Genomic DNA, 144,179 nt, shown 5'->3' on the forward strand with positions numbered 1-144,179 from the left:
AGAAGCGTGTTACGAACCCAGCCTGGATTTCCAAGTAGCCTTTTCCAACCCACACTAAATCGTGTGTGTTTGACAGTCTTGAGGGACTGAATGAGATGCTGTCTTACTGTGGATCAAGTATTTGGAGCAAGTGGCCTCCAAATGCTCCGTGCAGGAGCTGTGAGTGGTTGGATGGAACATAGGAACATCGGACTGAGCAGCAGGAGTGTGCCATTAGACACTTTGTCACTGCTCCACCATGCACAAAGATTATGGGTCATGTGATTGTGATTTCCCCAGCACTTTTCTGTCTGTATACCATTTTCTACATTCACTTTTCTGTCAAATGTCAACAAGTACAACTTTGAATAAATGTAAATATCCAGGCACCACAAACTTCTGGGGAGGGAATTTCCACTTGGACAGCTCTTTGAAAATTTCTCATTTGTGTTCCAGCCAATGTTGGAGGGTTAATGTTTTCTTTTCCGCCTCACTACTCCACTGGTTACACCAGTCTTAAATGTAACCAGTTTAATGATGTGGTCAATGATATCGGTCTCAGAGTAGGTCATTTTCTAGAAAAAAAGTAAGACACAGAAGGTTGAACTCATATCAAATAGTAAAATGACAGAGTGCTCCAAATGTTATTCTGCCTTTGAAGTTATTCTGTTCAAATAAGCTACTGGTAGTGGGATTTCTTTCTGGAACAGTTGGATTTGGCAAAATTCCCTTTGTTTCGGGCACATGAGAGTTTCCAATGAATCCTCACCAGGAATCCATCACAAGTGGCAAAGATAACTCAGGTATTTTATAGACTGACACTTTGCTATCTGGTAGAACAAAGTAAGAGAAAGGGATCAATCAGCTGTTGCTTCTCAGGCAGGGAACAATTTTCTCCCTCTCTGTGTTGAAACATACAATAATGTGGACTGAACACCAAACTGGACCATGTGTGCTCTCCTGGAACATTCTCTGGAAAACCTGATTATAGAGTATATGCAGGGGCATCATTGCTCTTGTTGTACACAATTCCATTCAATCTCAAAAAATGTCCCCATTTTATAATTTGATGTCATGCTTACACGTGTCTGTGTAATTTGTAAATATTGGTAGGTGTCTTCATAGTATGTGTGTTAATATCAATGCATCTTTTTCTTCAAATATATTCTCTAGCTTTAGTCTCCCTGACAAGAGATAATATACATCCAGCTGATGCACTTTTCTGAAAGTCATGATGGTCCAATACTATTTCTAGGCTAAGATCGGAACTGATTATCCCCCATAACCAAAGGTCAGCATTCCAGGAATGAGAAAAGGGAACCCTCTTTGAAGATTTCAAGAATAATTATATCCTTTTATTTTAGTGTTAGGGGATCAAAACTGCACACAGTGCATCAGATGTGGTCTCAGCAATGCCCTGTACAGATGCAGTAAAACATTTCTGCAATTAACCCTTAACCTTTTGTCAAAAACAGCATCATTCCACTTACCTTCCAAATCACTTGCTGCATCTGCAGACTGACTTCACATGATTCATGTTCCAGGAACATGAAAACCGCTTGTATCTCACAGTAATGCAATCTCTCTCTATTTAAATTGATTACCATTATTTTATCCTTCATGCCACAATAGACAATTTACCTTATGTTATTTCTACTGACGGTTTGCACACTAATCTTCCCTGCCTGTAATCATATTGCAGACTCAGTATCTCAATTTGACGACACAATGAATGACCATCTTGGTGTACGAGCTAATTGAGCTCCAAGCCATTCCCTCCCCCTCCTCCAGATCATTGATGCAGATTATTGGTCATTGATGACCCCACAGTGATCTCTGAGGCACTCCATCAGTTAGAGCTTTGTAACCTGAAAGTAAACATTTCTCTCTACTGTGTATTTCCTGCTAGCGACATATTCCCTGTTCCTGTGTAGCGGCTCAGGCGGGTTGAATGACCTCGTCCTGGTCTATGTAATGTACTCAACGATCTGAATTACTTAATTCTATATTCCTGTGTAATTTCTTAGAGGGGCAGAATGGTCTCCTCCTGTCTCATTGTAACTATCCTGTCTGACGGATTGGGGTGGTCCCCTACCCTGTAACAGCGTCAAGGTGTGGATTGAAGGAGCAACACTTGGGTTCGGGGCAACAGTACATCTCTGCAACAGCCTCGATGGTGGATTGAGGGAAAAACAAATCGGGTAGGGGCAGCAGTATATCTCTGTAACGGCACCGTGAGACGGATTGAGGGAACAACACATTGGGTAGAGACAGCAGTATATCTCTGTAACAGCTTCGAGTGGTGGATTGAAGGAACAACACATTCAGAATGTTCATGGCTGGTCCAATTATCTCTGATCATCCCTCTCCTATCTGTTTCCGATAAACATTGACTCTCCTTTCCAGCAAAGACCAGTCGAGCTCAGCCTAGAATATCCTCAATAACAGAGTCTTCCCTATTCCCTGAGGATGAGGATACCACAGACCGCACAGCACTAATTGGAAATGGTCATCTTTGTTTTATTGTCGGACCCATTACATTAAAACTGTGCTAACATCACATCAAATCACCACCTCTTTTCATACTTAAGGATATAATAATTATGAATAACCATAAACCATTCTGCCCTCCAAACCTGTCCCACATTCCCACTGACTCTTTCCAATCAAATATGTATCAAATCCAGTCTCTGCTGCAATCTCACAAAGTGAATACTTGACAGCATAATACCACATGAGCATGAAAAAAGGAGCAGAATGAGGCCATTCGGCACATCAAGTCTGATATGCCATTCATTAATTTCTTGTATGTACCCCAAACTCAATCTCCTGCCTTCTCCCTAGAATCTTTGATCCTTTTATAAACCAAAAACGTGTTGATTTGTGTTTTAATGACACGAGTGCTTGCGTCTCTGTGGGTATGTGTGTGTGTAATATATATATATATATATATATATATATATATATATACACACACACATATGTGTGTGTGTGTCCGTATGTGTGTGTCCATGTGCTTGTTTTCTGTGTATTTGTGTGTCTACATCAGTGTGCCTATATATCAGCCTCTGTGTTTGTATCTGTGTTTGTGTCTATTTGTGTGCAATTGTATATGTCTCTTTGTGTTGCCATGTGTGTGTATGCCCAAGTCCTTATATGTGTTGTGAATGTTAGTATGTTGGGGTGTTTACCAATACGTCTGTTCAGTTCAGTGTCTGCATCTCTGTGCAGTGAGGTATCGGTTTTTGTTTGGGAGTGAATGGACTGACGTTGGAACTGACAGTGGGTTTAAAGTGAGAACTGAATGTTGCTCTTTACTCCGTTGATGGGAAGTGGATGTTTCAGAAGCGCCACGTTAGCCCTCTTGTTTCTGTCCGGCTCATGCCAGGTTCCTCCCCACATGGCGGGAGAAGAGGGTGTGAGGGAACAGACATCAGGCACAGCACCACCTGGCTTGGCCCTTTCTGTCCCACTGCAGACAGTTTCTCCTGGAACAGGAGAAAGGGAGAGAGGGAGGGAGAGTGGAAATGGGTGACCCTGCTGTTAGTGCTGTTGGATGTGGGGCTGGGGGGAATGGTGAGGTGTCCGGAATGAGTCAGTCAACAGTTGTAAATCAATTTAGTATTATTAGTGTTGAGGGTTTTGTGTAGGTGACAGAGAAAGTGAGGAAGAAAGTTGCTGAATTCAATAGTGAGTTTGGAAATGCGTGAGCCTTATTTGGAAATAGAGTGTGAGCTTTGTTCGGGGGTCAGTGCTATAACAGGTATACAGGGAGTGTGAAGGAGCAGATAGAATATGGTAACCCTTATCCTAACAGAGCGGAGAAGGTTATTGACTCTTGGCCTGTAACACAGCGTCAAGGTGACCCTTCCGGAATGTCTTGTCCAAGTCAATCACCAATAACGCCACAGACCATGTCCCTCAGATTCAGTTTAAGGGGAGCTTACAAATAACAAGGAGAAGCAAACATTGGTGTATCGAAACTAAAACTGTTGCAGAAATTCTGAGCGTTATATGCTCTGAAACTTACACATGCAAATATCATCGATACTGCATTCTTATTGGATGGTCTCGAGATGCATCTCAACTGTGTTAACTAAATGACTGTGAAAAATAAATTCCCTAAATGTATATCAGGTGGGTTGAAGAGTATGTATTGAACCAAATTAGAGATCAAGTTCTTTCGGATTTGGTGTTGTGTGCTCAGGAGGACTAATCAATGGCCTTGCTCTGAAGCAGCTTTGGAGGAATAGTGACATTAATATGTTGTATTTTACACGGCGTCTGCAGACAATATAGAATGTTTGTACATTTTAGTCAATGATGGAAGCATGGAGCTGAGAGGGTCAAGTTTGTTCCAGTGAATTGGGAAAATACAAAATAACATTCAGTGGGAGATAAGCAATGGTTGCTAGAGTCATAGAGTCCTATTGGCCCTTCGGCTCAAACTGATCCATTCTGACCAAAATATCAATTCACGCTAACCCCATGGCACAGCCATTGCCCCGTATCCTTCTAATCCGTTCATATCCTGTATTTGTCAAAATTCATTTTAAATATTGTGAATGTATCCAGGAGATTTATAGAAATAATGCTAAGGTGAATAATACGCTTATTTGTTTCAGGTGTAAACACCAAATAAAGGGAAAATGACACAATGATGTTTAACATAACAAATTAGAAAACGTATTAATCATAAGAAGTGGCTTCAGAAGAATTTCAGTCATTGTGGAAACTTGAGAATTCTCACAAATTCACGATCTAGAAACGAGGGCCATGAAATTGAGAAGGAAATCCAAAACAGAACATGAATGCTCACAAACAAGAACAAAAACACTGCATAAATCTAGAATCTGTATTTCAAAGGAAACAAAGTAAAAGCAAGGTCAAATATGGAAATTGGTAATCGGGAGAGGAGAGTTTATTGTGAAAAACAGGGAAATGGCCAAGAAAATAACCAGTTACTTTGCATCTGTCTTCATGGAGGAAGATCCACAAAATCACCCATTAATACCCAGTGATCATGTTGGGCTTGTGCAACTGAAGACATAAAGTCAACTTATATCAGTAACAAGGTGGTTTTTGAGAATGTAACTGGATTGAGCATTGCTAAGTCTGACAAACCTAATGTACTTCATATTAAAGTGTCAGACATAAATCGGCAATAGAAATATTAATTGCACAGTCGATAACTGTGTTTCGTTTTCCTGTGCATTCTGCAGAGGCGAGAAGCCATTGTGGATAAATGGAAGTTAGCAAACGTGGTCCAAGCACGATAGATGGATGGAAGGGATCCAAACATCTTTAAAGGGAAGATGACATAGTTTGGAGAACTGCCGAACAATTAACTTGACATCTGCAAGTTGGAAATTATTGGAATCTATTATACAGCATGTGATATTGGATATTTAGGAATTAACAGCAACAATGGAGAAAATCCATATGTATTCCTGACAGATGTCTAACTCGATGTGCTATTAGTTTTTAGACCCAACCAACCATACTCTGAGAAAAGGAACAGGAAATGACTTCGCCACAGGAAATAGCATCACCAACACAAAAAAATACAAATATATAAATGGAAAGCAGGAATTTTAAGCATTGTTTCCCATGAAGTCCACTGAAGATGTTACCTCGTAGGATAAGGAAACGTCTGGAAATGTAGCGAGCAAACCTACATCCATTGTGTAATGTGTTGGTGACCCAATGTGAGAAAGAATATACTGACCACAAAAAAGTGCAATGGATATTGTCCAGATTAATCCCTCAAATGGCGAGATTGCCTGATGAGGAAACTCGGCCTGTGTTCTTTAGAGTTTGAAAGAATGAGATGAGGGTCACAATGAAACGTGGAAACTTCACAAAACATATGCCAAGTTGGAAATAAACAGGATGTTTCCCTGGCTGTCAGTTCCACATTCAAGGCAAATAATTGCAGTTTAAGGGACAGACCATTTAAGACCACAATAATGAGGAAATTCGTCACTTGGTGAGAACTGCCTAAAACAGGGGCATAGAAACCTGCTGGTAGGGCAAGATTAGGGATAATTCCCAGATATTCTGCAAGTGTGTCAAGCGGAAAATAACAACAAAGGAACAGGTCGGAGTCATTCGTGACTTGCCAAGTTACTTCCAATTCAACTTACTGTTAGGAGACAGAGGGTAGTGGTTGAAGGCTGTTAGTGTGACTAAGACCGGTATCCAATGGTGTATCACAGGGATCAGTACTGTGTTCCTTATTATTTGTGATACGGAGGTGTTGGTATTAGACTGGGGTGGACAAACTTAAAAATCACATAACACCAGGTGATAGTCCAGCAGGTTTAATCAGAGGCACGAGATTTCAAAGCGCACAACCACTTGATGAAGAAGCAGCTCTTCGAAGCTCGTGCTTCCGAATAATCCTGTTGGACTATAACCTGGTGTTGTGTCATCTTTAATCTTAGTATTTGTGCTACTCATAAATGATGCAGCTGTGAATATAGACGGGGGTGGCGGGAGTGTGACAACTAAGTTTGTGTTTGATACAAAGATTGGCCGGGTGGTTGGCATTGAGGAGAAAGATCTCATGTTACAGGGAGATACAGATGGAATGGTCAAATGGGTGGATCAATGGTAGATGGAATGTATCCCTGATGAATATGAAATGATGCACTTTGGAAGAAGGAACTGGACAGGGGAGAAAGCATAGGGGACCGTAGACATAACCTTTATTCATCAAGGCATAGATTATAAGAGCTATGCGGAAGTTTGCTTTAGCCAAGATGGAATACTGATTGTAGTGCTTGGAACCACATTACAGGAAGAATGTGATTGTAGTGAAGAGGGCTCAGAGGAGATTCACCAGGATGTTCGCTGGGATGGAGCATATTAGCTATGGAGAGAGGCTGGATAATCTCGGGCTGTTTAGTTTGGAGGAGAGAAGGCTGAGTGGGCCGAGATTCAGAAGGATAGGATTACGAGGAACCTGGACAGGATGGATAGATAGCTGTTCCTTTTAGTCAAATGGCCAAGAACAATGGAGCACATTTTAAAGTGAAGGATTTGAGATGTGGAGAGGAATTGAGGATTGTTTTTCACTCAGAGGGTGCTGGGGTCAGGAATGCACTTCCTGAGAGAAGAATTGTCATGGTAACTTCACAACCATTAGAAAATACACGGTTGTGAACTTGAAATGCCACAAGATTCACGGCTACGGTCTTGTGTCAGAAAGTGGGGCTAATGTCGACGGTGTTGTATTGTTGATGGGACAAAGTCTGTGCTTCTGTGTTTGTATGGCTGTGGAAGATCAATCATTGAGTAGCTTAAGGTAGGGGTTTATGGGTTCTTGAAGAGTATATTAACAAGGGTTTTAAGATTGAACTTGTAATATCTTCTGAAAATATGTCAATGGCAAAATTACGGGAAAAAAGGTGCAACTTTCTTACAGTCTGATACCAGAGAATTGAGGACAGGGAAAAGGCAGAACTGTGGACCAAATACTTCAGTTATGTCTTCACATAAGAAAACGAAACAAAAAAGAAAACTTCCCAACAAAACTAGTGAACATTCGTCTGTTTAGAAAAATGGAATAGAATGAAATTAGCACCTGAACAGTTTTAGAGGAAGTATTGGAAGTGAAAGTAATGAGCACAGACAAAGTCAACAGAGATTCATCAAATAGGAATCATATTTGAGAAAGTTCCTTTAGCATAATTATCGAGAAGCAAGCAATGAAATATGTGCATTTTCAGAAAGATTTTTGAGAAAGCCTATTATGCAAATTCAAATCCTATGGGACTGGGACTAATATGGTTTTAGAATGGGAGAGCTGTCAGGAAGCAGTGAGTAGAACTAAAACAATGTATTGTTTGAATGGAAGGCTTGGAGGATATAGCAAGGGTTGGGGTTTGTACCCCAGCTATTCCCAATATACATCATATGTATGATTGAGTGGATCAAGAACAATATTTTCAAGTTTGCAGATGGCACTAAACAATATCAGATTGTGAGTGGGTGAGCAGGATGTCAAAATGCTCCAAGGTGATTGAGACAAGTGGAGTGTCTGGGCAAATACGTTCCACATGAGGGGCAATGGGGAGTGGAGGCGGGGGATATATGATATTGTGACCTTTGATGGGAATAACAGAACTGGAGCCTATCATTTGAAAGGGATTGGTTGAAAAATGTTGATCTATAAAGGAACTTAAGCTGCATTTTTGTTTCTTCTGTGCAGCCCTCCGAGGTCAGTGTAGGGAAATGAGATCTGAATCATGAATTCAGTACTGGGAATGGCATTGGCACGCTGACCAGTGTACACAGACCCAACAAGTGGAGAGCTGAAACATTCAAAAGGATCTGGATCTCCCTGTACACCAGTCACTGAAAGCAATATTGCAGGAGCAGAAAGCAGATAGGAAGATAAATCATGTATTCACCTTCATTTCAGGGGGATTTGAATACAAGAGTAAGGGTGTTTTACTGCAGCTGTACAGGGCGTTGGTGAGACCTCATCTCGAACACTGTGCAGTATTATGCACAGTTTTGGTCTCCTTACCTAATAAAGGACAAACCTGACATTGAGGGAGAGTAGCGAAGATGACCAGACTGATCGCTGTTGTGGGAGCAGAACCTCCAGTGGTGGCTGGGCCTGAATTCCATGGGCTTTAGGAAAATGAGTGGAGTTATCAGTGAAATATATAAAACTCTGTCAGAACAAGACAGATTAGAAGCAGGGGTGACAATTTCCCTTGCTGGGACATCAAAACAAGGGGCCACAGTATTAGGTACAGAAAGACCACTCTGCATTGAGATGAGAATAAATGTCTGCACTCAGAGACTGGTGAACCTGGGGAATTATCTCCCAGATCAGGCTGTGGAAACCAAGGCACTGAATATAAATAAGGATTTCTGTAAACTAAAGGGATAGGGAGAGAGCAGGGTATGGTATGAAGATAGAGGATCAGATATCATTACAGGTTACTCTTCAATAACGTGGTAGCTGTGTTCCTGTGCATCACTGTGTTGCAGAAAATCATGCAATATTAATGATGTGGTCTATGGGGAAAAGAGAATAATGGGCGAACCGCAAAATATTAGTAAAAAAACAAAATTAAAGTTCGTCTAACACACGCACACTAGCACGGTCTAATTAAACATTTAAATCATATATGGCAATGAAATAGTGCTGTAAATGCAACACTTTCAATATACAGTCACTGGCTACATCCCTGTACCTTTCACCAAACTCTTCACCTGAAAGCGCACAGGGCTGACTGACCACCTGATGCCAACATGGAAGTCCATTTCTCCTCAAGATTCTCCTCCAGTTTGAAATAAAGTTCCTTCTAATTGAAGAGAGCACTTCCCCGTTTCAGCTTCGGGTTCAAGGCTTTGCAGAGCGGATTGCATTCCTGTTTTAGCTGAACACTCAGAGGGTGCATTTTGCAGACAGAGGATCCTGAGGCTGGGTTTTGTTGTTCAGCTGGTGCCTGGCAAGGAATCGCGCCACAGTAAGCGGGAGCTCACTTTATAGAAAAAAGGTGCACAATTCACGAATCGCACTGCAGTCAAATCACGTTTAATAAACCCACGTTATCAGAAAACTGCTTGTATATTGAATCGAGGAGCATGATTGATAGACTGAAGGGACTACGGCAGTTCTTATTTTATATTTCACAATGTTTAAACATATTAATGGATATGAACACTGTTTCGGGAAAACTGCATTGAGGAGATTTTCTCAATGAACTAGAATGGGGAAGGCTCAATGTGTTGAATGGCCTACTCCTTTCCCGATGTTTCCGTGCAGCCTGTGGGAAAGCTCTGCAACTGTTGCCACAAGCTCTCAGATGTTAGGAAGGAGGTCTCTGCAGGGTCAACAGGACTGTGATTCCCGTGCCCTTTTCTGATATCGAGGCTGGCGCTGGGTATTCTGTCTGGTTTTATCCTTTAAGACCTTGGATCAGCGTGATACAATTGAGTGTCTTGCTTGGTCATTTCAGGGACCATTGAAGACGTTATCACATGGCTCTGTGTCTGGAGTTATTTTTAGGCGAGACCAGGAAAGCACGGGAGAATGACTTCCTGAAAGTCCGTTGGGGAAGGAGATCGATGTTTACAATCAACATTGGATGCAAGGTCACTGTTGCCATCACCAGATTCTAGATCATGATATTTTATTGTTTTTAACTTCCACCAGCTTCCCAGAGCATTATCCAGTATTAGATTCGCAATCCAGTGACATTTCCACAACAGCACCATGTCCACAAAGGAACCTATCGGAAATCACACTGAGCTGTTTATTTTTGTACTGCTTGACAGCTCTGTCAAAATGAACTCCCACCAATGTGATAATCGTGAAGGGACTGAGGGAGTGTTAAATGGCTAGAATGTAATTATTAATGTATTAGGGGACGGGACATTGTGTGAGTAATTTTCCACATTGCCAGGGAGTTGTAAGAGTTGGAGCTGGAATGGAAAAGCTTCCCCAGGGACACGGCTTTTTGTGCAGCACAAGTCTGCAGTATCATTGCGGGAATGGTGTCAGGCCCTATTGCCTTTGTCGTATCTACGTGTCCAACTGTTTCTTCATGTCAAGTGCAGCGAATCAAATTCGTTGAAGACTGGCATCTGTGATTCTGTGGCATCATTACGAGGGTGACGTGGATCATCGATTCAACACCTCTGGCTAAGGATGGTGCAGATACTACATCCTTGTCATTATCACTGATGTACAGGGCTGTTCCATTATTTAGGATGGGGATATTTCTGGAGCCCTCTCCTCCAGTAAGTTTTTTAATACTACACCGACATTTATGTCTGGATGTGGCAGGACTGCAGAGTTTAGATCTGATCTGTTGGTCTTGGGATCATTTCGTCCTCTCTATCAGATGTTAGTTCTGCTGTTTGGAATGAAACCACTCAGGTGCGGTAGCTTTAATGATTTGTCATCAGCTTAAGGTACACATGGTCCTGACCTTGACGTGTTCACCCACACACATCACTGAACCATCGCTCGGCTTGGTGGTAATTGTAGACTGATGGAATATCCTGGGGAAAATGATAGAGATTATGTTTGAATACAATCCTGCTTTTATTGCTGCTGTTGTCAACAGCATCACGTGATAGCCCAGTTTGAGCTGCAATATCTGCAATTCAATTGTACTGACTGTCCCCCAGTTCACATCGACATCCATTCACCGATCAGCAGTGAACTCAGTGCCCTCACCTGTTGTCTGTTGCAGGAATACTTCCATTTTAATATTCTCATTCTGCTGAGGGTCTCTCCTTGGTGTCATGCTTACAATTTGTTACATTACTCAAACCCTTTAACATATTCATCTGAATCTTCTCCTTTACCTTATTGTCATCTTCTGCGGTTGAATTGAATGTGTTTCTCTCTGGTCTTCTCCGTGACCATGATGAAGAGCTCTGTGGTTCAGTGATGCGAGCCATATGCAGTTTCAGAGCCAATGAATGTGTGCACTTTGCATTATCGTTCAGTTCCCAGGGTACGACGCTCCGTGTTGGACAGGGCGTTTGAGAAGCTTTCACAAATTGGAGCTTGTTCAAACATTGATGAAGAAACAAAGCAGGTCTGCGGGCGTCTTTTGTCGTGAATGTAGAGTGATACTTTTGGGTCCAGTGACCCTTTTATGAAGCTCTCCGTTTCTCCAGCAATTTTCTGTGTTTTTAGTTCCAATATCCTTCTCTATTTCTTTATTTGAAAGTTTTTGCTGTGCCTATTCGTTTCTGGAGAAACCCAGCAGGTCTGTCAGCATCTGCAGAGACAGAGAAACAGAGTTATCCTTACAAGTCCGTGTGACTTGTTCAGAACTGAAAAAGGTTGGAAACCGGGCTTTTTAATCCCTTGCCGGAGTTGGGGGATGCATGACTTGGAAAAGAGGCCATGGCATAAGATAAACGGGATATTAGCAGTTGTGAACGAGAAGATGATGCAAAATGGGTTTAAATTAAGATGTGAATGGGGGAAAGGGGTCTCTCAAATTAGTGTAAGATAAAGAAAACACAACCACATAAGGTCACAGAGAGAACAGGAGAGAGAATGTTGACCAAATGGTATTATATAGATCTGCAAGAGATAGGTTTTCACTCTCTAGATCATCACCTCCTTCACACTAAGGAACTCAGGTGCTTGACCTCTTATTGGCACTAGTAACAGTTTCATGCTGCCTTAGTTTTGTAACATAGAGAAAAACTGACAGTATGAAGTTCGGGCTGTTTTCTTTACCTGTCATCCACATAATTCTTTCAAATTTAAGTGCTTATTGTTCAACATTTTATCTCGAAGTTAGTGTCAGATGGATTGTAGGTGGTTGAGAGGTGACATTCTCGAAGTTTTTTATGTCATTTGAGGCATGGATAGAGTGAAAAGCCAAGGTCTTTTCTGCAGGATCGGGGAGTTCAAACATAGGTGCATAGCTTTATAGTAAAAAAGGGAAAACTTGAAAGGGACAAAGGGGCAACTTTATTTACACAGAGGGTGATGTATGTAGGGAATGAGCTGCCAGAGGAACAGTCGTAGATGCAAGTACAGCTACAATATTTCAAAGACATTTGGACAAACATATGAATGGGAAACGTTTAGAGGCATATGGGCCAAGTGCAAACAAATGGGACTAGTTTAGTTTAGAAAATCTGGCCAGCATGGACAAATTGGACCAAATGGTCTGTTTGTGCCCAATATGACTGTATGAATCTAGAAAGCAATGAAGATGTATGAAAAGATATGATGTAATAAATTTGCAAGAAATATAAAAGCAAGCATAACGAGCTTTTCCGTCTGTATAAAAAAAGCCTAAAAATGTGTTTGTGAGCTGAGGCAGAAGTACAGTCAGGAAAGTACATTGAGTCCATATGGAGGGTGTAACTAGGGAACTGGCCACAGGGAATAGGCAAATAACTTACACCAGTATTTTAAATCGTTCCTCATGGGGAAAGTACTGTAAGCATGTCAATGGTCTAAACAAAATGGTAATAGGAGGGAATTTTTTGAACTGTCTGTTACAAAAGTAACAAGGTTTATAACTAACAGGTAAGAATAAGGGTAAGCAGGTCAGCAGTAATTCATAGTTAATTTTAAAAGAATTGGTCACAGAGTAACGAGCAGGACTGTGTGAAATATTCCATAACTCGCTGGATTACAGGAGTGTTCCAGCGAAACTGGACAAACCTCCAATGTGGCACTTGTCTTCAAGAAAGGAAAGAGACAGAAAGCAGCAACCATTTAGCCGAACCATTATTGCTGGGAATCTGCTCGATTCTGCGATGGAGGAAGGAATCACAGGGCATTTAGAAAAGCTTAATGCAGAGTTGGCATGGTTTTGTGAAAGGGAAACTATTTTTGTCTGCATGAGTTTCCTCCGGATGTTATGTTTTCCTCCGACGGTATAAAGATATGCAGATAAGGGGAGATTGGCCATGCTAAGTTGCATAAAGTACCCAAGGATGTGTAGGTGAGGCGGATTAGCCATGGGAAATGCAGGCTAAGAGGGATAGGGTAGGGGTTTGTCCAGTGGGATACTGTTTAGAGGTTCGGTGTGGCCTCGATGGGCCGAAAATCCTGTTTCCTAACTGTAGGAATTCGATAATTTCGATGGAGTTCTCCTTGATTGGCAGCTTTCGACGGAACCCTACCTGTATGTCTTGCCTTGATTTGTCTTGCCAAAATGCAATAGTTCACATTTAACTAAAATAAACTCCATCTGCCACTCCTCGGCTCACCTAAGCAAAGTCCCATTATAGTCTGAGAGATCATTCTTCACTGTCGACGACACCAACAAATTTGGTATTATTTACAAACTTACTGACCATATTTCATATAGTCAAATGTAAATGATTTGTATAATTGACAAGAGGCAGTGGACCCACTATTGATCTTTGCAGCACGCCACTGGTCACAGGTCTCAATGTTTAATGAACAAATATCCACTATCATGCCCTGTCTCCAATATTCAAGAAAAAATTGGATCTAAATGGCGAGTTCTCCCTGGATCCCAGGCAGTCTAACCTTGTTAACCAGTCTACCATGCAGAACTGTTTGGTTTTCTTACTGAATTCCATAAAGACAACATCCACTGTCCTGCCTTCATCAATCATCTTCATCACTTCCTCAAAAAATTACACCAAGTCAGTGAGTCGTGATCTCCAATGTACAAAGCCCTCTTCAGTCCTTGTCTTTCCAAATGCATATCGATCTTTTTCCTCGAAATCCCCTCCAACAATTTAGTCACCATTGACGTCAGGCTCACCGATCTATAGTTACCTGTTTTTTTTTCCTTACTTTCTTAAATAATGACACTATGTTAGCATCCCTCCAGTCTTTTGACACCTCACCTGTGGAAATCAATGTAACAAATATATCAGCAAAATGCTGAGCAATCTCTTTCCTAACTTCCCACAAACTTCTGGGAAACAACTGCTCAGTTCACAGGGATTTGTTCACCTTTATGCGTTTTAAAATATCCAACACCTCCTTGTAATATAGACACTTTCAAGGTATCACTATATATTTCTTCATTCTCTCGCTCTTGTAACCTCCTCCACATTAAATACTGAAAAGAAATACATGTTTTGTATCCCTCCAATCTCCTGTGGTTCCATACACAGGTAGCCTTACTGGTCTTAAAGGGGCCCTAATCTCCCCCTAGTTAATCTTTTGACATTAAAGGATTTGTATAATTTCTTCAACACCTCGTTAACCGTATTTCTAAAGCCATCCCTTGTCGACATTTTTCTGGCCTGATTTCCCCATTGACTGTACACTTGCTGCCCTTACACACCTCTCGGGTCTCAGTTGATCTCAGCTCTGTTTACCTGACATATGCCTCCTTCCTTGCCTTGACCAGACCATCAATATATCTAGCCATCCAGCACTCCCTGCACCCACCAGCCTTGCCCCTCTCACTAATGGGAACACGTTGGCTCTGGACTCTCTGAAACCAAATTTTGATGGCATTGCGTTTTCCCACCATCCCATTACCTGTGAATAGGGTATTCCAATTAGCCTTTCACAGGGCTCACCTAATACTTCCAAAATTGGCCTTGTTCAAAGTTAGAACCTTAATGTTTACATCAGGTCTTTCCTATTGCAAAACTAATTTAAAACTAATATTTATGCGTAACAGACGTGGAAGGTAAATAAACACTTCCTGCCCCTCTGTAACAGGCTCGAGAGGCTGAATGGGCTCCTCGTGGCCCTGTGTAATAGACTTGAAACGCTGAATGGCCTCCTCCTGTCCTTGTGTTACAGACCCGAGACATTAAATGCCACAACAACCCATGGATTACGAGCAGCCGTTAAACTGTATCTGTTGGAGGTTCATCCCTTTTCAGTTACAGAAACACAAACAACACAATGTACTCCAGGTGCCCTCTCAGTAACACCTCATACAGCTGCAGTGACACATCTCTTCGTTTTGAATGATTCTTTCGGCAAAATGTGACAATAATCTAGATTTCCACCTTTTCAAGTAGCAACAGGCTAATATGGGCTAAATGGCCTTCTCTTATACCTTTGTAAGAGGCCCAGAGGGACAGAATTGCTTCAGCCTGTTGCTGAGTAGCAGTCTCAATTCTCTGTCTCAAGGTTATGAAAGGATTTGATAACAGGGCACTTAATACCAGGAGGAGCCTCACACTGGTCAATAGGTATTATACTTTGCGTTAAGGTATCTAGAAACTTGCCCACCTGACATTTTTAATGCAACCGATCTGCTACTTTATAACTGCCTCCTTTCAAAAACAGAGAGGAACATATGTAGACCACTGCAGTGCCTTTTAGTACTCACATATACAAGTTTTTAAAAAAGATTCAAAGGATTTAATGATTTATAGCCCATCCCTCAGCAACCCTTATCCATTCCTTCCAAACCCGGTAAATGTTCCCTTTTATAGTGAAATGAAAAATGAGGTGTGGAACTGGCTAACTGAGCCTGTTTTTTTAGTCATGATTTGGAGATGCCGGTGTTGGACTGGGGTGTACAAAGTTAAAAATCACACGACACCAGGTTTTCATCCAACAGGGTTAATTGGAAGCACACTAGCTTTCAGAGCGCCGCTCCTTCATCAGGTGATCGTGGAGGACACACTTCCAAGGCACAGAATTTATTGCAAAAATTTACAGTGTGATATAACTGAAATTATATATTGAAAATACTTTGATTGTTTGTTGAGTCTTTCATCTGTTCGAATATCATGATAGTTTCATTTCTTTCATGTGTAAATTACAAAACCTTTTTCTTTTAAAGTTGCATTCTCAGGTTAGCAGTAACAACGAGTGTTAGATAGACAATATTTTGAAGGTGTTAGCCCCTGTGTACTTTGTCTATACCATAATGTTTCGACTGATTCTAATCTGAAAAGTGAGATAACAGAGTTTTACATGAACTCATGCAGTTTTTGAGCTCTGAGTTCTACATGAATGCATGCAGTTTTTGAGCAAAGTACGTTGTAACTCTGCTAGTACGAATTCTTCCCACAAAATATATGTGTGTCTGTGGGTCTTTGTCGGTTTGTATGTGTGTGTTTCTCTTAGTTGGGGGTTATGAGTGTGAGAGGGAGTGTATATTTGTGTGTAGTGATGTAGAGTGTCTTAGGTCTGTGAGCGGGTGCATGTGTGAGTGTGGGAGTGTGTGTGTGTGTCTGGGGTGGGGGGCTTGAGTATCAGTGAGAGAGAGTGTATATGTGTATGCATGAGTGTAGAGTGGTCTAAGTCTCTGAGCGGATGCCTGTGAGAGTGTGTGTGTCTGTAAGGGTGTGTGTGTGCCTGTGTGCGTGTCTGTGTACATATGTGTCTGTACGTATGTGTGTGTATAGGAGTGCCTGTGTGTGTGTGTGTGTGTGTGTGTGTGTGTTTGTGTGTGTGTGTGTGTTTGTGTGTGTGTGTGTGTGTGTGTGTTTGTGTGTGTGTGTGTGTGTGTGTGTGTGTGTGTGTGTGTGTGTGTGTGTGTAGTGCAATGGTGGTCACCTGCAATATGACATGAACCCAAGGCCCCAGTTGAGGCCCACCCTCTCGGAACTGGAATTTGTAATCAGCTTCTGCTCGGCCACTTTTCCCTGCTGCCTGTCCTGAAATCCGCCTTGAAGGATGGTCACCAGAAAGTCCGAGGTTGAATATCCTGGACCACTGAAGTGTTCCCCAACTGGGAGGGAACCCTCCTGTCTGTTGATTGTTTTGCAGTGCCCATTCATCCGTTGTCGTACCCTTTGCTAATTATCCCAGTGTTTGTTCAGTGACTGTGCTTAATGCCAATCTCCATGGATTCTAATTATCCCAGTGGATGGTTTCCATCTTTTAATGATAAATGGGCGCTGTTCAATGTGGTATCCCATAACATGAGCGGGAGCATCACCGACAGCACTGACAGGGAACAGCAAACCCAGAGAGAGGGGGAGGAGAGATCAGTATCTGAGAACATTAGACTGGAATGTTCCAAAAATGTATCAGAATCTGGAAACATTAGACTGGCATGTTCCAACAATAGACAGGAATTTATACATTTATGTTTGGCGTCTTTCTGCAGTTTATTGGTTGTCATTATCATGGCGGATATATTATGCTCTTCTCATTATTCAATACTTTTATTATCCTTTCCTCGCTATCGTTTGTGTTCCTGATAAGTGTCAACGTCCAGATTTTTTTGTTCTAAAAACCGATTATGACTGTATTACTGTTCTTTTATATCGTCTACACTTCTTGCCACTATTATTTTACTGCTGAAACTCTCATTCCAAATATTTACTCTACAGATCACTACTAACTACATCAATGCATGCGTTCAATGACTGTCTCCCTCTCTGAGTGTTACTCTCTATGTTGACCTACTCAATTCCAGCGGAGACCTACAATTTACTGTATCATTGCCTTTGTTATTTAAATATTAAGAGCAGGGAGGTCACGCTCTACTGTTCTGGTTACAAACTCCACTTCCTGCCACTGTTTCCATCCCATCCCTGGCCAATATCTGCGACTGAAGCAGACAAGTCACAACTGTGGGAGATCCCTTTGACCATGAGCTCATTCATGACACCATATCCTGACCATTTCTAACTTGAAATGCTCACCACTCCAGAATATATCTCACTGGTTTAGTTCATCTGCTGTTTGAACCTTGGGCTATGAAATACAGTCTTAACAAAGCAAATAATCTGCTGCTGACACTCCCGCCTTCAAACCTGCCGAAGCAAATCTGACTCGAACTCACACCAAACTCCCATCCATCTGTCATTCATGTGCACGCCGATTAATATTGCTTTTTTTTCTGGCAATGCCTTTATTTTAACATTCTCAAACACTTTATCTCATCTGTCCATGAAACTTCTCTCGTTCTCTCTCTGTTGATTAATAAAATGCCTGCTAGTTGTTCTTATTTAAAATAGTTTCCTCCATGTACGTTCCTTTAAAAACAATGAGTTTCGCATTCAACCACACCATACACACACACACACACACTCTCTCTCTCAGTCTCTGATGAACACACACACAGCAAACCTTCTCATTGTAGACATTGCAGTAATTTGATGCGAGTATAGTCACCATATGATAGTAAAGTTTGCAATACTCTCCATGCTGGGCAGATAGTGCAGCTTAGTGAGCAACACACTAGCATGCTCTGCACAGCCCTCCATGCTGGGCTGTCATCTTGTCCCAGTTTATGTTGTTTGTGGTGTTCTCTGAAGCAGATTGAGAATTTGTGTAACAAACCATTCCAGCTGATCTGACAATGCCTTTATTCAATGTTCTCATTCTTTTAAGTTTACTCTCGAAGATTCTCACTTCTCCAGTTAGTCCCACTGCCCTGTCTTTTCCTCCATATTTCCACAACATCTTTTCAGTTAATTAACTGTCTCTTTCCGTCTTTAATGTGAATCTTTCTGTCCCTCTGTTTCTTTCCCTGGCCTTTGTTTATGGCTCTCTAGTGTATCGAGTACTGGCATTGTGAAGCTCAGAAACAGTGAAATGGTGTTTGTCAGGCTGTTTTTCACTTCCTGGTATGTCCCATGTGATGGTCCATGGACAGGGGTGTTTCAGATGTTATGAGACACATCGTTGTAACTTGGTATGTGCCTGTATTTGTCCCTCTCAGGTGATCTTCCGATTGAGGAAGCCCCTCAAGTAAAGGGCCACGGATCTAAAGTGTGTGACAATGCTGTCACTTTTAAAAAAAGATTATTTTCTCCTTTGTTTAAATAAGAGATCTTAAAGGCCAAACTGCCTACTGAAAACGGCTCAAGTAAATAACTTACGACACTTTTAGGGTTTATAATAAATAGCAGTTACAACGGCCTAGTAACTTATCCCCAGCTGCTACGCTCTCTGAAACCTGACTTGATGCTGTTTCCTGCTGAATTGGAGAACTGTATGCAAGAATGTATGTCTGAATGTTCAATTTTTCCAAGAGATGTGTTTATGGGATGTTGGTATATTGGAAGAGTTCATTTGTAGTAGGTACTTTATCTATTATACAGTTATGGTTTCCAATAGTTAAATTATTCTAAATTCCTCTTCATTTTGTATGTATTTTCATTAGAGTCTTTAAGTATGTTGTGTTTTGCTTAATGGTGAGTGGTTTGACGAGTCGCATCACATCTGGAACACCCACTTCACATCTCCCTTTAAAATATGGAAAGGTTGGCATCCAAGCTACCTCCTTAAAATAGTTTGAGGCTGTCTGGTTGGTCTATAGCAAACTGGGGTCTCTTGTCGGGGTCGAAATCGATAATACCAAATTGGGTTTAGAATTACAATCCCTACAGTGTGCAAACAGGCAATTCGACCCAACAAGTCCACATCGACCCTCCGAGGAGTAACCTACCCAGACCCATTTCTCGACCTTGTTATTGCACATTTACCTCAACTAAGGCACCTAACCCACACATCCCTGAAAACTATGAACAAATAACCATAACCAATTCACCTGACATGCACATATTTGGATTGTGAGAGGAAACCAGAGCATCCAGAATAAGCTCATGCAGACACTGGAGAGTATGCACCGGGAGGCTATTGGGTTCAAAGGTCGTGTATGATAGTTGTTAGTGTCTTTTGTTCCGGATGTTGAATTCGGTTGGTTTAAACAGTGTTTTGTTTATAAAGATTTTATCACTCAATAAGAGTTCTCTGGGTGTGGAAGAAATGAAGTTGGGTGTTTTACAAAAGCTAATGAAGGCAAAGCTGTAGAAATTGGCAGACAAGCTGGAGTTGGGGCTGTGTTTGTCTGTGAGAAAATGAGAGATAATTACAGCTAGAGCTTGGCAATTACATTTGGTGGAAACGCCATCAGAATCTTTGGAAATGGATAGAATTCAATTTCAAATGAGGCACCTTGAACATGAGAAGGAATTGAAACTGTTTGAATTATGATGAAAAGTAGAAATAAAAGAAAAGGAATTGAAGACGAAAGAGAGAAAAAGAGAGAAGAAAAGCAGAGAGTTTCAACTTCAACAGTTACTAATTAGAGAGGAAAGTTGACATATAGGGTCGAGATGAAGGAAGACGGTAGGCTGGATAAGGAGGATAGTGAGGATGAGCAACCCCATAGTAGCCAAAGGCCTGATGGATATCTGTTTAAATAAACCCAGACATTATCTAAATTTGATGAGAAGACTGGGGGAGCCTTTTTAATTTCATTTGAGAAAGTGGCTAAACAAATGCAGTGCCCAGTGACCATGTGGATTTAGTTGATTCAAACAAAGCTGATAGGTATTTGCAACCCTATCGGGGGATGTATCTGAGGAGGAGGAGGATGTGAAGAAAGCCATCTGAAGTGAATAGGAGCTTGTGCCAGAAGCCGACAGACAGTGTTTCAGGGATCTAAAATAGCGTCCATGGTTAAATGCACATTGAGTTTGAAAGAATCTAACAAAGTAATTTTGAAAGGTGGGGAAGGGTTTTAAAAACAGAACAAAGCTATAGCACTCTTAGAGAGATTCTTATTTGGAGAAGTTCAACAATTCACTTCCTGCAGTCGTGACAACTCGTGTGGAAGAGCAAAGAGTTAAAATGGCAAGATTAGAAGCTGAAATGGCTGATGATGATGATTTGGTTCAGAAATCAAAGGTTGGTTTCTGTGAGGGATTGAGAAGAATGTGCGAGATCTTCTTAAAACATATCCCTGTGAGAGAAAGGTTTATTGGCATAGGCCAGGAGTAGCAGCTAAAGGGGTTACAGCATTAAGAGGCACAGAAGTATGTAATACTTTTATGTCGAGATATGAGGAGCTATGTCATTGAGAAGGACTATTGGAGAGATGAGAAGTGCTCCATTATGTAACGTGTGGTTGGAGCATCCAGTGGAAACATCAACAGATTTATTCCACAATGAGGAAGGAGGCCTTGAGCTTGTTGTTGGCGTTACAACATTTCAGCATTTAAATTACCAATAACATACCTGAGACAAATCTTTATCACTGATCGTGACCCCTTAAAGTTATTGAAGAAGTTTAGGGTGACGAATACCAGTCTGTTTCGATTCAGCTTATTATTGCTGCTATTCAATTTGAAATTATGCCGTTGATAGGGCGAGAAACCAAAGATTTGACACGTTATGGAGACTTGGATGAAGAAAGTCAAAGGCATTCTGTGGCAGGAGTAAAATGACTGAAATTGAATCTAGTTGTGAACATTTGTATGCTCAGAGTCAATGTAATATATATGCATTTTAGTCTACTAATAGAGGACGATTAGCAGGTCTAAAATTAATCCATTTTTGTATATTGATGGATCATTTTATTAAAGGTGAGTTGTGAGTTTACTATCACTGTAAAGCGGTTATGTTCTCTTAGGTTGATTTTGAAGAGAGGTTTTAAAGGCAGAGGTGCAGAACTGCAGTCTGAACACAGTTTAAAAAATAACTGAGGAGGCCTTCAGGTTTCATTAAATGGTGGTAACAATCGAAGGGCAGTTGCCAGCTCTCCCAGACCAGGTTTCCTCGTTGTGTTTTTATCTGCAGCATTCAGAAGCTTTTGGGGATCCTTGAAGGGTTGGAAGTATCAATACATGATCCCCAGCTGCTTTTCTCTCTGAGACCTCTTTTCATGTTGTTTCCTCATGGATCAAAACATTGCATTTAAGAATCCGTATTTGAATATATCTTTGTGCCAAGCAGTGTATAGAAAAAGGTACAGTATCTATTGTTTGTGTAAGTGTTCCAACATATAAGCTATCTCAAAATGTTCTTTTCTTCGATTGGATATTAAACAAAACATTTGAATGGATTATATTTTGCTTAATGTCGAGAGGTTTGACCAGTCATAACATATCTGGAACGGACACTTCACATCTTTGTTTAAAATAAGAATAGGTTTGGGTCTAAGCGGCCTTCTTAAAATATTTTGCGGGGATCTGGTCTGGTCCACAACACTTGTAGCCGAGGGGTTTCTGACTGACTCCTGTAATTGAAAAGTTAGTGGAGGTGCTGGGGATGGTTCGCTGGAAGTTGTACTGTGAGCTGCCTCAGACATTCAGGGAGACCTGAAGATTTGGTGACCCAACCCTGGATGGATCATGGGAACTGTAGTTACAGCATCTGAGCCTGCAACATGAACAACAAATGAAACAGAGGCTGCAGAGAATGGAAACTCTGAAACCACGGAGTGAGTGTGTGTGGGGAAAAGGGTCTGCTGTATCAACCCCAAGTATTCCATGAACAGCTTCCCAAGCTACACTTAACCCAGTAGCAGAGTGTGAGGGGACCCTGACTGAACAAGGAACTGGTCACAGAGTGGTGTCACCTCCTTCAACACGTCCTGCAGCATCAGACCAGGGAGCGGGTGGTGCTGTCAGTGGCTGTTAGGGTCAATGTTTCATTCAGCTTCTATGATCCAGAACTTTCTACGCAGAACTAGGTGACATATCCATCATCTCCCAGTATCTCAGCATTGATGTCATCATTCGGTGATGGAAGGTATATATGGTGAATGAGGTAAATACATTGTTTCTCCCTCAGCAGGGAGCTGCCGGGTGTATTCAGTATAGTGGTATTCCCGATGGTGTGCATGGCATCTGCAGAATACCCATGTCAAAGGGGAGAGGTAGAGAAACTGAAGGAGCTCTCTCTCTCTCTCTATTAATATTACAGTATGCCCATGCACAGTCCATCACGTTGGTGAATACCCACTGTCCTGGCAGCAGTCATGGTCTCTTCATTCAGAAGCAGTCAGCCATTCCCATCGTCATTGGGTCTCCACGTAGAAAGAAATGAACATATCTTGTATAAAGGCCGTCCGCTTGATGCACGTTTCAAAACACCATCCCCACCACCAATCAACCACATTAAAGTATTCGATGTGTACGGAGAGCAATTGGGTCACTTGGAGTGTCTGGGAGCAGACGATCAGGGATGGAGCAAAACCTCCCATGTCTGAACGGGGGTGAGTGAACCCCCAGTACACAGTATCATTAAGTCCTGTAATCACTCTCCATTTCAGTAACATATTGCTTTCCGTTATTCCTGTAAATGAAATGACAGGTTATATCATGTTGAATTCCACTTGCCAAACTATTATCTATTGCCTTTACCTCTCTGAATCTATTTGCAGACTCTCCAACCTCTCTTGATAATTTAATCTCTTGTTTATCACAGCGACATCACCAAACTCAGCATCTGTATATCTGTTCCATCCTCCTGATCATTAATATAGATTGTAAATAGTTGAGAACCAAGTACTGGTTACTCTGTGACCCTACTGGTTACGTTCTGTCTAACTGATTGAGACTGATTTATCCTGAGTGCCTGCTCCTGTATGATCCCCAGTCCTTCCCCATTCCTATGCAACACAATCGAAGGGTTGAAAAAGAACAAGGAGCATCTGTGAGGAATCCAATCCCTCGATGAGGCTGATGTCAACACGCCCTCTGTTCAACATTCCTGCCATCTCTCCACCCTAAAACTCTGGTCTCTTGTTGTAGATTGCGCCACATGAAAAAAACATCCACTCCATATCTACACATTCAATTACTTTTAGCATTTCACAGACCTCAAGGAGATCTCGTTTCTTTCTTATAAACTGAAGAGTATAGGCCTAAACTGCTCAATTTCTCTTCATAAGACAAACACTTCAAATAAGGAATCAATCTGATGAAGCTCTTCTGAATTGCCTCCAATGGAAACACCTCATTCTGCAGGACACCCAAACTGGACTCCAGTTGCAGCCTCACTAATGCCTTGCATAGCTACATCAACACTGCCTATCTTTCTACTCTATCCTTTTATAAATAAACACTGAAATTATGCTTGCATTTCTCATTACTTGCAGTAACCACAGGCAGGTTTTCTGTGATACGCAAGCAGACACCCAGATCCCTCTGCACCTAAACACTTTGAACTTTCTCTCCATTTAGATAATATTTTGTCTTTCTATTATCCTGGCCAACTTGAATAGCCCCATATTTATCCACTTTAATTTTCCTTGTCAAATGTTGGCCCATTCACCCAACCAATCCATATAGTTTTAAAATCTCTTGCATCATCATTCTGAAGTAATTTCCCATCGATGTGAGTGTCATCTGAAAATGTGGCATCGTATTTTCCGTCCCATCAACCGAGTATAGTAATGCCATCGATCGCAAATGGTTGAGGCATGAGTACTGAAATCAATGGCACCCCACAAACTGCATTTGCCAAAAGAAAATGACACATTTATTCCATCTGATTCCATTTTGTTGGATCACCAATCCTTCATCCAAGCTAATAAATTACTCCTAAACCCAAGTTGTCTGATCTTACCATTTGCTCATCGGAGAAGCGACATATCCAATGCCTTCAGGAAGACCAGATATGTTCCATCTCCCACGATACACCTTGTTTGTGACATCTTCAAATAACTCAAGCAAACAATTCAAACTTGATTTGTCCTTTGTAAAACCATGTTGACTCTGACGGATTGCAGTTTAACTTTGCAAATGTCCTGAACAATGGACTCTAACAATTAGCCTTAAATTATAATAGTTTATTGTTACACTTTAGTCCCTAAAGTATACCATTATTATAAGTTCTTCCCTTTCGACAGCCTTTACGTTTTCTTTGAAATCCTGTTTAACAGGCACAAGGCTTTAAAAGGTCTGCTCCAATTGCTGTGAAAGAGCCATGTGTGGCTGAATGGACTCATCATCTTGCTGGTGTACAAATGCGATGGGCTGACATCTTTCTGGAGTTCCCATTTTGTCATCTCCAAGGCCAGAATCACCCCCTCAAGTTGTTGCTTTAGAAGATTGGGAGACTATGGAATCTTCCTGTTGCTGTGTAACATTTTGAGAGGCTGATAGGTCTTCTCATATTCCTCCATAACAGGTGGGTATACTGAACGGTCTCCTTATGTATCCTAGAGATGGGACCGAGGGATTGATTGGTCTTCTCTTGTTCCCATACAACAGACACGTGTCTAAATTACCTCTTCCTTTCTCATGAAAGAACTCTCAGATAGTTTGTTTTATCCTTATCCAATTCCCTTGCAATAGGCTCGGTAGGTCTGAATGGCCTCCTGTTATCTCTGTGTAACAATCTCCAGTCACTGTGTGACCTCTTCCAGTTCCTATGTTACAGACATGAGGAGGCTGAATGGACTGATCCTGTTGCTGTTTAACAGGATACTGGTGCAGCATGGCCTACTGTTATAGGCTCGAGTGGCTGATTGGCCTCCTTCTGTAAATGTATATCAGGCTCCAGGGGCTGAATAGCCTCATCCTGTTTTGATGTAACCGGCTTGAAGGCTTGAGTATCCTCATGTTGTTCCTGTGTAACAGGCTGGAGAACGGAATGGAAACCTCCACTATCTGCATAATTTGCTTCATTTGTTGACTCCTTCTGTCATCTATGTTCAAATAAGATCATCTTTAATTTTTGTAAACTCCAAGGGCTACTGGGTCAACCTGATCATCTTTTCGGTATAAGCTAGCACCTTCATTGCAGGAATCAGTTGAGGGAACCATCTCTGAGCTGCTTCCAATATAACAACATCCTTTCTTCATTAAAGAGATTAAATATGTACACACTACTCCAGATGGCATCTCGCTAAGAACCTGTAGAGCAGCAGCAACACTTTACCAGCCTATTGTAAGGTTCCCACCCAGATTAGAGCTGTCTCAGCTCTCTGGGGGAATACAGATCTCTCTGTTGGAAGATCATTGTCCTTCTCTACTCCATCAGCATAACGGGAGGTCTGGAGAAATTAAAGTTTGAGAAGATCATAAATGATGTGGCGAGATGATCTCTACCATTAATCTCACCAGAGCCCATGTCGCTCAGATTGCACAGAATCTAGTAAGGTGGAGCGGAAAAACAGCAAGGAGGGTCAAACATTGATTGGAGTTATATATCAAAGTGAAAGTTGCAATACAATTGTTGGACATGTTATAAAACAGGAACTGATGTACACATTTGTGGGTACTTCAGTAATAATGTACTGTTTAAATTATATCTAAACTGTGTTAACCCAATTGAATGCTAATGCTGGGAAAACTGGATCTCATGACCACGTGTGAGATGGTTTACATTAACATTATGTCGAGCACTGAGCTCGAGATCAGGTTATTTAGGAATTGGTGTTGAGTGATCAGAAGAGCTAATTGAAAATTTTGCTGGAAATGATCTTTTGGGAACAATGACCACAATGTATTGGATTTCTTTTATGCTGTTTGAGTACACGACAGTTTTTGTTTTATTTGAAGTAACCGTTATAAATCTGAGTCATGAAAGCCCTGAAGGTGGAGGAGAAAGTGGGGACTACAGATGCTGGAGATCAGAGTCGAAGAGTGTGGTGCTGGAAATGCACAGTCAGGCAACATACTAAGAGTAGATAAATCGATGTTTCGGGCATAAGCCCTTCATCAAGAATGAAGCTTCTGGGCCAAGGGGGCTGAGAGATAATTGGGAAGGGGGTGCGGCAGGGGGGAGGTAGCTGGGATTGTGATAGGTAGATGAAGGTGGGGTTGAAAGTGATAGGTGACGAAGGGAGACAGAATGCCTCATCTACTGCATCCATTAAACCCAATGTGGTCTTCTCTACATTGGTGAGGCAGGAGGTCAACTTGTGGATCATTTCAGAGAATATCTCTAGCCACATTGAATATATCCATCAGCTTGTGGCTGAGCACTTTAATTCCCCTTCCCACTCTGCCAAGTACATGAGGATCCTGGGCCTGCTCCATCGCCAAATCCAAGCCAACAGAATCCTGAAGGAAGAAAGCCTCCTCTTCTGCCTTGGGACCCTCCAACCACAGGGGATTATAATGGATTTCCACATTTCCACATTTCCCCTAATCCCACCTTATCCTACTCCAAACTTCCAAATCAGCACCGCCCTTTTGAACATTCCTATGTGTCCACCTTCCTCCCTATCAGTCTGTTCCACCCTCCTTCCTCTCTGACTATCACTTTCAACCCCACCTTCATCTACCTATTAGATGAAAGGACGCAGCTTAGAAAACTGCCAAGTGTTGCAGTAAGCCAGTGGATTCAGAGAGATGTAGGACCCAGCAAAGAATGACCAAGAAACTGAGAATAAAATCAAAAAGAGAAAAAGCGTGCAAATGAAAGAAAAACATAAAGACTGCTAAAAAGCGTCTATCGATGTATGAAAAAAATAAAGATAAGGTCAAATGTGGAACAGTTGGTGTGCGTTCAGGATAATTTATTGCAGAGAACAGAGAAATTGCAGGGAAAAGAAACAGTTTCTTTGTGTCTATCTTCATGGAAGAATGTCCAGAAATTCTTCCAGAAATACCAAGTGACCATGGGACTTGTGTAAGTAACGTCTAAGATCATTCTTATCAGTTTTGGGGTCATCTTTGAAAAGAAAGCTGGATTGAGTATTTATAAATCTGACACACTAGATGTACTTCATACAAGAATTTCAGAGGAAGCAGCAATAGACATATTGATTGCATCGCGGATTTTCACTTTATTTTCCGACACATTCCCCAAAGTCATTTAGCCAATCTGGATAAGTCAAAGATTATAAATATTATCCGACAGTTTAAGAAGAGATGAAAATGGAGAGTGGTTAACAACAGACCAGTTATCTTGTCATCCGCAGTTGGGTGTCTGTTGGACTCGATTACAAAGAACATGCTACTAGATATATAGACGGTAATAACATAACTGGGGAGTGTGAGAATGTACCGATGAAAGGAAAACCAGAAGTGTCAAACATTATTTGGAGTGGTTTGAAGATGATTCTTGTGGACATCGGCAATGATGAACCATTGGATGACGTATAGTTGGATATTCATGAGCTTTTTTTAAAGAACTCACACAGCAAGTTCATAAGAAAAATTAAAGCGAGAGGTATTGGGAAGAACATATGCCAGTGGGAAAGTAAAAATTAGGTTTACATTCATGTGAATGTAATTGGAAGATAGAGGATTTCGTGCACCAGTTGCATCGAGCGTTGGTGAGACTAAACGTAGAATATTGTGTATCATTCGGAGTCCCAATCTAAGAAAGAATATACTGACTACAGACAAACTTCAAAAGGTATTATCCAGATTAATCCGTAAAATGCCAAGATTGTCTGATGGGGAACCTCAGCCTGTAATCTCGAGATTCAAAACATGAGAATTGATTGTTGTGAATCTTAGAAACATCGAAAGGACTGAATTACAGAGGGACATGAAGAAGTACAAGCAGGCGAGATAACGAAGAATCCCACGATATTCCACACGAACAAGTAGAACAGAATAATCAGCAAACAGTTAGTGTCCATTAGAAACCAAGTGACAATCTGTGTGTCAAGCTGGAGAACATTGATGGATTGTTACATGAGACCTTCACATCCATTTTACTTGGAAGAAGGAGGAGGCAGGCACAGAATTCAAGCAGACGGATGGCGAAGCTCTCGAACAGATTGATGTAAAAGATGAGAAAGGATTTGAGGCTTTGTTCTGTATAAATTTGGACCAATCTCCGTGTCTGAATGAGTTGTATCATATACGGTTGTTGGGGTCGAAGGAGGAAAGACCCTGACTGAATATTTTAATTACAATCTGACATAGGGGAGGTGCCAGAGAACTGGACAACTGCTAATATGATTCCACTTCACAGTAAGGGTAGGAGAGATAGACCAGGGAACTATAGACGAGGAGCATTAAATCACTGTTAAGGAAACTACTGGATAAAATAGGGAAGGATAAAATCGAACTCCAATCAGAGTCACAAGGTTTGATCAGGGATAATTGTCATGACTTTATCAGAAGGAAGTCACATCCAATGGATTTGATTGAATTCGTTTGAGGAGGTCGATTATATAGTTTTGTAGGAAGGCCTTTGACAAATTTCCACCTGGGAAACTGAAAAACAAAGCAAAATCTCACAATATGAAGGATAACATGACAAGTTACAATGAAAATTGTCTTATTGGCAGGAGGCAGAGGGTGGTGGGAGAAGGCTGTTTGTGTGACTGGAGACCAGTGTCCCCTGGTGTACCACAGGGATCAGTGCTGTGTACCTTATTGTTTGTGTTATTCATAACAAAATATAGATGTGAATGTGGAGGGGGCTAGGTGGAGAGTGGGGGAGGTGAGATAAGTAAGTGTATGTTTGACATAAAGATTGGCTGGGTGGTTAGCAGTGAGGAGGAAGGCCTTAAGTTACAGGAAGATGCAGATGGAATGGTCAGATGGGCAGATCAATGGCAGGTGGAATGTAACCCTGATAAATATGAGGTGATGCACTTTGGGAGAAGGAACCAGACAGATGAGTACTCAATGAATGGCAGCACACTGGGAAGCTCAGATTGTGCTTCTCCACACATCCCTGAATATGACTGGACAGGTTAATGCTTAAAAATGTGTTGCTGGAAAAGCGCAGCAGGTCAGGCAACATCAAAGGAGCGGGAGAATCAATGTTTCGGGCAGATTCCTGAAGAAGGGCTTATGCCCAAAACGTTGATTCTGCTGCTCCTTTGATGCTGCCTGACCTGCTGCGCTTTTCCAGCAACACATTTTTAAAGCTCTAATCTCCAGCATTCGCAGTCCTCACTTTCTCCTTGTAGATTATAAGAGCAATACAGGACTTTGGTTCGGACAAAATGGAATACTGTATGTAGCTCCGGGCACCACATTCCAGGAAGGATTTGATTGTACTGGAGATGGTGCAGAGATGATTCACCAGGATGTTCCCTGGGATGGAGCATATCAGCTATGGAGAGAGGCTGGATAAGCTCAGGTTGTTTACTTTGGAGCAGAGAAAGCTGAGGAGTCAGTGATTCAGAAGGATAAGATTATAAGGGACATGGACAGGGTGGTTATACAGCAGCTGTTCCTTTTAGTGAGAGGGTCAAGAACAAAGGAGCACACTTTTAAAGTGAAAAGTTTGAGGTTCAGAGATGATTTAAACATTTTTTCACCTCGAGGTGTGGGGTTCTGGGATTACTTCCTGAGAGGGGAATGATCACCTCACAATCGTTAAAAAGCACTTGGACGAGCAATTGGAAGTGTCATAACATTCCAGGCTATGGGCCTGGTGTAGGAAAGTGGGACTAGTATAGATCGTGCTGTATTTCTGTCGGCACAGACCCTATGTCCCTGTGAGTGTATGGTGTGGAAGGTCAATTATTGAGCAGTTTAAGGCAGGAATTGATGAGTTTCTGAAGAGTTATATTCATAATGGTTATAAGAGCGAGCTGTATTTGCTTGTTAAATTACGTCAATGTTAGAAATATGAGAAAGCAAGTGCAGTATCCTGACTGTTTGAAACCAGAGAATGGAAAATGGGGATCATGGAAATAGCAGAACGATGAAGCTACTACTTCCGTTCTGTCTTCACAAAACTTTCTAACAATACAAGGAAACCCGAGTCTGGTGTGGGAAAATGATAGAGTACATTGAACATAGAACATAGGTTATGGTTTAGGAGAAATAATTGTTGCAGAAAGTAATGGTCATTGGCAACACTAAAATAGATTTATGAAATGGGAATTATGTTTGAGAAACAAACTGGGAGACAAATGAAAGAGAAGCAATGATGAAAAACATTATGATTTTTAGAAAAATATTGGTAAACCTCCAAGCTCAATTTGCAAAATAAAATCTGAGTGGATTGGGGCGAATATATGGATTAGTTTCTAGAATGGGACAGCTGGCAGGAAACAGTGAATAGAAATAAAGAGACTCGTCAAGCAACAGCCTGACATTTACTGAAAGGTATGATTCTATGAGTATGACTATGTCCCAGACTCCCCATTACCTTCCCCAGATATCTCCTGTCTCTTCAGCAGGACGGACACAGCAGAAGTGGCGGTACAGTGGGATACAGTTGGAAGGGAGTTGCTCTGGGAGTCCTCAACAGTGACTCTGTATCCCATGAAGTCTCATGGCATTAGTTTGCATATGGGAAAGGAAACTTCCTGCTGATTACTATGTACCAGCCTCTCTCAACTGATGAATCAGTACTCCTCCATGCAGACCAACACTTGGAGGAAGCACTGAGGGTATCACGTACGCAAGATGGACTCTGGGTGGGGAATTTCAATGTTCACCACCAACAGTATCTCAGCGACAGCATTACTGATCAAGCTGGCCAGGTCCTAAAGGATATAGCTGGCGGCAAGTGATGAAGCAACCAACAAGAGGAAAATACATACTTGACGACAGCCTTACTAATCTGCCATTTGCAGAAGAATCTGTCCATGACAGTATCGGCAAGAGTGACCACTGCATAGTCATTGTGGAGACAAAGTCACACCTGCATATTGAGAATAACCTCCACCATTTTGGGTGGTACGATCACGGTGCTTAATAGAGCAGACTTCAAACAGATCTAGCAGCTCAAATCTGGATGTTCATAAGGTGTTGTGGGTCATCAATAGCAGTGGAATTGTACTCCCGCGTAACCTCATGGCCTGACATATCCCCCTCACGACAATTGCCATCAATCCAGAGAATCAACATTGGTTCAATGGAGTGTGCAGGATGGCAGGAGCAGCACCAGGCATACCTGACAATGAGGTGCCAGCCTGGTGAAGCCACCAATCAGGACTACTTGTGCACCAAACAGCATAAGCATTGATAGACAGAGCTAAGTGATCCCACAAGCAACGGTTAAAATCTAAGCTCTGCAGTCCTTCCACATCTTGTCGAGAAACGTTGGGGACAATTAAACAATTCACTGTAGGAAGAGATTCCACAAATAACCTCTTCCTCCATGATGGAAGAGCCCAGCCCTTCAGTGTATAAGATAAGGCTGATGCATTCGCAACAATCTTCAGTCAGAAGTGCTGAGTGGATGATCCATTTCAGCCTCCTCCAGTGGTCCTCAGCAATTCAGTTAACAGTCATCAACCAATTTGGTTCAGTCCACACGATATCCAGAAAGGATTGGAGATACTGGATACTCCATAGGATCCATAATCTGACAACATTCTGGCAATAGTACTGAAAATTTGTTCTCCATAACTTGCCACTCCCCGAGCCAAACTGTTTCAATACAGTTACAACAATGGTTTTTCCTCATTATGTGGAAAATTACCCCAAGTATCTCCTGTATATAAAAAGGAGAACAAATCCTATCCGGCCAAATACCAATTCATCAGTCTTCTCTTGATCATCAGTAAAGTGGTGGAAGGTCTCAATGCTTTTAAGCAGCGTCTGCTCAGCAATACCCTGATCAATGACGCCCAGTTTGGGCTCCACCAGGGCCACCCAGCTCCCGACTCATTACCATGGTTCAAACATGGACAAAAGAGCTGAATTCCAGGGGTAGGGTGAGAGTTACAGCCCTTTAAGTCAAGGCTGCATTCGACCCTGTGTGGTATCAAGGGGCCTTAGCAACACTGGAATCAGTGGAACTCCCTGCTGGTTAGAATCATACCTGAAACGAAGGAAGGTGGTCATGGTTGATAGAGGTAAGTCAACTCAGCTCCAAATCTGTAGGAGTCCCTCGGGCAGTGACCGAAAACATCTTCAGGGCTGCTTCATCAATGACCTTCCTTTTTTTAAGGTCAGAAGTGGGGATGTTCGCCAGTGATTGTACAATGTTTTGCAACATTTGTGGCTCCTCAGATACTGAAGCAGTCCATGTTCAAACGCGACAAGATCTGGACAGTATCCAGGCTGACAAGTGGCAAGTAATATTCAGCCCACACGAATGCCAGACCGTGACCGTCACCAATAAATACAATCTAACCTGCCCCTTGTCATTCAGTGGTGTTACTATCACTGAATCCCCCAGTATCAAATTCCTGGTGGGTATTCATTGCTCAGAAACTCACTGGTCTCGCCACATGAACACAGTAACTATAAGAGCAGGTCCGAAGCTGGGAATACTGCGGCGAGTAACTCACATCCTGACTTCCAAACGTCTGTCCATCATCTACAATGCATAAGTCAGAAGTGTAAGAGTTGACTCCCAATTTGCCTGGATGAGTGCAGCCCCAACAACACTCAAGAACCTTTAGACCATCCAAGACAAAGCAGCCAGTCTGACTGTCCCTTCATCCACAATGCTCCACCATCAACGCTCAGCAGCAGCAGCAGCAGTGTTTTACTATCTACATGCTACAATGAAATGATTCACCAAGGATCCTCACATGCCATCGTCCCAACTCACGACCACGTCTATCTAGAAGGACGAGGGCTGCAGATGTATGGCAATACCATCATCGTCAGGTTCCCTTCAAGCCATTCAACATCCTGACTTGGAAATTTATCACTGCTCCTTCACAGTCACTGGGTCAGATTCCTGGGATTCCCTCCCTAATGGCATTGGAGGTCAACCACAGCAGGCGGACTGCAGCGTTCAACAAGGCAGCTCAGAACCACTTTCTCAAGGGCAACTGGGGACGGGCAAGAAATGCTGGCCGAACCAGTCATACACAGATTCATGAAATAAATAAATAGAAATTAACAGAGGAAGTTTGCTGAGGTGTCGCAGGGATCGGTGTTTGGGGCCCAGCTGTTCACATTGCCCTTTAAACATTTGGTTGCTGGAATCAGATCCAATATATCGCACCCTGCTGACAGGACTAACGGGTGTGGGATTGTCAGTGGGTGAGGAGGTTATATAAAAGCACCAAGAAGACTAAGACAAGTGGAGTGAATGGGTAAATACGTGGCAGATGGAGCACAATGTGGATAGAGGTGACGGTGTGCTCTTTGGTGGAAACGATAAATGGCAGCCTACCATTTCGAAAGGATTGGTTGAAACATGTTGATCTACAAAGGGACGGATGCTCCTTTTTGTTGTTTCCTTCTGCATAAACCTCTGATGTCCCTGCAGTGCAGAGAGTTCTGAAACCAGAAGTCAATACTGGGCATGGCATTGGCACGCTGACCAGTGTATACAGACCCTTTAAGTGGGGAGCTGTAACACTGAAAAGGATCTGCATCTCCTTGTACACCAGTTGCTGAAAGGAATATTGCAGAAACAGAAAGCAGCGACGAAGATAAATGGTATGTGGACCTTCAATTCACGGGCATGTGAGTCCAGGTGAAAAGGTGTCTTACTGCAGCTGTACAGGGCCTTGTTGAGATCCCATCTCGAACATTGTGTAGTATTGTTTGTAGTTTTGGTCTCCTTATCTAATAAAGGACAAACCTGACATTGATGGAGAGCAGTAAATGATGACCAGATTGATCTCTGGGATGACAGGCTTGTGGTGGGAGCAGAGTTTGGGGTGACTTGGACAGTATTTCATGTGGTTTAGGAAAATGAGTGGAGATCTCAGTGAAATATACAAAACTCCGTCAGGGTGAGACAGATTGGAAGCAGGGATGATAATTTCCCTGGCTGCGACTTGTCAAACAAGGGGCCACAGTATTAGGTACAGGCAGTCACTCTGTCTTGAAATGATAATAAATGTCTGCTCTCGCTGACTGGGGAACTTGGGGAATACGCTCGCACCTGGAAACCGAGACACTGCTTATAAATAAGGATTTAGAGACAGTAAAGGGATGATGGGAGAGCAGGAGTACGGTGGAGAAATGAAGGGCGAACCATCATTATATTGAATTGGGTAGCAAACTCGATGGACCAAACGTACTACTGCACCGCCTAGTTTGTGGCTTCCCAAGGTTACTCACATTAACGGATATGTATATCGTTTGGGGTAAGTGCATTGAGGAGATTTTTTCCATGAACTACATTGAGGAGGCTAAATGTGTTTTCCATTCCCGATGTTTCTGTGCAGTCTGTGGGAAAGCTCTGTAAATGTTGTCACAAGCTCTCAGATGTTAGGAAGGAGGTCTCTGCAGGGTCGACAGGACTGTGTTCCTATCCCCTTTTCCGACACTGATGCTGAGGCCGGGTGTTCTGTCCGGCTTCATCCTTTCAGACCTCGGAGTAGTTTGATACAAATGAGTGCCCTTGCTTGTGGTTCAGAGACCATTGAAATGTCTATCACATGTCAAGGTCTTTGGAGTCAGTTTTAGCCCAGCCCAGGAAATCATGGGAGATTCACTTCCTAAAAGTACTTTGGAGAAGGAAATTCTGTTTACAATCGATATTGGCTTCAAGGTCACTGTTACTGACCCCAGATTTGAGATCTCGATATTTTATTAATTGTTTTTAAATTCCACCCACTGCCAAAGCATTAGCCTGGTCTGGATTTGTAATCCAGTGACATTTCCACAACAGCACCATCTCCACAAGGGGACCTATCGGAAACCACACTGAGCAGGTTATTTCTGTGCTGCTGGAAAGCTCTGTCAAAAAGAACTCCCACCAATTTGACCGTCATGATGGGACTGAAGAGGTGGTAATTGGTCAGATTGTAATTATTCCGGTCTTAGGGGACGGGACTTAGCTGAGTGATATTCCACATTGCCAGGAACATGTCAGAGTTCGAGCTGGAATGCAACAGCTTCCCCAGGGACACGGCTTGTTGTGCAGCACAAGTCTTCAGTCCTATTGCAGGAATGGAGTCAGGACCCATTGCCTTTGTCGTATCTACTGTGTTCACCTGTTTCTTCATGTGACGTGCAGCGAATCAAATTGGTTGAAGACTGGCATCTGTGATTTTGTAGGCATCATGATGATGGTGAGGTGTATCATCGACTCAACACTTCTGGCAGAAGATGGTGCAGATAAAACATCTTCTCTTTTACACTGATGTGCAGGTCTGTTCTATTATTTAGCATGGGAATGTTTGTGGAGCTCTCTCCTCCAGTCAGTTGTTTAATCGTCCATCATCATTTATGACTGAATGCGGCAGGACTGCAGGACTTCGTTCAGATCGGTTGGTCAAGTCTGGTAGCTTTAATGAGTTTGCATCAGGTGAAAGTTCATGGGAATCTGACTCTGACATGTTCACCCACACTCGTCACTGAGCTATAGATGGTGTTGATCGTAATGACAGACTGAGGTGTTTCCCTGGCAAAAAAGTTACAGGTTGTGGTTTAATGCATGTCTGCCTCTCCTGCTGCTGTGATCTACAGCACTACGTGAATACGCAGTTTCGAGCTCCAATATCTGCAATGTAATTCTGCTGTCTGTTCCCCAATTCTCACTGAGACTCATTCAACCATCAGGCCAGCACTCAGTGACCTAACCCGGTTTCTGATGTGGCAATACTTCCATTTTCATACTCTCATCCTGCTGAGGGTCTCTCTCCCCAGGTATTGCTTCCAATCTGACACATTCTGCAAAAGCATTTAAATGATCTTAATGCAAATGTTTAATTCACCTGAATCTTTTTCCTTGAGAAATACCATATTCTGTGTTTAAAGTCAATGTGTTTCCTCTGTTTCTTTCCCTGATCATGATTAAGAGCTCTGTAGTGTCAGTGATGCCAGCTTTATGTAGTTTCAGAGCCAATGAATTCTCTGGATTCCCAATCATCTTCACCATATTGTATGTTTCCTCTTTTGGTTTGATGCATTATCACTCATGGCTGCCTTGTTCTCCCATGAGCATGTTTCAAGTTCTTGGGGTTGCATTTCTGGTATTATCTTTCGAATTATTCCCAGAAGCTCCTCCCATTGCTGCTCCATGGTCTTTCCTGATCAGCTCCCGTTCCAATTAACTCTGGCTAGCAACGCCCGCATGTCTTTGTAGTTACATTGCTCATTTATAACCACATTACATCTTGAAGAGAGCGTTAGATATAAACTGAAAGAAGGAGTTTTGGGAGATGGGACACGAAGAATAATTGGTGGATTTCTTAACTAGATACACAGGGAGAACGAGAGAGAGGATATAGATATGGAGATATGGAAAATGAGAAAACTACATTATCAAAAGAAGTAGATGAACATCCCCCAATGTTTTGCCAATGCCTGTGTGCTGTGGTCCTTTGTACAGTGCATGTACAACAGAGTAATATGTTCAAATGCTGAGTCTGAAGCCAGAATATTTATCTCCAATAATATGACAGACACTAGTTTTGGAAAGAACCCAGCAGGCCAACATATTGAAGTCCCGGTAGAAAGGCGATTAACTGAAATAGGTTGGGACACCAGAATCAAGAGTTTGGAGCACAGATCCTGGTGAGAATGAGAGATTAGAATTGGAATCCCAGAAAAGGCGGGAACGTTGAGAGGATCAAAACATGCTTTAATGTTTTTTCAATTTTATACATCATATGCATCATCTTTCGTTAACTATGTCTCTGTTGTTCATTTACAATGTGTTGCGCACATATGAAAAATGTGACTTATCTGCACACACACATTGATTAAACAGTGTGTATAAAATCATTGTTCCACCACTGAAACTGTCCTGTTGTTGTGTTACGCGGATACATGAACACCAACTAGTCACCAAAAGACATGATGCACTATCACTATGTTCCATACATACAGACAAAGAACGGCACCACTTTGACTGGTACAAAGCACTCACACATACGAAGACACGCAAGGACCTTCTGAGAGGAATGGTATTCTAAACAGAAGTCCATCAATAAACGCATCAATTTAGATCCTGTCTACATTCTCTTGTGAAGATAACCGGAAATGACATCACCCAATTTAAGAAACCAAAACCTGTAAATAGAGAGGTGGGACATACCGCCAGAGCTTCAGCGGAGATTCTCACTGATGATGTCACCTTGTCATGGTGACGAAATTTCTGAAAACATACTTTCAAGCTCAGCGAGCTAACTTGCATACAGATAATTTGTTATTTGTTGTTTATTAGTGGAATTTAGGAGTTCTCTGTCGCTCACGTTTTAACAGATTATAATGTGAGGTGAGCTTTTCTAGGTGTGTGATTTTCATTCACAAAGGGGTTCGACATTGATGTCATAACAGTTTGGGGCCTTGCCGTGTGGCACTTGGACCGAGTTGAACAGATTTGAGATACAACAGGTCCCAGCACATTCCAACTCATTGCAATTAGTGACTTTGATCTTCAAATAAAACCAGTGGGAAAATTCGTTTTATTTTGTTATTGTGGTTAGTTAAATGAAAAGTGAGGGAAATGGCTTTTATCATTACTAAAGAGGTTCCCAAATTTTCCAAGGAAGTTTAGAAAGATAGAAGGAGGACATTTTTTAGAATTAGCCAATAGGTTGAAATTGGGTTTAACCAGGGACAAAAGGGAAGCTGAAATTGTAATGGAGTTGGGTAAGCACTTTGATGTATCAGAGAAATAGGCAGCTGCAGTAGTATTAGAAGAGCGTGTTAATTTGAGGAATGGGGAAAGAAATTAAACATTCCCTTGTGTAACATCAGGATGGAATGCCAAATCAAGATTAGGGAAGTAACAGTGACAGTGAATAACAGAGTGTCAGTTACAGGAATACAGTTTGTTCTTGGGAACGATTTCGCAGGAGGCGAGGTGGGATAGGCACCCCTTGTGGTGGAGAAGCCAAAGGAAGACTAGGGAATTGGTGATTTAAAAGAAAATTACCCAGGATTTTTTTCCAGACTGTGTAGGAACAAGATCATACTGTCATAAGTTACAGCAAGAAGGAAAAACGAACGAAAAAGACAAATGGGTTGATGCTCAGTGAACTGACCCCCTGTTTGATGTAACGGTGCAGGAAAAACCTGAACAGGCAGAGGATCAGGCAGAGGGGTTTCGTCCAGAAAGGCTAATGGACTTATAACAGATATATACACACACACATTCACACACACATACACATGTACACACACAGAAAAGGTATCAGAATATATTGTTGAACGTTATTAACTTAAAGATAGAATCATAAAGTTAAAATGGAGACCGCGATGGGTTACTGCAGAATTGAAATGGGCCGAAGTGCACCAGGTTGTTTTCGCAGTAACGGACAGTGTTACGGGTAGCTCATAAAGTAACTGCAGGCGGTCACTTAGGTGTACAGAAGACTCAGGATAAGGTACAGAAGCATTTCTAGTGGTCTGGAATGCACAAGGATGCAGTTAATTTTTGTTGTACATGTCATACATACCAAATGGTAGGTAAGTAACAGGCAGTAATAAAACCAGCACCTTTCTTGCCAATTCCTGCATTCGAAGAACCTTGCACGTGGGTTATGATTAATTGTGTAGCTCCCCTTTCTAAAGTAAAAGCGGAAACCAATACTTGCTGACCATAATGGATGTGTCTACCAGATTTCCAGAGGCAATTCCATTATTAGAGTGTCAAAGCAAAAAGTGAGGTGGAGGAGTTGGTAGCTTTAGGTGTGGGCTGTGGGCTACCCAGAGAGATTCAGTCAGACCAAGGGTCTCATTTTACCGTTCAGCTGTTTAAAGAAGTCATGGATGGCTTAGGCATAGAGCACTTCAAATCGAGGGCGTCCCATCCTGAATCCCAGGGAGCCTTGCAAAGTTAGCATCAGACGCTGAAGACTATGTTAACAGCGTACTGTCAGGGTTGGCCAAATGATTGGGATAAATGTGCCCCATTAAATTGTTTGCCATTAGCGATGCTTCAAATAAATCTACTCACTTTACTTCCTTTGAGATAATATTCGTACATGAAGTGAGAGGTTCTTTGAAATTAATTAAATATAAATTGACAGGACCGAAGTCGGAAATCTCACACCTGGAATATGTCTACGAGGTAAAGGAGAGAGTAGATGGAGTCGGTGAGTTTGCTAAGCGGTATCTGAAGAGCACAGCATAGAGTGAAGCAGGTGGCAGATAAAAACACTGAAACTTTGAAGATTTCCAGTGGGGATGATGTATTAGTATTACCACCAATGGTAAGAAATCTCTTCAAATCCAGGTTTAGTGGCCCGTTTCAAATAAAAAAAAACGTGGAGTCAGTTAAACTATCTCGTAAATACACCAGAGATGACAAAAAAGTTTATCGAGTATTTCATATGCATGAATAATGCACCAGCCACATTTAAGACTCAGAAACAGAGTTGTGGCCATACGAACAATTTATGCAGCTTATCTGTATGATGTAGTGATCTTTAGCAAGTGATTGAAAGCTCACATTTTACAGTTGACAGAACATGTTGAACGATTACAAGAAGCAAACTTGGTAATAAACATAAAGAAAACAGAATTCGCGAAGGCAGAGGGGACGTTCTTGGGTCATTACATTGGACATGGATGGTTGATCCCATGGAACACAAAGACGAAGGGCTTTGAGGAATTTCCACGACCATCCTCGAAGAAAGAGGTGCTTCGATTTTTGGAACTGAGTGAATTCTATCGGAAGTTTGTTCCAAATGTCAGCAGCGTATTGGCACCACTGATGGATTTATTAAAGAAGGACATAGAATTGTGGTGGACAGAACAATGCCAGGAGGCATTTGAGGATTTTAAAGCAGTATTAATCACCACACCAGCTTTAGCTACACCAAATGTTCTGAAACCCCTTGAAAATTGTGTTTGATGCTCGGGATATAGGGGTCAGAGATGTATTGATACAGAAAGAAGATGATGGAATTGAATGGCTAATTGGCTACTTGTTGAAAAACTCAATATCCACCAGAAAAAGAAAATACAAAATCTCCATTATTGAACAAGAATGATTAAGATTCACACTGGCCTGACACTTTTTTAACGTGCATATGACAAACAAATTGTCGGAGATGGTTGTGGACAACGACAAATCTCTCACATTTTTTGGAATATTTAAAGACCAGTATATGAGACTATTTAATTGGAGTCTTACCTTACCGACTTTACACTCACAAAATGTACAGGCTGTGGCTCCTACAATGTGATAGCAGATGGGTTTTCGCGGATTTAAAGGAAAGCAGTGTAGATTAGATTTGACTTATTCCAGTGTTGTATTGGTGTGCAGAATTAATATGAATGATAGAACTGAGATTAATATTTTTGCATTTCACATAATTGGGATTAAGAATTTGAGGAAAAGGAATGATGCCATCTTTTCATTCTGCTGGTTCATTTTATTTTCTGAAGTGGGAAGATGTTATGAAGCCAAAAACATGTATGGGCACTTTAAGACAGATCAGGTTTTGGTGAATAGAAATTAAAGCCACAGATGCCAGCTAAAGGACACACTGTTCCACATGTCACCATTAGCTGAGAAATGGATACCTGAGTTTTGGTTGCTGTTTTGACAGCCATTCAAATCCAATCAAAGAGTTTAAATAACGCTCAGGATACCAGAAACCAACAGAGTTTGAATATTATTGTTTGGACACCTGGACAGAAATCAAAGTATGAGAATTATTATATCATGGGGAGTATATAAACCCAGCATTTTGAAAATAGAGGGAGAGCCACTGCCATCCAACAGCAGAGCAACTGCTGTCGAGCAGGAGTGCTAACTGGCTATCTCAAACAAACTCGATCAAAGACACATGTTCATGTAAACCTACTTGCAATTAAAGAAAAAATGACCCAGGGAGATCAGCAGCTGAAAGAGTGAACAGAGCGGGGAAGATAGAGACTGAATGGTCTTGAGATTTTAATGTTTCATATGCGGGTTGTTGGAACAGCACATTTTTACAGAGTTGGAGTCAGACAGTAAGTAGCTAAGAAAAGAGGGGCTTGTATTTGTGAATAGTTGTTGTTTAGTGTTCACTATTTAAGTTAAGAAACTAACTTGATAATTTTTGTTTAAATAGTGGAATGTAGGAGATCTGTGTCGCTCATATTTTAACAGATTACAATGCGAGGTGAGCTTTTCTGGGTTTTTGGGTTGAATTAACAGAGGGGTTTTACTCCACCTTGTAAATGTCCATCCACGCTAACCCCATTACCCTGCCGTTGGGTCATATGCTTCCAATCCTTTCCTATCCACATATTTATCCAAATGTTTTTGAAATGTTGTTAATGTACACCCCTCAACCACATCTGCTGGCAACTCATCCACTAATCATCCACTGTGTAAAGAAATGGCCCCTCAGGTTCCCTTTTATTCCTTCCCCTTTAACCTTAAACTGATTCCCTCAAATCCTCGATTCTCTATACCTTGGAAAAAGACTGAAAACATTAACCCTATCCATACCCCTCGTGATTTTATACAGCTCTATAAGGTCCCCCCCCTCAGTCTCCTACACTCGAAAGAAAAGGTCCTAGCTTGTCCAACCTCTCCCTATAACTCAGACCATTGGGTCCTGGCAACGTCTTTGTAATTTTCTTCTGCACTCTTTCTCATTTAATAACATCCTCCCCATGACAAGGTGACAAAACGGAACACAATACTCCAAGTGCGGCCTTAGCAAAGTCCTGTGTAACTGCAACATAAGGTCCCAACTTCTATACTCAATATCCTGCCTGATGAAGGCCAATGTGGCAAAAGCCTTCTTCACTTCCCTGTATTCCGGTGACTCCACTCTCAGAGAACTGTGCACCTGAACACCAAGGTCCCTCTGCACACTCCACCCCTTAAGACCCTCACATTCACCAGGAAACTCCTGCATTGATATGAGTTTCCAAAATGCAAGACCTCACGCTTCTATATTAAATTCCATTTGCCATTTCTCGGCCCATCTCCCACCTGATTAAGGTCCTGCTGCAATTTCTGATAAACTTCCTCACTGATCATGCTCCCAATTACTTTAGTGTCATCTGCAAACTTACAAATCATACCTTGTACATTCTCAACCAAATCATAGACAACAAACAGCAATGGACCAAGCCTCCGGTCTGACAAACATCCTTCCACTCAACATTCTGCTTCCTACCATCAAGCCAACTGTGTATCCAATTGGCCAGTTCCACCGCATTCTACGAGATGTAACCTTCCTGAGCAGCCTGCCATGTGGAACCTTATCAAAGGCCTTACTGAACTCCATAGAGACTACGTCTATCACTCTGCCCTCATCAAACGTCCTGGTAACTTCATCAAAGGACTCTAAGAAATTTGGGAAGCATGATCTCCCACTCACAAGTCTATGCTGACTGCTCCGAATCAAACCCTGTGTAAGCAATGTGTGCAGTCAATGGTATGCTGTCCTTCATTGTAAGATGATTCGAGAACATCAGTAAAGCCATCTTCCGGTTGTTGTAGAGCCTTGCTGAGAGAGCATTTGTGACACTCTCTATGGATTTGATGTCCTTTGTAAGGAATGATCTCCTTACCACAGACACCGGTGATGGTAACATGAGGATAGAGTGAATAAGCTGAGTGTTTAATCTGTAGAGACGTGAGAGACGTAGAAATTGTAATGCTGAAACACGAGGAGTGGCAGCGATCACTTATTTCCAAAAGAGACATTGACAGGGAGAGAAATTCTATACTTTACCCAGGATTGATTGGTTTGATTTATTGTCACGTGTACCTCAGTACAGGGAAACACTTTGTTTATGAGCAGTGGAGACAGATCATAGTAAGCATGGCCAGGCAGATCATAGGGTGGAAATAGACTTGGACAGAGTAAGGCATACAGGTTACACTGAACAGGACATGCACTAGACAAGATCAACATGAATAAGACAAGCATTATTTGAACTTAGAGAGTCCATTCATCAGTCTAACGTGACTTTCCTAATAGTTTATATGCTTAAATTAACTCTCCCCACGTTTTTCTGCAGTCGGTGAGTGAACCCTGTACTGAACGTCAGGTTATTTATAATCCCCAACAGCAGCCACAATACCTTCGAACTGAAACAGGTAGCCATACCCATCCGCTTCCGCCCTACATAGAGAACACCAAGCTGTCTTCTTGGATATGGAAGACGCCTTCTTGAGACTTCACACCAGACATATGGCTTCCCTGCTCACCACTAGAAAACCACGTTAAAGTCCCACATGTGTATCATAAACAACAGAGCCAAGAGGAACAAGGTGGAGCAGTCTGTCTGTGCGGCCTCTGCCCCACTTGTTCATCATGTTAGAGCATCAATTAGGAGACATTTAAGACTGCCGATGCTGGAGATCAGATTAGAGCATCAATTGCTGGAAATGCACAGCGGGTCAGGCAGCATCCGAGGACCAGGAGAATCGACATTTTGAGCATAAGACATTTTTCAATAATCAGCACTAATTACCTCATTCTGCCCCCGTGTAAGTGCATTGAGGTGGGAATGGCCTCCTTCTGTTCCTGTTTAAGTGACTCAAGGGAGTGATTGGCTTCAACCTCGTCCGATTGGACAGGGCCAAGGGCCTGACTGGGTTAACCCTGGTTCCTGTTTGACAGCTTATTGTACTGACTCGTGTGACAATGCTGCAGCGTTAAGAGGTTATTTTGTCCTGGAAAATTTTAAAAGAGATTGAACGATTGTTACCAAGCTGGCTAGTTAAGACCACTTGAGTAACAGCTAGTGAGGCCTTGTGTTTATTTTAATGCAGCCTGAATGGGTGTGGCCAGCTCTCACAGATTAGGATCTCTGGGTTTTGGTTTCTCAGTGACATCAGAAACTATTGGGTCTCCACAGAGTAGGAAGCTTCAGTGAATGTTTCCTGGTTGCAACCCTCTCTGAAATTTCTCTTGATGCTGTTTTTAATTCATGGATTGGAGAAATGTTTGTGACAATCTGTGTCTGAATATTTCTTTTTGCCAAGGGCTGTGTTTATGGGAGTTTCCTATATTGGAACAGTTGATTAGTAATAGTTCCTAGATCTATTATTCTGTTAACTTGTCCAATAGAATTGCGTTATTCTAAATTCCTCTTTTTTTGGTTTCATTTTCTCTTTCGTGTTGAAGTAGATAGTGTTTATCTTCACACCGAGTAGTTTGACCAGTCACATTGCATCTGGAACAGACACTTTACATAATCCTTTAAAATACAAAAACATTAGAATCTATGCTACGGCCTTCAAATATTTTCTAGGGGCTCTGGTGTGGTCCATTACACTAGACTCCTTCCCTTCCTGAGTAATAGGCTGGAGGCACTGAATGGGCTGTCCCTGTTCTTCTCCAATAGTGTCAATGGGCTGAATGGCTTCCTCATATTCCTGTGAATCCAGTGCGAGGTGCTGAATGAACTCTTGTTTTACTGTGGCAATGTGCAGTACCTGCCAGTGCTGTTACATGAATGTTATGGACATTTTAACAGCACAGGGCTCAATGGAATCTGGATCCTGCTACACATGGACAAAGACCAGTTCAGGAGCTGACGGGGGGGCAAAGTGTTCTGAACATTGTGGAATCTTCAGAGACCATCCCCACTTCTGATCTTATGGTGTGGAGGGTGGGGGCGGGGAGACATTGATGAAGTCGCTGAAGATGTTTGTGAAGGGGAAGCTACCCTGACGATCTCGCACAGAGGTGACCCAGGACTGAGATGATGAACATCTTCCTTTGTACCATGTTTGACCCCAAACACTGGAGAGGTTACTCTGATTCCCATTAAGTCCAGTTTTGTTAAGGTCCTTTATGTCCACAGAAGTTAACCACTGCCTTGATATCGGGGCCAGTCATTTTTACCAGAACCCTTGTCTCAACCTCTTTTGTTCACATCAATAGGCCATGATATCGGAGCAGCAAGTGTTTTCTTCAAACAGGTGGTATTGAATGTCAGGATTTCTCTTCTCAAGAGTGTTCGGGGAGCTAGATGACTGAACGTGTTTGAAGAGGAGGTGTATGGACATTGACCTGTCAGAGAGTGGAGGGCGATGAAGAATTGGAGACGAAAGACGATTTGATACCGAGGGCAGATCGGTCATGATTTTCAAGAAGGGCAAGGCAGGCTTGGGGGGGTGAACAACATGTCCCGGTTTCTGATGTTCTCACATTCTGTTATTGGAAAGTTAGTGGCTGTTACTTTCATGAATGTTCTCTTATTGAATGTTGCAGACAGGGAGACCAGAGCATTTTGTGAGCCATCCCTGAGTGAGGTATGGGGGCTGTATTCACAATGAATCTGGATGTAGAACATGACCAACAAATGAAGCACAAGTTGCAGAGAGGGGAAGCTCTGTGAAGAGAGATGAGGGGCCTCTTTCGTACCCAGACTGAGTTTTCCAATTCCCAATTCACTTCAAACCGCGTGGGACAGCACTGAGGGGCTGAATGTTCTCCTGTGTTTCTGTGCCACAGGTTATAGGAGTAAGTAGCCTCCAACTGCTCCCGTCTAGCAGGTTTGAGGGGCAAAATGAAACACAGGAACATGGGACTGAGGAGCAGGAGTGGGTGATTAGATACTTTGAGCCTTCTCCACCAGGCACTAAAACTGTAGCTGATCAGGTTGTGGTCTCAGCTCCACTTTCCTGTCTGCGTCCCATTGTGCATGACTCACTTCTTTGTCAAATATTTAACTAATGCAGCTTTCAATCAATGTGAAGACAGAGACACGATAACCTTCCACTGAAGAGAATTCCGACTTGAAAGGTCCTTTCAGAATTAATCGTCATCCCTCTTATGGGATCAGAGAGTCATGCAGAATGGAAACAGACCCGTTAGTCCAATCTGTTCACTCCGATCAGATATCAAATCTGATTTTGTCCCATTTGCCAGCATTTGGCCAATATTCCTCCTGTGATTGTACCCGCCTTGACCACTTCCTCTGACTGCACTTTCTGTACACACACCACTCTCTGTGTGAAACATTTACCTTCATGTCCCTTCTAAATCATTCGCCCTCTCCCCTCCAACCTATGCTGTCTTGTTCTGAACCCCCCTATCCTTGGGAGCAGAACATGGCTGTTCAGAATATCCATGCCCCTGTTGTTTTTATAAACCTCTATAATGTTGCCTCTCAACCTCTCACACTCCAGGGGGAAACACCTCAACGTAATCAGCCTCTCCCTATATCTCAAGCCTCCAGTCCTGGAACATCTGTGTAAGTCATTTCTGCAGAAATCCGAGTTGTATGCAGTATTCTTAAAGTGGCCTCACCAACATCCTGTACAGATGCACCATACCACCACAACTCCTATACTCAATGCTCTGACTGATTTAGGCAAATGTGCCAAATGTGTTCAGCACCACACTGTCTACCTGCGACTTACTGCTACAGGTAATCATGTACGTAAACATCAGAAAGTTAACATGATGGTAGTGCAAGCAGATAGGAGGACCAGTGATGCATTAATCATTATTGAGATTAGATTGTGTTGGGAACATGAGCTTAACATGTCAGGAAGTGAAATCAAATCAATGGGTTCAGGGTGGGTTACATACAAAATAACAGATAGCCCGGAGTGAGTTACAGACTGGAATCTAATCGAGGAGTTCGGGGTAGTTTATATACAGAATAACAGGTAGCCCGCAGTGAGTTACAGCCTGGAATCCAGTCGAGGGGTTCAGGGTTGTTTATAAACAGAATAACAGATAGCCCAGAGTGAGTTACAGCCTGGAATCCAATCGAGGGGTTCAGATTGGTTTCTTGACAGAATAACAGATAGCCTGGAATGTGGTACAGATTGGAAACTAATCGAGGGATTTAGGATGGTTTATGTACAGAATAACAGATACCCTGGAGTTAGTTACAGCCTGGAATCTAATCGAGGGGTTCAGGGAGTTTTAGATACAGAATAACAGATAGCCCGGTGTGAGTTACAGACTGGAATCGAATCGAGGAGTTCAGGGAGTTCTAGATACAGAATAACAGAGAGCCCGGAGTGAGTTACAGCCTGGAATCTAATCGAGGGGTATGTTAACCGTTTTATGTGAAATAACTTGTAACTGGGAGTGAGTCACAAAGTGTACTATTGGCCAAGTGGTTTCAAATCTTGACTCACATAAACATAATGCAGTCACAAACTACACAACTTTTACTGACTGCCAACTTTCCGTGTTTGAGGACTATCCTCCTCTGTTCTCCCCTTTCACTGAAAGTATTAATATACCTTTTATATTGCACTGCAATTCTGGTTATAGTGCTACCTATCTCTCACTGTCTCATTTATCTTCAATCCTGTTGAAAGATACTTAAACCAACAGAGACACAAAGTTCCAGAAAAGCTTTGTTCAATTGCAGGTGCATTATTTTCTTTTATTTGTAGATAACACACAATTTGAACCCACGGAAGGTCAGTGTGGAATTTGAGAAACCCTTCAATTTGGGATGAGGCCTAGCCAGGCAGGCTTCTGATCCAACTCTGCAAATCTACAATACAGTGGCTGAGCTCTATCCGGTTTTGAATAGTATGTCTCTCTCATATATTAGGAGCTTGGAAAGTAAGGCAGACCTTACTGGAATGTGACATTGTCTCTCTGCATTCACCGTAAACAGGTTCTGGGATTTGCATTTTAATCACCGTCAAAGAGCTGTCTCCATTTCCTATCTCTGCTGGCATCAATGAATGGAAATGGCTTTTGACACGTTGCCCCCTCTCCCTTGCTGAAAGTATTCCTGACACAAATCGGTCAGGCAGACATTTTAGATTTGTCGACAGCCACCATTTTATATCAGCAAAACTGCACGACTACTGTGTGCAGTTCTGATCTCCAGATTTGAGGAAAGACATTCTGGCTATTGATGGAGTGCAGCGTAGGTTCACGAGGTCAATTCCTGGTATGGTGGGATTACCTTACACTGAAAGACTGATGCGACTGGGCTTGTATACCCTTGAGTTTAGAAGACTGAGAGGGGATCGGATTGAGATGTAAAAGATTATGAAAGGCTTGGACACTCTGGCAGCAGGAAACATGTTTCCACTGATGGGTGAGTACCGAACCAGAGGACACAGCTTAAAAATACGGGGTAGACCATTTAGGACAGAGATGAGGAGAAACTTCTTCACCCAGAGAGTGGTGCGGAATGCTCTGCCCCAGAGGGCAGTGGAAGCCCAGTCTTTGGATTCATTTAAGAATGAGTTGGATAGACCTCTCAAAGATAGTGGAATCAAGGGTTATGGAGATAAGGCAGGAACAGGATACTGATTAGGAATGATCAGCCATGATCATATTGAATGGCAAAGCAGACTCTAAGGGCTGAATGGCCTACTCCTGCAGCTATTGTCTTTGTCTATTGTATATTGAGTGTGTATAAATTAGGAAAAGCAAGAGAGACTCGCAATATCAATGCAGTTTGAAAATATATAAAACATTGAACACGCACACAGAATCACACACAAACAGTCATACACAGACACACAGAATCACACACACAGAGATACAGACACCTTCCAGGAGCTGTTTCCATTTCCTATCTTGCAAGGGAATTCATGTTATGATGATGCATTCATGCAGGACAATAAACAGCTTTTGAGACTTTCCCATTGTGACTGAAATTCAGCCCCAATCTGAAACTTGGAGATATGTAACAGGACAGAAATGAACCAGCAGCTTTCTGTGTTCCTGCTCTCAATGTAACATTTGACCATTTAGTTTATCTTGTCTTCGGTCTAACATCCAACAAGGATCACTTCACAGATCCAATAACAGATCCCCAGGAGTGAGTTCCAGAGTGGAATCTAATTGAGTCGTTTAGGGTTTACACACAGCAGAAGAGATACCCAGAAGTGAGTTACAGACTGGGATCTAATCGAGGGGTTCAAGGTGGTTTACATACAGAACAACAGATAATAAGGGATGAGTCACAAAGTCACGGAGTCATACAGTCATAGAGATGTACAGCATGGAAACAGACCCTTTGGTCCAACCCGACCATGCCGACCAGATATCCTAACCTACTCTAGTCTCTTTTTCAAGCGCTTGACCTATCTCCCTCCAAACCTTCCTATTCATATACCCATCGAGCTGCATTTTAAATGTTGCAATTACACCAGCCCCCACCACTTCCTCTGACAGTTCATTCCATTCATGTACCACCCTCTGAGTGAACAAGTTGCCCCTTAGGTCTCTTTCATGTTACCTCTCACACTAAACCTATGCCCTTTAGTTCTTTACTCCCCACCCCAAGGAAAAGACTTTGTCTATTTATCCTATCCATGCCCGTCATGATTTTATAAACCTTGATAAGGTCACCTCTCAGCCTCTGACGCTCCAGGGAAAACAACCCCAGCCTATTCAGCCTCTCCCTGTAGCTCAAATCCTTTAACCCTGACATCCTCCTTGTAAATCTTTTCTGAACTCTTCCAAGTTTCACAACCTCCTTCCGATAGGAAGGGGATCAGAATTGCATGCCCATATTCCAACAGTGGCCTAACCCATGTCCAGTCCAGCCGCAACATGACCTCTCAATGCCTATACTCAATACACTGACCAATAAAGGAAAGCATACCAAACGCTGCCTTCATTATCTTATCCACCTGCCACTCTACTCTCACGGAGCTACGAACCTGCACTTCAAAGTCTCTTTGTTCAACAACTCTCCCTCGGACCTGACCATTAAGTGTATAAATTCTGCTCAAATTTGCTTTCTCAAAATGCAGCGCCTCGTGTTATCGAAGTGGAATAGAATTGAAGGTTTTGGGATTTTGTTGAAACATGTCAGTCACATATACATGAAAGTGAGTTACACGTTGGAATCTAATTGAGAGGGTTACGGGTGATTCATATAATCCCGACAGTGGGGAAACAAGCCCTTCAGCCCAACAAGACCACACTGACCCTCAGAAGAATAACCCATCTAGACCCATTTCCGCACATTTACCCCTGACGAATGCACCTCACGCACACATCCCTGAAAACCATGGGCAATTTGAAAAGGGTTTGGATTGGATGGTTCATATACAGAATAACAGATACCCAGGAGTGTGATACAGACTGGAATCTAATCAAACGATTGAAGTGGCTAATGTACAGAGTCCCTTAAAAATGGAAGTCAGTTACAGATTGGAATTTCATCAAGGGGATGCGGGACAATAATAGATACCCCAGAGTGAGTTACAAACTGGAATCTAATCGAGGGTTTCAGGGTGGTTTATATGCAGAATAACAGGTAGCCCGCAGTGAGTTATAGAGTCATAGAATCATAGAGATGTATAGCATGGAAACAGACCCTTCGGTCCAACCTGTCAATGCCGACCAGATATCCCAACCCAATCTTGTTCCACTTGGCAACAACTGGACCATGTCCCTCCAAACCCTTCCTATTCATATATTCATCCAAATTCGTCTTAAATGTTGCAATTGTATCAGCCTCCACCACTTCCTCTAACAGCTCACTCCATACACGTACCACCTTCTGCGTGAAAAAGTTGTCCCTTAGGTCTCTTTCGTATCTTTCCCCTCTCAAACTAAACCTATGCCCTCGAGTTTTGGACTCCCTTCCCCAGGGTAAACCTCGATATGTTCACCCCTCAGCCTCTGACACTCCAGGGAAAACAGCCCCAGACTTTTCAGCCTCTCCCTGTAGCTCCAATCCTCCAACCCTGGCAACATCCTTGTAAATCTTTTATAGAACATAGAACATAGAACATAGAACAATAGAGCACAGAACAGGCCCTTCGGCCCACGATGTTGTGCCGAACTTCTAACCTAGATTAAGCACCCATCCATGTACCTATCCAAATGCCGCTTAAAGGTCGCCAATGATTCTGACTCTACCACTCCCACGGGCAGCGCATACCATGCCCCCACTACTCTCTGGGTAAAGAACCCACCCCTGACATCTCCCCTATACCTTCCACCCTTCACCTTAAATTTATGTCCCCTTGTAACACTCTGTTGTACCCGGGGAAAAAGTTTCTGACTGTCTACTCTATCTATTCCTCTGATCATCTTATAAACCTCTATCAAGTCACCCCTCATCCTTCGCCGTTCCAACGAGAAAAGGCCGAGAACTCTCAACCTATCCTCATACGACCTACTCTCCATTCCAGGCAACATCCTGGTAAATCTTCTCTGCACCCTCTCCAAAACTTCCACATCTTTCCTAAAGTGAGGCGACCAGAACTGCACACAGTACTCCAACTGTGGCCTAACCAAAGTCCTGTACAGCTGCAACATCACTTCACGACTCTTGAATTCAATCCCTCTGCTAATGAACGATAATACTCCATAGGCCTTCTTACAAACTCTCTCCACCTGAGTGGCAACCTTCAAAGATCTATGTACATAGACCCCAAGGTCCCTCTGTTCCTCCACCTGACTAAGAACCCTACCATTAACCCTGTATTCCGCATTCTTACTTGTTCTTCCAAAATGCACAACCTCACACTTGGCAGGGTTGAACTCCATCTGCCACTCCTCAGCCCAGCTCTGCATCATATCTAAGTCCCTCTGCAGCCGACAACAGCCCTCCTCACTGTCCACAACTCCACCTATCTTCGGATCATCTGCAAATTTACTGACCCACCCTTCGACACCCTCATCTAAGTCATTAATAAAAATTACAAACAGCAGAGGACCCAGAACTGATCCCTGCGGAACTCCACTTCTAACTGGGCTCCAGGCTGAATATTTACCATCTACCACCACTCTCTGCCTTCGACCGGTTAGCCAGTTTTCTATCCAATTGGCCAAATTTCCCTCTATCCCATGCCTCCTGACTTTCCGCATAAGCCTACCATGGGGAACCTTATCAAATGCCTTACTAAAATCCATGTACACTACATCCACTGCTCTACCCTCATTCACATGCTTGGTCACCTCCTCGAAGAATTCAATAAGACTTGTGAGGCAAGACCGACCCTTCACAAATCCGTGCTGGCTGTCCCTAATCAAGCTGTGTCTTTCCAGACACGAACCCTTTCAAGATTCACAACATCTTTTCGATAGGAAGGAGATCAGAATTGCACGCAATATTCCAAGAGTGACCTAACCAATGTCCTGTATAGCTGCAACATGACCTCCCAACTCCTGCAATCGGTACTCTGACCAATAAAGGAAAACATACAAAACGACTTCTTCACGATCCTATCTACCTGCGACTCCACTTTCAAGGAGCTATGAACCTGCACTCCAAGGTCTCTTTGTTCAGCAACACACCCTAGGACCAATAAAGGGAAGCATACCAAATGCTTTCTTCACGATCATATCTAATTGTGATTCTACTTTCAAGGAACTGTGAACCTGCATTCCAAGGTCTCTTTGTTCAGCAAGACTCTCCAAGACCTAACAATTCAGTGTGTGAGTCTTGCTGTGATTTGTTTTTCTAAAATGCAGCACCTCACATTTATCTAAATTCAACCCTATCTGTCACTCCTCAGCCCATTGGCCCATCTGATCAATATCCCATTGTATTCTGAGACAACCTTTATCACTGACCACAATACCAATAATTTTGGAGTCACCTGCAAACTTACTAACTGTACTGCCTCGATTCATATCCAAATCACTTAAATGAATGACGAAACAAATCCAGAGAAAAAAAACAATTTCTCTGGGTTTGAATGTGCTCTGTGTAAATCCAGCCCTATGACTCTCTACCAGGTGGGCTGCACAGACACCCCTCTGAACTTTGCCCCCCACAAAGCTGGCGACTGCACGTGTCCAGTGAATCGTTGCCCCGAATAAAGATGGCAGCGCTTACTCGAGTCAATCGCTATATGAGGCATTTTCCCGTTTACTGCAAAAAACGAGACTAACTTTTAAGTTTGTATTTTCCGATGTGCACCAAATGTTTGCAAAATCTCTCAGCCCATACCGACACCATTTCCCTCCCGCTTCCTGCTGTTTATTCCTTTCCTTTCCGACAACTCTCCGCCCGCGCTGTCTGCGATGATCACGTGGTATAGCCATGTCCCGCCTCTCGCTCACTGATTGGTCAGAGGGCCTTCTGTCTTGCCAGGTCGTCCAGCTCCGCCCCTGACAACAATCATCTGGGGACCATTGTTGGCTGGAGCATGCGCACTGCTTCGTGGCTTTTGTTGCTGCTAATAAGTTACAAGAGTGAGGGACAAAGTTAAGAACACACAACAACCTGATGAAGCAACAGCAAACCTAGTGCTTCCAAATAAACCTCTTGGACTGTAACCTGGTATTCTGTGAATTTTAATTTTGTCCATCCTAATCCAACACCAGTACCTCCAATTCACGAGTGAGGGAGGAATGCAGAACATAAGAACTAGGAACAGGAGAAGGACATCCTGCCCTTTCAGCTTGCTCTGCCTTTCAATAAGATCATGGCTGATCATTTCGTGGACGCAGAACCAGCTACCAATGTTCTCACTATATTCCTTATTTATTTATTTATTTTTAAAAAGGTACCATAGCTTTAAAAACATTTACTGAACTAGCATCAACTACTTCCCTTGGCAATGAAGTCCATTGAGGTTAAGAAGTTCCTTCTCAATTCAGTCCTAAATTTTCTGCCTCTAATCTTGAGTTGATGCCCTCTTGTCCTAGATTCACCTGCCAGTGGAAACATCCTCTCTACTTCTATTTTATCCATTTCATTTATTATTTTATATGTTTCCATTCTTCTGAATTCCACTGGATATAATCCCAATCTACTCAGTCTCTGTTTAGCCAAACCCCTCAACTCTGGAATCAACCTATTTAACCTCCTCTACACGCCCTCTAGTGCCAATACGTCTTTTCTCAACGAAGGAGATAAAAACCACATGGAGTATTCCAGGTGTGGCCTCACCAGCACCCAATACAGCTGTGTGAGAAACAAAGCTCGCACACTGCAATAATTGCAGTCCGAGACAAAATCTTAATCAGCAGTGACCTTTATTTTACACTTGCAAGAGGGTGTGATGTCAACTGCCTATAAGGCAGAGGACAGACACACACCAAATTCAATTCATACACAATATTTATATAATTTTGTTTAATTTGTTTTACATTGCTCCTCCACTGCCTACATCTTCCACTTCCCTAAGACCGGCCCCCAATACCCCTGTTTATCTCATGCCTTATGTAGCCTTGTCTGTGGCAAAATGCTTATTTCTGGCCTCGCAAGGCTGTTTGACCTCATCCCGCTCTATGTCATTGTTAGGCATATTCTTTCTTCATCATTATCTACCCCCTTCATCTGTGCCTTTCCCGAGGCCGTTCTGATCCCCATGACCCTTTTAACTGGGGTTTGTTTCTGTGTTTCTGTAAAAGTGGGAAACAGGTGTTTATACCTACTGTTTGTACAGGCGTATGTAGCTTAACTTCATCCCCTCACAACATCTTATCTATTTGCCCGTAATGTCTACCATTGTTTTGTAGTCACGTTTCATTCTGGCATACAATTTTAGCTAATACAAAAACAATTATATATTTCCTCCACATCGTTTCCATTCTTGTTGACTCAGCTCTTGGCTAAGACAATTACACACTGGTTCATTTACTTTATAAAATGGAATTGCAGAAGTAACATTATTTCTCCCACACCCCACAATTTCCCTTTTTCTTTAATTGCCATTTGTTATCTTCTGCAATTTTTCTTTTAAGCATTGCCCCCAAAATTCGCAAGCATCATTCCGGAGATTTCATCCATCTTGGTCTCAGTCATCTCTTCATTATGTAGTTGATATAGTTCTTCTGCCTGATTCCATTTTAGGGGCACCTGTTTCATCAAGGCTGTTTCAATCAGTCTTTGGGTGAGCCCTCGTATACAGGGTATGATACAACAGCCAATGGCCACCAATACCCCGACTACTACTATCAGGGAAGAAAGGATGGAGACCACCACGTCATTCCATTTTCGAAACCATGATTCAAGCCATCCCGTTAGAGATGTATTTACTCCTGAATTCTCAGCCAGTTCCTCTGCTAAGGTAGTCAATCCCCTTAAGGCCCGAGTAATTGAACCATCAGGTGCAGTGTTATTAGGAATAAAGATACAACAGCTTCCTCCTAACACCACACACACACACAACCTTTTTTCTGCTAAAATCATGTCAAGGGACATTCTGTTTTCCGATGCCATACTACTTGTTGCATCAAGCTGTTCTGATATTCCTTTAACCGCATCTCATGTATAATTTATAAATCGCTGTTGATTATAGAAAATGTAATTTATCCAATCTACATTTTTATTCATTGTAACCCACCAAAAGAGAGCTGACTCAAAAACTGCTGCATTCTGGTTACGAGCCTTGAATTCATCAGGTACTCCCCTAGGGACACCTACCAAATCGAGATAAACCTGTCATCGACAGAAGTGTCTAACAGTAATCTCCTACCCCTTCCCTTTTTCCCATCTATCTTTTCCTTCTCAAATGCCAGGGTAAATGGAATTGCCAATTGTACAATTGCACATATCCCTCTCCAATCCGGAGGTAGCGTGGGTCTCAATATTTTGCCTCCACTGTACCACCACAGATCCGCTTGGGGAACCTTCACTGCTGAGTAGTTCCATCCCTTCTCCGTTTTGGTAACATTCTTAATCTCTGTACATAATTTTAGCTCCCCCAAATCTTTCAACCGACTTATACCTCGCCTACGCACACACGACGTGTGATTTCCAACTGCGGCAGAAAATGTGGGGGGACCTTTTGAATCTTTCTTCTCCAAGGAGGGAACATCAGAGATAGGGAGGTACAATTCCTATCATTCCATGCAGTCTCATCCTGATACAGGGCTATCATACATTTCATGCCCTTCCTGTCTTGCTTCCACCCGAGCGGAAAGGAACCACCTGGGCCACTGGCCTACCGGAGGCACATGCATAGCAATTGCCCTTGTTCAGACTTTTTACAGTATACTTTACCCATTCAACCCAGGCATTTGCATCCCCGTACCCTGTTTCTATTTCAGTGGTCACTTTCAAGTTCTTCACCTCTATAAATTTTACTACTTTAGGATCATCGGGAGGGGTGAAAGATTGTATCTTATTATCCAGTAGTTCTAGCCGCTTTCCCTGTCCTACAGTAATTCGGAAACAACATTCCAAGAAATCCTTCCCATTTGCTTTCATTTCTATCCCAAATGTTTCATTTAATTGTATCTCATAGGTGCCCCCCCACCCCACCCCTCCCCTCCAGAATTGCTTCGTGCCATGTGGTTTTCCTTATTGTTAGGTATATTGGGTTACACTTTTTATTAGGACAATCGCGAGCTCGTCGGAAGGAGGCCCGGTGTACTGTGACGAGACCATTATACAAAGTACCATCCCCAAGGCAACCCCATAGGGCTTAAGATGTATCTCAGAGCTGCGGTACTGTCCCTGCTTATCTACAGTCCCACAATTTACTAAGCTGCACGCATCAGTGTCTATTACTTGTGGATTATCAGACTCAGGAACCGTTAAGATACATATGAAAATGATATTTGACAAAATCCTAATACTAAGAGGGCGAGCATCATAACTCTAATCATTCCCAGTATTCTAAACATCATGCTGAAGCACAACAAGACTTAATATACAATCTTACAGAAATAATCCCACGCTTGCGTCGCCACTGTATAATCAGGTACTCAAAGTGTCTTTAGTTTGAGTTTCAGCGGATCTTGCGTTGATTCGGCTGTCCAGACTTCTTCCTCAACTGGAGGGTCCACTGGCCCTTTGTTCCGAGTGTAGTGAGTCCAGCCTTTCCCCACTGTCCTTATTGCCGTTTCCTACCACTGAATCAGCTATATTTTCCGGAAGGACAAATTTTATTCCTAGAGTTAATAGTTTTTCCAATACCCCTACCACAATTTCCCCATTCTTTTCTGGAGACGCTATGCTCACTTTACATGATTTTGCACCTTTTGTCTCATGGTGAATTCCCTTTTGCAGTACCTTTTTCTGGAAATACGCTTCAGGAGTGCCTATCTCCTTATCTATTCACAGAGGATCCTGTGTTTCTTAATGTTGCATCCTCTTTACATGACCTATGTGAATAAAATTACCCTTTGCAGGTATATTTTCTAAGCAGATCAGGCACTTCCTCCGTAACAAACCTCCAATCAGCTTGTACACTCTGATGCAGCTTTCTAGCTTCCACTGTGCATTCTGTTACCGCTCCATCAAAACTCCCAGACTTATCCCTTTTTCCTGCGTCTGTTTTTATTCTGAATCCACCAAAACAGTGATTTCATGTGTCCTAATTTGTTGCAATGAAAACACCAGAGCTTTTTATCTTCTTTGCCTCCTTCAAGTATTAACTTTTTAACCTTGTGGTAAGTTATCATGATCTTCACCGAGATCTATATCTCCCTGTCTACGTGGGGATTTATCTTTGCCCCAATTTCTATCCATCATGGACCAAAATTGATTCTGGAAGCCAAAACAAGTTTTATAATCATAATCACTAGTCATGATCATCAGCCACTTTAGCTGCCAGTCTTGCCTTTATAACTCTATGATCTTCCAAATGAGCTTGCACTATGTGAATGTTTAAACTCCTTCAAAGCTATTGTCTCTCTCAGAGCTTCGTAGGTTTGCTCTCTTTCTAAAGCTCTTTTACATCTATCAAAATTACTTTGCTTGATCCTTTCAAACTCAATATGGGTTCGACCAGGATCCTTCCTTAAATTCCTGAAATGTTGTCTGTAGGCTTTTGGCACATGCTCATACGTATATTTTCCTCTCCTCATACTCCCCAGATCCCTCCTCTGATAGTGTTGCGCATACCTCACTAGCTGTACTTACAAGTTTTGTTAGGGCAAACAAAACCTATATGGCCACTGGCCACTGACATTCTTTTGCCACTTTCCTACTCATCAAATGTAGGCAAGCTGTGAATACACTGACATACGTTTCTCACCAGACTTTGGACTACCATGGATTTGCCCATCTTCAGTCTGTTCCTCACGAAGCTTACCTTTAGCCTTCAACCTCATCGTTTTAAGCTGACTTTCCATTCTAAGTGTCCTTCTCTGAAGCTCAAATGCTCCGTCTTTTTCTTTCTCTCCTGCTGAAGCTTTTTTTTTTCTCTTTCCTCTGCTAAACCTATTCGATATCTTGCTTCCTCTTCTGATTTTAGGCGTAGCTCTAACTGCTTCATCTCTACTTCTAACTCAAGCTGCTTCTTTTGAGATTGAAGTTTAGTCATGTCCACAGATCCTGATGGAGTTTCCAGCAAATTGGAATGCTGAGCTACTGCTGCAATCATCTCATCATTCCTCACATTATACAGTAGCTTCAACTCCCTTTGTCTACTAATTCCCGCGGCTTGGACTTTTGTGCATTTTCTAAAACCCCCAAGGTCATTTCCTCCCCCTCCAAAATAAGCTTGATTCCTGCAAGAACCATTGCTATCTGAAGCTCTGTTTACTCACCAAATCAACAAACGAAATAAGAGACAATAACACCTGCCACTCGCTGTCTAAATTCCGCAAAGGCCCCGTAATCTGTTATGGACCAGACCCGACCCCTCAAAACATTTTAAGCAGGTATCCGGACGGTAAATTTGCTACTTTTTGAAGGTGAGTGTATAGCTGATATTCCCAAACTGAATTACCTGGTCAGACTGCCGAGTTTTAAACAAATGACATTTATGTGCCAAATTACCAAATGAAACCTAAGGAACCGAAAATAGAATACCTGAATAACGTATCGTATCCGAACCTGACAGGCTATCCCGATTTAAGGATGCTGTTCCAATATACTTGCAACAATCCCAATAAACAAAACCCCTTAGCACCAAGAATAAAACAGACACAACTGCTTATAGGTTATAATGTCAGAAGGGCAGAAGGAGGCAGAGAGTGTCCAGTGACCCTGACTCAACTAACACCAGAACTGATCCAACGTGTCCAGCTAGGGAGCTGGACAGATCCTCTTGATTATACAGGCTACTTTTTAAAGACTTGAAAGGCTTCTGGATGACGCATTATGTGTTAGGTACAAACAAAAGGACCACAACGAACCTTTCAAAATTCTGACATATTGGAATCTTGGGTTCTTTAGACCCTCTTTAAAAATATCAAAGACAACATAACCCCTTTAAAAGGACTGGCTTTGTGAGAACATGCCACATTTGGCTTTGGACTGAATTCCAAAAATGTAAGTCTTACTGTTTTGAAGCCAATATAATGTACTAAGGTGTTTGTTAGTTTACATAAAAGTGTTCAATCATATTATGTGTTGTAGATTCAGCATTGTCACGAGTGGAATGTTCCGAGAGATCCACACTTCCTGTATATGGTCAGGGCAAATATATCCACTGAAAATCTGTTGCTTGGCGCCTGTTCTAGTCAAGGAGAGACCAGCATGGAAACCACATCTAGATTGTGTTTTTTTTTGTGGATGGTCATGGTGGAGCGTTCAGGTGTTTACATTATTACAAATGAATAACACAGCAGAATCATCTAGCCTGCGATAAGAAAACGACCATAATTCTCCCTCACAATTAACTTCACGACGGTAATTGGTGATGGGAGATGTGACCATTAGCCAGCGATGTTAACATTCAGTTCAATCAAGTTGTTATTTTGAACTGAAGGTCGCATTCTGAACGGAGTTATCTGGATCTGTTTGTTCAGTGACTGTGATTGATGTCACTCTCCATGGATCCTAATTAAGTCACTGGATGGTTTTCCTCTTCTATTTGTATGGGGCTTCTTCCAATGCTTTATCCCATTATTGCTGCAGATGTATCACCAGCAACACTGACAAGGATCAGCAGTTGCAGCGACAGGGAAAGGAGACATCAGAATCTGAGAACCATAGACTGGAATGTTCCAACAATGGGCCAGAATCTGAGAACATTAGATGGAATGTTTCAACAGTGGATCAGAATCTGAGAGCATTAGACTGGAATACGCCAACAGTGGATCAGAATCTGAGAACAGTAGACTGGAATGACGCATCAATGGTTCAGAATCTTACAAAAATAGACTGGAATGCTGCAACAATGGACAGGAGTTTATCTTGGGGTCTTTTGTATTTTTCCTGGCATTGGCACATATTACCAAATCGGATATTAGGTGTACTGCTGATTATTCAGGCTGGTTACTATCCCATGCTCGCTATTGTTGGTGTTCCTGGTAAGTCTCCCCATCTCTATCGATTTATTAATCCCATGGTGAACTTCAGTGCTATTTCTGTTATCTATATTTAGGAAATACTGAAACTATTGTCTTCAGTTTCAAATGCAAATCTATTCATTACACACAAATGTCAGAACCGCCCACACCCCCGCTCTCACAAACATCTGAGAACAAGACTGTTCACAATCACAAAGTACCTATTTTCCCCGAATTGACTTATGTCTTGGTATTCTCTCCATCACCAAAGCTACCCACTACCAGCTCCATGGTATCTCCAGACCCAGTATTGACGTCAGTGCGGGTGCTAAATAAACCATTCTCTATACCTTGGTAAAAGTCAGACTTTATGGTTCCTGTTCTCTTCTAATCACCCTTTCCGTTACAAATGTTTCCATCAAAATCTTGTTCTTGTCTGTAAAGTAAATTAATGACAGGGACACTGTGTCAAAGTAGTAATGTCGCTGGCCACGTAATTCAGTGGCCCAGCTAACTACACTATGGACACTGTTTCTAAATCCTATTACAGATGATGACAGAACTTAAATTCAAAAAACAGGAACTGGAAATAAAAGTGAATTTTACTAGTATAATCCCAACAGCACATTGTCCATAAGTTTATCTATTTCACTGTTGTCCTTTGCTGAAGAAATCTCGCATTATTGCCTGATCTGCATTAAGACTGACGTCAGACCCAATATCTTAAGGAATGGCCTCACAGTAAAAGGCATTTAGTGAGGGCCACAAATGCTGCCCTGCCAATGATGCAGACATCCCATGAAAGGTAGAGGAAAAAAAATGCCTCGAGAGATCAGAAACAAAAGGAACGAGTAAGTGCCAGAAAAACTGAATAGATTTAGCAGCCTCAGGTCGAGAGAAAAATAGAAGTGACATTTCGCGTCCAATCACCATAGATCAGAACTGAGTGCAGCTGGGAAATAGTGCGTTTGATGTTGATGACAGGGATGGCTGTTGTGTAAGGGAGAAGGAGTGAGTTGAGTAGATAGAGAAAGAGAGAGGTAGAGAGAAAGAAACAAACAGAGGGATTGTTGATGATCAACTGGAATGGAAATAAAAATCCAGACCAATCTTATTTATTTTTCTCCTGTTCTCATATTACTAAAATTCATGCCCATGTAAGCTGTATATCAAAGTCCCGGTTTGAAGTGAGTTATGTCCCTTTGTCCCTCTTCCTTGAGTGTGATCATCTTCTTTTATTCAGTAATGGGATGCTGGGCCAGTATTTAATTCCTTTTCCTGATTGTGCTTGAGAAGGTGTTGGTGAGCTGCCTCCTTGACCCACTGCAGCCTGTGAGGTGTAAGTAGTCAGTGCTGTGGTCAACCTGGTTCCATTTCTTTGAAAATTTTAGTGAGTGATATAACTGCGCGGCTGGCTTGGCCATTTTAAACTACAGTGCTGTGGGTCTGGATTCACATGTAAGTCCGACCGGGTGAAGATGGTAGATTTTCTTCCCTGAAGTGCATCAGTGCGTCAGGTAGGACAGACAGAATGATTTCATTCTTTTGTTTGATTCTCAATTCCTGATATTTTATTGAATGCAAATTCCAATATTTGCTGTGTTGGGATTCGAAACCGCGGTTTGGGTTATCATTCCAGAGATAATACAGCTAGGCCATTACCTTCTCAGCATCTCTAACCGTCTCCAATGGCAATAGTGGTGCTGTTGTTGCCGTGGCTGTGATTAAAGCATAGCGTTTTGCAAGGCAACAAAATGATTTGGCAAAACATACCATCTGTCTCAGTTTGTATTTTTGAGAAGGCGAGATGATGGGAAGTGCATTTGGTGAAAAGATGGATGTCCTTGGTCATGACACACTGATAGAATTCTTACGGAGCAGTAGGCAATCAGCACAGTAAATGTACTGTGTCTTTCATTGCAAAATGATGGGAGTATAAGTGTGAAGACACCTTACTGAAGTTGTAAGGTGATATTGAGACAGTACGTGGGGCGCTGTGAACAGATTTTCTCTCCTTTAAGAGAAATGATCTCCTTGCCACAATGAGACTGAATAAAGGCAACACACCAATGTAATCCCTGCGTTGAAGGTACCACGAGGAGAGTGTTAAGGAAATGAGTGCTTAATCTGTAATGCGACAAAAGAATAAAAAGTGATTGCCATAAAACTTGAGCGTTATGGACCAATATTCATTATTTTCAAAACTAAACATTGATACTGTGAAATATTACGTGTTTCCCGCAATATACGTTTTCACATTTGGACAAATATATGAAAGGGAATGTTAAGAAGGGTACGGGCCAAATACAGGAAAATGGAGTCAGCATGGGTGGACATTTTAGTCTGAATGGACCAGTTTGGGCTAAAGGGCCTGTTGAACTCTGTGACTCTGTGATAGTTTACTTGTCTCTGTGGAGCCCCATGTTGGTTGAGAGATAGTTCCAGGCTCTGAACAAACTCTCTCCGTCTCAATGCACGGTTGGAGTGAGATCCTGCACTGAGCATCAGGTTGTTCACAAACTTGTCAGCAGACACACTCTGACAGGGTTGGTCATTCTCAAAAGCTTCTGACCTCCATACAGAAGGCTAACCCTGTCTTCTCGGAGATGGAAGATGCCTCCTTGAGACGTGTCACAAACCATCCACTGTGCTTTCTTGCCATCAGCAAACCATGTTAATGTAACACTCGTGAAACATTAGCAAAGGAGCCAGGAGGTACAACATGGAGCAGTCTGTCTGTGCAGTCTCTGCCTCATTAATTTGTAGTTCTGCAGCATCAATGACATCCTCCTGTTTCAGTGTAACAGTTTGGAGGGGCAAAATGGCCTCTTCTGTTCGTGTGTCAGTGTCTCGGATGGCTGAATGCCCTGTTCCTCGTTCCAGGGAAGAGGCTGATTATTGGGTGACCCGTGCTAGCTGCTTACCTGCGTGTTGTGCTGACTAGATTCCTTATCTTCCTGTGTAACATTAGACAAACAGGAGGTTGGAAGAAACAGCAAGCCAGGCAGCATCAGGAGGTGGAGAAGTCAACATTTCAAATATACCCATTCTTCAGGACTGCGAGTGGGGGTAGGGGGAACTGCAGATAAAGATGGAAGGGAGTGGTTGGGGTGGGGAGAGCAGCTGGATGGTGAGGTAGGAGTTAGGTGGACACAAGTGGTGGGTGCAACCTGGTTGGTCGATAGGAGGGATGAATCCGGTTGGGAGCTAGAAGGCGGGGTCATTTGGTGGAATGGAAGAGAGAAGGCGGGGCTGGAAAGGGAGGAGGGCCATGGCTGGGAAGGTAATTTCAAATTGGAGAACTCAATGTTGAGTCCTCCAAATGGTATGCTAACTAGGCAGAAGGTAAGATGTTCGTCCAATTTGCAGTCTGACTCACTGTGGCAACAGAGGATGCCAAGGAGGACATATTGAAAAGGAATTGGGAAGGAGAATTGAAATGGGCGGTGACTGGGAGTTCAGGTCGGCCGCTGTGAGCCCGGCTGTGATGCTCGGTGAAATGAGCCCGTAGTTTATGTTGCTCTCCCCGATGTAGAGAAGACCACATCAGGTGCACCTGATGCATTAAACTAGGTTGAAGGAGAGGCAGGTGAACCTCTATTTCACGTCGAAGGACTGTTTGGGGCCTTGGATGAGTTGAGGGAGGTGGCGTGCCAGCAGGTGATGCATTGTTTTCATCTGCAGGGTCAGTTGCCAGTGGTGATTGGCAGGTTTGGTGGGGAGTGTGGCACGAACCAAAATTAGCGAAGTGATTGGTCCTTATGGAAGATGTGCCAGGTTGATGGGATCCAAACTAGTTTACTGTATCTGGCACTCCTGATTGGTCTTCTCTCTATCAGGGAGACCAAATGTAAACTAAGGGGACTGTTTTGCTGAGCATCGCAGCTGGGCCTGTAAAGGCTGACCTAAACTCCCAATCACCTCCTATTTCAATTTCCCCTCCCACTCCATTTCCGACATGGTCATCCTTGACCCTCTCCATTGCCTCAACGAACCAAAGCACAAACTGCAGGAACAACACTTCATATACTACTAGTGTAGCCTACAGCCCGGGAGACTCAACATTAAGTTCTCCCATTTCTAGAAACCTCCCTTCCAATACCTCGACTCCCTTCCCAGCCTCACCCCCTTCCATTCTTCTGATCAACCCATCTTCCAGCTGTCAATTGGATTCATTCCTCCCAATGACCAACCCGGTGGTACCCTCTGCCTGTGTTCCCCACCTCACCACACCGCTGCTCCTACTCCTGCACCTCGACTCTTTATCTATACACACCGTTACCCCCACCCCCAGTCATGAAGACAGCTTATGCCCAAGGAGTGGACTTCTTCTCCTGATGCGGCCTGGCCTTTTGTGTTCTTCCAGCCTCCTGCATTCCAACATTTTTAGGTTTTTTAAAAAATCCTCTTCTTGTATAATAGGTAAGAGATAGTGAATGGGCTGTGCCTCTTCTTATCTAATCGCTTCAATGGGCTGAATGGCGATCACACATTTCTGTGAATCCAGCTGGAGATACTGAATGAGCTGCTCTTTTTTAGTTCTTTGGAAATGTTCAGGGTCCAGTAGTACTGTTACATTAATGTTACTTCGACGTTAACAGCATGAGCTTGAACGCTTTCCAGGTTTTGATGCTTTATGCGATATTTTCTGAGCATCCTCACTTTTGATCTAATGACGGAGGGTAAGACGTTGATGAACCAGCTGAAGATGTTTCTGCCGAGGAAGCTACCCTGAGGATCAACAACATAGATATCGCGGGACTGAGAGGATTGATCTGCACCAGCCACATGGTGTCCTGAATGGCCCAACCACTTGGGAGTTTACAATTGATTCCCATTAGATTCAATATTATTCAGTCTCCTTGACACCTTCCTCAGTCACACCCTGCCGTGATGCCAGGTTCAGTCACTCTGACACTGTGTTCATATATTTTGTTCATGTCAAAGGTCAAGGTAAATCCGTGGGGACTGTTTCCTTTTCTCAGAGGGTAGTGACTGTTCGGGCCTCTCTATCCCAGACAGCTACATCTCTGAAATTTTTGCGGGAGCAGAATGGTGTTAATCGATCTTGACACATCAGGGAGTTGAGGGCTACAAAGAATTGGGCAGGGAACACAAATTAATGCCGGGAGAGATCAGCCCTGACCTTATTGAAGGGAAGGGCAGGCTTGACAGGCTATATAGCCTGGTGTTATTCCAGTGTACCCCACAGTCCAGTCAATTTGTTGCCTCTTCCATTTCCTGTGTTATTGACTTCAAGTAGCTGAATAGCCTAATAGTGTTGCTGCATGATCTAGAATGGGTCTAGTCCTATTGACTTGAGGGCTGATTGGCCTCCTCAAATAACTGTATATCATAATCCAGGGGCTAAAAGCCTCATCTGTTCTGGTGTAACTGAAATCTATATAGACCACATCTAACACCCTTGGAGACAGTGAGCACTGCAGATGCTGGAGATCAGATTTGCAAAGTGTGGCACTGGAAATCCTAGCCGGTCAGGCAGCATCCAAGAAGCAGGAGTACCGAAAACTTGGACATTCCTGATGATAGTGTTTTGCCCAAAACGTCGCTTTTCCTTCCCCTCGAATGCTGCCTTACCTGCTGTGCTTGTCCAGCGCCACAGGTTTGGACGTCTACTGGCCCGCCCTAGTCAACCTTCCTGGTCACGTCATCAAAGGAATTTAACAAATTCGTCAGGCATGAACTTCCACTCAAAAAGTCATGCTCACTATTTCTAATCAAACCCTTTTTTCCGAATGCATGTCCATCTTATCCTTCAGAATCTTCTCAAGTAATTTACATAACACAGATGTTAAGCTGACTGGTCTGTATTTCCCAGGCTTTATTTTTCAGTTGTTCTTGATTAAGTGCACAACATTTGTTATCCTTTAGTCTTCTGGACTCTCACCTGTGCTAACTGATGATCAAAATTATCAGCCAGGGCCCCCGCAAATTCTTCTCTAGCCTTTTGTAGGGTTCTTGGATATATCTGGTAAGGACCATGAGATTTCTCCAACTTCAAAGATTCTAGTACATCAATTACCTCCTCTACTGTGATACAGACTGTCCCTAAGATATCACCATTAATTTCCCCAAATTCCCATATATTCATGTCTTTCTCCACTATAAATATAGAGGAGAATTTTTGTTAAGGACATCACCTGCCTCTTATGGTACTACACATGCATATCCACTTTGGTCTTTGAGGGGTCTTATTCTCTCTCTAGTTAATGTTTTTTCCTTTAATATACTTAAAGTGCCTCTTTGGATTCACCCTGATCTTCTCAGTCAAGATTATCTCATACCCACTTTTCGCCCTCCTGATTTCCTTCTTCAGTAAACTCCTATATCCCCTGTACACCTCCAGTGATTTCCGTGATCCAAGCTGCCTCTACCTCAGCCACGCCTCCACATTTTATTTGGTCAAAGCCTAAACATTTCTTGTTATCCAGGGTTCCTCTTTTCTGTCAACGTTCCTTTCATCCTCACAGGAACATATAGATCTTAAGCTCCCATTTGCTGGAAGTCCCTTTGTTTGCAAACAGACTACTCCGATCAACCCCTGCAAACTCCTGTCTGAGTCAATCAAAATTAACCTTGCCCCAATTTAGAACTTGAATCTGTGGACCAATTTTTTCCCTCTCCATAACTATTTTAAAATTAACAGAACTATGGTCACTGGTCCCAAAGTGCACATCTACTGTCACCTCACTCATCTATCCTGATATATTTTGGAAGTGTAGGTCAAATTTTGCCCCTTCCCAATTAGGACCCTCTATATACTGCTTGAGCAAACTTTCCTGATGCACGTAATTGATTCCATCCCATCAAATCCCTTAATGCTCTGGCAGTTCCAGTCTGTGTTATAAAAATTAAAACCCCTATTATGACAACCCGAATGTTCCCTGGAGGTCTCCCCAAACTGTCGAGATATTTTTGTTCCTGTAATTCCTGTTGAGTGTTTGGGGGCCTATATTACAACCCCAAAAAGACACAATCCGCTTCTTATTTCTTAGTTCTATCCACAAAGCCTCACTGGATGATTCGTCAGTTATTTTACCTCTGATCACTGCTGTGATACTCCCTTGATTAGAAATGCAACTCCCCTCCATCTTTCCACCATCTCTGTCCCTTCTAATGCATTTAACCCTGGTACATTAAGCTGTCAGTCCTATTCATTCCTCATGCATGTTTCTGTAATAGCTAGGCTATCCAGCGCAGATTACCGATCCAAAACCTGAATTCATTGGCCTTACCTGTCAGCCCTTTCGCACTGAAATAAATGCAATTTAATCAACAGGCATTCCTTGCTTCCTATCGTGTTCCAGCCTGATCTGTCTCTTCAAAGTACTATTTCTGAATACTGTATCTCCTTCCAGCCTCACACTTGCCTCCCTGCTCTAGAGGATACCACCACCTGCCAATCTCGTTTAAACACTCCCTTGAAACACGAGCAAAACTGGTTGCGAAGATATTGGTCCCCCGTCCAGTGCATGTGCCATCAGTCCCTCTTGAACAAGTCAACTCTGTCACAGAAAAGCTCCCAATGATCTAAAAATATGTATCCCTCCCGCTGCACCAATTCTTTAGTCACACACTTATCTGCCATATCTTCCTGTTCTTACCTACACTAGTTCATGGCACTGGAAGTTATCAGGAGACTGTCAAGATCCAGTATTTTTCTTCGAGCTCTCAGTAATCACTCTGTAGGGCACAGTGGTTGTGGGCGGCACGGTGGCACAGTGGTTAGCACTGCTGCCTCGCAGCGCCGGCGACCCGGGTTCAATTCCCGCCTCAGGCGACTGACTGTGTGGAGTTTGCACGTTCTCCCCGTGTCTGCGTGGGTTTCCTCCGGGTGCTCCGGTTTCCTCCCACAGTCCAAAGATGTGCAGGTCAGGTGAATTGGCCATGCTAAATTGCCCGTAGTGTTAGGTAGGGGGTGGATGTGGATGTGGATGTGGGGGTATGGGTGGGTTGCGCTTCGGCGGGGCGGTGTGGACTTGTTGGGCCGAGGGGCCTGTTTCCACATTGTAAGTAATCTAATCTAATCTAATCATTCCTATGTCTACCTGTGTCATTTGTGCCAACCGGCACAATGACTTCTAACAGCTCACATCCCCCCACCCACCATCTCCGAGAAAGTTCAGTAGACACTCAGACATTCTGGACTCTGACAACTGAGAGGCAACACACCATCCTGGTTTGCTGTTTGAGGCCACAGAATCTCTTATTTCTAAGACCCTGTTTACCTTTGTCTTTTCCCATTGTTCCCCAGAACCAGTCGTAATGCAACTAAGCTGGCTACTGCTGCTTTCCCCTAAACAGTCATTTCCTGACACACATCTCCCAACACCACAAAATCAGTATCAAAAATGGTATACTTGTTTTCGAGAGGAATGGTTACAGGGGATTCCTGTGATCTCTGCCTACTCCCTTCCCCATTCCTAGTTGTCATCCAGCTACTCTCTGCCTGGAATAAGACAGGAAGCAAGGAACGCCTGTTGGATTAAATTGTATTTATTTAAATGCAACACGGCTGACAGGTAAGGCTGATGAACTCAGGGCGTGGATCTTTACATGGGACTCGGTTATGACAGTCTTTAAAGAAACACGGCGAAGGGAGGGACTTGGGTGTGACCACCTCACTAAAGCTCTTACCTCTGAAGAGCTCTGTATCTGGATGATCCGAAGAGCAGCCAACTCCAGATCCCGAACACGGTCTCTCAGGAGCTGCAGCTGGTTGTACTGCCCACAGGTGTAGTCATCAGGGACAGTGGAAATCTCCCTCAGCTCCCACATCCAGCAGGACGAACGTGCAACTGCCCTAACTGCCATCTCAACTGTTGTCAAACTAGCATTAAAAAGACTTTACCTGAGCTTACCTGTACCTTTTGCTGAGCCGCTGCTCACCGAAGCCTCTGGAACCAAAGCATTACTACCTACTCTGCCACTAACAGCACGTCAATAGACCACTCCACATTTAGTTTTGGTTAGGGGAGGAGGGAAACACTGCAGCGATATATTGTTTGGGCCTTAAGCACTCCTTGACACCAGGCCCATACTTGGACTTGGAGAGTGTCTTGCTGAGGTTTTCCTCCTAGTAGCGGTGACTGCGCTGATGCAAATATTCACCCTAACAGCCAATCCACGTTGCCGCAGTCCTCTGGTCTTTTCTGTCTATTAGTAATGCATTTATGAATTCCTTGAATCTATTGATTGGTTTCCAAACTGTGTCTCATTCCGGCGGGAGAGATGCTGGTATTCCAAGTGAATACAGGCTATTTGAAAAGGTTTACCATTAGACATATGAGCGATAAAATGCCCATCTGCTCGCTGACTCTGTTTTTCCTTTCAATTCGCGTAGATTTATTCTGATAACCTTCAATTACATTTTCTAGCATTTTACCTGTAACCCTTGTTTAAAACTCTGTCCATTTCAGCCCTGAACACATTTAGTGATCATTCCTCAACAGCCATCACAATTTTATACAATTGTTTCTCTCCCACTGAGGTGAGACTTGGTGGTCTTTAATCCCATGGATTTTTTTTCTAGCACTCTGTGTGAACGTTGAACCTACATTCGATGTTGTCATGTTCGATCATACCACCTTTGTGACCAGAGGCAAAACAAACAAAAAACAACACAAAGTTTAAGAACCTGTAATCTCCTCCTTCATCTTCCACATCAGTCTCAGGTACAGTTCATCCAGATCAAGGGATTTGCCCACATTTTATCATACACCAATGTCCAATTATTCCTCAGCTTCTGTGTCAATTTGCTTAAGGTCACACTGTCAGGAACAGACATTGAATACAGTAACTGCTTCTCCAAAGTGAAGACGTTTGACATATCCTCTGGCTCAATGCACAGGTTGCCTCCTCGGATCCTAATACTCCCTATTCTTTCTCTTGTTACCCCTCTTACCCTTAATAAATCGATAAAATGTCTTTGGAGTCTTGAGAATATTGCCTACTAATGTTTTTATATCACCATCCCCACCCCTTCCTGCTCTTTTACTTACTTCTTAAGTTTAGCCCTACACGTTCGCTAGTCTTCTGGGACATCCATTGACCTGCTTACTTTTATGCCTGGTTTAAGCTTCTCTTTCATTTTTAATTCCATTCTGAATATTTATAGATATCCCAGGCTCTGCGGGCTTGTTTTCCTAAGTTTCATCTTTGTAGTAACATGTTGCGGTGACACTCTCATCAATTCAATTGTGAGCATGTGATCCCCACCACCCCCACGCTGTTCTGCTCCAATTTCACCCTGACGTAACTGTACTGTGGCCTTATCCTGTCTTTGTTTTAACAAATTCTGCCTCCCTCCTCCAAATTATTTTTATTTGTCAAACCTTTTTCTTTTGGACTTTTCTTTAACAAGCTAAAATGCTTGAGTCACGGTCACTCGTCCTGCAATGCTCTCGCAATCATGCCTGCAGCACCTGGCGGGCATCGTTCCCCACAGTGAGGCCCAGCACTGCCCCGCCCATTGCAGTCTCTGCTCCATTTTGATATAAGAGTCTCTCTGGAATAAATGTCAAGTCATCTTTCCCCTCTTTAAAAAAAAATCACTGCCCTAATGAATATTTGGAATTGAAATGTCGAAATATAATAATCCTATTATTGTTTTTACACACCTCAGTGAATTGATTATATATCTGCTGCTGTATTTCCTTTTATCTGGGAGTCGATAATGTATCCCCAGCAGTGCATCTGTCATCGTTTTGATCCTAACCTCAACCAACAAAGCGTCATTTGAATACCCTTCCAAGATATGATCCGAGCTAACGGCATTCATTGACTCCATAACTAATAAGGCAACGCCACCTTCTCTTTTACCCCTCTCGTGTGCTGCCCATAGTTCTTGTACCACAGAATATTGAGTTGTCAGCCCTGATCTCCCTCAAACGTATCTCTGTGATGGCAAAAATGTCACATTCCCCCATGTCATCTCATTCCCTTATCACATCTGTCGGTCTTTAATATTCCCAGCATTAAGGTAAATGACATCCATCCTGGAATATAGCAGCTGGAATACTCTGTACCTCGCAGTTCTTCAATCATTTACTTTTTTGTTATCAAGCTGCCTTTCCATGAACTGACAATGGAACTCTGGGACTGAACGAATAATTGTCGAGTTGTAATTTCTTTTTTAATTAATGTGTTAATCAAATGAAATTTTCCAGAACTGAACAGTCAGCTCCAAATACCTTACTTTGCTCAGTGTGCAGAGGGGTGAACCCTCAGTAATGGAAAAAGTGAGGACTGCAGATGCTGGAGATCAGAGTCGAAAAATATGGTGCTGGTAAAGCGCAGCGAGTCGGGCAGCATCCGAGGAGCAGGAGAGTGAAAGCTTTGGGCACAGGCCCTTCATCAGGAAGACATTGGTGTGTTCACATTTTTTCCATTCCATGATTCATGGGACATTTGGAACGGTACTTGCTCAAGAGGGCAGCGCTGTACATAGCCAAAAAATGGAAAGCAATCAATCAGTTGTTCGGACAGGGAGGAGACAAAGTGAGGTGAAGTACAGACTGATTGAAGTACAAACATAAGGATAGATAAGTCCCCTGGACCAGACAGGAAGCATCCAAAGTTACCAGAGGAGGTGAGGGAAGAGATTGCTGTGCCTTTGTCGATGATCCTTGTGTCCCCACTGTCCACTGAAGTATTGTCTGATGATTGGAGGGTGGCAAAGGTTATTCCCTTGTTCAGGAAAGGCAATAGGGATAATCCTGCGAAATACTGGCCAGTCAGTCTTACTTCTGTATTGAGAAAAGTATTGGAGAGGATTCTGAGAAACAGAATTTATGATTACTTGGAAAATGATAATTTGATTAGAGATAGTCAGCATGGCGTTTTGAGGGGCAATCATGCCTCACAGAACATATTGAATTCTTTCAGAATGGGAGCAAACACATTGATGAAGGTAGAGCAGTGGATGTGATGTACATGGATTTTAGCAAGGTGGTTAATACGTTACCATAAGATCAGCTCATTCAGAAAGTAAGGAGGCATTGGATACAGGGAAACGTGAAAATCTGTGTGTGTGGATACAAAATTATCTGGCCTGTAGAAGACTGATGGTGGTAGAACATGGAAAGTATACAGCCTGGAGCTTGGTGACCAGTGGCGTTCTTCAGGAATCGGTTCTGGGACTGCTGTTCTTTGTGAATTTTACAAATGACTTGGGTGATAAAGTGAAAGGGTGCTTTAGTAAGTTTTACAATGTAAAAACGATGTCGGAGTTAAGGATAGTGTGGAGGGCTGTCTTACGTTGTAATTGGATATTGACAGGATGCAGAATTGGCTGGTCATTGGAAGATGGAGTTCAGCTAGGATAAGTGTAAAGCGATTCATTTTTGAAGGTCGAATTCGAATGCAGAATACAGGTTTAAAGGCAGGATTACTGGCAGACTGGAGGACCATAGGGATCGTGTGGTCCATATCATAGGACGCTCAATGTTGTCATCCAAGCTGTTAAGGTTATTAAGATGTATGGGGGTGTTTTCATAGCCAGGGATTGAATTTAAGAGCCGCAAGGTTATGCTCAGGCGCCAAAAATCTCAAGTGGGACTACACTTAGAATATTGTGTTCAGTTCTAGTCGCCACATTACTGCAAAGATGTTGAGGGTTCGGAGAGGGTGCCGGGGAGATTTACCAGGATGCTGCCTAGACTGGATGGTTTGTCTTACAAAGAAGCGTTGAGGGAGCTAGGGCTTTTCTCCTTGGAGCAATGACGAATGGGAGTTGACTTCATAGAGGTGAATAAAATGATGAGAGATATAGGCAGAATTGGTAGCCAGAGACTTTCTCGCAGGGTGGAAATGGCTATCTCGAGCGGGCATAAGTTTCGTATGATTAGAAGAAGGTTTGAGGAGATGTCAGAGGTCGGTTCTTTAAATAGAGAGTGGTGGGTGCTTGGAATGCACTGCCAGTAGCGTTAGTAGAGTCAGCTGCATTACGGATATTTAAGCGACTATTGGATAGGCACATGAATGATAGTACAATGAAGGGTATGTCAGTTAGTCTGAACTTCGAGGAGGATAAAAGTTCAGCAGGGCGTCAAGGTTTGAAGGGTCTGCACTATGCTGTACTGTTCTGTGTCTTATGTTTCACCCAGCCTGTGGATTCTTATCAATTGTTGATTGTGTGAGGGAGTGATCTGAGTGAGATTCGGAAGCTGGGGAGGGGCGTTCGCCCAAAACTTCCATTTATGTTGTTCATTGTTACCATCACCTGAATGCCAGTACAATATGTGTCGTGTCCTACATCACGCAGTCTCTGCCACGTTCAGTTATTACGTAATTCTTGACGTCATTTGCTGCTGTTTTCTGCAGATACAATCTGTTAGGTGACACATGTATTAATCAGATGTTTGTTATGTTTCATGAACTGCGCAAAACTAAGATGTCAACTATGATTATTCGACTAAACTATAATCTCAGAAAAGAATTAGGTTGATTCTATATTTATGGAACAAAAATATAATCTCCTGTCAAGATTTTCTAACACAGAAATAAAGATTGTGCATTTTATTTTGTATCGAACAAACAACATGGATTTAACTCTTTTGGCGATCAGAATTACACACACAATGTCAGGATTTAAAACAATGCAATGTCACTCCAACATTTTGAAAGTGGTTGGCTTCTGAGCGATTACACGTTCAGGGTGAGCAAACGATTGAATAATCAAATAGAATTAGCGTTATTATATATTTATATATAATCAATGAGTTTAATTTCTCACTAAAATGTACAAGCTTCAGCTATTTGTTAGCGAATTAGAAATGGCTATAGTTCAATATGCTCAATGTGAATATTAAAATAAATAAATGATTTGTGATATCAAATTTTAGTGAACAATAATTTGAAAACGTTTAACTTTTAGAAAGAATTGTTTTTAATTTGAAATGCAGACAGTGAACATAAACGATGAATATAGTATCGTGTGAGTGAAAAGTCAAACTTTTTCAAAGAGATTTGTGCCAAAGCAATGACAGACTTGTTTGAGTAATTGGAATACAATATTTAAAATATTCATAATCTGAGCAATAATTAGACTATATAATGAAACCGGCCTTGCAATATTTGCATTTTAAATGCTTATGATGTCCTAAATAATCAGATATTCGTGAACATTTAGAATGGGAAATAATCCAATCCTGACTTTCATTCGCATCAGACACATGATGAAGTGCAAAACTTTTAAGTACAGGAGGAGGCCATTGGCTACTCTGTGTGGACCAGCTACAGGAATGTCTCCCAAGTCCCTCACATTTGCCAGCCCTATCTCTGCAGCCTGTTAAATTCATATATCCAAATACATATCCAATTCCATTTTTTAATGTTCATCCACAACTCGCCAAGGAAGTCCATTCCAAATCCTAACAACTTTCTCAGTCAAGAAGTTTTTCCTTATGTCACTCCTGGCTCTTTTGCTGACAAGCTTGAACTTTGTACTACTTGATGCTGTAATGCCAACTAAAAGAAACAGAGCATTTCTGTTTTACTCTACAACATTTTTTTCATACGTTTGAGCACGGCAATTAGTTCACATATTTGTCTGTTCTGATCAAAGAAGAATAAGCCTTACAGAAACTGTTACAAACACTGCATCGGAAAAACAGTCAGAAAACTAGCCAACTGGATACAAGAACAACAACTGGCCAGAAAAGAAAACATGACCCACTATCACTCGTATCCGAACATACAGATGAGGAAGTACACGATTTAGACTGGGTCTGCACATCCATCTAGTACAAGCCAAACAGAGACACCCACGAGAATTCCTAGAAGAATAGCATTCCAACCTGAACTTTATCAACAAACACATCGATTTTGATTCCATCGAACACTCGCTGACAAAAAGAACCAGACATAAAATCACCAATACTGGAAATCACATCACTGACTCAAAGAAACCTAAACACATAAATAGTAACCATGACATAACACCAGCACTTCACCAGAGGCTCACTGATAATGTTCCGTAGTACAGTGATGAACCATCTGAAAATGAACTCTCCAGCTCAGCAAGCAAACTGACATCCAGAAGAAGCGCAATTTCACTCATCCTCCCTTTAACTAAACACTTCAGTCCAGTTATCATTCCAATTATTTTAAGGTTATTTGTATTCTTCTGCAAAGTAATATAGTGAATTTCTGTGTGTGTTTGAATGTGTGTGCGCATGTGAGAGAGAGAGAGTGAGTGAGAGAGAGAGAGAATAATCCTATGTAATCTCTGGATTACTCCCCGTTCGATGTGGAAAAGAGGGAAGGATGAGGAAGACAGTAGAGCATAACATGTTGTTAAAAATCTAGTTCAGGGGTGAGAGTTCCACATTGTTGTATCATTGGGATCTCTTCCAGGACAGGTGGGGACCTGTACAAAAAAGACAGGTTGTATCTTAACTGGACGAGCACCAACATCCTTATGGGGAGGTTTTCTAGTGCAAGTGAGAAGATCAGGAACTGGATCAGGAAGGTAGAGGTGAATAGGACATCAGGGACGGCCAGTCTAATGACCATGCCGAGAGAAGGAATCAAAACAGTGAGTTGGGAGTTGGAATAAATTATACAGATGAGGCGCAAGCTTTTCAGAGATTAACAAGTAAGGATGGAGAGTGTGGGGGATGTGAGGGAGTGAGGTGTGTGAGAGCAGAGAGACAGTGCACAAGAAAATGTTGAAGGGAAAGAGGTTGGGGTGGGGAATTCCATGATGAACAACTGGCACCAAAACACGGGAAAACTTGCTGCTGTCAAAGTGAATACCTGGGAAAGAATTTATTATGCTTCAGATAAATAACACCCTTATTGCTAGCGGTCTGTATTATAATGGAGGAAACGCTGTCTTCATATTATGGCTGTAGCTTTAATAATGGTTGCAAACAGCTAGAATAGTGTCAGTGTTGTTGGATAATGCGTGCACTGAAAGTATGAATTTTTCTGAATGGCCCCAGAGATGGCCGGGCTGCCTTTGGTTGAGTGAGTGATGAAGTTGCATGAGATGATGCTGGTTTGTAATATAGCCACTGACTGAGTAGATTCAATGGAACAAAGCAGCAACTGCCATTGTTTATTGTTTCAGAATATACCAGAGTGTTCATGGCTGCCACTGCAAAGATTCATGCAATGAAAAACAGGCCTATCACGTCTGTGTCAGCAAGTGCAGATCCAAAGACATTTTAAACATTTGTGAGGTTACCGGCCTCAACCACCCATCTAGACAACGCATTTCCAGATTCATACCATCCTCTCAGTTCTAAATACATTCCACAAATCCTCTCTCAATCCCTTGACATTCACTTTAAAAGTGTATCCCTTTGTTTTTGATCCTTTGACTAAGGAAAACAGCTGCTGTCTGTTCATCCTCTCCATACCCCATTTGCTCTTGTACACCTGTACCATATTCCCTCCTCAACCTTCCCTGCTGCAAAGAAAAACAAGCAAATTTACCCGTCCTGTTTCATACTCACTTTTGAGTACTCACTTGTCTTGTTACTTCTGACTTGCATCTTCCCAATTTACCAATGTTAAATTTCGTCAATCCATTGATCTAGCTATCTGAATAATCTGTTTCTATCCTCCTGTAGCCTAACACTTCCCTCCTGACTGTGATCCACCCAGCCCATCTTTGTGTCATCCACAACATTGATCATCATTTCACTGCTCCCCACATTCCACATTCTCACAATCGTCATTTCTGAATATCACAAACAAACCCTGATTTCCTTCCTGTTCTCCAGATGTTATTCAGAGGATGATTTTTAATGGAATCCAGATCCTGATTTTCTTGTACAGTGATGTATTCTCATCTCATCTCACCTCCTCAAAAACAAGCTTTTCCCTGTCACTAAAACTTCATCTGCCATTATTCCTCTTCCGTCCTACTCTTTTCTTACACTCCTGCTCCCTTTGCGCTTCCCCTTCTGCTGCTACCTGCTCTTCCACTGATGATTCATTACTCACAGCCTATTGATAGCTAATAACAGTCTCCATTAAGAGCTATCCAGTCTCTTCTGCATATAAACCAACATTTTCCGTGTTAGTATCAGTTCTGAGGAAGGGGCATTGGACCTGAAACTTTAACTCTGATTTCTTTGCATAGATGCTGCCAGACCTGCTGAGCATTTACAGCAACTTTTGTTTTGTTTTAACATTTTCATCGCAAATTCTCACAATGCAATACTGGCAACTGAAAGCATTCTGTTCACGTGCATAATAGTGTGACGGTAACTGCTCTTCCCAGGACCATAAGAAACTACGGAAGGTTGTGTGCACAGCAAATGTTAGTATCAGAAACACTGCTTTCCTGTTCGTGTTCAAATCAGACAACCTGTCCCATCGAGGTGCTTAACTTGGAACTTTTTAAACGTATTTTTTGGTTATGAGAATCGCTGGATGGGCCCCTCATTTCTTGTCCATCCCTAGTTGCCCCCTTGAGAAGGTGGTGCTGAGTTGCCTTCTTGTACCGCTGCAGTCTACCTGCTGTGCGTTGAACCTTGATGCTATGAAGTATGGAATTCCAGGGTTTTGACCCAGCAACAGTGAAAAGAATAATAATAATTGGAATAAAAGTGAATTTCACGAAACAAAAATCCATAAAACCCACATTTTGTCTGAAAGACTTCCTATTTCACTGATGACCTTCGGTAAAGAAATCTAATGTCACTACCCGGTCTGGGTTAAGTGTGACTTCAGACCCATATCAATGTGCTTGACTTTATATTGGCTTGTGGAATGGCGTCAGAGTCAGGGCAATTAGTGATGATTAGCAAATGCTGCCCTTGGCAGAGATGCCGACTTCCCATGGAATAACACATTTGAAGGTTGAACCAAATAAAGAAAAATGCTGGAGATCTGAAATTGCATAAAAAATGCAAAGAAAAAATCAGAAAGTGCTGAGGAGCTTTTCTGAACTGAAAGCAGCTGGAAAATAGTGGGAATAATGTTTGTGACAGTAAAGTCTGCTTTGAAGGGCAGGAGGAGTGAGTTGAATCGATAGACAAAAAGAGAGATAGAAGAGCAAACAAAGGGAATGATGATCAGCTGGGATGGAAAAAAAATGTGAGATCCACCTCATTTCTTTTAACTTTTCCCATCTTCCTGAATATCATGCCCATGTTGGTACATGTATCCCCCACTTTTCAAAAATTCGCTTTTTGCTACTTCCCTTTCCTAAAATCCTCCATTAGGTCCTGTTTTCGCTAACCAAAAGAAATCTGAAGAGGATGTTTCACTTTTAACAAGGAAGGCAAATATTTCGCACATAAATTAATGCTACTTCACTTTATGCCGAATCAGCTTATGAAAGGCTTTGTAGGAACACTCTACTTTCAGATACTGAGGGAAACCTGTACATATCTAAGATCATGTTTAAAGTGATTTGATCCCACCTGTCTGTGCTCCCTGAGTGTCGTCATCTTCTTATATTTATTAATGGGATTTGGGTATCGCTGGCTTGGCCAGCATTAATTCACTTTTTTGATTGCCCTTGAGAAGACCTTGAGCCTCACAGGGCACTTAGACAGAGTGAGGCTTACAAGATGACAGCTGCACAGGAGGTGTGCAAAGCAAGATCGAATTTAGTAAGATTAATATTATGTGAAAAGTTCGAGTTCTCAATTCGTCAGTCTAATTACGGTAGGGAAGAAGGTGTTCCTGAGAATGCTGGCACATGTTTTCAATCCTCTGCATCTCCTCCCTTTTGGAAGAGGTTGTAGGAGATCATTGTAGGTATTGGAGAGATATTTGATGTTGCCAGCCTTTCGCTGACAATGAGAAGTATAAATGGATTGAAGGTTGTCTTCCATGATAGTCTGGGCTGTGCACACAACCGTCTGTAATTTCTTATGTCCTGGGAGGCGCAGTTACCGTCACACTATTATGCACATGAACAGAATGTTTTCAGTTGCCAGAATGCAGAGTACTGGGAGAAGACACTTCCAAAATATTTAGATGTAACCATTGGTTGTTAAATGGATATTCAAGTTCTGGTTGCTGTTTTGACAACAATTGAAATTTAACCAATAAATTTAAATTATGTGCAAGATACCAAAACAAAATTGATATTTATTGTATTGCCAACATCCAACCAAAGAGCCATCACATGCTTCAAAAGAATAAAGAAGGCATCACCATCTCAACGAGGGAGAAAGATACAGACACGTATAAGGAGAGAGAGAACACAGCGAGGGAAACAGAAGGACAGAGAGTAAAACTGAGAAAGGAAACAGAACAAGAATCAAACAGTCAAATTGACAGGGAGAAGGGGAGATAGTAAGTTCAGGGAAAGAAACACAAGACAGAGAAAAAGAAAACACAGGGAAACAGACAGTTTGAGAGAAATAGTGAGATACAAAGCACACAGGGAGCTGGGGATGGGGTCACAACGAGCTAGGGATGGGGAATGGGAGGAGCTGGGGTGAGGACCAGAGAGAGCTTGGAGTGAGCACTCGAGAGAGCTGGGGGAGGGAGGTGAGAATTTACTTTGGCATGTACCAAGGTGTACAGGCAAATCATATTAAGCAAGGATGTAGAGAACAATGGCTGTAAAACATGTCTGAGAGGCAGGTAGGTTAGGTTGCACAGGGTGTGCACGAGGCGAAATCAACATGAACAAGATCAGCATTTTCTGGGATTAGAGAGTTCATCCATCAGTCTAATAACAGTCAGGAAGAAGCTGTAACTGAACTAGCTGCTCTGTGTTTTCAACCTTATGTATCTGTTTGCCTGATCGAAGAGGTTGGAGGAGACCATTACTGGGGTGTGATGGTTCATTGATAATGTGAGAAGAAAGAAAATTCCAGCACAGAAACAGGCCATTCGGCGGTCCAAGCCTGCGCCGATCCAAATGTTCTATCTAAACCTGTCGCCTATTTTCGAAGGATCTGTATCCCTTTGCTCTCTGTCCATTCATGCATCATTCCAAAAACATCTTAAATGAAACCACTGGTCACAGTTCTCCATTTTGAGAAACTCCCTCCCCCTACTACTCTCTGCCTCCTGTTGCCCAGCCAGTTCTTTATCCACGTAGCTAGTGCACCATGTGACTTCACATTCTTCATAACACGACCGTGAGGAAACATACCAAACGCCTTCATGAAGTCCATTTACATGGCATCTACAGTCTCTCCCTCATCAACCAACTTCGTCTCTTCCTCAAAGAATTCTGTTGAGTTGGTAAGACATGACCTTCCCTGGACAAAACCATGTTACCTATCATTGATAAGACTATTTTCATCTGAATGAGAATAGATCCTAACACTCAGTAGCTTCTCTAGCAAATTCCCTACTCCTGACATCAGACTCACCGGTCTATAATTGACTGGAGTATCGCTCCTACCTTTCTTAAACAAGGGGATTAACAATTCTCCAGCCCTCCGGGACCTCAGAAGTGTTCATGGATGCTACGAAGATATCTGTTAATGCCCCAGCTATTTCCTGTCTCCCTTCCCTTACTAATCTGGGGTAGATGTTAACAGCCTTTCTGCGGCAATGAGCCATGTAAATGGAATCGATGGTTGGGATGTTAGAGCCCGTGTTGGTCAGAGCTGTGCACCCAACCTTCTGTCGTCTCTCACGGTCCTGAGTAGAGCAGTTGCTGTACCAGGCTATTATTCACCAGGACAATACGCTCTCAATGGTGCGTCTGTAGAAGTAGCGCATGCTGAATTTACTGTATCACCTCAGGAAGGAAAGGCATTGTTGAACCTTCCCGACCGTCGGACCTATGTGAGAAGTTCAGGACAGATTATCAGTTATCATCACTCCGCGGGAATTGATGCTCTGCGCTCCCTCAAATGGTTGATGTAGATGGAGTGTGTTCCCTTCCTTTCTTCCTAAAGTCAAAGATCAGTCCTACAGAATTAGAGAGGTCATTTTCAATATAACATGCCACCAAGCTCTCTATCTCCTTTCTCAATCTGACGTGTTGTCGTTTGATATCCCTACTGCTATAGTGATGTCATCAGCGACCTTGTAGCTGGCATTGTTTGGAATTTGGAAATTCAGCCGTTGGTATGCAGGGAGGACATTAGGGGGCTGAGGACCCAGCCGTGGGAGTTACAGGGAGAAAAGTAGGGGGCTGCAGAAACAACCGTGTGTGTGCATGGAGGACAGTGGGGGGCTGAGGACACAACTGTGGGTGTACAGGGAGTTCAGTAGTTGGCCTGGGCACAGCCTTGAGTGTATAGGGAATACACTAAGGGGCTGAGGGCACAGCCGTGGTTTCACAGGGAGAAGAGTGGGGGGCTGAGGATACAGCCGTGGGTGCACATGGAGTACAGCAAGGGGCTGAGGGCACAGACCTGGGTGTGCATGGAGGACAATGGGAAGTTGAGGACACAGCTGTGGATGTACAGGGAGTACATTAAGTGGCTGAGGGCACTGCCATGGATGTATAGCGAGTACAGTAGGGAGCTGAGGGTACTGCCGTGGGTGTACAAGGAGTATTGTCGGGTGTTGAGAACACATCCTTCAGCAGCTTTAGTGTTGAGTGTTATTGTGGAGGAGGTGATTTTACCGATCTTCACGATTGCGGTCTGTGGGTCAGAAACCTTAGGATCCAGTTGCAGAAGGTTGAACCTAGACTAGGGTCACGGAGTTTTGTGATTAGTCTGTAAGGGATAATGATTTTGAAGGTGGAGCTTTCGTCAATGAGCAGAAGTCTGGTGTAGGTGTCCTTGTTGTCCAGATGTCCCAGGGATGCGTGCAGGGCTCGGATATGGCATCTGTTGTGAACCCGTTACACCAGTCGGCAAATTATAGGCCAGCAGGTCAGGCTGGGAGACTGGAGTTGGTGTCGGCCATAACCAGTCTCTCAAAGAACTTCATGATTATTGAGGTCGGAGCCACTGGGTGGTAGTCTATAAGGGCACGGTCCATGTGCTTTCTCACTTACCAGGATGATGTTGGCCTTCTTGAATCAGGTTGGGACTTCGGCTTCAGAGGGAGAGATTTACTAGGTTTGCAGATGATACAATGATGATTGGATGGGCAGGTGATATTGAGGAAGTGGGGAGGCTGCAGAAAGACTTGGACAGTTTCGGACACTGGGAAAACACATGGCTGATGGAACACAATATGGGAACGTGTGAGATTAAGTACTTCAGTAGGTGGAATACAGTAGACACTATGTTCTAAAAGGCTTCATGAAATCTGAAGCACAAACGAAGTTTGGAGTACTCGTCCACTCTTACAGTTGATGTGCAGGTTCAGTTGGCAGTTCAGAAAACAAATATAATGTTAACATTCATTTCAAGAGAGTGAGACTACAAGACCGGAGACATTCTGCTGGGAATGCAATGGGCTATGATCAGACGGCTTTTGGATTATTGTGAGCTGTTCTGGGGAAGGATCGACGGGTGTTGGACATGATCTATCCTGGGAATGATGGCTTGTCATATGATCGGCAGTTGAGCGCTCTTTGTCTGTACTCAATAGCATTTAGAAGAATAGAGGTGATGCATCTGATTGAAACTGAGCGATTACTGCAAAGATTGATACAGTTCGAGTACAGAAGATATTTCCACTAATCTTAGAGACTATGACAAAATGGCACAGTTTCAGAGTGAAGGGATAGGCTGAATGATTTATTGCTATATCTCATGCCCTTATGGTCATAAAGTCTATTATTCAGTGCAGAATTGTAAGTCTCTGACCTGCACTTGTAACCCTTGTATCTGTACGTTGATTTGTCTTCTGGTCAATGGTAACCCCTGCAATATGGATGGTGGTAGGATACAGTGTTAACCAGTAGCGCAGTAACATGTTGAATATAAGCTGCTATCTGTGAGTCTCATCTGGTGATAGTACATTTTCTCTACAATGATTGCTATGTTCAGTCTGGTGCTTTTGAAGAATCGATCCTGTTATGCTAATATTGTTGCATTCAACAAAACAGGTGCAATTTATCACAGAACTCAGCAACAATATGCCATGGAACACTGACCACCTTTCTAACAACAGAAAGGTCTAAAATGATAGTATCAGACACACTGCTTTCCTGTTGGTGTTCAAATCAGACAACCTGTCCCATCAAGGTGTTCAACTTGGAACTTTTAAAATTTATTTTTGGTTATGAGAATCGCTGGATGGGCCCATCATTTCTTGTCCATCCCTAGTTGCCCCATTGAGAACGTGGTGCTGAGTTGCCTTCTTGTACCACTGCAGTCCTCCTGCTGTGCGTTCAACTATGATGCTATGAGTGTGAGAATTCCAGGGTTTTGACCGAGCAACAGTTAAAAAAATGTGATATATTTTCAACTCAGGATGTTGACTGGTTTGGAGGGGAGCTTGAAGGTGGTGGTGTTCGCAAAAGCGTGCTGCATTGTCATTCTACATGGAAGTGCTCGTAGGATTGGAAGGTGCTTTCTGAGGATCTTTGGAGAATTTGTGCAGCGCATCTTGTCGATAGTATACACTGCTCCTACTGAACGTTGTTGGTGAATGGAGTGAATGTTTGTGGATGTGGTGCCAATCAATTGGGCTGTTTTGTCCTGGATGGTGTCAAGATTCTTCAGTGTCATTGTGGCTGCACTCATTCAGGCAATTGGGGAGTATTCCATCTCACTCCTGACTTCTGTCTTGTAGATGGTGAACATGCTTTGGGAAGATAAGTGGTGAGTTACTTGCGCAGTATTCCTAGCCTCGGATCTGCTCTTATGTTTATGCGGCGAGTCCAGCTGACGTTCTGGTCAATGGTAACCCCAAGTGTATTGATGGGGAGAGGGGGTTGGAATTTAATGACAAATATGCTGCTGAATGCCAATATTGCTTCTTACTGGTGATGGTAATTGTCTGGCATCTCTGTGTTGCGAGTGTTACTTGTCACTTGTCAGCCCAAGCCTGGATATTGTCCAGATCTTGTTGCATTTTGGCAAGGACTCCTTCCATAACTGAGCATTTGCGAATGGTGCTGAACATTGTGCAGTTATTGTCGGATATTCCCACTCCTTATGATGGAGAGATGGCCATTCATGAAGAAGCCGAAGATGTTTGGACCTAGGTTTCATCCGGAGGGCAACTGAAGATGTCACCTAGTATGGTGACGAAACGTCTGAACATGAACATTCCAGCTCATGGAGCAAGCCTACATTCACATTATCCTGAGGGACTACTGCAGAGATATTCTGGAACTGAGATGACTGACCTCCAACAACTATGACCGTTTTCCTATCTGTCAGGTATAACTCCAATAATGAAGTACTTGCTCGCAATATCCTTTTTGTTTGGGATCCTTAATGCCAAATTTAGAAGAAAGCAGCCTTGATTTCAAGTGGTGGAATTCAGTTCATTTTTCTATGTTTGGACAAAAGCTCTGTTGAGGTCAGGAGCTGAGTGGCCCTCGTGGAGTCCAAACTGGGCGTCACTGAGCAGGTTATTGCTGAGCAATTGCTGCTTGATAGCACTGTTGATGAGTCCTTCCATCACTTTATTGATGATGGAGATTAGAATGATGAAGCGGTATTTCTGGGTTGAATTTGCCCTGCGTTTTATGTACAGAACATACTTGAGCAGTTTTTTCCCCATAGTTGCACTCTCTTTTGCACTAGGGTTCATCATCTGGCTTGATGGGATTTTTGAGTGGTTTATATGCTGGGCCATGACATTACAGATTGTGCTGGAGTACAGTTTTTCTACTATTGATGGATCTCAGCGTCTTATGGATGCTCAGTCTTGAGTTGCTAGATCTGTGGGAAGTCTGTGCCATTTAGCATGGTAATAGTGCCACGCAACACAATAGAGTTTATTCTCAATGTGACCCTGAGACATTGCCTGCTCAACGACAGTGCAGTGGTCAGTTTTACCGATGTTGTCATGGACAGATGCACCGGCAGTTGGTAGGTCGGGTATTTTTTTTTCCCTCTCGTTCATTCCCTCACTACCTTCTGCAGACCCAATCTAGTAGCTACGTCCATTAGGACCCGAGCAGCGTGATCAGTAGTACTGTTGCAAAACCACTCTTGGTGATTGACTTTGAAATTCCTCAGCCAGAATACACTTTGTGCCCCTTTCACAGTCAGTGCTTTCTCCAAGTGTTGTTAAACGTGGAAGAGTACTGATTCACCTGAGGAATGACGTTACATGCTTTGCCCAGTTTAATTTAAAGTCATGGGAGTTCATTGAGTCAAGAGTTAATTTTGGGGACTCACAGAGCAATTACCTCCAGAATGTATCGCACTGAGCTGCCCTCTCTGCTGGATCGGTCCTGACCTTGGGTCAGAACATATCCAGTGATGGTGATGGTGGTGTCTGGGGTATTTCTGAAAGGTATAATTTCGTGAGCATGATTATGTCAGGCTGTTGCTTCACTAATCGTAAGGCGGTTGTCCCAATATTGGCACTAAGCTCTCAGATGTAAGAACATAGAACATAGAACTGTACAGCACAGAACAGGACCTTCAGCCCACGATGTTGTGCCGACCATTGATCCTCAAGTAAGGTAAACCTAATGTACGAACCCTCAACTTTCTGTGACCCTATGCATGTCCAGCAGTCTCTTAACTATCCCCAATGACCTCGCTTCCACGACAGCTGTTGGCAATGCATTCCGTGCCCTGACAAGTCTCTGCGTAAAGAACCCACCTCTGACATCCACTCTATAATTTCCGCCAAGCGGCTTTAAACTATGACCCCTCGTGTTCGTCATTTCTGCCCTGGGAAAAAAGTCTTTGGCAATGAACTCCATCTATGCCTCTCATTATCTTGTTCACCTCAATTAGGTCCCCTATCTTCCATCTTTCTTTCCAAAGAAAAATGTCCGAGCTCAGTCAACCTGTCTTCGTTAGATAAGCCCTCCATTCCAGGCAGCATCCTGGTAAACCTGCTATGAGTCCTCTCCAAAGCATCCACATTTTTCCTATAATAGGGCGACCAGAACTGGATGCAGTATTCCATTTGCGGTCTAACGAAAGTTTTATAGAGCTGCAACAAGATCTCATGGCTCTTAAACTCAATCCCCCTGTTAATGAAAGCCAAAACACCATATGCTTTCCGAACAACTCTGTCCACTTGGGCGGCAAGTTTAAGGGATCTATGCACCTGTACAGCAAGATCTCGCTGTTCATCCACACTACCAAGAATCCTGTCTTTAATCCTATCAATAACTTTCACGTTCGACCTTTCAAAATGCATCACTTCGCATTAATCCAGGTTGAACTCCACCTGCACATATCAGCCCATCTCTGCATCCTGTCAATGTTACGCTGCAGCCCACAACAGTCCTCTATACTGTCAATGACACCTCCAACTTTTCTGTCGTCTGCAAACTTGCTAAGCCATCCTTCAATCTCCTCAACCAAGTTATTAATACAAATTACAAAGGGTAGAGGCCCAAGAACAGAGTACTGTGGAACACCACTCACCACTGACTTCCAGGCAGAATACTTTCCTTCCACTGCCACTCGCTGTCTTCTGTCGACCAACCAACTCTGTATCCAGACAGCTAAATTCCCCCTTATCCCATTCCTCCTGACTTTCTGAACGAGCCTACCATGGGGAACCTTATCAAATGCCTTGCTGAAGTCCATATACACCACATCCACCGTTCGACCCTCATCAACTTGTCGAGTAACATCCTCAAAGAACTCAATAAGATTTGTGAGGCATGACCTGCCCCTCACAAAGCCGTGCTGACTAAATTTAATAAAGCCATGCTCTTCCAGATGGTCATAAATCCTATCCCCCAGAATCCTTTCTAACACCTTGCAGAGGACAGACGTGAGACTGACTGGTCTGTAATTTCCGGGGATTTCCCTATTTCCTTTCTTGAAGATAGGAATTACATTTGCCTCTCTCCAGCCCTCAGGTACGAATCCTGTGGAGACCGAGGATGCAAAGATTTTCGCAAGCGGCGAAACAATCACATTTCTCGCTTCCCAAAGCAGCCGGGGCCAAATCTTGTCTGGCGACTTGTCAATCTTAATGTTTGTCAACATTTTCAGCACATCAGCTTCCTCAATCTCTATCCGTTCCAGCATGTTTACCTACTCCTCAATGGTTACATTCACTACAAGGTCCTTTTCTTTAGTTAAGTCAGAAGCAAACAACCCATTCATGGCTTCCCCTACCTCCTCAGACTCGAGTAGTTCCCTATGCTCTCCCTGATCAGCCTTACTGTTCGTTTGATTTTTCTCATATTCCTCACATACGTGTAAAACGCATTTGGATTCTACCTAATCCTTCCTGCCCAGCCTTTTTTGTGCCACCTCCTGGCTCTCCTCAGACCATTTTTGAGCTCCTTCCTCGACAGCTTATAATTCCCTAGAGCTGAACAAGACCCTTACTTCCTCCACCTTACGTAAGCTACCTTCGTTCTTTTAACGAGAAGCTCCTTCGCTCTCGTCATCCAAGGTTCCTTTATCTTAACCTTTCTGGCCTGTCTCAGAGGGACATATTTATGCATCATTCGCAACAAATGTTCCTTAAACAGTCTCCACGTGTCTATAGTGCCCTTTCCATGGAACAAATGCTCCCAGTCCATGCTTTCCAACTCAAGTCTGAAAGCATCATGTTAGTAAGGATGACTTTGCAGGTTCGACAGTGATGATTCCAAATGACTTTTTCGGTGGACAGTTCGACACCTGTTGGTCCACACGGCTTTATTTCTTTGAGATTTTGTATGGATTGATATAACTAAATGACACGCTAGACTATTTCAGAGGGCGATTGAAAGTCATCACATTGCTTTGGGTCTGGAGTGAGGATAAACGATTACTTTAATGGAGGATATTAGTGAACCACATGGATATTTTTCTGACAAGCGGCAAAGATTTCATTCTCATCAGTGTAATGTTACTTCCAGCTTTCCATGAATTATTGAGTTGAATTTCCACCATCTGCAGTGGTGGGATTCGAACCTGTGTCCACAGAACAAGAGCTGAATTTCTGGATTGATAATCTAGCGATTATACCATGAGGCCTACTTGGAACCACGTGTTGTACTCAGCTGCTATTTCTTGTGTTGCCCTGTTTTCTGTCATTGCTTGTGTTTATCTGGAATCTCATCCTTCATTATATCCTGATTGAAATACACCGTAATGAACGTCTTCTGGACTGCTCGAATTCCATTCAGTCTATTTTGTTTGCAAGATATTTCAAGGCAGCTGTACATCAGAGAAGAACAGGAAGAGATAATGGGTGATTGTGCACTGTACCTGTCACCGGACCAGCTTATCTGTCCAGCCACCTAATGTATTTATTGTGGGTAAGAGAACCGCCGAAATATTATAACACCCATAGAGGTCTGTCAACCCATTGTGGGGTCACAAGCACTTCAACTGCACAATTTGAGATACAGTACATGGAGATAGATGGTGTGAGACAGAAATAAACAGATGTTGTGGTTCTGTTCGCGGAGCTGGGAATTTGTGTTGCAAACGTTTCGTCCCCTGTCTAAGTGACATCCCCAGTGCTTGGGAGCCTCCTGTGAAGCGTTTCTGTGATGTTTCCTCCGGCATTTATAGTGGTATGTCTGTGCCACTTTCGGTTGTCAGTTCCAGCTGTCCGCTGCAGTGGTCGGTATATTGTGTCCAGGTCGATGTGCTTATGGATTGAATCTGTGGATGAGTGCCATGCCTCTAAGAATTCCCTGGCTGTTCTCTCAAATCTTCTCATAAACTATGAAGAAATAAACAGAGAAAAATAAAGTGAAGTGAGATAAACTGAGAGAGAATAGAAAGGAGAGCGATTGACTGAGTGGAAGAGGAAGAGGTGTTAGATGAGGGTGAAGTCATTTAGTCAGAAGACAGCATGAGGGTAGATAAATACGGACAGAAAGAAGTTGGAAGTTTTATTTCGAAATTCCTCTGAATTGCAAGCCCTTTGTCTGGGTGCCATACTCTGTGACCACTGGCTGTCATTCCAGATCATTTCTTTCCAATAATATCACAGAGCTGGGTTACTGACAGCTAGACAAAACCCAATAGACCAGTAGATTAGTTCCATGGCGAAGGTGGATTTTTTAAAATAAACTGTACCATGAGCAGCAGGAAATGATAACCCCATCCAACACTCCTACCCCATCTCCAGATACTGTGTGAGAGTCTGGGCCAGAGAATCTCAGTGAGGGGTATCACTGACAGAGGGGAAATCAGCATCTCCGCAGTGGATCAAATAATGATTGATAAAGTTTGCACAACACTTTCCCAGTTTTCTAATCCACAATTCAATTTATATAACTCAATATCAGGAGTGCATTTTAACAATCTTATCCCTTTGTACTTTGCATATTTTGGTCTGTATAGAAAATCATTTTTTTCCCGATATTTTGTATTGCATAAATGCATTTCATTAATATTGTCTCTGCTAATTTCTCATTGTGGACGTATCCTTGAATCTGTTATTCATATGAGTTATAAAGAGTAACGTTCCAATACTGATAACTAGGGAACATCATTGTACCTCTTCCCAGTTAGAAAAGCCATGTCCCACAGTCCACTCCGTCTTCTGTCTTTTTCCCCAATGTCATAATTACAATGTAATTGAAGTCAGTAAATGATACTTCATCACGGTTCCTTAACATTGATAAAGTCAACACCCACGCTTGCCCTCTCTGATTCTGGAATAACAATCTGAATTATATTTGGCACGAACAATTCTCTGTTAACATATGCATGCCGTTTGATTGTTATAAACTCATATTGTCTTCGGCACATGTTGCCATCAGATCATGGACAGAAGATGTTCTCTCAATGTTTTACTGATTTTGCAATGACTGATCATTAATTATCAGATTTATATCTCCATTTATGAGCAGAGAAGCATGTTTATGTTCAGTTAAACCTCTGGCATTACCTCTATATCCAAGGCAGACTTGAATGATCACGCACAATCAATCTGCCATCTTCAACATTCCTTCCTTCAGTCACACTCACATATCACATCCAGAATGCATAAATGTTCAAAGTTATTTTGAAGTTTAGTAAAACTGTATTAAAGTGAAAGTGGATAGCGGGAGCTATTTGTTCAGTGATTGTGATTATGCGAGTCTCCATGGATCCTATGGGTCCCTAGAGAGTTCCCCGCTTTTATCAATAAGGGAATGCGTTCAATATGTTATCCAATTGTATGAGCGGGAGCATCACCCACACCAGTAACAGGGATCAGCAGCTTCAGAGAGAGAAGGAGGAGAGATCAGAACCTGGGAACAGTACACAAGAGTGTTCCAACAATGGATCAGGATCTGAGAACATTCAAATGAAACTTTCCAGCAATGGGCAGGAGTTTCTCCTCGGGTATTTTCTGGCTTTCACAGCCTTGGATATCATTAGCATCGCGGATCGAAGATGTACTGATGGTAATTCAAGCTGGTTAATATCCTATCCTTGCTAAGTCACTCAATCTGTCTAGTGAAACGGTCTGAACTGGATTGGTGGTTATTATATGTAAATTTTGGAAAGCTGCAAGTCAATGTTTTCAGTTCCAGTCAAAGGTTCCATTCCTTACAAATTATAACTAGCAAATGATTGTTTACAAATTACGCACCAATATGCGAGGATGAAAAAGAGTGTTCTCCTTGATTCATTTTCTCCTGCACAAGTTTGCATTTTCATATCCTCTCCACTCACTAATCCTGTCCAGTACCACCATCTTCACATCCCAGTCTCCTCCTCAACCTCAGTACAACTCCTAAATAAACCATCGTTTGTGCCTTTGTTCATCTCTGCATACAGCTGTTTCAAATCCCTTCTTACCACGTGTCCATTGCAGAATAATTGCAATTGAGATGTTTACGTTGTTCTGTGCACAGAAGTGGAAAGATGGGAAGACAGTGTTATCATAACCAAGAGCCACAGAATAATAATCAGTTGATATCAGCTTGCCTCATACTCATTAGAGAAGGCAATGTGTAATTCGTCCCAGCTCAGGTCTCTGTGTGACTGTAAACCCACAGCACTGTGTTTTACTCTTTATTATCCTGTGGAACATCTGAATCAGCCACTCAGTTCAAGGTCGGCATAACATGCTGGCCTGATCAGGGCTGCACACATCCCGCGAGGGCAGATCAAAAGGAAAGATGACTCCCTTCCTCTGCCTCTATCCCATATTCCGGCAGCTGATTTCCATTCTGGTATGTGACCATTCACGGTTTTAGATAGATTATTTGTGATTGAGTCACTCCCCTAGAGTTATGTCCATCTGAATATGCACCTCTGCTGCTGGCTTTATTGATGCTAACCTACATATGTAAGAATATTTTAAATTCCATATCTGTGGCAGTGCATTTTAAATGAATGATTTCCTATTTCGGACATAAGAAACGGAGCCAGCTAAGTGAGGGAAATTAATTATTGTGATCAAACCGGAGAGTGTTGTTGAAGCAGTATTTGGGGCATTGTGGACAGATTTTCTCTCCTTTATAAGGTATGAGCTCCTTACCACTGAGAGAGTGAACTTGGGTTCCACCAGATTAATTCCTGCGATGATCGCAACATGAGGAGTGAACGAAGCACTGTGAGAGAATACGAGGTGATGGCATTGAGCACTGAGTGGAATGGGCAATCACTCCTTATATTCTAAACAGACAATGAGATGGTGATAAACTCCATGTCTGCTGTTTCACTCAGAATGCATGATTCTGGATAGTTCAAGTGCCTCCGATGACGTTACACCCTCCCACCCAGCCCCCCACTCCCGACGGCGATTGACAAAGTAGGAGAGGTCCAGGTTTTGAATAAATTCTCCCCAAATTAATACAGTGCAGTTGGTGTGTGGTCCTTCACTGAATGTCATATTATCCAAAACCCTGACAGCAGCCACAATACCTTCATTCTAAAAGAGTTAACTATTCCCATTAGCTTCTGACCTTCATGAAGAACATGAAACCATCATCTCAGAGATGCAAGTTGCTTTCTTGAGGGTTAAACCATAAGACGATAAGACATAGGAGCAGAAATTAGTCCATTTAACCCATTGAGTCTACACCACCATTCAATCATCGCTGATAGGTTTCTCAATCCCATTCTCCGACCTTCTCCTTGATCCCCTGGATAATCAAAATCTTATCTGTCTCTGTCTCATATATACTTAATAACTTGGTCCCCACAGCCTTCTGTGGCAATAAATTTCAAAGATTCGCCATTCTCTGGTTAAAGACATTTCTTCTTATCACTGTTCTAAAGGGTGTTCCCTTTCTTCTAAGGCTGTGCCCTCGGCTTCTAGTCCAATGGAAACATCTTATCAACATTCACTCTGTCCAGATCATTCAGTACTCTGCATGCTTCCGTTAGAATCCCTCTCATCCTTCTAAACTTTATACTGGATTATTGGTGCTGGAAGAGTTTTTACCTTCCTTCTAAACTTTATCGAGTATAGACCCAGATTCCTCAAACATATCTCGTACGATAAGCTTTTCATTCCTACGAACATTCTCATGAAGATCTTGTCAACACAACTCCAGGGCCAGCGCATTCTTCCTGAGATATGGGGCTGATAAATTATGCACACTGTTCCAAATGTGGTCTGATCAGAGCCGTATACAACCTGTTTGACATTCACTTCCTCTCATTATAAATGCCATCAATAATAAATACAATTGCACTCCAAAGTACTGCCTCAACATGCAAGCTTACCTTGAGAGAACACTACACTAGAACTCCCAAGTCCCTTTGCACTTCAGATTTCTGAATTTCCTCCATATTTAAAAACAAATAGAGCATGCCTCTATTCTTCGTGCCAAGGTGCATGATCTCACACTTTGCGACGTTGGAATGCATCTGCCAATCTCTTTACCTTCCAAATCCTTCTTCAGCCTCTCTGTCTCCACAATACGACCTGTCTATTCGCCTATCTTTGCATCGTCAGAAAACTTAGCCAGAGTGCCCTCAATTCCCTTTTCTAGATTGTTAACATAACGATTAATAAGTTACGACTCCAACACTGAGCCTTGTGGAACACCACTTGTCACTGGCTGCAAACTTGATAAGGACTATTTTATCCCCACTCTGCTTTCTGCTATACAGACAAGCCGCTATCAAAGCCACTACGTTGCGTCTAACACCACGGACCCTTATCGAACTCAGTCATCTCTTGTGTGACACCTTGTCCAAGGCCTTCTGGAAGACCAGGTGGATAACATCCATTTGCTGTGCTTGGTTGAGCCTGCTCATTTCGTCTTCAAAGAATTCCAACCGATTAATCAAGCCTTACCTTCCCTTGATGAAACCACAGCGACTTTGCCCTATTTTACCTAACACTTCCAAGTATTTAGAAAACTCATCCTTCACATTGGATTCCAGGATCTCACCCACAACTGAGGTTAAGCGATTCATTGTGGACTTTTGTCTCTTTCCATACTCTCTTGTTATAAATGGATTACACGTTAGTGGGTTTCCAGTTTTCTGACATTATTCCTTACTCTAGTGATTCGTGAAAGATCATCATGATCGCCTCCATTCCCTCTTCAACTATCTCCCTTATAACACTGGGATGCAGTCCATCTGGTCAAGGTTCTGCAACCACCTTCGGGCCATTCAATTTTTTCTAGCTTGTTCTCCATGTTGGTGGCCACCACACTCAGCTCTGGCCCCTCAATCTCTTTAATGTTTAAGGTATTACTCGTGTCTTCCACCGTCAAGGCTGATGTAAAGTAATTATTCAGCTCCTTGGCCATTTTCTCGTTCCCCACTACTATCTCTCCAGTATCATTTTCCAGCAGTCGACTGTTGACTTTTGCCTCTCTTTTGTACTTTATATATCGAAACAAACTGCTACAGTCTTCCTTTATATTACCCCAGACTTAATAATCTCCCTCCTTATTTTATTTTGTTTGTTCTCTGCTTTGTCTGTGTCTGCTTTCTAATCCTCAGGTTTTGCTCTGCACTTTGCCACATTATATCCTTTCTCTTTTGCTTTCATGCTACACCTAGCTTCCCTAGATGGCTATGGCTGCCTCATCCTCCTTGTACTATGCCTCTTTTCCCTCTTGATAAATCTCTGCATTATCCTGAATTGCTCCAAACATCTTCCGCCATTACTATTGCACTGTCTTTCCTGCTGGGCCCATCTCCCAGTCAATCCTACACAGCTCCTCCTTCATGTCTCTTTAATTGCCTTTATTCTACGGTAATACCGTAACTAGTGATTCTAACTTCTCCATCTGAAATCGCAGAGTAAGTGCAATCATATTATGATCACTGCCTCCTACGATTTCCTTCATGTTCAGCTCCCTCCTCTAGTACGCCTGTGCAAGCTGCTCCAAAAAGCCATCTCATAGAAATTCCACAAACTCATTTTCTTGCGAACCACTACCATTTGAATTCCCAGTCCACTTGCACAATGAAACCCCACATGATCACTTTAATTTTGTCTTCCCTACAGATATTTCTAGCTCCTGGTGTATCTTGCAATTGCATGTTTTCACCTTTTTGATTCCTCAATTCTACCGACACAGATTCTACACCATCTGACATTACTTCATTTCTTATTATTGATTATTGATTCAATTCCATTCTTATTAATGATACAACTCTATCTCTCTGCCCACCTGCCTATCTTTTCAACAGAATGAATATCCTTGAATATTTAGCTCCTAATGCTGATCCTCTTGCAGTGATATCACTGTAATGCCCACCATGGCGTACCTGCCAATTTGTGAGTGAGTCAGAAGCGTATTTACCTTATTCTTTACACTGCATGCATTCCAATATAATAGTTCAGTCCTGTATTACCCGTCGCTCTTCTCATTGTCATTTGTTTGTCCAGCCGTTGTTACCTACATGGACCCTGACCACTGGATCATTCCTCACCCACTCCAAGTTCTTCTGCAGCCCAGATGACATGTCCCAAACCCAACCACCAAGTAGACCACACAACCTTCAGGGCTCTAAATCCCAGTCACAGACAGCAGTAGCTATGTCTCTAACTATACTATCCCCAGTTTTATTGGGCGGCAAGGTGACACAGCAATGCTGCTTCAAAGTGCTAGGAACTCGGGTTCAACCTCTGGACCCTTTCTGTGTGAACTTTGTAAATTCTTCCCATATATGCATTTGGAACATTAACTCTTTCGTCTCTCCACATTATGTCTCTGTGTTTGTTTCGGTTTTCCACCATCAGCCGTATTTTTTGCTTTTGTTCGATGGAGAAATTCAGCAATTGTGACAGGTTTTTGTAAAAGCAGCTGTGCTTCGCGGGTTCCTGGGTGTTCAGGAATCTTGCCTAGTCACTTGCGTGTGTGCAGTGTCCCTGGATACCCATTTCATCCCTTTCAGTCCCTCAGTCAATTGTCACTACACGCAACCTTTCCTTCTGCCACTCCTGGGACTCCCCAGACCCCATTGCGTGTCACTGGATACTCCGCAAATATTCGGTCCATATATATATAACTTGTCCAACAGGTTTAGTGGCAGCGACAGATATCAGATCCTCTGGTCATTGGACTGATTCAGTGGACTCCACTTTCCTGAGGTCACACTTAAGTTTTTATTATCAAGTCAATCGACTTTAAAGAAAAGGCCTTGCTGGAGTTCTGCTGAAAGGATATTTGAATTTTGGAGACACTAGAATATGTCATGTGCGAATGAGATTAGAAATAGGAAGGTAGCACAGTGAAATACATGGCTAAACAGCTGGCGGGGAAAGGGGGGGTCGGGGGGGGGGGGAGGCAGCATTTCTGATGTGTGGATCATTGGGATTCCCGGGTAAGTAGGATATACACAAGAATAACGAGATGGACCTGAACTGGCCGCAATCTCCGATATGTGGATCATTGGGATTCCTGGGTCGAAAGGACCTACACAAGAAGGACAGAACAGACCTGAACTGGCAGCAATTTCCTGGAATGTAGGTTTGCTATTGTCTTTTAGGAGGGTTTAAACTAGTGTTTGGCGGCGATGGGTGGGGTCGGCGGGAGGGGGGTGGCAAACCACAGCAGGAGGTCCACAAGTACAGTGACTGAGGAGGAGTTGGAAATTAAAACCAGCACAGCTATGACCAAAAGCAAGCAGGCAGAGGGTACTGAACACAATGGTCCTGGCAGTCTGAAGTGTGCTGATTTTAATGTGAGGAGTCTGTTTGTTTGAACAAACATTTCGATGCTGCTGCATATCAGAAAAAAGGAAGAGAAAATGGTTAATTGTCCACTGTATCCTTCACTGGACCAGCTTGTCTCTACAGGCACCTAAAGTGCTTATTGTGGGTCAGAGAAATTCAGAATTCCTACAGCACAGAAGAAGGCCATTCAGACTACCATGCGTCGACGAGCTCTCCAACTTGACAACTTGAAAATAAGGAGAATGATGGAGATAGACTGAGAGGAAGAGAGAGAAAGAAACCGAGAGTAAGCAAGTAAAGTGAGATAAACAGAGTGGAGAGAAAACGGAGCGACAGAATGAGTGTGAGCAAGGGGTGTGAGATGAGTGTGGAGTTAGATCAGGAGACAGCATGAGGAGAAATACACAGAAACGTTAGGTAGAAGCTGTCAGAAACTGTAAGACCTTTGTCTGGTGCCATACCCTGTGAGCACCATGCTGATACTTGCTATCATCCCAGATCATTTATTGCCAATGACATCACAGAGCCGGGAATGCTGACAGCTAATCAGAATCCAAAAGACCAATAGATTAGTTCCAGGGAGAAAGTGAATTAATTGAAATATTCTGGGCCATCATCAACTTGTAGCTGTCTAGACACTGTTTGAGAAACACGGCGAGAGAATCTCAGTGAGAGGAATATTGACAGAGGAATCAGGGTCTCAGCTATAGCTCAAATCATGATTGATAAAATTTGCACATCAGCTCCATGATTTTTTAGTACACATTCAATTTATATAGGGCCACATCGTCGGTGTATTTTCACAATCTTGCCTCTTTGTAGTTTTCATAGCTTTGTATGTACAGAAAAGGTTATTGGCCCTGTATTTTGTCTTTTAAAAATACGTTTTATTTCAGAGGAAGAAAGAACCTGTTCCAATGGGAGTCTTCATCTGAACCGTGCTGTAACCAGAGTCCGAGTGAATCCGAACCAGGGCTGTAGACAGAGCTCTAAACTGATTTGGAGTGTGTGTGCGTGCGGGGTGATGGATCGGTTGTAGTGTTTAATTAGAAAAGCCGAATTAAAAAAGGAGGTAAGAGTACAGAACTCAGGAGATGTTATTAAAATCTCCAGCACAGACACAAATAGGATAAAGCATCTGGAAATGTTTAACAATCAAACTTCAAGCACACTGGGCAAACAAATGAAAATGAGAAGCCGTACGGTTAATACAGGACTGAAGTGGTTATAACTGACTGCAGGCAGCGTCAGGAATAGGGTAAGTGAGCTTGTGTCGCAGATTGAAATTAGCAGGTATGAGGTGATGGGCATTACGGAGAAGTGGCTGCAAGGGAATCAGGATATTTAAGGACATAGATCCTATCAAAAAGATAGGTAGATAGAGGGAGTGGATTTGAATTACTAATACGAAATGAAATTAAATCAATAGTAAGAAAGGACGTAAGGTCAGACGGTGTAGAATCAGCCTGGGTAGAATTGAGGAACTACAAAGGTAAGACAGCCGCAGTTGGATTCTTTTACAGTGCTCCAAAGAGTCGTCCAAAGCTGTGGGACAAGGCACAATAGGATAGAAAAGATGCATAGGAAAGGCAAAGTACAGTGACCATAGGGAATTTCAATATGCAGGTGGAACGGGAAAATCAGATTGGCAGTGGTTCACAAGAAAAAGAATTTGGCGAATGTTTATGAGATGGCTTTTTGGAACAGATTGTTGTGGAGCCCTCTCGGGAACAGATGATACTGGATTTAATGATGCAGGTTAGATAAGGAAGCTTCAGCTGAACGAAAACTTCGGAAGCAGTGATCAGAATATTATTGTAATTATTCTGCAATTTGAGAGAGACAGAAGATAGAATTAGAGGAAAAAGTATTTCAACTCAATAAAGGCAACTACAGAGGCAAAAGGGAGAAGGATTGACTGGGAGAGGGGCATAGCAGGAAAGACAGTGGAACAGCAATGGCAGGTGATTCCAAGATTAATTCAGAAGACACTGCTGATTCATGCTGAGGAATAGAAGCATGGTAGAGGGAGGATGATTCTGGATTAGTGTTGCTGGAAGAGCACAGCAGCTCAGGCAGCATCCGAGGAGCAGTAAAATCGACGTTTCGGAATAAAGGATTGGATGAGGCAACCACGGTTGACGAGGGAAGTCAGGGATTGCATACAAGCAAAAGACCAAGCATACAATGTGGTGAAGGCCAGTGGGGAACTAGAGAATTGGAAAACTTATAAAGACCAACAGAGGGCAAAAAAAGGAGGGAGCAGATTAAATATAGGGGTAAGCGAACCAGCTATATAAAGGAGACTGTAAGAGGTTCTTTAGATATATAAAGTTAAAAGAGAGGTAAAGGTAATATTGGACACTGGAAAATGATGCTGGAGAGACAGTAGTGGGAAAAAAATAAATTGATGAGGAACTTTGCCTCAGTCTTCATGATGGAAGACATGAATAATTTCACAAAGGTTGAAGTGAGTGAGAGGGCAGAGCTGAATATGGTGGCCATCATCAAGAAAAACATGTTAGAAAACTTAATGGCCTGAATGTGGATAAATCACCTGGACCAGTTGGACTACAGATAGTGCAAGTGTTAGTGGTAATCGTTCAGGAATGATTAAAATCAGGAAAGGGTCGAGAGGCTGGAAAATTGCTAACAAGACATCCCGTTTCATAAGGGAGTTAAACAGAAAATGGAAAATTACAGAATGATTAGTTGTGGGTAACAACCTGGAATCCATCGTGAAGGATGGGATTTCTGAATACTTGGAGGTCTTTGGTAAAATAGGACAGCGTCAGCATGGTTTCATCAAGAGGAGATCAGGCCTGACAAACCTGTTAAAATTCATTGAGGGAGTAACGAGCAGATTAGACCAAGAAGAACAATAGATGTTATCCGCTTGCTCCTCAAGAATCCTTTGAAAAGGTGCCACAAAGTAGGCTATTGAGAAAGATAAGGGCCCATAGTGTTAGAGGCAAGGTGCGAGCATGGATAGTTGCATGGCTGTCTGACAAAAAGCAGAGAGTTGGGATAAAAGTGTCCTTCTCGGGATGGCAGTCAGGGACAAGTGGTGTTCCACAAGACTCAATGTTGGGACCACAACTTTTCCCTTTATGCATTAAGGATTTACATGAAGGAACTGAGGGGAATCAGGCTAAGTTTTCAAACAGTGCAAAGATAGATAGAGGGGCAGGTCGCATTGAAGAGGTGGTTAGGCTGCGGGAGGGTGCTCTAGTGCATCGCTGCAACTTCCCGCACCTCTGCCCTTGATCTACACCCTTCCAACTACAACAAGGATAGAATGCCGCTGGTGTTCGCCTTCCAACCCACCAACCACAGGATACAACGAAGCAATCTCCGCCATTTCTGCCACCAACAGTCAGACCCCACCACGAGATGTATAATTCCCTCTCCACCCATATCACAATTCCCTCGTGAGGTTCACGCCCCCCCCCCCCCCCCCCACCCAGCCACCTTCCACTCCTGGCACCTTCTTTGCCACTACAAGAGGTATGAAACCTTTGTCAACACTCCCTCCTCACCTCTATCCAAGGCCCCAAAGGATCCTTCCACATAAGGTAAAGAGCATCCTGTGCATCCAAACACCACATCTACTCTTTCCACTGCGCCTGGTCTCCTCTCCTTTGGGGAGACAGGACATCAACTTGCAGAACGGTTCAGGTAACACTCTTGGACACACACACACCCAACAACCCCACTTCCCTATCCTTCAATACTTTAACTCTCCCTCCCACTACAACAAGGACATGCAAGTTTTTGGCTTCCTCCACTGCCAATTTCTAGCCAGCATTCGTCTGGAGGAAGAACGCATTATCTTCCACCGAGGAACCCTCCAAACACACGGTATCAAGGGCAATTTCACCAATTTACTCATCTTCCCTCCCACCACCTTATCCCAGGTCTAATCCTCTAGTTCAGTACCGCCCTCTTGAACTGTCCTATCTGTTCATCTTCCTTCCCATTTATCCACTCCACCTTCCACTCTGAACTATCACTATCACCACCCACCTTCATCTAACTATCGCTGTTCGAGCTACCATCCTCCCTCCCCAGCCCCAGCCCCTCCGATTTATCTCTCAGCCCACTTCCGCCCAACTACCTCGTTCCTGATGAAGACTTTATGCCTGAAACATCGAATCTCCTACTCCTCGGATGCCAGCTGGCTGGCTGTGCTTTTCTCGCACCACACTTTTGGACTCTGATCTCCAGCATCTGCGGTCCTCACTTTCTCCTAATGCAGGATTTCCACAGGTTAAGGGAGTGAGCAAAGATGTGGTCATGTGAGTATAATTTTGGGCAAGTGTGACATCATGCACTTTGCCAAGAAGAATACAGGCTATTCTTCTAAATAGCGAGCAGGTTCAGAAATCAAAAGTGCAAAAAGCCGAGGGAGTTCCAGCCCAGGAGTCTCGAAAGGTAAACCTGCAGGTTGTTGATAGTAATGAAGGCAAATACAATGATGACATTCATTTCAAGAGGGCTTGAATATAATGCAGGGATTTACTTCTGAGGCTCTATAAGGCTTTGGTCAGGCCACATTTGGATTGTTGTGCACAGTTATGGGCCTCATATCTCAGGAAGGATGTACTGGCCCTGAAGCGTTTTCAAAGGAGATTCACTAGAATGGTCCCAGGAATCGAAACCTTAACATATGAAGAGCATCTGAGGGCTCTATGATAGAGTTCAAAGGATGTTAGGAGGTCTACTTGAAACTTACGAGATACTGAATGGACTGGACAGAGTGGATTTTGGGAAGATATTTCCAAAGGTAGTAGAGACTAGGTCCCGATGAGACAGAGTAAAGAGAAAACCTTTTAGAACAGAGATACAGACGAAGCTCTTCAGCCAGAGATTGGTGAATCCATGGAATCCACTTCCACAGAAGGCTGTCGAGGGCAGGTCATTGAGTATATTTAAGAGTGAGACAAACAGGTTCTTGATTGTAAAGTGGATCAAGGTTCACAGGTATAAAGCGGGAGAATGGGGTTGAGAAGCTTAACAGCCATCATTGAATGGAGGTGAGGCACAATGGGCTGAATGGCCAAATTTCTGCTCCAATGTCTTCTGGCCGTATGGTTAATATTGGCTCTCCACATTCCTCATTGGAGACGCATCCTGGAATTTGATCTTCATATGATTGATGAAGAATAAAATTCCAATACTGATGGATGGGAAATATCATGTTCCCTCCCTCCAATCTCAGCAGCCATGACCCAATATTATAATCACACTGCAATTAAAATCCAGTGAAATTTGCTTAATCACAGTTGATTGACATCCATAACATTAACAGCATGACCCTCACCTGCCCTCTCTGATCTTCGAATAACCATCTGAATCGTGGATCACGTCATATTCTCTGTGAACATATCCATGCCATTTGTCTGTTATAACTCATGTTGTCGTAGGCAGATTTTCCTGTAGATTATGGACGAGAAAAGTTCTCTCCATATTTTACAGACATTAAAATCACTGATCAGTAGCAACAGACTGTATGTTTCCATCTATAAATGCAGAAACTTGTGTGTGTTCTGACTATCCTTTGACATTACTCCCATATCTAAGGCAGATTGAATGATTACATACAGTCAATCTACCATCTCAAATATTTCGTCCCTCTGTTCACCCCACACACACATATCCCATGCCAAATGTGTAAACTTTGAGCGTTTGTTTGAATATTAATAAAATCAATATTGAATTCACAGGGTTTAACTGGAGCAATTTGTTCAGAGACTGTGATTAATGTCAATCTCCGTAGATCCTAATTATCCCAGTGGAGAGTTTCCATCGTTGAAAGATAAATGGACTCTGTTCAATGTGCTATCCCATAGTGTGAGTAGGAGCACCACTGACAGCACTAATATGGATCAGCAGCTCGAGAGAGAGAGGGGGAGGAGAGATCAGAATCTGAGAACATTAGACAGGAACGTTACAATAATGGATCAGAATCGGAGAACATTAGACTGGAATGTTCCATCAATGGATCAGAATCTGAGAGCATTAGACTGGAACGTTCCAACAATGGACAGGAGTTTATCCTCGAGTCTTTACTGGCTTTCTCTGCCTTGGATATCATTAGTATATTGGATCCAGGATTTCCTTTGGATTATTCAAGGTGGTTACAATCCCAACCTCACGATAGTTGGTGTTCCTCGTAAGTCATTATATTTGTCTACAAAACCGGGTTGATCAGAATGTCTGCTCATGATGTATAAATTTTGGAAAGTGCAATTCAAAGTCTTCAGTTCCAAACAAAAATTCCTTTCCTTATAAATTATACCTACTATTAATAAATTATTCACTGATATGCGAGAAGGAACCAGACTGTTCTCAAACTCCATGATCCATTTTGTCCTTCACAGATTTACATCTCCATCCCCTCCACACTCACCAATCCTGTCCAATACCACCATCGTGATATGCTAGTCTCTTCCGCAGTCTCAGTTCAACTCCTGAATGAACCATGATTTGTGCCTTTGTTTAATCCGGATGCAACAGTTTCACGATCCTTCTAACCATATGTTCCTCACTGAATAATTGCTCTTGAGAATTTTTAACTTGTTCTCTGCACATACAGGAAGACAGTTTATGGTGTTCAAGCCATTGACACATAACCTAGAACCACAGAATAATAGTCTGTTGGCATCTCATGAAGGAAATTGGGGGAACTTAAAAGCAACCATTATCATTTGTTATAGTAAAACCTCTGCTTGCTCAAGTACTTTAGGGAAGTCAATGTGTCATGCTTCCCTGATCGGGTTTCAGCGTGACTTCTGTGATGAACTTGTGGGTGTACTGTACCTTTAAGAGAATTAAAAACCAGTAACAACTACCTGACCGCACCAAGTGTTCTGAAAAATAGATATAATGTAACCTTTGGTTGAACAACTCAATTTGCTCATTGTCTTGAGCCAAAAACAAATTCAGCAAAACAATTTAAATTACAACCCAATATATCTACCTCCAATCAAGTTTGAATTTAGTATATTGACACTCTTAAAGGCCAATAACACAATCCAATAGTTTGTGGGTACAAAACTGTGGAAAATTGAACAGTTGAGAGGAGAACTATCAAGCTACGAGCATGCAAAGACTGCCTGAAAAATTGCTCTCTTAAAGGTACTTTTATTGATTAGTAATTGGTGAAGCAGAATCCCCAAGTAGAAAAAAAGAAAGGAAAATGGAGAACAACCGAAAGCTTCCTGGTTTTGAGATTAGAAGCTTTGTTTTGTAAATCTTAATTAGCAGTCTTATTGGACTAGTATTGTGGAGGGGCAAGATAAAAGATAGGTTAGAGGAAGACGTTGTAAACAGTCATTCATTTATTATTCTCTGTTATATTTCAAGAAATAAAGTTGTTAATTTTTACTCTAGAATTTGGACTCTAGAATTATCACATATTACTGCATGGAATAAATCTTTTCTCTGTTGCTGATTTTAATTAAGCAGGAGAATGTATCCTCTGTTGTAACATTACAAACCACCAGCCATGTGTTTTACTCTGTACTGGTCTGTGGAACAACTGAACCAGCCACTCAGTTCAAGATCATCATAACATGTTAGCCTGACCAGGGCTGCATCCATCCTGTGAGAGAAGTCTAAACGTAAAGATAGTTCCCTCTGCCTGTTTCCTGTATTCCTACAGCTCGTTGCTATTCATATTGGTGATCATACCCTAATTTAGGTGTATTCAATCTCATTGAAGTTCTCCCTGACAGTGATGCACATCTCCATACGCATCTCTGTTGCTAGCTTTATTGATGCTGACGTACAGGGACTTGTAAATTCCATTTCAAGCATAGAGAAGTAATGGCTTTTTGTGGCACAGGAAAGTAATGGTGATATCTAAGTGAGAGAAAAGGATTATTGCGATCATCACTGAGAGTGTTGTTGAGGCAGTATTTGGGATACTGTGGATAGAATTTCTCTCAAGTTTCACCCGACTAATCCCTGGGATGATGGCACCATGAGCAGTGAGTGAAGCTCAGTGAGAGAATATGAGGTGATTGCATTGAACCTTAAGGGCGATGGACTATCACTCATGATGTTCTAAACAGCCACTGATACGGAGAAAAATTCCATGTTTTTTTATCATCCAGGTTACATGATTTTGGATTGTTTAAGAGCCTCTGAGAACGTTCCACCTAACTGCACTCACTCCCTTTTTCGATTAAGACAGAGAGACAGAGAGAGAGAGGAAGGTTCAGGCTATTGAATGAACTCTCCCAAAATTAATAGATTTCAATTGGTGTGTGATCCTGCAATGAACGTCATGTGATCCATAATCCCGCCAGCAGCCACAACACCTTTATTGTGAAAGAGTTAACTCTTCCCAATAATTTCTGACCTCCATGGAAAACATGGCTGTGTCTTCTCGGAGGTGGAAGATGCCTCCTTGAGACTTGACACCAAACATTTGCTGAATTCACTTGTCTGTCAAATGTCACCAAAAACAACTTTGAATAAATGTAAACAACCAAGCACCACAAACTTCTGGGGAAGGAAATTTCCACTTGTCATCCATTTGAGAATCTTTTATTTGTGTTCCAGACAAAGTTGGAGGGTCACTGTTTCCTTTTTCAGTCCCACTCCTCCACTGGTTACACCAATCTTAAATGCAACCAGTTTAGAGATATGGCCAATGATATAGGTCTCAGAGTAGGTCATTTTCTAGAAAAATGTGAGACACAGAAAGTTGAACTCATAACAAATGTTAAAATGATAGAGTTTGCCAAACGTTATTGTGCATTTGAAGAGATTTTGCTTCCACAATGTACTGGTAGCGGGATTTCTTTCTGGAACAGTTCGATTTGGCTGATTTTCCTTTGTTTCAGACAGTGGAGAGATTTCAATGAATCCCAACGAGGAATCCTTCACAAGTCGTAAAGATAACTCAGGGATTTTCTGGTCTGCATCTGTATGTGTGCGTGTGTGTGTCTGTATGTGTGTGTGTGTATATATATATATATATATATATATATATACGTGCGTGTGTATCCATGTGCTTGCTATCTGTGTGTTCGCGGGTCTACATCTGTCTGTCTGTGTCTCAGTCTGTGTTTCTATCTGTGTTTATGTCTATTTGTATGTGATGTATATGTCGCTGTGTGTTTATACGTGTCTCTATGCCTATTTCCTTGTAAGTATTGTTTGAGTTCGTATATTGGGGTGTTTAGCAATACCTCTGTGTATTTTTGTGTCTGCGTTTCTGTGCAGTGAGTTATCTGTGCTTTTTATTGGAAGTGAAAGGACTGCTGTTGGAACTGCCAGTGGGTTTAAAGTGAGAATTGTCTTTCACTGAGCATTGCTCCTGAAATGGTCGGTGGGACATGGATGTTTCAGAATCTCCACACGAGGCATCCTGGTCCTCTTTGGCTCTTTCAGAGTCCTCTCCACATGGCAGGGGGAGGGAATGACGGAACGGATATCGGGCACTCCACTACCCAGCTTAGCCCTTTCTGTCCTATTCCAGGCTGTTTCTCTTGGAATGGGAGAAAGGGAGGGAGGGAGAGTGGGATTGGGGGACCCATCTGTTAGTGCTTGTGTAGTTGGGGAAGTTGTGAGGTGTCTGGAATGATTCAGTCGACAGTTTAGAATCCATATAGTATTGTTAGTGTGGGAGGTATTGCGTAGGTGACAGAAAATTTGAGGAAGAAAGTCATTGAATTTAATAGTGAGAGTGGTAGAGCCTGAGCCTTATTTGGAGATAAAGTGTGAACTTTGTTCGGGGGTAGGTGCCATAACAGTGCGCGTGAGGGAGCAGAGAGTATAAAGTAACTCTTACCCTGACAGACCGAGGAGGATATTGTTTCTTTTCCTGTAGTGTGGTCCATTTCTTCAGATCATCTCAGCGTCGACGTGAGCCTCCCCGAATGTCTTGTCCAATTCTTTCACTAATAACGACACAGGTCTGTCCATCAGCTTCCACAGAATCAGTTTAGGTAGAGCTTACAGATAGCAAGGAGAAGCAAATTGGATTTGGTACATGGTAATGAACCGGGACAAGTGGTGGGCTTGTTAGTGGGTGAACATTTTGGTGATGGTGACCACAATTCTGTGACTTTCACCTTGGTTATGGAGAGAGATAGGTGCGCACAACAAGGAAGATTTTACAATTGGGGGAAGGGAAATTACGATGCTATAAGACAGGATTTGAGGAGCATACGTTGGGAGCATAGGCTGTCAGGGAAGGATGTGGTGGAAATGTGGAACTTTTTCAAGGAGCAGATACGACGTGTCCTTGATATGTATGTACCGATCAGGCAGGAAAGAAAAATTCGTGTGAGGAAGCCTTGGTTAACGAGGGAGGTTGAATGTCGTGTAAAGAGGAAGAAGGAGGCTTACATAAGGTTGAGGAAACAGGGTTCAGACAGAGCAGTGGAGGGATACAGGATATCCAGATGGGACCTGAAGAAAGGGATCAGGAGAGCTAAGAGAGGGCATGAAAAATCCTTGGCGGATAGGATCAAGGATAACCCCAAGGCATTCTATGCGTATGTGAGAAACCTGAGAATGACGAGAACGAGGGTAGGTCCGATCAAGGACAGTAGTGGGAGAATGTGTATTGAGTCGGAAGAGATAGGAGAGGTCTTGAACAAGTACTTCTCTTCAGTATTTACGAACGAGAGGGACAGTATTGTTGAAGAGGAGAGTGTGAAACGGACTGATAAACTAGAAGAGGTACCTGTTAGGAAGGAAGATGTGTTGGACATTTTGAACAAATTGAGGATAGACAAGTCCCCTGGGCCTGACGGGATATATCCTAGGATTATGTGGGAAGCAAGAGAGGAAATTGCAGTACCGTTGGCAATGATCTTCTCGTCTTCACTGGCAACGGGGGTGGTACCAGGGGACTGGAGAGTAGCGAATGTTGTGCCCCTGTTCAAAAAGGGAATAGGGATAACCCCGGGAATTACAGGCCAGTTAGTCTTACTTCTGTGGTAGGCAAAGTAATGGAAAGGGTACTGAGGGATAGGATTTACGAGTATCTGGAAAGACACTGCTTGATTAGGGACAGCCAGCACGGATTTGTGAAGAGGATGTCTTGCCTTACAAGTCTTATTGAATTCTTCGAGGAGGTGACCAAAAATGTGGATGAGGGTAGAGCAGTGGATGTAGTGTACATGGATTTTAGTAAGGCATTTGATAAGGTTCCCCATGGTAGGCTTATGCGGAAAGTCAGGAGGCATGGGATAGAGGGAAATTTGGCCAATTGGATAGAAAACTGGCTAACCGGTCGAAGGCAGAGAGTGGTGGTAGATGGTAAATATTCAGCCTGGAGCCCAGTTACAAGTGGAGTTCCGCAGGGTTCAGGTCTGGGTCCTCTGCTGTTTGTAATTTTTATTAATGACTTAGATGAGGGAGTCGAAGGGTGTGTCAGTAAATTTGCAGATGATACGAAGATAGGTGGAGTTGTGGACAGTGAGGAGGGCTGTTGTCGGCTGCAGAGGGACTTAGATATGATGCAGAGCTGGGCTGAGGAGTGGCAGATGGATTTCAACCCTGCCAAGTGTGAGGTTGTCCATTTTGGAAGAACAAATAAGAATGCGGAATACAGGGTTAATGGTAGGGTTCTTAGTCAGGTGGAGGAACAGAGGGATCTTGGGGTCTATGTACATAGATCTTTGAAGGTTGCCACTCAGGTGGATAGAGTTTGTAAGAAGGCCTATGGAGTATTATCGTTCATTAGCAGAGGGATTGAATTCAAGAGTCGTGAAGTGATGTTGCAGCTGTACAGGACTTTGGTTAGGCCACAGTTGGAGTACTGTGTGCAGTTCTGGTCGCCTCACTTTAGGAAAGATGTGGAAGCTTTGTAGAGGGTGCTGAGAGGATTTACCAGGATGTTGCCTGGAATGGAGAGTAGGTCGTATGAGGATAGGTTGAGAGTTCTCGGCCTTTTCTCATTGGAACGGCGAAGGATGAGGGGTGAATTGATAGAGGTTTATAAGATGATCAAGGAATAGATAGAGTAGACAGTCAGAATCTTTTTCCCCGGGTACAACAGAGTGTTACAAGGGGACATAAATTTAAGGTGAAGGGTGGAAGGTATAGGGGAGATGTCAGGGGTGGGTTCTTTACCCAGAGGGTGGTGGGGGCATGGAATGCGCTGCCGGTGGGAGTGGTAGAGGCGGAATCATTGGCGACCTTTAAGCGGCATTTGGATAGGTACATGGATGGGTGCTTAATCTAGGTTAGAAGTTCGGCACAACATCGTGGGCCGAAGGGCCTGTTCTGTGCTGTATTGTTCTATGTTCTATGTTCTAAATATTGGTGTGTTATATATCGAAACCAAAATGGTACCAGAAAATCTGAGCATCATATGCTCTGGAAATTAGATAGACAAGTATTGTGGATACCGCAGTCTTATTGGATGGTCTCAAATTGCATCTAATCTGCATTAACTAAGTGACTGCTCATGCTGCGAAAAATGAATTCAGTAAGTGTATATGAGGTAGTTTGATGGTTATGTTGTGAAACAAACTAGAGAGCAGGTTATTTCGGAATTGATGTTGTGTGATCAGAAGGACGAATCATTAACCTTGGTCTGAAGCAGCATTTAAGGAATAGTGACATTAATAAGGTGTATTTTACACGGTGTCTGCATACCGTGCTTGAACATTCTGGTTAAACATCATGGAAGACTGGAGGCTAGAGGGTCAAGTTCACTCCAGTGAATTGGGAAAGGGCAACAGAACATTCAGTGGGAGATAAGCGATGGTTTTTAGAGTCATGGAGTCCACCAGCACAGAGACAGGCCCTCCGGCCCGAACTGGTCCATTCTGAACAAAATGTCCATCCAAGCTAACCTCATTTCCCTGCTATTGCTGGTATCTTTCTAATCCTTTCCTGTCCGTGTATTTGTCGAAATGCCTTTTAAATATTGTGAATGTACCTACCTCAACCTCTTCCACTGGCACCTCACCCCATATGCGTACCAGCCCCTGTGTGTAAAACAGTTGCTCCTCAGGTTCCCTTTTATTCTTTTCTCTCTGACCCTACACTGATGCCCTCTAGTCTGTGATTGCCCAAACCTGGAGAGAAAAGACTGAGTGCATTCACTCTGTCCATCCTTCCCATGGTCTTATGCACTTCTACCAGATCTCCCCTCAGTCTTACACACACAAACGTAAAAACTCTTAGCTTGCCCAACTTCTCCCTATATCTCAGACCATTGAGTCGTTTGCAACAAACTTGTGAATCTCTTCTGCACTCTTTCCAGTTTAATAACACCCTTCCTCTAGCAAAGTGAACAAAATTGAACATAATGCTACCAAAGTGGCCTCACCAGCGTCCTGTATAACTGCAACACAACTCCCTAATTTCGATAATCAGTACAATACACTGATTAAGGCCAATGTGCCAAAAGCTTTCTTCCCTGCATGTCTACTTCTGAATCAACTTTCAGAGAACCATGCACCTGAATTACAAGGTCCCTCTGTTCCACTACACTCCTTATGACACACCATTCGCCATGAAACTCCAACATTGATTTGATATTCAAAAATGCTGAAGCTTACAATGATCTATATTAAACTCCATTTGCCATTTCTCAGCCCACTTCCCCAGCTGATCAAGGTACAGCTGTAATTTCTGATATTTCTGATAACTTTCCTGACTCTCCATGATGCTGCTTATTTTAGTGTCATTTTCAAACTTACAAATCATGCCTGTACATTCTCATCTAAATGATAGATATATGTAATATGTAGTGGTCCCAGCACTAACCCGTGAGGCATTCCAATAACCACAGGCCTCCAGTCTGATAAGCATTCTTCCAGTATTACACTCTGCTTCCTACCATCAACGCAAATTTGTATCTAATTCGCCAGCCCCCACTCAATTCCATGTGATCTCTTCTTCCAGAATAGAGTACATTGTGGAACCTTATTGAAGGCCTTATTGGAATCTGCCGAGACTACATATACCTCCCTGCCCTCCTTAACGTGGCTGGCCACTTCATCAAAGAACTCCAACAAATGTGTGAGCCATGCTCTGCCATGCACAAAACCGTGCTGGCTTTGATGAAGGGCTTTTGCCCGAAACATCAACTTTCCTGCTCCTCAGATGTTGCCTGACCTGCTCTGCTTTTCCAGCACCATTAGAATCTTTCTCCGAATCATACACCGTCATTCCAAATGCATGTATATTTTATCTATCAGAATCTTTTCGAGTAACTTACCTACTAGATTTTAGGTTTACCGGTCTTTAGTTCCCAGGTTTTTCTTTGTAGCCTTTCTTGAATACGGGCTCACCATTCGCTGTCCTCAGTCGTCCCGGACCTCACTCATTGGCCAAAGATGATGGAAAAGAACCAACCCGGGCTCCCACAATTTCTTCTCAATTCTCCTGCCGTGCTCCTAAATATATCTGGTAAGGACCAAGAGATTTTCAGTAATATTGCAAAGTCTGAAAAATACATCTATTTATTTCAGATATAAACGTCAAAGGAAGGGAAAGTGACTCAATGATGGTTAACATTACAAAGTAGAACATATATTAATCATAGGAAGTGACTTCGGAAGAATTCCAGATATTGAGGAAACCTGAGAGTTCTCAGAAGATAAAGATACAGAAAAGAAAGGTCATGAAACTGATAAAGAAATCAAAAACAGAACATACATGCTAACAAGCAGGAACACAAAGACTGCAGAAATCTATGATCTATATTTCAAAGGATACAAAATAAAACCATGGTCAAATGTGGAAATTTGTGATACGGAGATGATTGCGTATTGTGGAGAACAGGGAAATGGCCAAGAATCTAACCAATTTTTTAAAAAAAATCTATCTTCATTTAGGAAGATCGAGGAAATCACCAATAATACCAAGTGATCATATCGGACTTCTAGAGCAAAATCAATTCCTATCAGTAACAAGGTACTACCTTGTTAACATGTAGCTGGATTGAGCATTTCTAAGTCTGATGGAACAGATGTACTTCCTATCAAAATGTCAGAAATAAATCACCAATAGAAGTAATAATTGCGCTATCGATGACTGTGTTTAGTTGTCTTCGTTTTCATTTTTAACAAGTTCCATTTCCTTGGGGAAAACCGAAGCAAAACACTCATTTAGGGCTTCTTCTATCTACTCAGACTCCACGCACAAATTCCCTCCGCTAATCCTGATCGGACCTAACGTCTCCCTGATCATTTTCTTATGCCTCACGTATGAGTAAAACGCCTTTAAGTTCTCCCTAATCTTTCTTGCCAAGTCTTTTTCCTGCTCCCTCCTGACTCTCCTCAGTCCATTTCTGAGGTCCTTTCTAGCAAGCCTGTAATCCTCTAAAGCTGTGCTAGTTTCTTGCTCCCTCCACCTTATGTAAGTTGCCTTCTTCCTTTTGACAAGAACTTCCTCTGTTCTCATCGTCGAAGGCTCCTTAATCTTACCCCTTCTTACCTGTCTCTTACCTGTGCATCACTCGCAACATCTGCTCCATAGTCTCCACATGTCTGCTGAGCCCTTTCTGTGGAACGATTGCTCCCAGTCCATACTTCCCAACTCCCTTCTGATAGCATCATAATTTCCTTTTCCCTAATTATTTATTTTCCCTCGTTATTGATCCTTTCACTCTCCAAGGCTATGGTAAATGTGAGGCAGTGATGATCACTGTGACCAAAGTGCTCTCTCGCTGTGAGATCTGACACCTGTCCTGGCTCGTTGCCGAGCACCAAATCCAAAATGGCATTTCCCCTCGTCGGTCTGTCGACATACTGAGTAAGGCAACCCTCCTGAACACAGCTGACAAAAATGGCTCCATCCAAATCATCTACACTTAGGAGGTTCCAGTCGAGATTGGGAAAATCGAAATCACCCATAACAACAGCCCTGCTACTTTTGCATTTTTCCAGAATCTGCCCTCATATGAGATCTTCAATCTCTCTACTGCTATTAGGTGGTCTGTAGAAGAACTACCATCAGTGAACATATTGATGCCAGTGTCTGCGATAGGGGCATGGGAAAGATCTGGATGGATTTGGATGTCCTCATTGATGAGGAGAATTCAGTCATGATCTGGAGTGTAATGGGAGATGTGCAAGGAAATCGTCAGGATTTATGGTGGTACAATACCTCAAGGTCAGCCGGAGGTTGTTGTAGAGGTTAATCTCATAACGGTTTTGGCGTGCCCCAGTCAAATTTTGACTTTGCAATTATCACAACTGGGCGATCACCACATGAGAACGGTCGATGATAATATCCTGCTGAAGTTTAAGGCTTTCTGTGGACTGTTATCTAATATAAATAGTGGTAAGGATCTGAGTACAACGGGATATCCTAAGGCAACAGTGTCAAGTTTAGTAGAGAAATAGGCAACCGGGCAGTGGTGATCTCCATGTAGTTGAGTGAGAAATGAGGAACCACTGTCATCCAGAATCGTGCATTAAAGTAAGAGAGGTCTGTCATAGAGGGGTCTTCCAAAAGCTGAAGCTTGTGACAAGGCTCGTTTGTCAAAGGCTTGCTATGCCTCAGAGGAGAGCTCGAAGGTACCTTCAGAGGAAATAAAGGGAGCTCAATAACCAAACGAGGAAGGCAGGGTTAGGGATCCATTGTCGGCAGAATTTGACCATACCCAGCCACGGACGAAACTGTTTCACCATTGTTGGGACCGGGAAGTTGACGATGGGAGAAATACGCATCTGCTCAAGGGAGCGTGAAACAGCTGACAGCACGAAACCTAAAAACTAGACCTGACGTTGTACAATTGAGACTTTTTCAGGAGAAGCAACATAGCCCAGACGTTTCAGATAGATGAGGAGGAGGACAACATCGGAGTGACCAGATTCTTCATCTATACTGGCAACAAGGAGATCATCTCCATATTGGATCAGTGCAGACCCACCTGCGAGGGTGAGAGACCGCAATTGTTTCAGTAAGGCCTGAGAGAAAAGGGTCGGAGAATGTATGAAGTCCAAAGGTAATCGAGTCCACATCAACTGCTGGCCAATAAAAGTAAGAAAAAATAGGTGCTGACTGTCTTCATGAAAAAGCAGAAAGAAAAAAATTCAACATGTTGCAGGTCGGCAACAGTGAAACATTTAGCGTCTGATGGTACCAAGTCCAGAATATGATCTGGATTTGGGACCACTGCCATAGCATTGATAGCTCTATAATCTTGAACCAGTTGATACTGGTCTGGCGTGCCAAATTTTTGGACAACTCTCTCGAGTCCCCTTCTCCTTTTGTTTTCATTTCGTAATGTATTCTTATTAAGACCTTTTCAGTCTGAACTTGGACGATAGAGAATGAGGGGTCGAGTCAACCACGTTTGAATGTGTAAAACCAAATGGAGAAAATGCTCATGTCTGGCCGGCTCTCACACCATTATCTGCAATCTGTCCATACCGAATCCGACACGAGATGATGATCTGGACCCCCGGCAAGGAGGGGGTCTCGCTTCGGTGATCGATCAATAAACACTCGAAATTGATCTGGCTGTTAAGAATGTATTCTTTATTTTTTATACGGCCGAATATAGAGGGTGCATAACAACAGAGGTTATACACTTCCGTGTTCCTTGGTGTAACTGTGCACAAAAGTGATACCAAATACTTTTTAAAATACTTTTTTTAAGGAAGGATACAGGCCATGATCGTATAGTACGTTCAGGTAATTACCAATCAATACTCGATATTGCTTTATGCGACAGTTCCTTGGTCCAATGATATGTCCTGGGAACCAACTTTATTTTCCAACACTCAGGCCACTCTTGTATCACTAACCGAGCCATTTCACCTGCACCCAAAGGCTGGTTAAAACTTCCTTATCTAGCTGAATTATTTGTCTGCTTTAAGTGGCGCATTGTCTACTAATCACGAATGAAGCTGACTGTTGTAAGTCACTTAAATTGAATTAGCACTCAGTAACATAAAAGCCATTTTCTGCGGCTTTAGCAGAGTTATCAGTTTGCAACGTAGAAGCCATTTTGTCGTATTATTTGCACTGAGAAGCCATCTTGTTGCCACCTAGATTATGAAGAACATCTGTTAAAGGGATACCCATGACTACAACTAGTCACCTCAGCCTGTATTCAGGTGTCAGGTCCCTCTGCAACAGGCTCAAGATGCTAAATGGCCTCCTACTCACCCTCCGTAATAGGCCTGAGACATTAAATGACACAGTAACCCATGTATTATGAACGGCTGGTAAACTATTTCAAAAGAAGGTCTCTCCCTTCTCAGTTCCAGAAACTCACACAACACAATGTACTCCAGGTACCCTCTCAGTAACACCTCATACAGCTTCAGTAACACTTCGCTCTGTTTTGAATAGTTCACTTTGCAAAACTAACCAACATTCCATCTTTCCAGCTCTTTTGTGGGAATAAGCTAATGTGGGCTGAATGGCCTCCTCCTATCCTTCTGTAGCAGACACATTGGGAGAGAATTGCTTCCCCCATTCCTGAGTATCTGTCCCAATGTTTTGTCTCAAAGTTATGAAATGATGTGATAACTGAGCAATTTCACCCAGGAGTAGACTCACACAACGTCATTTGGCAATAAATATCGTACCGCTGTTTACAGTCTCTAGAAATGTCCCCACCAGTCATTTTTTATTGCTGGTTTGTTATCTTATGCCCGTCTCCTTTTTTAAACAGGGTGGGGAATGTGCAACCATGCAGTGTTCCAGCAACACGCCCACATGCAATGAAAAACGATTAAATAAATTGAAAGTGTTATGGTCCATCCATCAGTAACGCTCGTCCTTTACATCCAAACTGAGTAAATGCTCACGTTTATTGTGATATGAAAAGGCATGTATCGAAGGGGTTAACTGAGCCTATTCAGTGACTGTGATTAATGACGATGTCTATGGATTCAAATTATCCCAATGGAGAGTTACCATCTTTTAATGATAAATGGGCACCGTTCAATGTTTTATTCCATTGTATGGGTGGGAGTATCACAGACAGCACTAACAGATATCAGCACCTCCAGAGAGAAGGGAGGAGAGATCAGTCTCTGAGAACATTAGACTGGAATGTTCCAACAATGGAATGGAGTTTATCCAATGATTTTTTTCTGTCCTTTCTACATATTATGTTCGGTTGTCATTTTCATTGCGGATCTATTTTGCTCTTTGCATTATTCAATACTTTTATTATCCTCTCCTGTCTATCGTTGGTCTCCCTGGTAAGTCTCACTCTCCAGCTATTTTTTTCTAAAAACCAGTTATGACGACATTACTGTTCTTTCATATAATCTTCACTTCTTGCTACCATTATTGATCCTATTGAGACTCTGAATCCAAATATTCACTCTGCAGACTACTACAAACTGCATCAGGGAACTTGTTCAATTAATTTCTCCCTCATTGCTTCTGGCAGTCTTACTCATGGGTCTCTATGGTACCTTACTGAGGTACAGCGGTGACCCATTGCCTCACTGCCCTTGCTATTGACATATTGGGAGCATGGGCGTCACTGCCCTTTGTCACGGTGACAAACTCCGTTTCCTTCATCTGATTCCATACCATCCCTGTCCAAGAGGTTTTAAAAATACGTTTTTGGGTCTTAGGCATTGCTGGCTGGCCAACATTGATAGCCCATCTGGACTTGCCTTTGGGAAGGTGGTGGTGACCTGACTTGTTCAGTCGCTGCAGTCCACTTGCTGTGGGCCGACCCATTATGCCGGCAGGGAGGGAATTTCAGGATCTTGACTCAACCACTGTGAAGGAACGGTGTAGTGCCAGGACACTGGAGGAGAGCAAATGTCCTCTTTTTCAAGAAGGGGAGTAGGTTTCAGCACTGGCAATTATAGACCAATGAGCCTTACTTTAGTTGTGGGTAGAGTATCGGGCAAGGTTACAAAAGATAGGATTTATAAAAGTCTCGAAAGGAATAAGTTGATTAGGGATAGTCAACCAGGTTTTGTGAACTGGAGGTTGTGCCTTACAAACCTCATTGAGTTCTTTGCGAAGGTGACCAAACAGGTGGATGATGGTAAAGTGGCTGATGTGGTGTATATTAATTTCTGTAAGGCATTTGATAAGTTTCCCCCATGGTAGGCTATTGCACAAAATGCAGCGGCATGGGATTGAGGGCGTTTTAGCGGTTTACATCAGACATTGGCTAGTTAAAAGCAGACAGATGGTGGAGGTTGATGGTAAATATTCATCCTGGAGTTCAGTTACTAATGGTGAACCGCAAGGATCTGATTTGGGGCCACTGCTGCTTTTCACATTTATAAAAGACCTAGATGAGGGCGTAGAAGAATGTTTTAGTAAATTTCCAGATGACACTAAGGCTTTGGAGTTGTGGATAGTGCCAAAAGATGTTGGAGACTCCACAGGGACAGAAGTAAAGTGCGCAGCTGAGCTTAGAGGTTGCAAATGGAGTTTAATGTGTAAAGATGTGTGGTGACACACTTTAGAAGGAGCAACAGAAATGAAAAGTACTGGGCTAATGGGAAGATTGGTGGTCATGAGGAGGACCAGAGAAATATCTGTGTCGATGTGCATAGATCCATGTAAGCTGCCAGCCAGGTTAATAGTATTGTTAAGAAGGTATAGGTGGGGGGATTCAAGATGGTGGCGATTTAGTACGCTTGCCTTGCTGAGCTCTGCAGCAGAATCCAGACAAAATGAGGCACTCACTCTCCCTTTATTACCTATTGTGGTCGATATCATTAGTTTTTCACGCCCAGAATTCCTGTGTATGAGTTTGAAATTGTTAGAGAAATGTGTAAAGTGAAGGGACTGCGAGGTATGCAATAAGCAGGGTACTCCCCTACTGCAAGGGAAACATCTGGGCCTGAATCATCGACCTCTAAGAGTGCTCCCGGGGTCTCAGCTGCGGAGCACAGCCTGGCCTTTGAGTTGGGTGATACTCTTAGAGAAGTTCGATTCAGCGATGGAGGAGTCCCGGGCCAGGCTTGTACCGATCTCAGTCATGCTGCAGAAGCATGGCCAGGAGATCCGGCGTCTCAGGCAGCACACCATGGAGGTGGAGCAACTGGCTTCACCCTCTGAAACCGCGGTGGAATCCTTGGCGTGTCAGGTCCAGGCCCTGGAACAGTAGGTACGGGCAATTCCATGAGCTCGAAAATCAATGCTGTCGGAACAACGTCTGCCTGGTCGGGCTGCAGGAAGAGGGATTCCAGCTGGTCAGCTTCTTGGAGCAATGGCTCCCGCAGTTATTGAAGCTGGGAATCCGGTAGGGCCGGGTTCGTGTGAGTGGGCCCACCGGTCACAGTGTACAGGCCCGAAATGTACCAGTGCCCCCACCCCTGTCCTAGTGTGACACCAGCAGTTACAGAGATAAGCAAACGGTGCTAAAAGGAGCCATAACCTCTGGTATACAAAGGATTGTGAATTATGCTTTTCCAAGACTTTTCTGCGATCATGATTCGCAAAAGGATGGCCTTTGATGAGTTAAAAAGGCATCTGAGGGACTTGAATATCCAGTACTCTGTAAGATATGACATTTCAGCCATGGAGCATCCGTGTTTAATTTTGACTCACCATAAAAAAGCAAAGAACTTCCTGGAAACCTTATAATAGACCGGCTGGCTCGAAGAATACGGACAATACTGTTTAATGTATCTTTTCTCTGTGGTTTACCTGTTCATCCTTTTTATATATATTTGTGGGTGTTCTACTTTTCTTCTTTTTTCGATCTCTTCTCCATTCTCTCTCTCCTCCCGTTATCCTTTTTTTATCATTTCCTTTTCATTTCTCTCCCTTGATATGGGATGGGGATGTGGTTGGGGGAAATAGAGGGTATTTTGTTTTAACCTGGAGTAGCGAGGATTAAAGCATGGATAGGACAGGTTGAGTGCACACTTTTAATTTTCTTGTTTTAAGATGCTGTCTGGCTTTGGGCACAGCTTCAGCTGGAAGGAGCTATGAAGTGGTTAATGGGTAGTACGAGTGCTCCCTGTGGGCAAGGGGGCAAAGCTTTCTTTCATTTTTGTTAGATGTCGGTCTGTTGAATATGTAGATGTTCGAAGTTTTGATTTGGTAGGTTTGGAAGTTGCATTTTTAAATTTATGAAAACTGTTTGCTGTTTTCCCTCGGCACGCTCATCCTCCCAGGGGTCATGCACTATTTCAGATGGCTATGCCTAACCATTCAGTTAAATGGTGCACCTGGAATGTTAAGGGGAATCATTCAGCAATTAAGAATAAAAAGATGTTTTTAAGCCTGAGAAAAAAGAGGATTAATGTCGCCTTGCTGCAAGAAACACATCTAACCAATAAGGAGCACCTCAAGTTAGAGCAGGAGTACAAAAAAGAACAAAGAATTCAAATGAGCCAATCCAAATGTACTGTCTACCCCTGTCAATTCCTAAGCATCTGTATCCCTCTGCTCCCCAGATACTCATGCATCTATCCAGACGCATCTTAAATGAAACTACCGCGCCTGCCTCTACCACATCTGCTGGCAACGCGTTCCAAACGCCCACCACTCTCTGTGTGAAGTACTTGCCACGTGTATCCCCCTTAAACTTTCCACGTCTCATCTTGAAAGCGTGACCTCTCTTTACTGAATGCTTCACAAAGGGAAAAAACTTGTATCTATCCACCCTTACTATACCCTTTATAATTTTATAAACCTCAAACAGATCCCCCCTCAATCTCCATAATTCTAATGAAAATAAACCTAACCTACTCAACCTTTCTTCATACCTAGCACCTTCCATAACAGACAATATCCTCGTAAACTTTCGTAAACACTTCAAAGCGTCCACATCCTTTTGGTAATGTGGCGACCAGAACTGTACACGGTATTCTAAATGTGGCCAAACCAATGTCTTGTACAATGTGAACATGACTTGCCAGCTCTTATACTCAATACCCCGTCCAATGAAGGCAAGCATACTGTATGCCTTCTTGACCACTCTATCCACCTGTGCAGCAACCGTCAGGGTACAATGGACGTGCACTCCCAGATTTTTCTGCCCATCAACTTTTCCCCAGGCTCTGCCATTCATTGTATAATTCGCTCTAGAATTAGTCTTGCCTAAATGCATCACCTCACATTTGTCTGGATTGAAATCCATCTGCCACTTTTCTGCCCAATTCTCCAGTCTATCTATATCCTGCTGTATTCTCTGACAGACCCTTATGCTTGCTGCCAATCAACCAATCTTCGTGTCATCTGCAAACTTGCTGATCATGCCAACAGTGCCCTTTACCAGATCATTTATATATATTACAAATAACAGTGGACCCAACACTGACCGCTGTGGATCGCCACTGGTCAACTTTCTCCATTTCGAGAAACTTACTTCAACTACTACTCTGCTCTCTCTCCTGTTGCTCAACCCATTCTTTATCCAGCTAGCTAGAACACCCTGCACACCATGTGACTTCACTCTCGACATTAGTCTACCATGGGGAACCTTATCAAACACCTTACTAAAATCCATGTATATGACATCAACAGCCCTTCCTTCATCTATCAACTTGGTCACTTCCTCAAAGAACTCTATTAAGTTGGTAAGGCACGATCTTCCCTGCACAAAACCATGTTGCCTATCACAGATAAGTCCATTCTTTTCTCACTGTGGGTGGCACGTTGGCACAGTGGTTAGCACTGTTGCCTCACAGCGCCAGAGACCCGGGTTCAATTCCCCCCTCAGGTAACTGTCTGTGTTGAGTTTGCACATTCTCCCTGTGTCTGCGTGGGTTTCTTCCGGGTGCTCCGTTTCCTCCCACAATCAAAAAATGTGCAGGTTAGGTGATTTGGCCATGCAAAATTGCCCGTAGTGTTAGGTGAAGTGGTAAATGTAGGGGAATGGGTCAGGGTGGGTTCTGCTTCGGCGGGTCGGTGTGGACTTGTTGGGCCGAAGGGCCTGTTTCCACACTGTAAGCGATCTAATCTAAATATAAATAGATCCTATTCCTCAGAAACTTCTCCAGCAACTTTAGCAACACCAACGTCCGACTCACTGTTCTGCAGTTATCTCGAATATCCCTGTTACCCCCCTTGGGCAAAGGGACAACATGGGCAAACTTCCAGTCGTCCAGCACCTCACCTGTATTTAAGGATGCCACAAAGTTATCTGTCAGGGACCCAGCTATTTCATATCTCACCTCCCTCAGCAACCTGGAATAGATCCGATCCGGTCCTGGTGTTTTGTCCACTTTAATAACCTGTAGCCTACCTAACACATCTTCCCTACTTATGTCAACGTGATTCAGACTAATCAAACCTCTATCTCTAATCTCAACATTCATCAAGTTCCTCTCGTCAGTGAACACTGATGCAAAGTAATCATTCAGAATCTCACCCACTCTCTCAGGTTCGATAACACAGTCTTCTTTCATTATTCTTTAGTGGACCAATCCTTCCTCTAGTTACCCACTTGCTTCTTATATAAGAATAAAATGTTTTGGGATTATCCTTAATTAAGCTCGCTAAAGCTATTTCATGACCCTTTTTAGCCCACTTGATTCCTTGTTTTAGACTTGTTCTATCTTCCGACATATTTCCAGGGCCCATTCTGTTCTTCACTGCCGAGACATTTTGTATGCTTCCCTTTTCCTCTTAGCTAGTCGTACAATTTCTCCTGTAACCCACGGTTCACGAATCTTAATCTTCCTATCCTTTGCCATCAACGGGACATGCCTATTGTGCACTATCGTTAACCTAACTTTGAAAGCCTCCCACATGTCAAATGTGGACTTCCCTTCAAATAGCGGTGTCCAACTCATCTTTCCGAGTTCCTGACTAATTTTGATATAATTGGCCTTGGCCCAGTTTAGTACTATTCCCTTCGGACAACTCTCTACTTTACCTACAAGTATTCTAAATCTTACAGAATTTTGGTCACTGTCCCCAAAGAAATCCCCTACCTCAAATTTTACCACCTGCCCTGGCTCATTCCCCAGTACCGGATCCAATATGGCTCCATCCCTCGTGGAATATTGACATACTGCTCTGGAAAGCTCTGCTGGACACTTTTTCCAATTTCTAGCCCATCCAGACCTCTGTAGCTAAGTGCATCCCAGTCAATGTTGTGAAAAATAAAATCATCCATGACTACTACCCTATTGCCTCTACATCTTTCCATAATCTGTTTACCTATTTGTTCTTCTACCTCACGCTCACTCTTGGGAGGCCTGTAATACAGCTCCAATAGTGTAACTGCTCCTTTCTTATTTCTCAGCTCCACCCATAATGCCTCACTACCCAAGACCTCCATAGTGTGCTCCTTTAGCACAGCCGTGATATGACCAGCAATGCAACTTCCACCACATCGCCCCGCACACCCCACCAGCCCCCCCCCCCCCCCCACCTTTTGCTTCCCTACTTGTCCTGTCTGAAGCGTCTATATTCTGGAACATTTAATTGCCAACCATCATGCCCTCCCTTCCAAGCATCTGTGATTGCAATAACATGATACTCCCAGGCACCAATCCAAGCCCTAAGTTCATCTGCCTTACACACCATACTCTTTGTATGAACGGAATGCATTTTCTGCCACCAATTTTTTGCACTCATCTGCTATCTGCCTATTCTTCCCTTTATTAATGCCATCTTCATAATTGTTACAGTTTCCAGTCTCGACCTCGCTGCCTACTTGTTTTCTCTTCTGGTTCACAGCTCCCTGCCACATTAGTTTAAAAAACTCCCCAACAGTAGGAGCAAAAACTTCCCCAACAACATTGGTTCTGGTCTGGTTCAGATATAGACTGTCCCTTTTCTAATAGTCCCACCTTCCCCAGAACTTTTCCCAATTTCCAACAAATCTGAACGCCACCCTCCTACACCATCTCTCAAGCCACGTGTTCATCCTGTCTATTTTTTCATTTCTACGCTGGCTAGCACGTGGCACTGGTAGTAATCCCGAGATCACTACCTTTGAGGTCCTTCTCTTTAACTTCTCTCCTATCTCCCTGAATTCTTCTTTCAGGACCTCATCTCATTTCCTACTTATATTGTTGGTGCCTAGATGCACGAAGACAACTGGATGTTCACCCTCCGCTTTTATAATTCCCTGCAGCCAATTGGTGACATCCCTGACCCGCTCACCTGGGAGGCAACATACCATCTACGAGTCCCGTTTTCGGCCACAGAACCGCCTATCTACTCCCTTCACAGTAGAATCCCTCATGACTATGGCCCGACGAGTCTTTTTCCCGCCCTTCTGGACAGTAGTGCCCACCGCAGTGCCATGATCATGGCAACTGCTTCCCTCCCATGGTGAGCCATCTCCCCCAACAGTATCCAAAACGGTGTACCTCTTTTGGAGGGAGATGACAGCAGGGGACACCTGCACTGCCTTCCTACTCTTTTTTTTCTGCCTTTTGGTCACCCATTCAGTGTCTCCCTCAGCAACTCTAACCTGCGGTGTGACTGGTTCACTAAATGTGCTATCCACGACCTCCTCAGTATCGCGAATGTTCCACAGTGAGTCCATCCGTAGCTCTCGAGCCGTCATCGGTCAAACAAAAGATGCAGCTGGACACACTTCTGGCAATTAGAAGAGTCAGGAACGTCAGACACGTTCTTCAGCTCCCACATCAAGCATAAGGCGCATGCCACCGGTCTGAGGCCCTTCATTGTAACCTTAGCTTTGTATGAACTAACTAAACCCAAACAATGCACTTAAATATATGAAAAAGAAAGATAAAGTGAAAATAAAAGCCTTACCCTCCTGAGTCCTCTCCTTCCGGTTCGACGAGGGTGGGGGGCGGGAGGTGATAATACAAGTGTAGTATCTCGGATTTAGCCACTGCGTAAATATAAATTAAGCCATTACCTTCCTGGCAGCCATCGCTTCACTCCTCCTTCTCTGCTCGCTGCTCAGTCTGAGTGTTCAGGCATGTGTTTTTTCTTATCCTTTAATTCGAAAAGCAGAGGAGTTGCTAACTCATCAAGAAGAATCTTCCATTTCAACTGTGAGACCAAATTAAAGATGAATATGGGTGCTTTATGATTCATGAAGATTTTAGACATGGAGGTATGTATGGGAATTTGAAAGTGTGCTGCGCCAGGCACATTCCCTCAAATTTTTAACAGATGCGCTTTCCAGGTTTATGGCCCTCGGGACACGTCATACAGTAACAGGGGGAGACTGGAACCTACTTATTAACCCCGAAGTGTTCAGGATGCCTTGGAGTATTGCGGGTATGCCCGTGCAATCCAGGCAGTTGGTGGACCTGAACAGGGCTCTGGGTTGGTGGGTGTGTGGAGTTGTCTCCATCGTGATGGGAGGGTCTTCAAATTTTTCTCTCAGCCGCGTAAGTGCTGTTAGAGGATTGGCATTTATTTGCCCTGCTGACGTTTTTAAATTCAGTGCTGTTCTGCAGAATTGCGAAAATAACCATTTCTGATCATGCAGCAGTGTACATGGAGGATAAAGTCAGTGGTGATGGGACAGGCTCACGGCACTGGCGCATGGCTCCTTTTGTCCTGAAGGATAGCAAGTTTATTGAGTAATTTTGAAGGAATTTACTTTTTTTTGCGACATTAATTTGGGTATGGCCAGTATTCCGTCAGTGCTCTGGGAAACTGCCAAGGCCTATGCAAGAGGTTTGATTATTTTTTACTCGACGACCCAGAAGTCGCAGAAGGCAGAGCTACAGCATATGCATGAGGCTTTCCTGAAGGCAGCTCAGACCGCATAGTGTGACAGACCGTCTGTAACCACGTTGCAGCAGATTACAGCCCTCAGGGCTACTTTGAATGCTGCGCTTACCCAGACAACAGAGGGCAATCTCCTTTGCGAAACAGAGATTATTTGAGGATGGTGATAAATGGGGTAGATATTTAACATATCCGGGCCGAGAAAAAAGAATGTCCCCTAATCTATCACATCCATTAGAGAGAGTGCCGGGACTCTTGCTTTCGATACCAAAAAGTAATTTCGAATGGAACCAATTAATTTGAATCATGCCCAGGATACCAGAAACCACTGGAAGCTGAACTTTATTGTTCAACACCTGGAAACCAATCAAACTATGAGAATTTAATGTGTCATGGGGAGTATATAAACCTGGTATTTTGAAAATTAGTGGGAACATTAGACAAAAAATTCTATCCAATACACTTTTTTCATGTTAAACCTACTTACAGTAAAAAAAACAGAAAGATGTTGACCCAGGGAGATCATCATCTGGAAGACTGAAGACAGCGGGGAAGACAGAGAGTGTGCAGTGTTGAGATTAAGTTAATGTAATGTTTAATGAGTGTGTTAATGGAACAGCGTATTTTGAGAGTTGTAATCAAATAGTATGCAGTTGAGAAAAGGGAGTCTTGTACTTGTGAATAGTTGTTGTTTAATGTTTACTGTTCGGGTTCATAAAATATATTGTTATATTGCTTTGAATGGTGGAATTTGAGAGTTCTGTGTCACTCATGTTTTAACAGATTACGAGGCGACGTGAGCTTTTTTTTGGTGTTTGGTTTTTATTAACATAGATGTTACAAATCGATGTCCGAACAGTTTGGGGGCTTGTCATTCAGGATTTGGACAGATGTGAACAGATTAGGGGTACAAAAGGTCCCAGCGGATTCCAATACTTGGCAATTACTGTCCTAAATCTTCAAATAAAACTTAGGTCAGAAAATTTGTTTCATTTTGGTTACTTATGGACGATTAAATGAAAAGTTAAAGAAATGGGTCTTAGCATACTAAAAAAGTTCTGGGGTTTGAAAATGATTCCCAATTTGTCCAGAAGCTTAGAAAGACGGAGGAAGGGTGTACATTTAGAATTGGCAAATATGTTAGAATTGGGTCAAACCAGGTACAAAAGGGAAGCTGAAATTACAATGGTGTTGGTCAAGCACTTCAGTGTATTGGAGAAACTGACAGTGAGTGCAGCAGAGTTCGAAAAAAATAGACTGCAAATGCAGTAACTGGAGTTAGAAGATTAAAAAGTGAGACAAAAAGAAAGAGACAAGCAAGAGGAACAGAGGTAGAAGAGAAAGAGAAAGAGAGAGAATTTGAACGTGAGAAGTTGCGCATTTGTCCGTAAAGTCAAGTTAACAGGATAGACATTAAACTAAAAGGTAGGGAAATATATACACTAAAACATTCCCATATTTTGATAAGAATAATGTGGCTGCCTTCATTATTTCATTTGGAAAATTGGATAGACAGATGGAGTGGTCAGAGAACATGTGTGTAATTCTACTTCAGACTAAGTTGGTCGGCAGAGCTCGTGATATATGTGCAGCGTTGTCAGATGAGGGGTCAAAAGATTATGCAGATGTTAAACTGGCTATTTTAAATGCCTATGAATTGATACCAGAAGTATATAGAGCGCGGTTTAGAAACATAATAATGGAACCAGGTCAGAACATGTTGAGTTTGAAAGAGTTAGACATAGTAATTTTTATAGATGGGCATGGGAAAATAGACAAGGGTCTGAGACAGATACTTCTGCTGGAGGAATTGAAAAACTCAATTGCAGATATGATCAGAGGTCATGCAGATGTACAGGAAGTTCAAGAAGTGAGAAGAGTGGCAGAGATGGCAGATCAATATGCATTGGTGCATGACCTACAATTTAGCTTCTGATAGGATCTCCCTCCTTTGAGGGATAGAAATTGGGAGAAGGGGAGATCCTACTCTACAAAGCAAACATTGGGAGCACACTGGGAATGGTTTGTTTAGATTAATAAAGACGCCCAAGAGGGTTGAAAGGAAGTGAAAGGCCTCAGGTGGTTTCACAATACCAGAGTGGAATATATAGAATTACAGTGCCAGTGGCTTAAGAATGGCACTTGGAAAAAGATCTCTTCACTGCCATAAGTGGGATACAAAAAGACACAATTAAAGTCGTTGAAGAAATGTACTGTCGGAAAAGATGTGGCAAAAGAGGCTAAGCCAGTGGCATTAGTGGAAGTAGTAAAGGAAACCCCAAGAAAAGTCGAGGAGCTGCAGGAGAGTGCACAGCCTAGACAGGGGCTGGGTATGAAGTTTGTACCTAATTGCTATAAAGAATTGACCTCTGTGGGGAAAGTTTACTCCGAAAAAAACAGGGGAGAAGGATAACAAGGCATAATTTTGTGAGATACGGGATCTCTCATTCTCTAATATTGGAAACATGTGTTCCGGCAAAGCACAACAAGTAGGCAGCATCTTAACATCGACATATCGGACATAAGCCCTTCATCTGGAAAGTGGTGGGGAGTGGGTAGAAGGCGGCTATAAGATAAAAGCAGGGTAGAGGTGGGGCTGTGGCAAGGTCACTGGGAGGCGATAGGAAAATGAAGGTGAGAGTGATCGTGATACGTCGGAGAGGAAGGTGGAGTGGACATGAGGGAAGGAAGATGGACAGTCAAGAGAGTCGAAGAGGGCGATGCTGAGTTGAATGGTGGAATCTGGGATGAGGTTGGTAGAGGGGAGAATTGGAAACTGGTGAAATTGATGTTGATGCCATGTGTTTGGAGTATCACATGTGATCTACCATCTATCTGCTTCACCCTGCCCTGTGACCTATGACCATCACCCCCACCTGCATCTACCTATCGCCTCCCAAGCTACCTTCCGCCCAGCTCCACTCCTACCCACCTATGTTTCTCTTAGAACGCTTTACCCCAGTTGCCTTATCAAGGGGCTATGCCTGAAACGTGTATTCTCCTGCGCCTCGGCTGCTGCCTGACCTGCTGTGCTTTTCCAGCGCCACACCTTTTAACTGTGATCTCCAGAGTCTGTAGTCCTCAGATTCTCTCAGCCTCTAAAAGTAAATGATGAAAGTATTTGCACTCTTTCTGAAATGTTACCTTAAATATTGATAATTTGTGGTATGGGGACAGAAATGTAGTGCTCCCCTGTGTAAAATCAGGTTGGAGATCCATATCAAGATTGGAGATGTAACAATGGAAGTGAGTGACAGACCGTCAGTTTCAGAAATACCATTTTATTCTTGAGAGCAATTTAGCAGGACCAAAGGTGGGAGTGACAATTTTAGTGGTAGAGAACTCAAAGAAAGACCGGGAAAATGAGGAGTTAAAACACATATACCCAGGAAAATTTCCAGACTGCTTAGTAACAAGATCTCACTGTCATAAGTTACAACAAGATACAAAAAGGAAAGATAAAGACAAAGGAGCGGAAGATTAATTAGCTGGTCCGTTGTTTCATGTAGTAGTGCGGGAAAAACCTGAACAGCCGGAGGGTAAGGCAGAGGTGTTTTGTCGTCAAAGGCTAATGGCCTTACACCAGACATTTACACAAATTGATGCATACGCAGAAAAGGAATCAGAATATATTGTCGAGCGTTAGCAACTTAAAGATAGAATCCTAAATGAAAATGGCGACCACAGCAGGTTAGTGTCGAGGAGAAATGGGCTGAAGTTGACCAGATTGTGTTGGTGATAGCATACAGACAGGAAATGTTATGGATATCACATGAACTACCTGCAGGAGATTATCTAGGTATATCTGCAGGAGGTCACCTGGATGACTCAGGCTAAGGTACAAAAGCATTTCTACTGGCCTGGAATACACAAGGACGTGGTGACTTTTCTCATACGTGCTGAATGGCAGGTAAGCCACAGGCAGGACTAAAACCAGGACCTTTGTTGCCAATTCCTGCATTTGAAGGACCTTTCATGAGGGTTATGATTAGTTGTGTAGGCCCCCTTTCTAAATAAATGTGGAAACCAATATTTTCTGACCATAATGGATGTGTCTGTCGGATTGCCAGAGGCAATTACATTATGAAGAATTAAGGCAAAAAGGGTGATGGAGGGGTTGGGAGCTTTCTTTACTTAGTACGGGCTAACCAGAGAATTTCCATCAGTCAAAGGGAGTCATTTAATTGCTCGGCTGTTTAAGAAAATCATGGATAGCTTAGGCATACAGCACTTTAAATGAAGTGAGTCCCATCCTGAATCACAGGGAACCTTTGAAAGTTGGTATCAGACGCTGAAGACCATGTTAACAGCGTACTGTCAGGATGGCCAAATGTTTGAGATGAAGATGACCCATTAAATTGTTTGCCATTAGAGATGTCCCGAATGAATCTACTCAGTTTACTCCCTTTGAGTTAATATTTGGACATGAAGTGAGAGGTATTTTTCAATTAATAAAACAAAATTTAATCGGACTGACGTCGGAGATCTCAAACTTGGATTATGTATCTGAGATGAGAGAGAGATTAAATACAGTATGTGAGTTAGCTAAACAGCACCTGAAGAGGGCTCAGCATAGAATGAAGCAAGTGACAGGCAAAACCTATGATTTTTTTTCATGTTGATGCTACCAGTGGTAGGAAATCCCGTCAAATCCAGATTTAGTGGACCCTTCCAAATAGAGAAAATGTAGAGTCAGGTAAACTATCTGGTAAAGATGTTTGATATAAAAAAAGGTAGCAAGTATGTCATGTGAATACGATGTAATCTTACTAATATAGAGATAGGGAGCTGGGGAAACAGGTGTAAGTTACTGCACCACAGAGTGAGGAATCCCAGTCAGATGTCATGGAGTTTGATGTGACGCAAAATCCTTTAAATAACAAGGAAGTCCTTATGGAGTGGGATAGGATAGCAACCTGTCTGTTGCAAGAGCAATGAACCCAGTTGATTGTTCTTTGCAGCAGTATGAGGACATTTGCAGAACCAAGATGGGAGGACTTACACTTTTATGTATGGGGTGGAAGTAGAGAATGCTGTTCTGATAAACACACTCCTGCAGGCTTAATCGTCACAAAGCCACCAAGGTCCAGAGGGAAGTGGATGCGATGATCAATGAAGATATCATTTAACCGAGTCAGTATGCTGATCCTGTTAGTTCCCAAACCTGATGGGGCTGAGCGATTTTGTGTGGACTATCAGAAGGTCAACGCTGAAACAAAATCAAACTCCTATCCAATACCAAGATTCATAGACTGCATACGTAAAGTTTGACAAGCCACACACATCACAAAGTTGGATTTACTGCATGGTTATTGGCATTTAACTTGATCCGAGGAAGTGAAAGAAGTTTCTGCGTTTGTAACTTTAAATGGGCAATATTAGTTCAAAGTGATGCTCTTTGGAATGAATAATACACCAGCCACATTCCAAAGACTCATGAACAGAGTGTTGGCCAGATTAACAAATTGTGCAGTTTTTCTGTTAGATGCAGTGATCTTGAGCAAGTCATGGAAAGATCACATGTTACAGTTGGCAGAGCTCGTGGAACGATTACAAGGAGGAAGTCAGGCAATAAACGTAAAGAAAACAGAATTTGCGAAAGCAGAGTTGACGTTCTTGGGACTTTACATTGGAAATGGAAGATTGAGCCGATAGAATACAAAGACGAAGGACGTTTAGGAATTTCCACAGCCATCCTCGAAGAAAGTGAAGCTTCGATTTTTGGGACTGAGGGGATTCCATTGGAAGCTTGTTCTAAACTTCAGCAGCATCGTGGAACCGCTGATGGATTTACTGAAGAAGAACACGAAATGGTGGTGTATATAACAATTCCAGCAGGCATTTGAGAATGCAAAAGCAGCATGAACCACCGCACCAATTTTACCTCCACCAAATATTTTGAAAACCTTCAAAGTTGCGATGGTTGCTAGCGATATCGGGGTTGGAGATGTATTGATGTAGGAATATAAGAATGGAGTGGAATGGCCAACTGGCTACCTGTAAAAAAAAACAAGCACCCACCGGAAAGAAAATGCCCCACTACTTAAAAAGGATTATTTAGTCTGGTACTGGCCTGACAACATTTCGTTGTTTATGTGACAATCAGGCTGTTGGAGACGAATGCACCACAATCCTCTTGCACTTTTTGTAAGATTTAAAGACTAAAATATGAGAATATTTCATTGGAGTCTCATGTTACTGACTTTTAACTTACAAAATATACATGGCGTGGGCCGTAAAAATGTGATAGCAGATGTATTATCGCAGATTTAAAGGATAAAGTGCCGACAAGATTTGACCCATGAATTTTTCTGTGACAATGTGCACAGTCTAGCAGGTCTGCTACATGAATGTTACTGACATTTTAACAGCACAAGCCTGAATGGTGTCTGGGTCTTGCTGCACATGGACACAGACTGGTTCAGGAGCTGAGGGACGGGGAACAAATTATTCTGAACATTGTGGAATCTTCAATGACTATCCCTACTTCTGATCTTATGATGGGGAGGATTTGGGTGGGGGCGGGGAGACATTGACGAAGCAGCTGAAGATGTTTGTGAAGAGGAAGCTACCCTGAGGATCTCCCATGGAGATGACACAGAACTGAGACGATTGACATCCATGAACAACAGACGTGTTCCTTTGTGCTATGATTGACTCCAACCAGTGGGGAGCTTACTTTGATTCCCACTAAGTCCAGTTTTGTTAAGTACTTTGACGTCAACCTTAGTCAACCACTGCCTTGATATCAGGGCCAGTCACTCTTACCTGAACCCTTGTGATCACGTCTTTGGATCATATAACAGGCCAGGATAAAGTAACAGCAAGTGTCTTCTTCAAACGGATTGTATTGAATGTCAGGAATTCTCTTTTCCAGAGTGTTTGGGGAGCGAGAAGATGAATTACTTGAAGAGGAGGTGGATGGATATTGACCTGTTGGAGAGGTAAGGGATACGAAAAATCAGGCATTAAAGAGGACCTAAGACCAAGAGAATGTCAGTCATGATCTTAGTGAAAGGCAAATCAAGCTTGGGGGAGTGGTGAACGAACTAGCCCTGTTTCTGATGTTCTCCCATTCTGTTATTGGAAAGTTAGTGGGTGTTATTTTCCTGGAAGATCTGTTATTGAATATTGCAGTCGGGGAGACCGGCTGAGACAGTGAGCAATCCCTGGGTCAGGTCTGTGGGATGTATTCACAGTGAACGTGGGTCTATAACATGACAAACAAATGAAGCACAAGTTGCAGAGGGGAAGTTCTGTAAAGAGAGATGAGGGGCTTCTTTCATACACAGCTTGGGTTTTCAAGTCACATTTTCCAAACCACCCCAAACAATGTGGCACAGTCTTGAGGGATTGAATGGTTTCCTCTCTTTCTGTGCACCAGTTTATAGGGGGAGGTATGCTTTAACTGAACCTGTCTAGCAGGTTTGAGGGGCTGAATAGAACACAGACACATAGGACTGAGGAGCAGGAGTGGGTCATTACACAATGAGCCTTCTCCACCAGGCACTAAGATTGTGGCTGATCAGGTTGTGGTCTCAGCCCCACTTTCCTGTCTGTATCCCATTATCTGTGACTCACTTTTCTGTCAAATATTTAACTACTCAGCTTTGCATCAATGTGAACATATAGGCACACGAAACCTCCAGTGAAGAGAATTGCCTCTCCAAAGGTCGTTTCAGAATTTCTCCTCATACCTCGTACAGAATCGGAGAGTCATGCAGTATGGAAACGGACCTGTTAGTCTAATCTGTCCACTCGGACCAGATAACCAACTCTGATCAAGTCCAATTTGCTAGTATTTGGTCAATATCCCTCCTGTATCAAACACATTTTAAATATGCGATTGTAACCGCCTTCACCACTTCCTCTGCCAGCACTTTCCATATACACACCACTCGCTGTGTACAACATTTACCCCTAATGCCCCTTCTAAATCATTGTCCTCCCGCCTTCAGACTATGCCCTCTTGTTCTGGACTCCCCTATCCTGGGAAAGAAATAGTGGCTATTCAGAATATCCATGCCACTGATGATTATATAATCTTCAATAATGTCACCCTACAGCCTCTGACTCCAGGGAGAAGCACCTCAACCTAATCAGCCTCTCCGAAAAGCTGAAACTGTGCAGTCCTGAATGTTTTCGGGAGAAACCCGAATTGTACGCAGTATTCAGAAATTGGCCTCACCAACTTCCTGTACATGTGCAACATGCCACCTCAAATCCTAGACTCAATGTTCTGACTGATTAAGGTAAATGTTTCAAATGCGTTCTGCACCACTCTGTCGACCTGCGACTCCACTTTCAAGGAACAATGCGCCTGCAGCCCTAGGTCCCTTTGTTCCACAACACTCCCCAGGACCTTACCATTAAGTGTATAATTCCTGCCCTGATTTGCCTTCTCAAAATGCAAAACCTCGTATTTATCTAAATTAAACTTCATCTGTCACTCCTTATCCCTTTGTCCCATCTAATTGTGGTCTTGTTGTACTCTGAGATATTACACTACACTACCTTTCTGATGTAATCTGTAAACTTACTAACTATGCTTTCGATGTTCACACTGAAACCCTTGATATCAATGATGATTTGCAGTGAACTCAGAAATGATTCTTGCAGCACACTGTAGGCCACAAGCCTCCTATCCGCCTATCTTCAGGCTAGTTGTGAATCCAATTGACTAGCTTTCTCTGTATCACATGTAACCTAACCTTACTAGTCTGCCTAATAACCGGCATGCTATGAACACCTTGCTGAGGCCCATATGGACAATGTCTACCAAAATGCGTTCATCAATCGTCTTTGCCACCTCTTCATAAAACTCAATCAAATTAATGAGACATGATTTCGCATGCGATCCTTGCCTTCCAAAATGTCTGTAAATCCTGTACCTCAGAATTCCCTCCAACAACATATCCACCACTGACATCAGGCTAATCGGTCTATTGTTCCCCGGCTTTTGGGTCACTGTTTCCTTTTCTAGTCCCACTCCTCCACTGCTCACAACACATGTTAACTGTAACCAGTTGATCATGTAGCTAATGATATCGGTCTCAGACTGGGTCAGAGTCAGTTCTAGGAACAAATCAGGCTAGTTTCTCTAATCTGCTAATTCAACACGTTTCTGATTCAGAGCAATATTACTCAAGCGAAGGTGGAAAGATGAATGGCAAAGTATTTGTGTATTGCAAATATATAATCGATATTTCCCTTTCTAAAAATTGACAGATTGTCCAAAATGTCATTCTGCTTCTGAAAATGTTCTACTCACACAAGCTGCTAGCATGAAATTTCATCCTGGAAAAGTTGGACGTGGCGGAATTCCCTTCGCATTAGGCAGTGAGGAGATTCCAATGAATTCTGGTCAGGAATCCTTCAATAGTTAGCATAGTGGCTCAGTGGTTAGGACTGCTGCCTCACAGTACCAGGGTCTTAGGTTTGATTCCAGCCTTGGGTGACTGTCTGTGTGGGGTTTGCACATTCTCCTCTTGTCTGTGTGAGCTTCTAATGGGTGCTCCAGTTTCCTAACACAGCTCAAACTGTGTTGGTTAGGTGCATTGGTCACGCTACATTGTCTAGAGTGTTCGGGGATTTCTAGATTAGGTGCATTAGTCAGATGTAAATGTAGGGGAATGGGCCTGGGAAGGTTGGTATGGACTTGTTAGGCCGAAGGGCCTGTTTCCACACTATAGGAATTCCATAAAAATAAGAATAGTAATGATAACTATAGGGCTTTTTTGTTTTAACTTACACACATTGCTGTGATGAGGAACAATGAAGGAGAGCGTGTGCAATAGGCTGTTCCTTCTCGGGAAGATTACATTTTCTACCTCTCTGAGCTGAATCACACAATAATGTCATCCTCTCGCAAATTGGATCATGTGAGGTCTCCTTGTACATTATCCAAGCTATGTCTCCATCACATTCCCTGTTCCATGTAGAAGCATCATTGCTGCTGTCATGCACAGAGCCAAACAATTAGCAGAAAATGGTCGTGGTCGATTTGAAGATATGTTTACTTATTCCTGCGACATTTAAAAAAAACATGTTTAATATATTCAGAATACCTGTGTTAAAATGTGTGCATTTTGTAACATATACAGAAATTGCTGGAAAAGCTCGGCAGGTCTGTCTGTACCCAGATGTCTTTTAAAATGTAGTTGTCCCGGGCTGCACCACTTCCTCTGGCAGCTCATTCCATACATACACCACCCTCTACGTGAAAAAGTGCCCCTTAGGCCCCTTGAAAACGTTTCTCCTCTCACTTTCAACCAATTCCCTCTGGTTTTGGACGCCCCAACCTGGGGAAAAACCCTGACTACTGACCCTATCCATGACCATTCTGACTTAATAAACCTCTTCTACTGCGAAATGTGACTCCACTCAACACGAATAGCTGTGCTTTCACTTACCCCGGGCCTAAATTCTGAAATTCAATGCTGATCCCTCTTCCTTATCCATCAAGTCACAATTCCAAATCCATTTTATTCAGTTTGTTCAGATGTATCATGAGATTTACACCGAGACCTTTGTGCCCGGAGGTAGGGACCACTCGGCAATACCCATAAAGCTGTAACATTATTCTCCTGTGTGTTTGCTCATCAGCCTGTTCTGACATGCTGCGACATACCTCTGCAACAGGCAGGACTTGAATTCAGAACTTCTGGTCCAGAGCTTGGAAAACTATCACACACGTTCAGGAATTAGACTCAAATCCAGAGCTCTGGCTCAGAGGGAGGGACATTACCCACTACAACTACCATACCCAGATTTTGGGTGACATTTTAGTGCCCACTTTCAGCTCGGTGTGGATTTATTATAATCAGGTTACCATTACTGAACTACACAAAACACTTTATATTGTTAAACAAATGCAAGATATTTGTCTCAACTGTAGGATATTGAGGGCATGTAGTAAGCTATCGAAATTTACTATGACCATCTTTAATCGCTATAATCTGTAGTCTGCAATATTCAGGAATGAAATCCTGAAGACACACTCTGCCCCAATGAAGGGGCTGAAATGTATATTTATAACTGAACACCAGAGACAGAAAAAGAGCATAATTTCTGGTCGCACAACACCGATCAGTATTACCCATCTCTAACGTGCGACTGCCCTCTTCCTAAAACCATGAAATGATACCAGGCGGCTAATTACCGTCCAGCCTACCACCCCACTGACTGTGTCTGCATTCAGTCTCTCCTCCTCATAACCACACAAGGTAAACCAAGTTCAGGATCTTTGTGAAAATCAAGGCCGGAGTGTGCAGGCCTCCTAGAGAGGAGGAAGGAATTTCAATTTGGAGGGGGATGGTGGGGTAATGGTAATAACACTCACTGGGCTGAGGAGTGGCAGACGGAGTTTAGTTTGGATTAATGTCAGATATTAGATTTGCTTAATCAAACAAGAGCAAGACCAATACAATTAAAAGTAGGATCTTCGGCGGATGTCGAACAGAGAGCTCGGCCGTCAGGTCTAAATCATTAAAGTTTGCATCGCATTTAGATAGTGTGATTAGGAAGGCGTTCCGCACACTTGTCTTTATTGGTCAGACCTTTGAATATTGGTATTGGGACGTTATGTTGAGGTTGTACAGGATATTGGGGAGGCCTCTTCTGGAATACTGTGTCCAGTCTGGTCATCCTGCCCGCTCATTCCACAGGCACACCACCCTTTGGGTAAAAAAGCTGCTGCTTTGGTCACTTTTAAATATTCCCCCTCTCACCTTAAAACCATTTCCACTACTTTTGGACTCCCCTACCCTTAGAAAATACCTCCATATCAAATACTTTGATTTTCCTGATATTAAGGGTTCAGAAGAGATTAACCTGGATGTTGCTGGGAATGGAGGGATTGAGCTATCAGGAGAGGCTGTGTAGGCTGGGACTTTTTTCACTGGAGATTAAGGGGTAGCTTTACAGAGATTTATAAAATAATGAGGGGTACAGATGCTCTGAAGGGCTGATGTCTTTTCCAGAGAGTTGCATATTTTAAGGTGCGTGGAAAAAAGATTCACAAAAGTGATGAGAGGTAAATATTTTAGACAGAAGCTGGCTTGGGTGTGGAATGAACTCCAGAGGAAGTGGTGAAAACAGGGACAGTTACAATGTTTAAAGGACATTTAGATCCGTACATGGATAAGACATCAGTTTGGATGGTGCTGTGAGCAGCTGCTCTCTCCCTCCCCCTCTCTGAACGGATCCCTGTTGGTTTTCACCCTCTGCCAATGCCTGTGCAGTGCCGGGGGGAGGCCAGGAGAGGGTGGCATTGCAACACTTTAAGCACCACAGAGATTGCCAGACCTGCCCCACACAGAGACACACAGATACACGCATTGCAATTGTTAGGACACAGCATTGAACTCGTCTGGTAATTTAAATTAAGCGCAAAGAAATGCTCAATTCGCCTGGTAAACTGTTAAAATATGAGTGACAGAGAACTCCCAAATTCCACTGTTTAAATAAAAACATCAATTTATTTTATAACTCTGAAAATGAACATTTTACATCAACTATTCACAACTCTGAGATCCTCTTTCTCTTAACTGCTTATTACCCGACTCCAGCTCTACAGCAATATACTGTTTCTGGGTCTGCCATCCACTCATGCTACAGGAGCTTGTAAGCTCGCCGTTCAGAACAGCATTCACCCTCTCTTAAAGGTACAGTACACACTTGCAACTTCATCACATTATACCCTGATGAATGTGGATAAGTGGGACCTATCCAGATTTATCTTGCTCTGTGGTTTGTCAATACTTCATCTACTCCGTTTGGTGTGTGTCAGAACTTTTGTTACTTCATTGACAGCACGTCATTATTTGACTTTGTCCACAGGAATATATCAGTATTTCACTTGTTCATACTCGTGTGTGTGGCAGGAATTCAGTTGTTTCATGGGGACTGTGACGCTATAACAATCTCAATGTTTGTAGATGGCACCAAACCTGGAAGAACTGTAACGTCTATGGAGGACAGTGTGGAACTCTAACAGGACAGTGACACGTTGGTGTCGAGTTCAGACGTAAGGTAGACGAGGATCAATGCAGAGCATTGTGTGGTGATGCACTTTGGTAAGAAAGATAAAGAAAAACAATTTAAAACAGGCTGTGCCATTATAAAGGGGGTGCAGGAACTGGGGGTCCTGGGTGTATATGAACCCAGATTGTTGAAGATGTCAGGACAAGGGGGAGAGCAGTAACTGTCACAGATTAGTTTCAGTATCTGAGCTGTTTACAGGGGGAGGTGTCGGAGGGAGTCTCGGCGCTCCCTTCCTGGGAGGTAGTGGTGACGATGTGTTGTGAGCCCACCCTCCTACCCACCGAGACCGTGGGGATTCCATTTGTACCAGCTCGACACAAAAGGGAGATAGCATCAGGGCCACAGCTTCTAAGTTATGCCGGGGGGAAACGGAGCTGCCAGTGGGTTTAAAGTGAGAATTGCCCTTCACTGAACGTTGCTCCTTACTCAGATGGGGGAACGTCCACACAAGGCGTCCTGGTCCTCTCCGTCTCCTACCAGGGTCCTCCCTACATGGCGGGGGGAGGGGGGCGAGGGAAAGAACATAGGGCAATCCACCATTCAGCTTGGCCCTTTCTGTCCTATTTCAGGCTGTTTATTCTGGAATTGGAGGGAGGGAGTGGGTGCTCCTGCTGTTAGTATTAGTGTAGGTGGGGACGGGGTCATGGTGAGGGGTCCAGAGGGCGTCCGTCCACAGTGTTGTATCCATGCAGTGTTATTAGTGTGTGGACGATGGGGTAAAGTGGAGGGAAGAGAGAGGAGGAAAGGTGCTGCACGCAGCAGTGAGAGTGGTGGAGCATGAGCCTTGTTCAGGGGTCGCTGCTATAACAGATATACAGTGAGTGTGAGGTAGCAGAGAGAATACGGTGACCCTTACCCTGACAGAGCGGGGAAGGTTATTGATGTTTGTCCTGTATTGCTGGACATTTCTTCAGACCGCAGATACTGCACTGAGCTGGGTGGGGAGCTCAGGCCATCGTCGGTGGGTCTGGTGTTGTGGCCCCCTCTGGGAAGAGAATGGTCCCCCTCTGTACTAGCCCATCCACCAGGACCTCCGTGCCCCTGTTGACAAACCGTTGTGTAATTGCCCCTTATCTGCCATGCTCGGTTTAAACTACGCAGGGCAGCTCCGAATGGAGAAAGCTCCACCATGTGCCCATTGGCCTTTTAAAAATGACATCAATGTCAGGGGTCAAGGAATATCCAGGGGTACTCGGGTGATGGTGTGTGTACCTCCAGACAAGAAGGACTCCCATTTACAAAGCTGTACAACAAATGTTCATCCAAACCTCTCCATCACCTGATCTCACACCAATGTCCCTTTTTCCCATCTTTCCTGGGAAGACAGGCTCATGTTACAGGATGCTATCGAAGTGTCGACATTTCAGCATTCTACAATTTGGGAACACTGTCTCTCAGTCTCATCCTCTCTGTCTATTTCCCAAACCCCTCCCATGTGGTGATATTTAAACTGATTCCCTAGCCATCTCTGGCAGTGATGTTCCCACCCACAGCACCCCCTTGCCATGGTACAATGGAGAGATGGAGCTGGAAATGGATGGGAGCTGCATATCCTGTCACTTCCAGTATGGGCTGCAAGTTTCCCCACGGTGGGCAGTGACCTAACACAGTGTTACTGAGCAATGCACTGGAGTGGGGTACACAGTCCTACATGCTGGGAGGGTAACTGCTCCTGGCTGACAGACCAATACACTGGGATGGTGTGCACACTCCAACAAGCTGGGAGGGTAACTGCTCCTGGTTTACAGATACATGCCCTGGCGTGGTGTACACAGTCCTTCATGCTGGGAGGGTAACTGCTACTCTTTTCCAGATTAATTCACGGGTGATTACTGCATAGGTCGCTGTGCTAGTCAGACTATTTGGTTGAGTTTCATAGATAATGCAATGACGCAGTCTGTGCAGCTCCACATTCTGGATGGATATTTGGTTCAGTTTCACACATTAGTGCACTGCTGAATTCTGCACAGCTCCCGGTGCTGGACAGATACCTAGTCTGGGTTTATAGATCAATGCACTGCTTGGTCTACACAGCTCCCTGTATTCCTGTGTAGCAGCTTTGAAATGCTGAACGTTCCCTTCCATTTCCTGTGTTAGCGGTATGAGAGAAATAAAGATCTGCTCCAATCGCTGAGTAACATCCTCCAATGGCTGAATGGGCTCATTCTGTTCCTGTTTAAAACTCTTGATGGGCTGAATAGCCTGCTTCAGTATCGGTGCAGTTGTGAATGGTGCTGAATATTTTGAAACCATCAGTGAATAGGCCACTTCCGACTTTATGATGGATGGAAGGCCATTGATGCTGCGGCTGTTACTAGCCCACAGTGCCTCATGGATGGCCAATTTCCATGCGCTCAGTCCTTTAGAAGTATGTCCTACTTCACAGGAGGGAGTGCCACATCACACAGTGAGCAGTACGCCTCATATCATTTATCTGTCCATCCCGGAGGCTCTCAGCCTCATTCGTGATGAAGGTCTGCTGCCCGAAACGGTGATTTTCCTGCTCCTCGGATGCTGCCTGGCCTGCTGTGCTTTTCCAGCAACACACTAATCTTGAGTATTTCAAATATGAGGCTGAGACTTTCACTCCACCAGTACTGTGTGCTGACTGCTCCTACAGATACTGTCAGGGACAGATCCATCTGGGACAAGGAGTTTGGTGAGAATGTTTCTCCCAGTCTGGCTGTTGTGTATTAAGGCCTCTCCCTGCTCAGTCAGTGGGGGTGCCGTGGGGACACTCTTGGTGATGGTCATTGAAGTCCCAGGGACAGAGGATGCTCTATGTCCTTGTCACCCTCAGTGCTTCCTCTGATTTGTTTCCAACATCAAGGGGAACTGAGTTATTACCGAGAGGAGGGGTGTGGGCAGAAGATAACCATCCTCAGGCGATTTACTTGTGATCTGTTACCACGGGATTTCCTGGGTTCTGGAATCAATGTTGGGCAATTGTAGGGTAACACCTACCCTAACTATCCCAGGGTGTCCCCACCACTGGTGGGTCTGTCCTGCTGTTGGGCAGAATATCCCCAGGGATGGTGATGGGGCTTCATGAAAATTATGGGCGGCACGGTGGCACAGTGGTTAGCACTGTTGCCTCACAGCGCCAGAGACACACGTTCAATTCCAGCCTCAGGTGACTGACTGTGTTGAGGTTGCACATTCTCCCCGTGTCTGCCTGGGTTTCCTCCGGGTGCTCCGGTTTCCTCTCACAGTCCAAAGATGTGCAGGTGAATTGGCCATGCTAAATTTTCCGTAGTGTTAGGTAAAGGAGTAAATGTAGTGGAATAGGTCTGGGTGGATTGTGCTTCGGCGGGTCGGTGTGGACATGTTATGCTGAAGGACCTGTTTCCACACAGTAAGTAATCTAATCTAAATTACCCATCAGGCCTGATCCTGTGTTTATGACGGTGTCGGATTGTTTCCTGACTGGGAGTGTGGTGCTGAAAAAGGCAACATCCGTGGTGCAGAGGAATTATCGTTTCAGGCATAAACGCTTCATCAGGAATGATGCTTGTGGGCTGGGGAGCTGAGAGATAAATGGGAGGGGGCTGTGTAGGAGCTGGGGCTGTGGGGAAGGGAGCTGGGAATCTGATCGGTAGATGGAGGTGGGAGAGAAGTGATAGGTCAGAGAGGAGGGAGGAGTGGATGGGGGGAAAGGTGATGGACAGGTCAAGGTGTTCCCCGGAACATTCTGTCCCCAACATTCGATAACTGACATTCCCCGGAACGTTCTGTCCCCAACATTCGATAACTGACATTCCCTGGAACGTTCTGTCCCTGACATTGTTTGTGAACGGCCAGACGTCAGTGAATTGAACAAACGATAAGATCCCGAGGGAAGAGATCCCGTTCCAGGGAGAAGAAAACACTGTTCCGAAGGCCCCTCAGGCAGTTAAAGGGATGAATACGCTTTCCCTGCGTTTACATTTCTTCACGACACAGGATCGACCACAATTTAGACCAAAATACAGAATTTCCCAAACTCCGTTTGTCTTCAGGAAACTGGGAGGGAATACTTCAGGACAGCAACGTTTCCACCCTCTGTATTCGGATCTGGGAAGGAGTGACCCGTACCTGCTCTCGAATGATCGAGTGTGTGGGAATGTTCTAGAAACCATCTGTCGTTATGGATGTGTCTCCGTGTGTTTGGGGAGGGAGGGTTTCTTGTGGTTTACGTCACATTTTTGTCAGTAATTCCGACCTTCCCATTTGTTATTCCAGCTCACATTATTTTAATAAATCCCTAAATACAGGGACACATTTGAAAATCTCACTGGGTTCCTGATCAAACGGGTCCCTTTGCCTCCAGGGTGATGGATAATGAGTTTGTTTTCCTTCCTCACAGTTAACGTTGTGACCATCTACGTCCTGCTTTATAAAGATTGTGGATTGTCTCCATGTGTCAGACGTTACCTGGGGGCCATGGCAGCGGCGGATCTCCTGGTCATTATCCTCGACCTGATCCTGAGACACATTCCCATTGTTTATCGGGAACAGTTTTATTTCCTGTACTCCGTCCCCGTGTGTAATATCCACGCCGTCCTGCTTTATGCAGCCACTGACTGCTCTGTCTGGTTCACCGTCACTTTCACCTTTGATCGGTTTGTGGCCATTTGTTGCCAGAAGCTGAAAAGTAAATATTGCAGTGAGAAAACGGCGGCTGTGGTTCTGGGAGCAGTGACTGTGCTGAGCTGTTTAAAGAACATTTCCTGGTATTTTATGCTCACGGGTAGGTACTGGCTGGTGAACTTCCCCGGGTTTTGTGATGCAACAGCCGTTGTTCGATTATCCACTGTCTGGGTCATAATCGAGTCCCTCCACCGCATTCTAACCCCGGGTGTCCCATTTCTCCTGATTCTGCTGCTCAATGTTCTCACCGTCAGACACATTTTAGTGACCAGCAGAGCCCGCAGGAGACTCCGCGCTCACAGCAAAGGGGACGCTCAGTCTGACACTGAAATGCGAAACCGAAAAAACTCTATCATTTTACTGGTTGTGATCTCGGCCAATTTCATCATGTTATGGTCAACGTTCATGCTGTATTTTATATGGGACCGGATGTATTGGATTGTGTATTCCTCTGTGTATCTCCATCTCTTTGTGCAGGAATTGGGCTTCATGCTGCAGCTCCTCAGTTGCTGCACAAACACCGCGATTTATGCCGTGACCCAGACTAAGTTTAGGCAGCAGCTGAAGAATGTGCTGAAATATCCCTTCACCCAAATCCATCCATCCAACAAATTCCCTCATTAATCAATCCATCCGGGATTTTCTCATTTCAGTTCAATGTTTCAGCGATGGAGCAGCCTGTCGCTATGGTAACAGACTGAGGATAGCGCTGGTTTGTCCATCCTTATCCCCGGGGGGGGGGGGGGGGTTTACAGGGAAACATTTCAATGTTGCTCACAACTCAGCGGCCAGTGAGAAAAGCCTCCATCCCACTGACTGTATCCATCATTTCCATTTGTAACCAATAAAAATGTTGATTAAAGCGTGTCGAGCAGCAGAGTGACCGATGTTGTTGTGTGTCTTTGTGTCAGAGAAGCTGAGCTGGAGAGAGACAGACTCAGCCCCAATTCCTGAGGGAATGGGAGGGCACCGCGCCCTGAGCTCAGGAGCTGGGTTTAACTCCTTCTGTATCCCCCACACCAACCTGGCCTCCCCATTTCCTCACCCGCACTTTACCTCCTCAATTCTCTCCCTCTCGCTCTCTCTTTCTGCACACTGTCTCTTTTTCACCACCTCTCCCTTTTACTCTCTCTCGTCGCCTCTCAGACACCACCACCCCAACCCCTGTATCTCCACCTGCCTCCACTATTCTTTCTGCCTCACTCTCCCCCTCTCTCTCACACACCCCCAACATGAGTTTCTCCACCTGCCTCCATTCTTCTCTCTCCACCTCACCCTCACTCTCTCTCCCTCTCCTGCCGTCTCAGTCTCCCTCCTGCAATTCCGTCTCTATCCCATTTTCCCCACCTCCAACTTACCACGTCTCTCGATCATCTCACTCCCACCCCCCTACACGCAGCCTCACGACCAACCCGCAGTCTCTCGGTCAGCGGGAGAGGGAAGGACCAGGGAGATAGAGTGTGTCAGAGAGAGAGGAAGGGCGGGACAGGAGGGAGAGAGATTCAGTCAGAGAGAAACGGGGGGAGGTGGGGAGAGACAGACCAAGGTATGGGGATCGAGAGTGAGAGAAGATGGAGAGAGCGAAGGAGCATGGAGAGACAGAGAAAGAGAGAGAGTGAAGGGAGAGATAAGGTGAGGGAGGGAGAGAGAGAGAAATAGGGGAGGACATAATGAGAGAGGGGACAGAGAGAGGGGGAAGATAGAGGGGGACAGAGGGAGAGGGGACAGAGAGATAGGGGACAGAGAGAGGGGTGTCAGAGAGAGAGGGCCTCAGAGGGGGGACAGAGAGAGAGGGGGACTGAGAGAGAGAGGGGGACAGAGAGAGAGGGGACAGAGAGAGAGAGGGGGTCGGAGAGAGGGGGGACAGGGAGAGAGGGGGACAGAGAAAAGGGGGACAGAGAGAGAGGGGACAGAGTGAGGGGGGCAGAGGGGGGGCACAGAGAGAGAGAGGGACAGAGAGAGAGGGGCACAGAGAGAGAGGTGGGGACAGAGAGAGAGAAGGGGGGACAGAGAGAGGGCTATAGAGAGAGGGGGTTCAGAGAGACGGGTGGCAGAGAGGGTGGACAGATAGAGGCAGAACAGAGAGGGGGACAGAGAGAGGGGCAACAG

This window comes from Chiloscyllium punctatum, chromosome 18, assembly GCF_047496795.1.
Source record: "Chiloscyllium punctatum isolate Juve2018m chromosome 18, sChiPun1.3, whole genome shotgun sequence".
In the NCBI taxonomy this organism is placed as follows: domain Eukaryota; kingdom Metazoa; phylum Chordata; class Chondrichthyes; order Orectolobiformes; family Hemiscylliidae; genus Chiloscyllium; species Chiloscyllium punctatum.